At 47.8% G+C, this 115,941-nt stretch overlaps 8 protein-coding genes across 20 annotated transcripts; 2 read left to right on the plus strand and 6 right to left on the minus strand.

Annotated features, from left to right (window-relative positions):
• Window positions 1–12,836: 12,836 nt before the first annotated feature.
• On the plus strand, window positions 12,837–24,167 carry SWSAP1 (SWIM-type zinc finger 7 associated protein 1). 2 transcript variants are annotated; one of them, XR_012471911.1, is made up of 3 exons: window positions 12,845–13,088; window positions 19,522–20,177; window positions 22,275–24,167. XR_012471911.1 is itself a non-coding variant. In XM_074203460.1 (2 exons), exons 1-2 carry the CDS (start codon window positions 12,852–12,854, stop codon window positions 20,038–20,040), a joined length of 756 nt encoding a protein of 251 aa, XP_074059561.1. In that variant the 5' UTR covers window positions 12,837–12,851; the 3' UTR covers window positions 20,041–20,370. The 2 variants fall into 2 exon arrangements, 1 of the variants encoding a protein (XP_074059561.1); XM_074203460.1 differs by lacking the exon at window positions 22,275–24,167 and having other exon boundaries at window positions 12,837–13,088; window positions 19,522–20,370.
• On the minus strand, window positions 20,886–27,011 carry EPOR (erythropoietin receptor). 2 transcript variants are annotated; one of them, XM_074203458.1, is made up of 8 exons: window positions 26,647–27,011; window positions 23,417–23,546; window positions 23,103–23,274; window positions 22,745–22,942; window positions 22,500–22,653; window positions 22,308–22,395; window positions 21,825–21,912; window positions 20,886–21,680 (listed from the first exon to the last, which is right to left on the minus strand). In XM_074203458.1, the coding sequence occupies exons 1-8, from the start codon at window positions 26,789–26,791 to the stop codon at window positions 21,015–21,017; spliced, it is 1,641 nt and encodes a 546-aa protein (XP_074059559.1). In that variant the 5' UTR covers window positions 26,792–27,011; the 3' UTR covers window positions 20,886–21,014. The 2 variants fall into 2 exon arrangements, with proteins under 2 accessions (XP_074059559.1, XP_074059560.1); XM_074203459.1 differs by having other exon boundaries at window positions 22,745–22,899; window positions 23,099–23,274; window positions 26,647–27,010.
• An 8,395-nt stretch (window positions 27,012–35,406) lies between these two features.
• On the minus strand, window positions 35,407–51,290 carry RGL3 (ral guanine nucleotide dissociation stimulator like 3). Of its 4 annotated transcripts, XR_012471912.1 has the most exons (20): window positions 50,726–51,289; window positions 50,482–50,601; window positions 50,021–50,247; window positions 49,606–49,665; window positions 49,122–49,375; window positions 47,743–47,858; window positions 45,027–45,242; window positions 44,820–44,923; window positions 44,206–44,290; window positions 43,510–43,566; window positions 43,241–43,327; window positions 42,894–42,926; window positions 42,624–42,745; window positions 41,154–41,249; window positions 40,968–41,036; window positions 40,777–40,873; window positions 40,058–40,225; window positions 39,736–39,850; window positions 38,968–39,150; window positions 35,407–38,722 (listed from the first exon to the last, which is right to left on the minus strand). XR_012471912.1 is itself a non-coding variant. In XM_074203461.1 (19 exons), the coding sequence occupies exons 1-19, from the start codon at window positions 50,756–50,758 to the stop codon at window positions 39,044–39,046; spliced, it is 2,166 nt and encodes a 721-aa protein (XP_074059562.1). In that variant the 5' UTR covers window positions 50,759–51,289; the 3' UTR covers window positions 35,408–39,043. The 4 variants fall into 4 exon arrangements, 2 of the variants coding, with proteins under 2 accessions (XP_074059563.1, XP_074059562.1); XM_074203461.1 differs by having other exon boundaries at window positions 35,408–39,150; XM_074203462.1 differs by lacking the exon at window positions 43,510–43,566 and having other exon boundaries at window positions 35,407–39,150; window positions 50,726–51,290.
• A 53-nt stretch (window positions 51,291–51,343) lies between these two features.
• On the minus strand, window positions 51,344–65,196 carry ODAD3 (outer dynein arm docking complex subunit 3). 4 transcript variants are annotated; one of them, XM_074203468.1, is made up of 17 exons: window positions 65,019–65,196; window positions 63,411–63,519; window positions 58,148–58,315; window positions 57,613–57,777; window positions 56,632–56,997; window positions 55,980–56,101; window positions 55,553–55,630; window positions 55,083–55,253; window positions 54,843–54,944; window positions 54,524–54,649; window positions 54,138–54,260; window positions 53,896–54,048; window positions 53,312–53,472; window positions 53,035–53,191; window positions 52,690–52,836; window positions 52,443–52,527; window positions 51,711–52,303 (listed from the first exon to the last, which is right to left on the minus strand). In XM_074203468.1, exons 5-17 carry the CDS (start codon window positions 56,801–56,803, stop codon window positions 52,176–52,178), a joined length of 1,725 nt encoding a protein of 574 aa, XP_074059569.1. In that variant the 5' UTR covers window positions 56,804–56,997; window positions 57,613–57,777; window positions 58,148–58,315; window positions 63,411–63,519; window positions 65,019–65,196; the 3' UTR covers window positions 51,711–52,175. The 4 variants fall into 4 exon arrangements, with proteins under 4 accessions (XP_074059571.1, XP_074059569.1, XP_074059568.1 ...); XM_074203470.1 differs by lacking the exon at window positions 51,711–52,303 and adding an exon at window positions 51,344–51,491 and having other exon boundaries at window positions 56,632–57,777; XM_074203467.1 differs by having other exon boundaries at window positions 56,632–57,896.
• PRKCSH (PRKCSH beta subunit of glucosidase II) lies at window positions 57,376–73,100 on the plus strand. 3 transcript variants are annotated; one of them, XM_074203465.1, is made up of 18 exons: window positions 57,376–57,823; window positions 58,178–58,306; window positions 58,554–58,670; window positions 60,561–60,656; window positions 60,761–60,818; window positions 61,029–61,146; window positions 62,143–62,272; window positions 62,614–62,698; window positions 63,463–63,541; window positions 64,347–64,433; window positions 65,046–65,207; window positions 65,667–65,760; window positions 69,408–69,477; window positions 70,864–70,953; window positions 71,398–71,472; window positions 71,574–71,673; window positions 71,774–71,930; window positions 72,112–73,099. In XM_074203465.1, exons 2-17 carry the CDS (start codon window positions 58,204–58,206, stop codon window positions 71,918–71,920), a joined length of 1,611 nt encoding a protein of 536 aa, XP_074059566.1. In that variant the 5' UTR covers window positions 57,376–57,823; window positions 58,178–58,203; the 3' UTR covers window positions 71,921–71,930; window positions 72,112–73,099. The 3 variants fall into 3 exon arrangements, with proteins under 3 accessions (XP_074059566.1, XP_074059567.1, XP_074059564.1); XM_074203466.1 differs by having other exon boundaries at window positions 57,667–57,827; window positions 72,112–73,100; XM_074203463.1 differs by lacking the exon at window positions 57,376–57,823 and having other exon boundaries at window positions 58,060–58,306; window positions 72,112–73,100.
• A 3,955-nt stretch (window positions 73,101–77,055) lies between these two features.
• On the minus strand, window positions 77,056–94,343 carry ELAVL3 (ELAV like RNA binding protein 3). 3 transcript variants are annotated; one of them, XM_074203472.1, is made up of 8 exons: window positions 93,898–94,343; window positions 89,973–90,032; window positions 88,592–88,808; window positions 87,786–87,889; window positions 86,134–86,287; window positions 79,207–79,432; window positions 78,554–78,592; window positions 77,056–77,447 (listed from the first exon to the last, which is right to left on the minus strand). In XM_074203472.1, the coding sequence occupies exons 3-8, from the start codon at window positions 88,794–88,796 to the stop codon at window positions 77,096–77,098; spliced, it is 1,080 nt and encodes a 359-aa protein (XP_074059573.1). In that variant the 5' UTR covers window positions 88,797–88,808; window positions 89,973–90,032; window positions 93,898–94,343; the 3' UTR covers window positions 77,056–77,095. The 3 variants fall into 3 exon arrangements, with proteins under 3 accessions (XP_074059573.1, XP_074059574.1, XP_074059572.1); XM_074203473.1 differs by having other exon boundaries at window positions 77,056–77,426; window positions 88,592–88,811; XM_074203471.1 differs by having other exon boundaries at window positions 88,592–88,811.
• Window positions 94,344–97,514: 3,171 nt separating this feature from the next.
• On the minus strand, window positions 97,515–106,811 carry ZNF653 (zinc finger protein 653). Its single transcript, XM_074203475.1, has 9 exons — window positions 106,501–106,811; window positions 105,584–105,627; window positions 104,117–104,332; window positions 102,594–103,205; window positions 101,740–101,905; window positions 100,999–101,110; window positions 99,440–99,554; window positions 99,028–99,127; window positions 97,515–98,879 (listed from the first exon to the last, which is right to left on the minus strand). The coding sequence occupies exons 1-9, from the start codon at window positions 106,809–106,811 to the stop codon at window positions 98,702–98,704; spliced, it is 1,854 nt and encodes a 617-aa protein (XP_074059576.1). The 3' UTR covers window positions 97,515–98,701.
• A 297-nt stretch (window positions 106,812–107,108) lies between these two features.
• Window positions 107,109–113,507, minus strand: ECSIT (ECSIT signaling integrator). The gene is made up of 8 exons (XM_074203476.1): window positions 113,332–113,507; window positions 111,569–111,731; window positions 110,192–110,606; window positions 109,187–109,410; window positions 108,911–108,962; window positions 108,286–108,434; window positions 107,989–108,091; window positions 107,109–107,572 (listed from the first exon to the last, which is right to left on the minus strand). The coding sequence occupies exons 2-8, from the start codon at window positions 111,683–111,685 to the stop codon at window positions 107,325–107,327; spliced, it is 1,308 nt and encodes a 435-aa protein (XP_074059577.1). The 5' UTR covers window positions 111,686–111,731; window positions 113,332–113,507; the 3' UTR covers window positions 107,109–107,324.
• Window positions 113,508–115,941: the final 2,434 nt, after the last annotated feature.

The raw sequence follows: 115,941 nt of genomic DNA on the forward strand, positions 1-115,941 counted from the left end.
TTTTCAACAAAGAAGATGAATTAATTTCTTTAAGTACTGACTGATTTGACCTCCTTAATGTCCAAGGGAATCTCAAAAGTCTTTTTTTAGCACTACAATTGAAAAGTGACAATTCTTTGGCACTCAGCTTTCCCTATAGTTCAAGTCTCGTAGCCATATATTGCTACTGGAAAAATCATAGCTTTGACTATACAGACCTTTGTCAACAATGTGATATCTCAGGTTTTTTAGCATGCTGTCCAGATTTGCTATAGATTTCACTCCAAGGAGAAAGCATCTTTTAATATCATGGCTGTAATAGTCATCTTTAGTGAACTTGGAGACTAAGAATATAAAATCTGACACTGTTTCCATTTCTTCTCCCTCTTATGGAACCAGTTGCCATGATAGTAGTATTTCTTAAATGTTAAGATTAAGCCAACTTTGCCATTCTCCTCTTTCACCCTCATTAGGAGGCTTTTTAAATCTTCTTCACTTTCTGACTTCTGAATGATATTATCTGCATATTTGATACTGCTGGAATTTCCTCTAGCAACCTTAGTTCCAGTTTTTCATCTACCCAGCCTGGCATTTTGCATGATGTATTCTTCATAAAAGTTAAATGAAGGGGTGGCTAGGAGGCACAGTGGATAGAGCACTGGCTCTGGAGTCAGGAGTACCTGAGTTCAAACTTGGCCTTGACATTTAATAATTACCTAGCTGTGTGGCCTTGGGCAAACCACTTAACCCCATTTGACTTGCAAAAAACCTAAAAAAAAAAAAGTTAAATGAAGACACTGACAATTGACAGTCTTGTCATACTTCTTTTCCAATCTGAAACCAATCATTTATTCTATGTTCACTTCTAACTATTGCCTCTAGACCTGCATACAGACTCCTCAGGTGACAAGTAAGATGATCCGGTACTCCCATCTCTGAGAACTTTCCATATTTTATTGTGATTTTACATTGACAATGAATTAGAAGTAGATTTTTTTTTTCTGAAACTCCCTTGCTTTCTGCATAATCTAGCAATTATTGACAATCTGGCCTCTGGTTTCTCCACTTCTTTGAAAACCAGCCTACTCTTCTGATAATTCTTGTTTGACATATTGCTGAAACCTAGCTTGTAGAATCTTAAGTATAACATTGGTGATATATGAAATGAGTACAATTGTTCAATAATTTAAGCATTCTTTGGTATTGTCCTTCTTTAAGATTGGAATGTAAACTGATGTTTTCCATACCAGTAACCTCTGTGGAGTTTTCCAAATTTGCCAGCATATTGAGTACAGTACTTTAACAACATCATCTTTGATGGAATTACATCATTTCAATAACCTTTATTGTTAGCAATGTTGCCTAAGTCCACATGACTTCATTGGAGGGATGGTTTATGAGTATCTAGAAAAGGAAATTATAATCATTGAGGCAACTTGGCTTAATCAATAATAGGTTTTAATTTTCTTTTATTTTACATGATTACTAGACAGTTCTATCAAGAGAATGCTATGAATTCAGTAGAACTAGGTTTAATAAAAACTTTTAACCAAGACTTTCAAATGATTCTTCTATCTAAGATGTAGGAATTCAGGTTGGATCATAATGAAGTTAGCTGGATTTGGAGCAGAGAGAATGATTGACACCAAGAAGTAGTCAATGTTGATTTGGAGGGAATGTCTCAATATCTATCCTTGATCCTATTTTGTTTCATGTTTTTATCAGTGACTTAGATAAAGTCATAGAGGTCAGGATTATAAAATTCAAAAATAAGGGGTGACTAGGTGGAGCAGTGGATAGAGCACCGGCTCTGGAGTCAGGAGTACCTGAGTTCAAATCCAGCCTCAGACATTTAATAACTACCTAGCTGTGTGGCCTTGGGCAAGCCACTTAACCCCATTTGCTTTGCAAAAAAAAAAAAAACCAAACCTAAAAAAAATTATAAAATTCACAAATAGCATTTGGGATAATTAATAGATTGGATGACAGTTGGGACCCAGGAAGTTATCAAGAGGCTAGAATAATGAACCAAAGATAAATTTTGAAGTTCAAAACCTAAATTAAAAAAAAAATCAGGTACACAACTAAAGGATGAGGGAGACATGGCTAATGATGATTTCAGTGAGGGGGTGCTGAATGACTAAATAATTCATATAGGGGTAGGGGAATAATCAATGTTGGAAGGATGGTGAAAAGATAGTTGTATCTAATATATTGTTGGTAGAACAGTGAATTAGTCCAATCATTCTGGAAAACAATTTGGAATTATGGCGATAATTTAAAGTATGACTCTCCCAGAAGCAAACATTCTGAGCTCCTCATATGGAGAAATATCATCATTAGCACATGCCAAACATTCATTTTACTTGTCAGATTTATCTTATGTTTTTATCACCTCCATTCATTTGTTGATTAAGAATTCTGTCCCTAGCCATAGCTAAGAAACTAAAATCTCAATTGATTTTCTTTGATTTATTTTCCATAATGGTTATTGTCCTTCACACTTGAAGAGGACCAAAATGAAATCACTTTGGAAGGAGTGTGTTTGACTGTGGCTGATCAGATTAATACAAGCTCAGAATGTCCCACCACAGGGTGGGTATAAATAGTTCATGTAAAGACATGAGTGGATCTTTATATCTTGAGTTTCCTTCAATTCTGCTTTGCTCAAAGAGCACAGGACCTTCTCTGATGAGCTCATCATGCTGGGTGGTCCTCTATCTCCCATGATGCACAATCAATTCCAAAGTTCTTAGTAAAACCTTGAGAGAATTCATGTATCTTTTTTTTTTCCTGGCCATCCTGTGAGTGCTTGCCCTGGTGAGTTCTCCATAAAAGTCTTTTTGGCAAGTGTATGTTTGGCATTTGAACAATGTAGCCAGCCCATCAAAGCTGAACTCTCTGTATAGCAGAGTTTGAATGCTTAACAGTTTAGCTCGAAGGATTTCAGTGTCTGGTTATCTTCTTCTGTCAGGTGATCTTCAGAATTTAAGAGAATTTAAATGGAAATGATTCAGTTTTCTGGAATGGTCCTGGTAGACTGCCCAGGCATCTAACAATGAAGTCAGCACAACAGCTCTTCAAACCTTCAGTTTGGTAGTGAGTCTAATACCTCTTCTCTCCACACTTTCCCTCAGAGCCTCCCAAAACTGAGCTAGCTCTGGCAATGCGAGTGTCAGCCTCATTGTCAATGTGTACCTCCTTGGAAAGGACACTGCCAAGGTAAGTGAACTTGTCCACAGTACTCAGAACTTCTCCATTTGCTGTAACTAATGGTTCCACAAATATATGGTGTGGTACTGACTGATAGAGCACCTATGTTTTCTTGGTGTTAATTGTTAGACCAAAATTAGCAAATAGCAGAGAACTGATCCATATTTTGTTGCATCTCAGCTTCAGAGACTGCATTGAGTGTAAGATCATCTGCAAATAGAAAATCATGCACCAACCCTTAGTTTGTATCCTCTTCAAATTGAAGATTTTACCATCAGTGTGGTAGCTGACCTTGATGTGTTTGTCTTCAGAAAGCATTTGATAAGATGGCTGAAAACATCATGCTAAAAATCATGGGAGCAAGTACATAGCCTTGTTTCACTCCATTGGTGAGAGAGCAAAAGCACTGTCCATTATCCAGAACTGGGCAAGCAAGTCATCATGAAATTGATACACAATACTTATGAATTATTCCAGGTAACCAAATTTTAACATAATTTTCCTTAAGTCCTCACAACTGACAGTATCAAAGGTCTTGGTCAGGTCTTCAAATGTTGTATATAGACCTCTGAATTTCTATTCCTGAATTTCTCCTGGAGTTGTTGGGTATCAAACACATCCACAATTCCTCAGCTCTTTCTGTAAGTACACTGGCTTTCAGGGAGGTGACCATCTTCCAGATGAAGGATCAGCCTATTAAGGAGAACTCTGGCAAGAATCTTGCCAGCAATGTCCAAGAGAGAAACACCCCTGTGATTATCACAGAGCAATCTATTTACCCTTTTCCTTTATAGAGATGGACAATGGAGGTATCCTTGAATTTCTGGGAGACAACCTCTTCATGCCATATAACCTGGAAGGTTTCAGTAAACTTTTGTGTTAGCAATGTACACCCCACCATATCAATCTCAGTTGGGATAGAATCACCACTGGTACTCTGCCACATAAAAGGAGCTTAATGGCCCTCAAAACCTTTTCTTCAGTTGGAATATCAGCTAGGGAGAAATTGACTTCAACCTGAGGTGAATGGTCAGTGGCTCAATGTTTACTGATGATGGTCTTTTGAGAACATTATGGAAGTATTCAACCAATCTTTCTAGGATCTTGTCCCTATCACTAATCATATTTATCTCTCTTTTTTTTTTAAATTTTATTTAAGGCAATGGGGTTAAGTGACTTGCCCAAGGTCATACAGCTAGGCAATTATTCAGTGTCTGAGGACGGACTGAACTCAGATCCTCCTGACTCCACGGCTGGTGCTCTATTCACTGAGCCACCTAGTTGCCCCACTAATGATATTTATCACATGAAAAAAAGGAATAAGAAGAGAGAAAGGGAGAAAATGGAGAAAGGTGAAGGAGGAAAAAATAACTAATCTCTTCTAATCCATATCTCAAAACCTCTCAACACTTTTATCCATATTTTCCTCATTTACTTGTTCTCTATGGATCTTCTCTTTCATTAGCTCATCACCCATCAATGAAATACCTATTATGTTTTGGGAAATGTGTTCAGTTCTGGGATGTACAAAATCAAAATGAAATTGTTTCTCCTCTTAAAAAACATATTCTTAAAAAAAAGAATTTATATTCTACTCTTTATCTATAGGAAACAAGGAAGAAGGAAAGTATGGAATACTCTATAGGTAAATGTAGCACTTTTGCCCACAGACGGGCCCTCTTGGGCAGTCAGTCCCAAGAGAATAGCCAGTGTTTCTACTGGCAGGTGTGGCCATTGTTCATCTTGCTATATCTACGTTAGCCATCAGGTGGCACTCACGTCACCAGTTTTCTCTCACTGAACACTAGCACATTACCTTACAGTATCACCCCACCTCCACACCCAGCCTAGTGCTTGGGGGGAGGGGGATTCTCCATTCCAATCTAGGGCATAGATGAATTTTAAAAATAATTCAATCCTCAGACTTCAATTTCCCATCCCTTCTCAGCTTATTCACAAAGATTCGTGTAATTGGTATATAGAGTAAATGTATATTTACTATTGTGAAGAGGCAACAGAAGCAATTAGGTATCTGAGTGGAAAGACTGTTGGGCCTAAAGATGGGAAGATCTAAATTCAAATCCTGCTTCAGGCACTTAGTACAGTGTGACTCTGAGCAAGTCACTGAACTTTGTCTGCCTCAGTTTCTTCAACTAAAAAATAGGGATCATAACAGCATCTACCTTCCAGAATTATTGTGAGGATCAATGATGTCACAGTTGTACCTACTGAAGTGACTGACACAGGGTAGGCACTTATTTCCTTCCTTCTATTCTTCCTGCCTTTGAAAGTAAAAATAAAGGTACACAGTAAGCAGGGAAACATAGATGCTCTGGCAAAGCCCCCCATGGGAGACAAAAGTATTTAAAGGCCTTTAGAGAAATGCTATCAATATTCTTGATCTCAAGGTCACCGGGAGAGAGAGAAAACTATTTACTTCCCCCATGGGGAGGAGAAGGAAGGGAGGGAGGGAGGAAGGAAAGGAGGAAGGAAGGGAGGGAGGGAGGGAAGAGGGGGGAGGGATAGAGGGAGGGAAGAGAGGAATGAGAGGGATGAAGTGGGGGGGAGAAAGGAAGGAAGCATTTACTGTTTAATATATGTGTCAGACACTCTGGAAAGTGCTGGGGATACAAGCAAAAAGAAACTTAATCCCTGCCCTCAAGGAATTTATATTCTAAAGAGGTAAGAAAATGTCTAAAAAAAGAATTGAAGAAGTGGTAAGGAATGGAGAGAGATACCAGACACAAGCCATGGTTAAAAAATCCAGGAAGTTAAGAACAGGGTCAAGAGAAGAATTAAGGCAGGCTGGTTCTGGCCCCTCCACAAAATGGAGGCTGCAGGAAGAATTCAATAGTGGGAGAAAGGGGCAGGCTTGCAGAGAAATAGTCCAGGGTGAGTGGATCACAGGAGTGGTAGATTGCTCCAGAACAAGGAGGCCTCAGGTATTACTGTGAGAGAAGTTCTAGGATGAGCCAGATGTAAAGGAGAAGTGGTTTGAAGTCTCAAAGTTCAGGTACTGGAACAGGAGCAGAATAAAAGACTTCTTATAGAAAGTAGGATTTTATCTGGGACTTGAAAAAAACTAAAGAAACCAAGAGATAGAGAGATGAGAAAGGAGAGGAATTCAAGCATGGGTAACAGTCAGAGAAAAAGTCTGGAATTGTAAGGTGGGATACAGCAAGGAAGCCAGTCACCAGATCTCAGAAAAAATGGGAAAAAGGAGGATGTAAGAGGGCTGGATAATTAGATATCAATGTATCACAGGTGTTATACAAATGAAAACCAAGAACCAGTCCCTTGAAACTTAAATGAAAGGTCTCCAGAAATACCCTCCATAGCTCCAATTCCCAGCAATTCCCCACAGTTTCAATCACACCTGGTAGCCAAGAAGAACAAACACCCCCCCAAAAAATGACCAAAAGTAAAATCTGCAAAGCACTGTTTTCTTTCTAAAGAAAAAAAAAGTTCTGCCACATGCAGTTGATGGAACTGTGGATTGGTTCAATTATATCCTGAAAAGCAATTTAGAATAATGCAAAAAAAGGGGGGAGACTAAAATATACTCAAACCCTTTGACCTAGAAATCACATTGTTAGAAATACAACACAAAGAGATCAGTGACAAAAAAACTCTATTTACACCAAAACATTTTTCTAAAATACAAAGCAAAGAAATGGAAGCAAAATGTATATACCTGTTAACTAGCTAAATAAAATGAAGTACAGGAATATACATATACACTTATGTACATGCACACACACACACACACATATATATGATCCATAAGAAACAAGGTATGTGAAAAATTCAGGAAAATATGAGATTTATATGAACTGACATGATAAAGTAAAAAGAATCAAGAAAAGACACACAAAAACTGCAACAGTATAATTGGAAAGAAAAAAAAGCCAAGTGTTGTATAATTATATCTGAACTTGAACCAGAGAAGAATCAAGAAAATATATCTCCCTTCCTTGCAGAAATGAGGGACTATGGCCATGGAACATTTAATATTTAATGGGAAACTAGACAATAAGATTCCAGTCCTTAAAGAATGCACAGTATATCTTACTTAAACCCATATGAAGGCTTGGTAATCCTGCTTCCTGAACCAGGGGATAGAGGGACACTTTTCTTCAACATTTCAGAGCACACATAAGTTCTGTTCTGTTTCCTGTTGGTTTTCTGTGCAATGATGGACAGTCTTTTAACTGGGTCAGGAGCCTTAACTGAGTGTGCATATACAAGGTTTGAGCAAAGGAACTCTCATTTCCTTCCCTGTGACTTTCAAAAGAGGGAAGAAATGCTCTGAGCCTCTTGAGTGGCTGGAGGAGGGGCAGTGGCAGTCACCTGCCATGGCAGATTTATCTCCCTACCAGACCAACTACATGACCATGAATACAAAATATCTCTCCCTTTGGTGGCTTGTTTTTATCCTTTTCTATTCTAGAAATTCTTTCCAATCCTGATTATAGATGACTTGAGTATTTAGAAATGACATTTATCTGGTTACAACTCTATAAGCATCAAAATGTTGGAAAAAACCACCAAAGGCCCCCTCAGTGACAGGAGCTCCATCTGGTAAAGAATACTGTGAAAAAAAAGTCCTGTTTGACCAAGAAACTAAGCGGGTGCATACCAACTGGGGAGTGGTTGGACGAATGGTGGAATATGAATGTATTGGAATATTATTGTGCCATAAGAAATGATGAAATGGACAATCTCAGTGAAAACTGGGAGGCCCTTTATGAACTCATGTGAAGTGATCAGAACTAGGAGGGCAATTATATAGTGACAACAAAACAATAGAAAAAAATATCTTTGAACCACTTGAGAACCCTAATGATAAACCATGAGGCCAGAAGGAAAAAAGATGAAACACATCTCCCACCTCCTGCATACATTTTCAGGCATGGCTATTATGGGAAGTTGTTTTGCTGGTCTATTCATTTCTGTTAAGAACATTTTTTTTTTCAGAATTGTTCAATGTGGGGGGCACCATAGGTAAGTGAGATAAATACGTGGACAAAATATTTTTAAAAGTGAAAAAAAGTTAGCATAAGTTCTATTTAATCAGCATGATCTCTGACAACTGCCATTTATGGTAGTGCCTATTCCAAGATGATTCACTTCTGTATTTCCATCTTGGATGCCTGAAGATCTGGATTGGGGGTGGAAAAAATAGCTATAGGTTCAAGTAGTAAGCTGTCTCATATAATAAGCAAACTAAAAACAAAGTAATTTTAGTGGGGAGGACCTTAACAAGTACAAATGAGTAGAGGCAGAGGAATAAAAAAAAAAAACTAGTAGCAGGAGGTACTTGAGCAGAAACTTAAAAGAAACAAAAGATTCCAGAGATTGGGGATAGGAGAGAGTACATTCCAGGCAAGGGATGGGGTGGGGTGGGGGGTGGAATGGGAGGGAAGGGACAGCTTATACAAAGCTACAGCTACTAGAGATAGAATATTTTGCATTGAGAAAAAGCACAGTGTCGGTTTGGTTGGAATGTAGAGTGTGTGAGGTAGAGTTAGGCAAAATTAGCCTGAAGATAAAGATTATAAAGAGTCTTAAATGCCAACCAGAGGAATGTGTATTTTCCTTTAGAGGCAATAAAAAGCCTCTGGATTTTTTGAATAGGAGAGTGACATGCTCACATCACTTTAGGAATATTCATCGGGCAGTTTTTTAGGGGGTTGGGTTGGAGAGGAGAGATACTTGAGTTAGAGACACCATTTAGGAGGGTACCTTGTTTAGTCTAAAGAGGACGATGACTTGAACCAGAGGAGTGGATGAGATTTTGTGGACTTGGCAACTGTTTAGAAATGGAAAAGTAAGGGAGAATTGGGAATGATTCTGTAGCTCTGGGGCTGGAAACCTGGATGATTGGAATGAATGAATGATTTATGATTTGCAGAGTACTGTGTTAAATGCTAGGAAGATAAATGTGACAGTCTTTGTTCTCAAGGAGCTCACATTTGAGAATGGTTTGTCCTTCATTTTTGGAAGAAGACACAACATTAGGGAGGTGATTTCAAGACATGTACATGAATTTGGGGGAGGGGGTGCGGAGCTGTGCTAAGCCACTAGTCTCATCTTCTCCTCCAGAGCCATCTGGATCCAGTCAGTGGTCAGCTATGAATCAGGATGACTGGAAATGGCTCCCAATGCAAGACAATCAGGGTTAAGTGACTTGTCCAAGGTCATTCAGCTAGTAAGAGGCAAGTGTCTCCCGTTCTTCTGACTATCCACTGCACCACATTAGAGATAGGAGAGTCAGCACATATGTAAGGATTCAGTTGCAAGTCAGATGGAAAGGTCCTATCATCCTTAGGATGCAGCAGAAAAGTAGGTGGTAATGACTCTCTTTAAATGTCATTTCCGGGGCAGCTAGGTGGCATAGTGGATAAAGCACCAGCCTTGGAGTCAGGAGTACCTGGGTTCAAATCTGGTCTCAGACACTTAATAATTACCTAGCTGTGTGGCCTTGGGCAAGCCACTTAACCCCATTTGCCTTGTAAAAACTAAAAAAAAAATGTCATTTCCACTGATAAGATCTTATCAGTTTCTGATATTGAAACTTTTGATAGTTCCAAAGACTTGATGACAGTAATTTCTTTTCTGGGTTTTCTGTAAGAAACACTCACAGCAGTGGCTTTCCAAGAGAATGGTTAAAAAGGTGCTTTCCTGGAAGCATTGCCCCACCCATGGCTCTTGAGTTCAGGATTCTGGGTTGTCTCCATCAGGGTCTGAGGGGATGTGGTGGTTAAGGTAGAGGTAGTCTGACCCACCTGACACATGTTGCCTCCTGTCTCTCCCAAAGTAGAGCTGCTTCAGCTAGGCTGGCTTGCCTCTCAGTGAGTGACAGTTAACAGTTGCTGGGGATGCCTGGCCCCTTCTTCACAGGAGATCATCCCCACATGATGCCTATGAGGACTGGTCTGGAAGCAGAACCAATAATTAGGGAGGATGTTACTATGTCCAGGATTCTTATGCTTCCAGATGACTGGAAGGATGGTTAAACCCTCAGGAGAAATAGAGAAGTTAGGAAGAAGGAAAAGTTTGAAAGGAAAGATAATGAGCTCCAGTTTAGAAATAAAGTTTAAGATTTCTAATGTCTAATATTCCTAATATTTAAGATTCCAGATGTCTAATATTCATTTGGTAAATGCAAACTGGAACTCAAGAAATGAAGGCTTGATGTATAGATCTGGTAGTCATCTGTATAGTTGAACCCATGGGAGCTGATGAGCTCCTTAATGAAGAAAGAAAGAAAAAAAAGAAGAGGGCCTAGTGTATGATCTTGGAGTAAACCAACAATTAAGGGGTAAGACAAGGATGATAATCAGCGACAGAGATTGAGAAGAAACTATACAATTAGGAGAAAAGGAGAGTTCTGTTGTTGATGTTCAGTCATGTCTGACTCTTCATGATTCTATATGGGATTTTCTTGGCAAAGACACTAGAATGGTTTGTCCTTTGTACAGACCAATTTACAGATGAGGACACTGAAGCAGACAAGTTAAATAACTTGCCTAGGGTCACTCAGCTAGTATCTGAGACTGGACTTGAATTCCTAAAGAGGAGTCTAACTACAGGCCCAGCACTCTCATCTGATGTACCTTGCTGACCCTAAAAAAGGAGAATAGATCATAAAAATCCAGGAAAGAGGAAATTCTGGAGGACAAAATTGCCAGTAGCATCAAACACAGCAGACAAGTCAAGAAGAATGAGAATGGAGAAAAAGTCAATACACTGGCAATTAAGAGAACACTGGTTACCTTGGAGAGTGCAGTTTCCACTGAGTGATGCTGTTGGAAACTATGTTAAAAGTGGTTGAGTGGGGCAGCTAGGTGGCGCAGTGGATAAAGCACCGGATGGGCCCTGGAGTCAGGAGTACCTGAGTTCAAATCCGACCTCAGACACAGCCTAGCTGTGTGTCCTTGGGAAAGTCACTTAACCCCATTGCCTAAAATAAAAAACAAAAATAAAAAATAAGTAAAAAGAATAAAAAAGAAAGTGATTGAGTGAGAAGAAAATGGAAAAAAATAACGTAGCTCTTTCTAGGAGTCTGACCTTGAAAAGGAGGAGAGAGATACATTAGACACTTGGACTGTTTTTTTGTCTATATGTTATGTCCTAACACAAACAATGGAATGAAATACCAAATTTGCCCCACCAAGCATCACTCTCCTTGAGTCATTGGCTCTGTAGACTCCTGTCTGGGTCAGCTAGGTGGTAAAGTGGATAGAGAGCACAGCCCTGGAGTCAGGAGGACCTGAGTTCAAATTTGACCTCAAGACACTTGGTATTAACTAACTTGGGCAAGTATGACCTTGAGCAAGTCACTTAACCCTGAGTGCCTCCCAATTCAGGGCTATCTCCAATCTGCAGATTCATATCTGGCCACTGGACCCAGATCAAGAGGAGAAAGTGAGGCTGGTGATTTAGTACAGCACCCCTTCACTCAAATCCAATTCACTTGCTGGTCTTCTTCAAGAAGGAAGGATGGTGGGGCATCGGATAGAGCACCGGGCCTGAAGTCAGGAGTACCTGGGTTCAAATCCAGCCTCAGACACTTAATAATGACCTAGCTGTATGGCCTTGAGCAAGCCACTTAACCCCATTGCCTTGCCAAAAAAAAAATCTAAAAAAAAAAGAAATTTAACCAGGGCACGATATGGAATATTGCTCAAAATAATTATAAAAACAAGAAATATCTAATTCTAGTATACCCATTTTACAACTAGAATCTCTTCTCCCTGTCCTCTATGTTCATAGCTTAAGCGTTCAATATACTGTGCTCATATCACTTATTTTTCAAAATGAGAAGAAAAATGTGGTATTCATATTTGGAGCCTTTTGCTTCCAACCGTCTCCCCAAACATCTCTTTCTTACCCTTCCCAGGGATTCGGGAACTTCACTTGCCCAAAGACCATAGAAATGGAGTAAGAGTATAGACAAAGGAAGCGTAGGAAGGGAGATCCCTCTCTGCCAATTTGAGGGAAGTGAAGGCCTCAGCTACTTGGGACCTCTCTCTCACCTTCTGGCCCATGCTTCTGCTGACAGGAGCTTTAGTGATAGGAGGTATCTGTTTAATAAGGTTGTCTGTGCATAGGAATCTTTTCATTATTGGCCCTTTTATGTCCAGGATCTAGCACAAGCTTTGAAGTAGCTTGTACTTAATACGTGATTGAGAAACAAACAGAAAGATGCAGGAGGGGGAAAATGCAAGATCAATCAATAATCACTTAGGGCCTACTAAGAGCCAGGCCCTGGGCTAACTGCTAGGAATAGGGAAAAAAGGGGGGAAAAAAGAGAGTCCCTGCCCTCAAGGAGTTTACAATCTAATGGGGAGACAACTCGCACGTGTAGACAAAGCAAACTACAGGCAGGAAAAATCGGAAATGCTTCAGGGAGGGAAGTCACTGGGGAAAAGAGGGGAAAAGGAAAGGAAGAAGTGGGGCGTGGCGACCCAGATTATTACTAGAGTCTGCGAACACCACGTGGAGCGACCGCTCCTTGGGGGCGGGCTCCTCCGGCTAGCAGCCTAAGGGATTCGAGCCTAAACCAATGGAACGTCCGCAAGGGGGCGGGATTAGTGCAGAGCAACGTTCTGATTGGTGGTGTGTCCGGTGCGGCGGGAGGGCTGAAAGCGGGCATGGAGGCCCTGCGGCGGCTGCTGAGCTCTGGCGGAGAAGGCTGTGCCACCGAGGAGGGCAACACCCTTCTGCTCCTCGGGGAGCCGGGCTCCGGAAAAACGACATTATTGTTCGCGGCGGCCCTGGTGGCAGCGGGGGAGGGCCGCGGTCCCGTGCTGTTCGTGGCGCCGAGAGCCCTGCAGAGCCTGCCTCCGGGATGGAAGGCCGAAGCGGCCAGGGACCCAATGAGGCTCCAGGTAACAGCCAGGCGGAGCCCGGGGAGGGGGGCGGGGCCTGCGTGCGGTGGGGCTCTGGGATAGGGAGGAGGCGGCAGATGTGGGGCGGGGCTCTGTGACGGAAAGGCGGAACTACCAATGGGGCAGGACTATGGGAGGGGGAAAAGCATCTGAGGGGGCGGGGCTTTGAAATAGAGCTAAATGTTTGGGGAACACAATCCATCTCCCACCTTTTATTAAGCGAACAAGGTGCCCTGACTGTATTAATTGTTTGGGAATGCAAAAACAAAAACAAAGTATCCCTCGTCTTTTTAAATTTATTATTACTTTTTTAGGTTTTTGCAAGGTAGTGGGGTTAAGTGGCTTGCCCATGGCCACACAGCTGGGCAATTATTAAGTGTCTGAGGCTGAATTTGAACTCAGGTCCTCCTGACTCCAGGGCTGGTGTTCTATCCACTGCATCACCTAGCCGCCCTGCATCCCTTGTCTTTAAGGAGATGCCAAGTCAGAGAGGGACCTAGGTAATAATATATATGCAGAACAAACCAAATCAATACAAGGCAGTTGGGGATGGGGGGGGAACTAACTCTTGTGGGGAGTCAGAAGAGATTTCTAGGGGGAATGCCTGAACTGAATCTCGATGAAGGTAGGGCGTTCTTAGAGATGAGAAAGGGGCAGCTAGGGGGTGCAGTGGATAGAGCACCGGCCCAGAGTCAGGAGTACCTGGGTTCAAATCTGGCCTCAGATACTTAATAATTACCTAGCTGTGTGGCCTTGGGCAAGCCACTTAACCCCACTGCCTTGCAAAAAAAAACAAACTAAAAAAAACCCCAAAACAAAACAAAAATCTAAAAAAAAGAGAGATGAGGAGAAAGTGCTCTTCACACAATGGAGGCTGAGTCATTAGCTTCATCTGAGATTGGCTGAACGTACTGTATTCCCATACAGTAATGTATATTGAAGCTGGAAGAGTAGATTGGGGCTACCTTGAAGAAGACCAAACAGAGCAGTTAGGATTTTTATTCTAGAGGCAAGAAGGAAACACTGGAACTTGATGAGTGGAGAAATCATATGGGAGCTTTGTGGAGGATGAATTAAAAGTGGAAGGAACTTGAAGCATCAAGCTCAATCAGAAAAGAAGCAGACCCTGGTCATAGTCTCCCTACTTAATTCTCCCCCTGTTGCTGATAAATTGCTTCGTTCAGCTTCACTAATCCCTGTGGTTCATAATTTCCACCTGTTGGAGGAGAATTCCTTCCCCCTGCTGTACTCATCCCTATACAACCTCCCAGTCCCTATCCTCCTCTGCTTTCCCTATCCACTGTGCCCTATGGAATCTCCACTCTTTGGTTAAGAAGCTGCCCTTCATCCTTTGCCTCTTCTATTCTTTCTATTCTTTTCAAGCATTAACTCAAACCTGGCTATATATATATTTTTAAATTTTATTTATTTAAGGCAGTGGGCTTAAGTGACTTGCCCAAGGTTGCATACCTAGGCAATTATTAAGTGTCTGAGGTCAGATTTGAACTCAGGTCCTCCTGACTCTAGGCTTGGTGCTCTGTCCACTGTGCCACCTAGCTAGCTGCCCCTTCAAACCTGGCTTTATCCTGAGGGTACCAGGATTGTGACCATCTCCAAACCTGTCCAGTCTGTTTGATACTCAGAGCCAGGAGTCATCTGCTTGGAGACCTCTCTGCACCACTGCTCAGTCACCTTTCCATTTTAAATTTCTGTCATCAGACCCTATCTAGACCTTTGTTGTTGTTATCTACTGAACTCCAGATCATGTTCTTTCCCTCCTCCAGGAGCTGAGCACTAACAACAAACCTTATAACACCCTGGTCTCCCAGTTCATTAATCTCTTCAACTCCCATCAGCTCTGACTCTCCTCTGTCAAACCACAGGGATGCTGACACCTTAATTCCATAATTTTGGCAACTGGAGAGATTGCTGAAGTCAAGGGACATGGGGTCAAACCCTGGCTCTGGTACTTATCTGTGCCACCTTTAACAAATCACTTTATCACCCTGGTCCTCAGTTTCCTATCTATAAATGAGATAATCAATTTACTCTAAAATCTAGGATCTTTGATTTTTTTTAGGTTGTTTTTTTTTTTGCAAGGCAATGGGGGTTAAGTGGCTTGCCCAAGGCCACACAGCTAGGTAATTATTAAGTGACTGAGGCCAGATTTGAACTCAGGTACTCCTGACTCCAGGGCTGGTGCTCTATCCACTGCACCACCTAGTTTCCCTGCTCCCCAAAATTAAAAGTTACCTTGTAATTATTTTATGATTCATGTTGACTTCTCTTTGTACCTGGCTCTTTCTTCCCAATAGCATGTAAACTCCTTAGAGATAGGAATATATTTGCTTTTAGACTCTGAATCCCTATGCCCTAATACAATGTCTGATTGATTGGTTTATCTTTGATCTTTCCTTTTCCAGTGGTTTCTTCCCTGCAACCTATAGATAGACCAACATCTCCTTCATCTTTAAAAAAAATTTCATAACCCTGCCATCCCCTTAAATTATCCTCACCTACCTAAATTTCCTTTGACATGTTCAAACAGAAGTGTGTCAGTCTCCTAGAAAGGTCATTAGGCCTCAGAGGTGTCAAAGTCATAATCTGCAAACCTGCCCAGTGGGGTTGATGATTCTGGTTAAAATGTAACTGGGATTAGCACAGTGCATTGAATGTTTTATTAAATATAACATTTAGTGTTAAAAATAAAAATATAACTGGAAAATATTTAACAAAATTGAATTTAAAAATGCAACATAAATATGAATTTGTAGTTTTTCAAGTTGACATGTGGCCTTGAGTTGTCACTGCTGGTCTATAGTCCTTGTATCTATTTTTTCTCTACTTCTCAACCTCTTCTAGCTTGGTTTCTGTCCCAAACACTTGATTGATACTACTCTGTCCAAAAGAGTGATGAGCTCTGTTTCTTTTTTTTGTTTGTTTTATTTTATTTAAGGCAATGGGGTTAAGAGTGACTTGCCCAAGGTCACACAGCTAGGCAATTATTAAGTGTCTGAGGTGGAATTTGACTGACTCCAGGGCCAGTGCTCTAGCCACTTAGCTGTTCCTCTATTTTTGTTCTTTTTTTGTTCTTTTTTTTTGTAAGGCAATGGGGTTAAGTGGCTTGCCCAAAGCTACACAGCTAGGTAATTATTGTGTCTAAGGCTAGATTTTGAACTCAGGTCCTCCTGAGTTCAAATTCAGCCTTAGACACAATAAGTGCTCTATCCACTTTGCCACCTAGCTGCCCCACTCTGTTTTGTTCTTAAAAAAAATATTCAGGGGGCAGCTAGGTGACTCAGTGGATAGAGTAACAAAAAATGCGAAAATATTTTGACTTTAACAAAAACCAAATAAAATGAGCATTTCTGCATTTCATATATAGTAGAACAGATGATTATATATGAAACGAGCTTGCTGTTTTTTTTTATTTCTATAATAAATTCAGCAGGTAACTTTCAAAGTGCTCCTGTTTCTCTGTGTACATTTCTTTTGTTCTCCTGTACATTTAAAAAAAAAAAGATGTTTTAATAACCCTTTTTTTGCTAATTTATTCCTTCCCCCTACCATTTACATACATACTCTATCTAACCTTTCCCCCAATTCAAAGATGTAAAGAAAAATAAAAAACAAAATACTTCACACAAATAGGCATAGAATGTTGCCTGGAGTCAGGAAGACTTAAATTCAGATCCAACCTTGGGCAAGTCGCTTAACCTCTTGTGCCCAGTAAGTGTAAAATATCCCCCCTCCCCCAGAGCTCTGTTCTTGGCCCTCCTTTCTCTACATTGTCAGTGATATATTTCCCTCCTCCCCAGCCCTTCTTCCTCCAAACTTCCCTCTTTTGTTAAGAGAACCACCATCATTCCAGTCATTCTGATGTCATCTTTGACCCTTTCTTCTCCCTTACCCTCCCATATCCAATCACTGAAGAGACTTCTCTCTCTAAAACATCTCTCACAGCTGTGTCCTCTCTCTCTCTCTCTCTCTCTCTCTCTCTCTGTCTGTCTCTCAGTTGCATATATCTATTGCTTTTTCTAATCATTCAGTGCACCTAAGTTAAAACCCTCTTTCATTCTTGCCTGTATCAACAACAGTTTTCTAATGAGTCTCCCTGCTTCCAATCTTTACCCTCTCCAGTCTATCCCACAAAGCTGCCAAATAGTCCAAATACCCAAATCTGATCAGGTCACTTTCATATTCAGAAGTCTTCTCTTCTCCCTGTGCCTTTGAGGATCAAGTCCAAACTTCTTAGCTTGCCATTGAAAGCTCTGTGACCATTTCAGCCTTGTTATGGACTGACCAGTCCCTCCCGCTGTACCTTTGATTCCATTCCCTCCCTAGTTGAATGAGGAGGCTTCTCTTTCTTTCACTCTCATTCTTTCTCTATCATGCCTATAGTCATACTCAGATCACCCTTAGCCTTAAAATTCTTCCCTTGATCTTCCTGTCTCCTTGAGTGATTATTTCTCTACTCCTTCACTGCTAAACTCCTAGAAAGAATCATTGACATTTTCCATTTCCTTACTCCACATTCACCCCTCAACCATTTAGGACCCCTGGTTTCTAATGACTCTGCTTGAAAAAACCTCTCATGAAGGTCACAGGTCAAATTTTAACTGGTACATGGGATGGTCTTTTCTCAGCCCTCATCCTCCCTGATCTTTCTATGACAAAGGACATTATTTTCCACCCCTTACACTAGGATCTTTTCATGGTCTCTCTTGCCCCCAACCTGGCTGCTGCTCCTTCACAGTATTCATTTATCACCCTTCTCTCCACAGTGTCCTTCTCCTATCTCCTGGCTCAGAACTGGGTCCCCTTTCCTTCTCTCTCAGCAAACATCTGGGCTCATGAATTTATTGCTTCTGTGTAAAAGGCCATCAGATCTAGATATCCAGCCCTAATCTCTGCATTTGCTCCCATATCTCCAACTGCCTTTAGTACATCTCTATCTGAATATCCCATGAATGCTTCAAATTCAGACTGTCTTAAACTGACTTCATTATCTTCTCCTCCTCTAAACCTGCCCCACCTCCCAGTTTCCCTTTTTCAGTTGCTAGCACTACCATCCTTTCCAAAACCTTGGAGTCATCTTTGGCTTTTTCTTCTCCCTCCTGCAACCAGTCAATTGCTGAATCCTGTTAATGCTTCCTCCATAGCATCTCTCAAATCCATTCCCTTTTCTCCAGTCACACAGATACCACCCTAGTGTACCACCCCCAGTCACTTTCATCTGGATTGGCACAGTAGCTTCCCAACTGTCTCTCTTCGGTCTCTCCACACCCCTCACTAATTTATCCTCCGCATCGTGGCCAAAATAATCTTCTTTATCAATTCCCTGCTCCAGAGAATCTATTCTTCCAGTCTTATGTCCCATTGATCTTGTCTGCTTACCCCATGTTGCAGTGAAAATGGACCACTGGTCTTCCTCCAGCTGGATGGAGACATTTCTGTGGCAGAGGCAACTTTCCTGAAAGGTGTTTTCCCCTCATCCTCCTAGAGTCCACAGCCCCCCAAAGTGGGAATTTAAAAGCGTTTACTTCTCTCTAGCTTTCTTTCTATTTTCTGATGCTATTCTAATTTAAATTATATACCATCTCTGCACAGGTCCCTGTCTCCTAAGAAGAATGACCTTAAGATCCCTCTCTGTCATTTTTTTCCTTTGTATCTTTAGAGTCTACTGTCATGAAATACAGATAGTAGGTAATTAATGTTTGTAGAATTGAATTGTCTTGATAAGATATATATATATATATATATATATATATATATATATATATATATATATATATGGTGACTAATAGGTGTGTATGGTAAAAGATGGCATCTTAGTGTGAGATCAGCTCAATTTGTGAGAATAAAGGTATACATATCCTTGTGGCCTAGGACAAGGAATCGGATGGGTTTTAGGATCTCTGCCATAAAGAATGGTTAGGATTTGAATTAGACTGAGGAAAGATGAAAGAAGTTTCTAGTTGAATGTCTGAGATTAGTCTGAATTTGTGGGAAGTGTGAGGCAACAAGGCTAAAAGGAAGGGGAAGGCAGGCTAAATATGGCAGGGCTTTGAATACTGAGCTAAGTGGTTCAGACTTGGCTCATTAGGTGATCAGGGACCATTGAACAGAGCTCCCTTGCAATTCTGACATTTGGGATGTTTCCCCCCTCTGGCTTGTTCCAGTAATTTTCTAAGCTGTCTCATCTCTAGTGGGCCCCTTGAGAGCTTCCTTGAGGAAGCTATCTGGTGTAAGAAAGAGCTGAGGTCAATCCTGACTAGGCAAAGAACCAAGGCAAGTCACTGAGCCATCCTCCCAATGGAGATGACGACATCACCCACCTCCCAGGATTGTGAGGATCAGGGACATCACATATGGAAAGTATGACATAAAGACTAGCTATGATAATCTTGCCCCTTTGCCTCCTGTCTTTTAGAAAATCCACTTCCTGTATCCCCCCTCCTTGCGTGAGCTACTTCAACTTCTGAGTTCTCTGCACGAGAGAGCAGGCCAGCCTCCCTCTCTCCTGCTTCTGGATGGGCTAGATGAGTACTTGGCAGAAACCTGTAGACTCCAGGCATGGGCCCACCTGGCAGCCCTCCTGGTGGACACGGTCACCCACTTCTCAGGCCGCTTGAGCGGTGGCTGCGGACTTCTAATCACCATGCGTGGTCCTGTTGAGGCTGAGGCAGAAGCATCCTCCCTCCAGCTGGCCGTACTCCAGCGATACTTGCCCAGGTACCTCTGGCTAGAGCCTGACCCCCCAGACCCAGCAGAGGCAAGGTCCCAGGACTTAGGGCAGTGCTTCAGGATTCGCCTCTCCACCGGGCCAGGCTTCCCCAGGCAGGAGTGGTACTTGAGTTTTGGATGTGATGGTGAGATGGCAATTTCCCAAGTGACCTGCCAAGTGTCCCAGAACCCACCTGTGAAGACTGAGACCAGCAGACCCAGCTGAGAACCTTAGTCTGGAGAAGGGGGCCTCCAGCCACATGGGCTTTGTATCTGGGAACAGCTGCTAGAGACAAGAGGAGATACTGTCTCAGGCCTAAGTTCAGTTGGATCCTAACAGCTATGCCTCCTTGCCACTATTGGGTAATACACTTTGACACTGTCTGTGATATCCCCAAGTTTCCTGTGCTTGGGCCAAAGGAGTGGGAAGGTGGCCACCATGTTCTATGTGACTTCTCTCTAATGTGGACTAGGCATGGGGAAGGAGCTGGGCAGTGGAGGGGGTGCGATCTGGAGAACTGCCTTTGTACTTCTTCTGACATGGAATAAATGATGTTCTGATCAGACCTTACCACCAGCCAGACTGAGATATACTCTGAAAGTTTTGGGAAGAGGGACTGAAAGTGGTCACTTCCTTGTCCCTAGTCCTGATAACTCTCCTTCCAACCTCATCCATTCCCACTTCTAGAATCATAACATCCTGCCCTGGAAGGATCACCCATTTTACAGAAGAGAAAACCAAGTCCCAGAAAAAGGAAGGGACCCCAGGTCCAGTGCTTTTTATCTGGACCCCATATTGCTTTTCTCAGTTCCCCCTCCCCTGTCTGTTCCATTCTCCTTCTTGGGGACACCTAGCCTCCTCCATTCTCTAGCCTCCCTCATATATAATCAAGTCCTCCTTTTCAGAAGATGTGATTTTCATGGAAAGAAAATGCATTTATTACAAAAATATATATATAAAAGGGCAAAGAAGGGCCTGCTGGGCAGTGATTTCCCCCTCCCCCCACCCCTAGGTCTCAGAGGCCATAGTGTCCTGCAACCATGCCAACCTCTTTCTCCCTCCCTCCCCACCCCTCCTGGTCCTCTGGAAGGAATGAGGAAGGAAGAATGAAACATGCCTCCTTCCTCCTCCCTTCCTGCAGCTGCTCCTAGGAAAGCTGCCAGCCTGGGTCCTAACAAACCCACCTCAAAGGCTGCCCACTAGGAACAAGCCACATATCCTGGGGGCAAAGGCTCTGGGCTGGGCTGGAGAAGGCTGTTCTCATACAGGTTGGTATAGGGCCCCTCAGGTGAGCTGCCAAGGGCCCCTTGGGAGTCACCAGAGCTATAGTCAGCTGAAATTCCAGAGTCTGAGACCCCAAGATAGAGATATTTAAGGTCAGGGGGACTAAGGGACAAGGAGGTTGGAGAGGCTCGAGGACGTAGCAGTTGAGAACTAGGATCCAGGATAGTGTACTCAAAGTTGGAGGTTGACACTTGTTCTTCCTGCTCAGGTTCTAGGGCTGAGGTTGAGGCCATGGAAGAGGAACCAGAATTGGCATCTGTTTCCACAGCTTGGGGCCCCTCTGCCTCTGGGGCCCTGCTTGCACTGCAGCCTGAGCCCCGATGGCTGAAGGGGCCCAGTCCTGGGGGTCTAGCCACTGGACTGTGGGGCAGCAGCCTGGTGTCCAGCACGAGGTAGTCGTCTTTGGCTCCCGGGGCCAGCTGGCTGGCTTCTGGCACCAGCAGAGGTTCCTCCTCCTGGGCTAGCTCGGCAGGGGCCACCCAGCGACTCTCAGAGAGTACTTCCAACCTGGCTGGTGGCTCCTCCAGGTAGGCACCAAGTGGCCCCCACCACACGCCGGCGTTGTTCTGTCCCAGCCACAACTGAAATAATAACATTGAGCTTAGCCAGGAACCCCCCTCTGGATGCTTGGCCTCAGGACCTAACCCAGGAGCCTGGGATCTGGAGGTCTTGCAGACCTCCCCAAGAGGGAGAGAGCAGAGTCTTACCTAGGCTTCACCACCTACCTGGAAGTTGCCCCTGTGAATGGTGAAGAGGCCCTCAAACCCATGCTCCGGACCAGGGATGCCTGGCCAAAACATTTCTTTCAAAAACCTGGGGGGGGGAGGAAAAACAAAGCTAGAAGGATCAGCCTGACCAGATGGGCTAACCCTGGAGGCCTTTGGGTACAATCTCTCATTCTTTCTGTCTGTCTCTTTTTTCTTGGCAAGGCAGTGGGGTTAAATGACTTGCCCAAGGTCACATAGCTAGGTAATTATTAAGTGGCTGAGGTTGGATTTGAACTTCAGGGCTGGTGTTCTACCCACTGTGCCACCTAGCTGCCCCCATCATCTCATTCTATAGAAGAAAAAAAAACCAAAAAACTGACACCCAGAGAGTGAAATGACTTCCCCAAGGTCACAGAGGTATCAGAACTTGGTCCTCTTGACTTCAGGACTATCCTTCTTTCCATGCAGTGCTGCTTCCCTGGGGTAGGAGAGGGGGCTCACCTGCGTTGAGAGAGGAGGCCCAGGAGGACTAGCAAGAACAGAATGATGGTGAGTATCACAGACATGCTCAGGATCAGAGGGTCCAGTTCTGATGAGGGAAGGAAGGGGAGTATCAAGTCAGTATCCCTCTTCTACCCCTCTGATCTCAAACTGGGGCCTGGCTGCGCCCTCCTTCCCTCCCTCCCTGCTCACCACTAGCTGTCAACACTGTGACTGGCTGGGACCAGGAGCTCCAATAACCACTGTAGCTGGGCTCTGCCATCTTTGCCCTAACAGTAAAGGTATAGTGAGTGTGCCCACGAAGGTTGTCAATAACACAGTCTGTTCTGCCTTCTTGTATGTCTATCTGCAGGATGGGGAGAGAGATGTAAGGAAGACAGGCAAGGTGGTAGGGGTAGAGGGGAAGAGAGTCCAGAGGGCTAGGGGTGGGCTCTCACTCTCTGCTCCATGGTGCCAGTTGCTTCAGAGTACTTGACCTCATAGCGGATATCCTTGGTCACTTGGGCCATCGGGGGTGGGAGCCAGTGAAGAGCCACCTGGCTGGGGGTCTCCATTTGCCTCACTGTTAACCCAGAAGGTGGGTCCAGAAACACTGAGAGAGGAACAGGGTTAGAGGTGTGAGAGATGCAGAAAACCTGCAAACAAACAAATTGCTGGCAGTGGACTGAGGGCCCAGACCTTCCCATGGGGCCAATACCAGGCACTTGGCATGAAAGGTCTAGCCCAGCAGCTGGTGCCCCTTGGTCCTTGCTGTGCTGTAGTATAGGGAGCGGGTTGGGGCAGAACCATACCTACTTCATTGATATAGAAGGTCCGATGGAACTCCGTGCTGTTGGGGGTGGTCATGACCTTCAGTTCCAGGGGGATGAAGCTGGAGGCATCAGAGAGGGGGAATGTGCAGGTGTAGCGAATGGTGCCCCTTCTCGTCCAGACAACCTTCAGTGTGCAGGATTTCCATAATTCATCCCTGTGCAGACACAGGCACGGGGGCAGAGGAGAGGGACACAAGGCACTGTAATCACCAAGGGTGGAGGCAGATCCCCGCTCTTCCCTCTCTGCCCCAACAAACGATCAGGGAGTGGGGAGCCAAAAGATGTGCTGGGACTCACTCTAAGTGGTAGAAGAAGCTGTAGTTCCTGGATCCCAAGCTGGCTGTCTCTTCCCAGAAACAGACCAGATCCTCCAATCTCTGAGTGAAGCACAGGGGCTTCTCTTTCTCTTCAGTCAACAACAGAGTGACTGCAGTGAGGGGAGAAGGGTGGGATTGATGAATGAGTGGAAGGGCACATCTGTGGGTAAGTCAGAAAAAAAGCTTGAACCCCCCCCACACACACACACCTCTGGCTCAGGGAAAGAAGGACTTCCTTCTACCTCACAAAGTGAGGCCTTCATCACACTTGCAATCACCCCCTATTGGGGTGCCCCCTAGCCTTGGAAATGCCAAACCACACAAGCAACAAAATGATTTCCCCAAAGTTAAGGTTACTGTCTTATCCACTTAGTAAATTCTAGTGGCTTCTGATTCAGATCAAATATACACTGTTCTCTTCAGCATTTAAATCTATTCCTCTTTTGGCCTCTTCCTAATTTTCCAGTCTTCATATAGCAGATTCCCCTCCAGAGGGGTTGCAACCCAGGCCATCCCTTTGGCCTCCTTTCAGTTCCTCACACGTGATGCTCTTATCTGACTCATCATCTCTCATCCATGTGCTTTTGCATTATTGGTCCCTGGCCCCTGGAATGCCCTTCCTTCCTTCCCTCCACTTCTTGGGGTCCCTGATGCCCTCCCAGGACTGCACCTTCAGTGTGAAGCTCTTCTTCCCTCCCAAAACTACATTGTATTCATTTTTATCTATCTTACTGCAACACTTGTTTCAAGAGTCTCTACTACAGAGACTAGAGTTAACTGTAGTTTTAAGAGCCAAAATGCAATCTTGTGGAAAGAGATATTTTAGCCATCAGTTGAAGGGGAAACTATTCAGATGGAAAGTTTTGGAAAAACTGAAAAGGTGGTTTTCCAGTCATCTTTGGAGAGAAACTAGAGAATATAGACAGAGATTAGAAAGACCTTTCTTAGGGGCGGCTAGGTGGCTTAGTGGATAAAGCATCGGCCTTGGAGTCAGGAGTACCTGGGTTCAAATCTGGTCTCAGACACTTAATAATTACCTAGCTGTGTGGCCTTGGGCAAGCCATTTAACCCCATTTGCCTTGCAAAAAACAAAAAAACCTAAAAAATAAAGAAAGACCTTTCTTGATGGAACAATTTCAACCTTTATCTTGTGAAGAGAATTTTTTTTTATATTGACACCAAATCTAATGATTTTTATCTAGAGTTGAAGCAATGTAAATTAATTGCTGGCATGAGAAGATAAAAAGACCTCTAAAAAGCATCTTTTTGTGAAGAGAATTCTTGAAAAAGATTTTAGTTGGACCCTTGAAAGAACTATGGAAACGGGAATTAAAAAGTCACCTGTGATATGTGACTGTGATGTTTCTCATAGCTAAAAATATTTTAATTTTTCAATTCTTCGTGCTATTATTGTTCATTTTTAATATATTTTATCAAAATTGAGTTAATCCTAGGAGAGGTATGGTTTTGATAGAGATGAGGAAGGAGAAAGTTAATGAAATAACAGCTAATAAATGGGGGGAGGGTGAGCCCCTGAGCAATTGATTAATTAGTGAAGAAAAGGTTGGAATTATATTAATAAATGAAAAATTATCCAGACATACCTTTATTCATAAGAATGAATATGGTGGGGGAGCGATTTAGAAGTCGCAAAGTTGATCAACAAATGACCCTGACTGACTGCACAACTCTGAGACATGGATATGCTTATATATGTGCAAATGTTATTTCCCTGGGTGGCAAGGATTGTTTCAGTTTTTCTTCATATCCTCAGGGATTAGCCCAGTTCATGGTGCTGGGTAGAAGGTTTTGACTGATTGATTGTCAGTCTCTCAGACCCTACAGTTGCTGAACATGGGCAGATTATTCTTCCCCTGGGATCCAGACACATTTAACTCCAAGAACCCCCTCTGTATATCTTGTTTGGTTGCCCCCCCTCCTCCAGCCCATAGTGTACCCAGGCTGATAAGAAAGCCTGGATATAAGGACCTATTTCCCTTCACCCCCATCTCCAGCCCCCTCCCCTTTGCTATCAGGAACACAACCACCATCCCCACACTACTGTGAACAGTAAACCCTTCACTTCCCACAACTAGGCTGTTGGGAAGCTATAAACATCAGCAGCTGTAACTCCCACCCCTTTGGGGTCCTGTCTTGAGCTCTTAACTCTGCTCGCATCATACCTCAGACCCCACCCCCACCCTCAGCATGCATAACAGAGACCCTGGCAGACTCGTTTCCCAGTTTCCCAATGTGTCTTCAGGCCCGTTGGACCTCTGACTCCACCCTCTGTCCTTGTCCTTTCCCTGAGTCTAGGCAGAAGGGGAGGGCTAACTAAACTCAGGAATGCACCCCGGAAAAGTGAGCAGTCCATCTTCCTGCCGAGTGCTTGGGATTTGAGTCCCATTGCTCTTCAACACCATCCCTTTCATCCCACGCCTGAAAGAAGATCCCACAGGATCTTGGACTTGAGAGATATGCCAACCCCTTCATTTTGCAGAGGGAGAAACTGAGGCATTAGGAAGCTGAGTACATAAGATCATGGTCCTAATAAGTATCAGAGCAGGGTTTTCATCCCCTGGACTGTGACTCCAAACATTACTCTTTCCTCTACCTGATGATGATAATAACATTTATTGACTATGGAGTAGTGAGTGCAAGAATTCTTAGCTTCCATCTTATAGAATAGGAAATTGAGGTTCTAGGAAGAAAATTGACTTGACAAAGGTCACATAGCTACTGGTAGAGTTGGGACTGGAGCCCAGGACTCTCACTCTTCTTGCCAGTACACAGGACATCTCTCAGAAAGCCCCAAAACTGATTCTCCCAGGCTTGGAGGGGAGGAGGGAGGAAGGGAGCATATCAGGTCCCACAGGCACCCTTTCCACCCAGATAAGGCCAACAGCAGAGTTTGAGGAAAGGGCCACAGGGAATGAGGCACACCCATGCATGAAAATACAGTCACTGTTTACAAATTTTGTGTTCCCCTTTATGCCCCTCCACCCCTAAAGTCTCCTGGTTGCCCTCTCCTCAAAGATCAGGAGATCCTGTTCAACTCTTCCCCAGTCCAAGCTGAGGGTAAGGGTGAGTATGGGGGTGGAGATGACTGTGGCTCCATCCTTGTTTCATTTTAAGCCTCTTGTACCACCCACCAAGGAAGGAGGCAATGAGTCTGAGACAGAGGGAGAACTCCCAATGCTAGGGGCTTACCTTTGTTTTCAAACAAGGGGCCTTCCAGCCCTGGCTCATGCTTCAGTTCCCATTGGGGTGCAGGGGTTGCCCAGGCAGCCCCTGCGCTGAGCAGGACGCAGAGGGACCCAATGCCAGGCCAGTGGGGGGGCCCAGCTCGTTCCATGGCTCTGGCCCCAGGCCTGACTTGCCACCTCCCCCCACCTCTCTCAGAGTTTGAGAGGGGGGGGCTCTTCTTTCTTCCTTCCCTATTTCAGTGGGAGGGGGAGGGGGTTGCAGGAAAGTTTCTGCCAAAGGCTACAGCTGGGGCAGCAGCTGCAGCAGCCGGACACAGCTGGCAGAAGTGGGTTCTGTTCCTTTGGAGGGCCTGGGAGAAGTGGCGGGCAGTGACAAGGGGCGGGGCCTTCATGGGAGATAAGGGGGGCCAACAGTGGGGGAGGGGGCGTGAGACCCAGGGCAACTCCAGGAACCTTCATGAAGGAAGAGAGCTTGCCTCTTATATTTGACATAATCAGTTCAAATTGCTGCTTAATAGAATTTGATAAAATGCCTTCTCTGTGTGAGCACCTTGCCAGATATGGGGAATCATACTATCCATGGTCCATAGGGAACACTGATTATACATGGGGGAAAGGGAAGCAGGACAATCAATAGAGCTAGCTCTAACACTAAGTGCTCAAGAAGGCTGTACAAGTTTCAGAACCCCATATTCTGATTCCAAGTCCCAGAATCTTTTGTGATCCCACGACCAGTGTGGCATTCAAGGCTCTCCATAACCCAAATCTGCTTCTCCAACTTTATCTTCCCTGACTTCTTCTTCACTTACATAGTTTTTCCCTTCCCTATTTCCTACTTTTGTTCATGATGTGCCTCTGGCTGGACTATCTTCTCCCTGCTAGGGACACCCAATCATGGAATCCAGGAGGCTAACATCCACATAAGAATAAGACTGGGGGGGGGGAGGCTAGGTGGCTCAGTGGATAGAGCACCGGCCCTAGAGTCAGGAGTACCTGGGTTCAAATCCGGTCTCAGACACTTAATAATTACCTAGCTGTGTGGCCTTGGGCAAGCCACTTAACCCCATTTGCCTTGCAAAAAAAAAAAAACCTAAAAAAAATGAAGGACAAACATTATTATTATTAATCTGACTCAAAGAACTAAGAGAAAGAACAAACATACTTCCTGTTCTCCCTTCACCCCTGCTGCATTTTGACTATTCCTTAACCACCAGCCATCTTTTAATTTTTAAGGTTCCTACAATCCATTTATACCATCTCATCCCTATTCTTGTTGCTGTCCATCACCTCCAGGACATTTCCAATGAATTCTGTGCCTAGGTCAAGTTCTGTCTTTATACCAACCTCCATATGCACCTCAATGTACCTTCTACCATGGATCCTGACCAGTTTGGGGCTTCAACTTCAATAACTTCCTTCTCTCCCTCAGTCCAGATACACTGGAATGGCCATACTGCAGACCTTATCATTTCTCAGAGGGTTTCACCTCCAAGATTCCAAATTTTGAAATTCTTCTTCCCAAAAGCAACTTCCTATACTTTGTAAACAGTAAGGATTAGTGATGAGAACAGGGAATTCCTGAATGAAAAAAAATCCCTCCATCAATGTAGGTTAGCACCTACATTGTAGTCCCTTGAGAGTTTCCTAGGCCACTGATTGGTAGAATCCTTTGCCCATGGTCATACAACCAGGATGGGTCAAGTGCAAGACTTGAAAGCAGTTCTTCCTGATTCCTGAGGTCAGTTCTCTATCCACTATACCACATGACTTTTCTTATACTTTAAACTGGTGTACAAATAGGTATTTTTACTCCCTTATTCTCTCTCACATTAAGCTACTCCCCACCCTCATGCTGACCTCTGGACCTTAGATCTGCTCTTACTCCTGTGTCCATTACCCCCACTCTAGTCTCCCCTCCTTCCTTGGCCTTGATCCATAAACTGCCACTTTAACATTTTACTCATGGCTACCCCCATCGCCACCCTTACTTTTAACCATTCCTGATTTGCTAATCCTCATTCCTAAGGTAACTGCCACCATCTGATTTCATCATTTCTACCCAAAGGCTATTTTCACTGGAGAAAGTAATAGTGGTGATTTCTCATTACAAATCTGTGACTGACCTCACTTCTTCCCTAGTTGCTATTCATTGATCCTTCTATTCTGTTCTCATTGACTTACAATCACAAAACTAGATAGTGGATGGGTCCAAAAGCATCATCTGGCCCAACCCATAGCAAAATGTAATCCTTACAAGAACATCTGGTCATCTGAACTCTGAGGTGAGGGGAAGCCACCATCCATTCTAGTTTTAAACTGCTCTAATTGATAGGAAGTTTTTCCTGACCTCAAACTTAAAGAGAGCTATCTGTCCTCTCAAGTCATTTATTTTTCTCCAAAATACACGACTTTCATATAACAACAATCTAAGACCCTTTACCATCTTTACGCTTCTCTGGTTTTTCTTATTTCTATTCTTCTTACATGGTGGCACCAAAAATCAATACAATACTCCTGATGATGTCTGAGGAGGAAAAAAATACAGTAGAATTAGCATCTCCTCATTCTTGAAAGCTATGCATTCCAAAATGTCACTAGTTTTTTTGACTGCCATATCAGTCAACACATTGGTTACTAACCTTGACCCCCCCACCTCTCTTTTTCAGAAGTCCCTACCTTATTCCCAATAACTACTCTTTTCTCTCTTTTTATTGTACTGGAAACTTTTTTATTTTATTTTTATTTCTTATTTTATTTAAAAATTTTTTTCCATTTATGTACAAAGATAGTTTTTGGCATTCATCTTTTTGAAGCTTTTGAGTTCCACATTTTTCACCACCCTCCCCTTCCTCCACCTTCCCCATGGCAACAAGAAATCTGATATAGGTTAAACACATACAATCATATTTAACATATTTTCAATGTTCAATTCTTTGCCACTATAAAAAGTTGCTATAAATATGTTTTACATATAAGTCTTTTTGTTTTTTTAATGATATCTTTGGGATGCAGACCTAGAAGTGGTCTTGCTGGATCAAAGGGTATACACAGTTTCATTGCCCTTTGGACGAAGTTTCAAATTGCTCTCCAGAATGGTTGGATCAGTTCACAACTCCACTGATAATGAATTAATTTCCCACATCCTCTCCACATAACTACTTTCTAAACCTTCTCCCTCTCCTCTCACCTTTGTTGAAAGAATGAAAAAGCATTAAGTACTTACTATTCATCAGATACTTTGTTAAATATTCAATTTACAAATGTAAGCAAACAAGATAGTCCTTACCTTCAAGGAGCTATTATTATTTGTTAATGCATTATCATATTCTAATAAGGTAGGATAACACACAAAAGGGAGATAGAATTGGAAATAATGGGTAGGGGGGATCCAAGGGTACACACAAAGTGGCATGGTGTGGAAATGACTGAAAAGTCATTTCTCAAAGTAAGAGCTGGGAGGAGGAAAAGGAGCATTGGAATGCAAGAAGCATAGACCAGAAATGACAGAATGGACATGGCACCACCTTCCAGATTCCCTAGAACTTTAACACATGACTTGGACTCCTACTTCTCTGAGAAGATGGAGATGATCAGCCCAAATTCACTCAGTTCTTTTCCTCTGTTCCTTAAAACAGTTCAATATCATCACTCTTTTCCTTCCATTTGGTTACAGGAGGGGCATTCCTCTGGCCTTCTCAAGCTTCAAAGATCATCCCCTCCCTCTGAGGCATCTTGAATTCTTTCAACTCCACTGGCTTCTTCTCCTCTGTTTGAACACATGCTCATACCTCCTCTATTCTAACATGCCTTCCCTCGACCTCCCTTCAGCTTCTGTGTCTACCTATACCTACATGGTTACACTTACTTTAAAAAGCCATTTCAGCTAATACCTCCATTTCTTCACTAACCATTTTCTCAACCCCTTTCTGCCTCTACCACTCCTCAGAAGCTATTCTCCCTAAGGCCAGCCATGCCTCTACTGACCAAAATCCAAAGACCTTTCCTCAGTTTCCTTCTTCCTGGACTTTCGTGCAGTGTTTGATCTTGGCCACCTAATCCTTTCTTTCTGGATACTCTCTCCTCTCTTGGATCCAGAGACAGAACTCTGTCTTGTTCTCCTCCTACCTCTCTATTATTGTTGCAGGACTCTGTAATTCCATTTGGGGTTTCCTTGGTAACAATAGTGGAATGATTCGCCATTTTCTTCTCCAGCTTATTTTACAGATGAGAAAACTGAGGCAAATTGAATTCAGTGACTTGCCCAGAGTCACATAGCTAGTGTTTCAAGGCTAGATTTGAATTCAGATTTTCCTGGCATCAGATCCATTGTTCTATCCACTAGCTTCTTCTAGTTACCTCTCTAACCACTCCTTTATGTCTCTTTATAAACTTTCTGACCTCTTAGGAAGAGTATTTTCTGCCTTGACTCTCTATATCTCTTCCTTGTTAATGCTTTCTTTTTTAAAAATTAAAATAATATATTTTATAGTTTATTTATTTTTTCCAATTACATGGAAAGGTATGTTTCTACATTCATCCTTTTGCAAACTTTGTATGCCACATTTTTCTAATATCCTCCCTTTTTCTCTTTCCTCCCCATGGCAGTGAAAAATTTTATAGACATTGTACATGTACAATCTTGTTCAACATTAGTCATGTTGCAAAAGACGAATTAGAATTAAGGAAAAAAACCTTGAGAAAGAAAGAAAAACAGAAAAGAAATTTTAAAAGGTATGCCTTTTAAAAATAGTATGCTTTGCTCTACATTTAGACTTCATAATTTTTCCATCTGGATATGGATGACATTTTTTCCTAACAGGTCTCTCAGGATTGTCCTTGATCACTGAACTGTTGAGAGGAGCTACAGCCATCATAGTTAATCATCTCACATAATATTACTGTTAATGTGTATAATATTCTCCTGGTTCTGTATCAGTTCATGCAGTTCAGTTCAGGTTTTTCTCAAATCTATGAACTCTTGATTTCTGAGGTAACAATAGTACTCCATCACATTCATATGTCATAGCTTGTTCAGCCATTCCCTAAATGATGGGCATCCCCTCAATGTCCAATTCTTTGCCACTACAAAAAGAGCTGCTAAAATAATACATTTTTGGGACAGCTAGATGGTTATGGATAGAGCACCAGCCCTAGAGTCAGGAGGATCTGAATTCAAATTTGCCCTGAGACACTTGATATTTAGTAGCTGTGTGACACTGGGCAAGTCACTTAACCTCGTTGTCTTGCAAAAAATACAAAAATAAAATAATATATTTTTCCAATTAAATGTAAAAACCATTTCTAACATTTTTTTTCAAATTTTGAGCTTCAAATTCTTCCCCTCTTTCCTTTCCCTCTGTCCTCCTAAGAAGACAAACAAATTTATACAATCATGAAAAACACATTTCCATGTTAGTCATGGTGTGGAAGCAACACAGACCAAACACACACACACACACACAAACACACACAGAGTAAAAATTAGTATACTTTGATCTTTGATTTGCATTCAATTTCCATCAGTTTTTTTTTTCCTCTAGGGGTGGATAGCATTTTTTATTATGAGTCCTTTGAAATTATATTGGATTATTGTATAGCCAAGTCATTCACAATTGATCATCATAAAATATTACTTTTACTCTTTACAATATTCTTCTGGTTCTGCTTCCTTCCTTTACATTGATTCATATAAGTCTTTCCAGTTTTTCTGAAAGCAACTTGCTTTGTCCTTTCTTACAGTATTCCATCAGAATCTCATTTCACAGCTTGTTTGGCCATTCCCCATTTGATGGGCACCCCCTCCATTTCCAGTTCTTTGCCACCACAAAAAGAACTGCTATAAATATTTTTGTAAAAATATTTTTGAGATACAGACTTAGTAGTGGTATTGCTGGGTCAAAGAGTATGCACAGATTTATAGCCCTTTGGGCATATTTTCTAAATTGCTCTCCAGAATGATTAGATCAATTCACAACTCCATCAATGGTGCATTAGTATCCCAATTTTCCCACATCCCCTCCAATATTTTTCATTTTTCTTTTCTGTTATGTTAGTCAATCTCATAGCTATGCAATGATCATTTTTTTCTCTTAAAGATTTAGATACTGCCTCTAACCAATTCTCTACCTCCTGTTCTGACTTCTCTTCTGTGCATCAGACCTTCATGGCCAGTGGCTCACACAATATCTCTCTTGGATGACCCTTGGGTAATCTCAAAATATCCAAAATACAACACATTTACTTTCCTTCAATGGTCATTTCTCTGACCTCACTATTTCTGTCTGTAGCAGCACTATTCAAGGGGTCCACCACGTTTCTCATCCTGAACCATCCCTGCATTAAACTGGTCCCCTTCAACCACTGATCATTTCACAAATCGCCCTTCATTATGCAGACTTTCTGGACATTGGCACTTTTATTCAAGAATCCTCTCCACCTTAATCTGGTATATGTCTGAATCTCACTTGAGAGCAGGAAATGATAAACACCAAAAAGGCAGGAGAAAGAGCAGCACCATATGCTCATAGCCCAGGTGGGGAAAGTAGGTAGCTGCTGACATCTCTCCTCTAACCTAGAGGCTCACAGCAGTTCTTGCTACCACCTGGGAACAGAAACATTTTGTCTGCTCATGACTTTTGTATGCACGTTGAGTTCCACCTCAGAAGGTCATTGTTGTTCAGTTGTTTTTCATTTGTGTCACATTCTTTAGTTGGGGTTTTCTTAGCAAAGATATTAGAATTGTGGTTTGCCATTTCCTTCTCCAGCTCATTTTACAGATGAGAAAACTGAGGCAAAAGGATTAAGTGACTTTCCCAGGGTCACGCAGCTAGTAAGTATCTGAGGATGCATTTGAACTCCAGAAAAGGAGTCTTCCTGACTCCAGGTCCAGTGTTTTATCCACTTTGCCAACTAGCAGGTCATTAAAAAAAATTTTATCACCATGGACTTGGCAGCAAACAGTCATAATATTCTTACACATGCTCTGAATTGGGGAAGATTCCATTATATCTCATCTTCAGGAGGCAGGCTTATAGGTAGGCATATTAAATTTTGCAGATAGGGTCATTCCTTCTTTGACCATATATGAACATATATTATATATCCACATGCATATACATATATATTGTTTTTACATCTCTTATAGCTCCCCCATCCCTATCTTACCTAAGAGAATTGTCCCTTGAAACAAATTTTTTTAAGAGGGAGAGAAAAAAAAATCAACATGATAAAATGACAATAACAGTAATAACATTTAGTGCTTACATGTGCCAAACATTATGCTAAGTACTATCCAATGATCTCATCTGATCTTCACAACAGCCCTGGGAAGCAGGGTCCTATTATTATTTTTCTCATTTTATAATGAAGAAACTGAGACAAACAGAAATTAATTGATTTTCACAGGATCACACAGTGAATAAGCATTTGAAATGATATTTTAACTTAGGTATTCCTGAATTCAAAAAAAATCTGTCATAATGGATTCCGAATTGTGCAAAGGAGAGGGGAGGGGTAACTTCTAATCATGATTACAACAATATAAATGGAAAAAACAACCACAGAGCTATTGAAATTAATTTGTTGCAAAATTAGAGCATGAAAACTTGGCCCCAAAGAAGGAAGATAAGAAGGTGCTCCTCCCCTTCTCCTTTTCCTAAGTTGGAATCAGGTAGATAGAGTGCTGGGTCAAATATGCCTCAGACACTTATTAGCTGTGGGTTCCATCCTGTCTGCCTCAGTTTCCTCCTCTGTAAAATGATGTAAGGAAGAAAATGGCAGTATCTTAGTCCAGTATCTTAGCCATTAAAAAAATCCAGAGTCAGGCACAACTGAACAATAATCAGTGTATATTATTTTCCTGTTTCTGCTTACTTCATTTTGCATCAATTTATATAAATCTTTCTATGCTTTTCTTTATTCATCATGTTTCTGACAGTATAATAATATTCCATTACATTCATGTACCATAGTTTATTTTACCATTCCCCAAATGATGGGCATCTACAATGTTTTCAATTCTTTGTTACCACAAAAAAATGCTGCTAGAAATATTTAGATGTATATGGGGACATTGATCTGTAATATATTTGTGATATCTACTGGGCAGTGGAACTTTTGAGTCAGATATGGATGTTTTAATGACTAAATTTGAATAATGACAATTTGCTTCCCAAAGTGGTTGCAGCATTTCATAATTCTTCAACATTGTCTGATCCCCTCTTTTGTCACTTCTTCCAATTTTCTGGGTGTGAGGTGAAACCTCTGGATTGTTTTAATCTGCATGGCTCATATTCTTAGTGCTTCACAGGATACTTTTATAGGGCTTGCTAATAATTGGCAATTGTTTTTAAACTATTCATATCCTGTGATTTCTCTCTCATCACATTCAACTTAGATGAATGTATATCATGAAAAAATGTAAAAACTAACAGACTCAGTTCTGAGGGGGTGGGGGGAGGAAAGCAAGATTAAAGGAAAAATTGTAAAATTCAAAATAAATTTAAAAACTATTCCTATCCTTATGTTTAGCATGGTTATACATGTATGGATTGTATTAGCTTTCTTTCTGTCAGGTGAGGGGGTGGGAAGGGAGGGAAGGAGAAAAATGTAAAGCTCAAAAACCTTGTGAAAAATAATTGTTAAAAACTATCATTATACATAGTTGGAAAAATAAATAAAAATATTTAAAAATTATCCATATCCTTTGAATATTTATCTATTAGAAATGACTTTGGAATCATTCATTTTTGAAGTCCTAATTGTTAATTTTTGTTTTGGTTTTACATCTATAAAAGAGGACTGCCAGGTCCAGCCCAATCCTTGGGACCATGAGCACTATGCTCTGTCTGATGCAATCTTCCATGCTGATGTCTAGTGAGCCTGCTTCTGTAAGTTAGTGATAATGTAGAATGAAGGGGCCAATTCTCTCCTTCAGAGACAGGTATTTTCTGTCCATTCACTGTTGTTGTTGTTCAGTTGTTTTATCTGACTCGCAATGACCCAACATGGAATTTTCTTGGCAAAGATATTGGAGTAGTTTGCCATTTCCTTTTCCAGTTCATTTTACAAATGAGGCAAACGGGGTGAAGTGACTTCTCAAGGTCACATAGCTAGTTAGCATAGAATGCCAGATTTAAATTCAGGAGGATGAACCTTCCTGACTCCGGCCCAGCCCTCCATCCAATGTGTTACCTAGCTGCCCATCCAGTTACTAGATGGTGAAAAAAAAAATGTTTTATTAGCTCCTGGTCTAAAAAAGAGTTAGTACAAAAGACACTAACAAAGCAAAATGATTTATTCCTGGCAGTGGTTGAAGCAGACACTTCTATAAGCTTCTAGGTGGGAAGGAAGAGAAAGATGGTACCAGCAGTCCTCTCCCCACACTCAGATCAATACATGGTCATGAGCCTGGAACAGCTATTTTCTCAATTGGGTCTATTTTTTCCTGCAAAAGCAGGTGAGTGTGTATTAGATAACAGCTATGTACTTGTGAGCTTTAAAAATTTAGAAGCCCCTAGAATTTGCCAGCAATCAACCTCTTCATAAATGGGTTTTTATTGATTGAGCAATTGATATATGGGAAACTATGGTTGCCTTCCTGTGGATGCCCAGATTTGTGTCATCTGTAAATTGGAAAAATATGCCGGCTGCATCTTTAAGCCAGTGATTGAAAATGTGAAACAGTACAGGGCCCAAGACAGCTTCTTGGGTTACTTCAATGAGACAAGTTGACATGGCATCGTTACTAACTACTCTATGAGTCTGTCCAGATGACAGATCTTAATTCATCTTACAGTTCTCATATTTCAATTCCAGCTCTGGATGGAAGAACTCGACCCTCCTGTGGGAGAATGTAGAAATCATGGGCCTCCCTGCAGTAGAAGATACTATCTTTCCCCTAGCCTAGTCCAGTAGTTTATGAATTCCATTCATCCTGAAGCAGGGATTGCTATGATCTACAGCCCAATTGAGGCTTCCCTTCTTCCACTTTCACAGCCAAACATCAAGAGCAGCTGAAACAATTCCCACCTGGCCAGAATCTAAAAAACCTGACCTGGAAGGGATATCAGAAGCCATGTAATCTAATACCTTCCTGGACATCTATGGCCCATTGGAGTTCTTCAGTCCTTTGTTGTAAGACCACTGATGAGCGGAAAGCCACTGTTTTAAGTAATCCATTTCTCTTTGGTATAGTGCTGTTTGTTAGGAAGCTTTTTAGCTTAAATCTGTGGCTCAGCCTCCCAGGGATCCTAATTCTACCCCCTCAGGCTGTAAAATATAATCCTTCCATAGTGGACCTCAGATGCTTGAAAACAGTTGTCCTCGGGAATCTGTTCTACAGGTTAGTTCCTGCACACCCAATTCTACACACCCAATTCCTGCACCTGGTACTTATCTTATGTGATCTTAAACTTTTCACCTCCCTGGGATGGACTCCAATAGTATTCTTCCCAACCAGGACTGACCCCAGTATGAAGGACTATCAGCCCCAGTATGAAGGACTATCATCACCTCCCAAGACCTGGCCACTCTTGCCTCATCAGTGCCCCTGAATCATATTCGAATTTCACCTTTCCCAGATGCCCAGAGTCAGGGTGAGGTCCAGTCCTGGACACCACAGGATTTTATAGTTATCTTAGTTCAGCCTACCCTAAGAGGCAGGTCATCAGAAAACCCATTTTGCAGATGAGGAAACTGAGGTAGACAGAAGTTAAATAGTCAAATGTCAGAAACTAGATTTAAACCCAGGTCTCCCTGACTTCGAGCCAGTGCTTTATCCATTCATTATTTAACAGCTGCTTGCCTGGAAGGAGCTTTCCATATCTTTTGATGCTGCTCTAAGCATGGAAACACAGTTCTGAGAGTCACGAACCTAAGGCTAGTAGATTGATTGGGCAAGGGAGTACAGTGAACTAAAGTCAATCTGGTATTTGCCCTCTGTCACCAGTAGGGTAAGCTTACTGTGAGAGTATGTGTGGCACCAAGCTGCCTGAGGTCTGCCCAGGTCAGAAATAAAGGTCAAACCTTCTTGACCAATCAGCAGAGGAATCTGGCCATTTGTGTGGTTACTGTACATATAGCCTGGTCAAGATAAGGAGAGCCAGGCTCCAGGGGGAAAAAAAAGTCGAAAATATGGATCAAGCTGGTTTTGGCCTGTTCGGTTTAGTGGATGGGGTGGAGTATGGTATGTTGAGCTGGAAAGAGCACTATTGTTACCAGACTTAGAACTTGTGTGAATCCAAGGTACGGAACACTCTAATCAAAGGTTCTTGGCAGCCCCATGTGGAGTTTTGCTTTCAGTTCTGGGTGACCTATAGGATTGTAGATTTTGAGCTGGAAGCTGCCTGAAAAATCATCTACTGTACCTCCAATTCATAAATTAGGGAAGTGAAGTAATTTGCCTAAGGTAGGGAATGGAAGAGTAAGGATCTGAGAGCCTGGGGCACTGCTACTATATTATTTGGCTTTCTCAATTCTAGGAAGGAATTGACAAAGTCAAGGGCATCCTGGGAAGATGACCAAGGGGGAACAGGACAAGGACTAGAGATAGGTGACATCCTTTGCACATGACTGAAGGGCGGTCCTATCCTAGAGAGAAAACTTAGAGGGCACATGATCACTGCAAACACTTCATTTAGATCAAAGGGCTGGCACATGGAGAAGACTTACAGGCAAAAAAGTAAGAGTTACAGAAAAGTTAGATTTAAGCTTTATAAGGAATATGCCCCAGATTAGATCAAGAATAAAAAGTAGTGACTTTGAGGGGATAGTTAAGGGGGGGGGGGAGGGTATAGAGTAGAGGATTTCTCCTCAATGGAGGGCTCCTAAACAAGGCTGATCATTTTTTAGAAATATCACATTCTTGCTCAGGTATGCACTGGGCTATTGGTAACCCAATTGTCAGTTGTCTCTGGCAGCCTAATCCCTGGACTAGGTTGGGGGGGTGGGAGGACAGGGGGAAGGTGGCAGCCTTTGACTTCTGGTCACATGTCCCCTGGCTGATTTTCTTAACGAACCCCAATCTTGTCTTTTTCTGCAGGGTCCTGGGATTAGAGGCTAACTGTAGCTCTGGTGGGGCCCTAAAGAGAATAAAGGCAGAAAAAAAGGTGGGTCCTGGACATTCAGAGATATGACCCTGTCTTTCCCACCCAAAAAGTGAGGTCTGGCCCAAGCTCCCCAACACTAGACAGCCTGCCACCTGGTGGCCCCACCAAGGTCCTACATGCATCACCATCCCCCTTCCCCTTTTCTTGTCCGGTAGCTTTCCAGAGAGGACATGGAGACCAAAGTATGGGGGCACCAGGGATCATGTTGGTGTCAGTGCCTTGGCCCAGCCCGCCAGCTCTCCCTCAGCCTCAGAGAGGTCCAAGCCTGGGGCCCCTTCCAGCCAGGAGAGCCAGTCATCTGGGTGGGGACTGCGCCCCCTCCTTTTTCCTCAGCACGAAATCCCCGGGGCTAGCTGGGCTCATGGCGTAGAACACGTTGGCGTTGTCTGGGATCAGGAGCTCTGCGGGTGGAAGGCCCACATGGAATCAGATTGCAGCTACTTGGCACATTTCCCCTGTCTGCCTTTCCTTCCTCTGTGCATTTACTATTTTTTTTTCTTACGTAATAGGGAAGTGGGGTCAGAGGATCATAGAGATTTAGAGCTGAAGGGACCTGTGACCTCTCATTGGACAGAGGAGAGAACTGAGGCAGGATGGGGAGGGGGAGCAAGGTCATAAATGTCAGTAGCAGAACCATCCTTCGAAGCCAGGTGGGTCCTCAGACCCCAGGTCTGGGGCACCATGCCCACCTCTGCACAAAAAGCATTAGTGATTGGCGACTAACTCCCTTCCCTTCTTAACCCCACCCAGTCAGAAGCAGCTTTTTTGCCAGAATTGTTTGCCCTTCATTTTCTCAATCTTGAGGTTCCAGAGAAGGGAAGGGCAAGACTGGGATAGCCTCCTAAGAGGGTTAGCGAAAAAGGGAAAGCTGTTTGGGGTTCTGCCAAGGGAGAGCTGGAGTCCTTGTGTCCTCCTCCCTTGGATCCTCAGCCACCACCCTATGGCCTGGGGTCACCACAGTCCCTGGGGCTTTCATACTCACTCACCCCGGTCCCCAGGCAGGACCTGGAACAGCTGATAGTCACGGGGCTGTGGCTGCTCCAGGTGCAGTTTCTGAAGGGCTCGAAGAACCACACCTGGGACCTTGTCCTGGCTAGTGAGCTGGGGGGGATAGGGTGAAGAAAGAATTCATGAGAAAGAAACTTTAGTGGGGGAGGTGCCAGGGTGCCAGTGAGTGGAGGGAGGGATCAGTGAGAGTGATGGGAGGCTGCCCCTGGGCTGAGAAAGTCCTAAGTGTGGAGACAACCTTCCCTCCCACTTCTGTTCTCCCTTTACTGTAGTACTACAGCCCCTGCTCTTCCTCCTCACCAAAATGCTCCGATAAAGGTTCCCAGGGTCATGGTCAATGCTGACTCTGATGACACAGGCATCCGGAGTCTGCTGCCCTGGATAGGAAGTTCGGGCACTGCTCCCAGGGGAGGGTGGGGTCTGCTGTAGCTCGGGAGCCTCGGTTCCCAGAGGCAGCTCTAGGATGCTCTGGGCAGGGGAAGAAGTTATGGTGACCAACAGTGTCTAACACACCTCTTAGCTACAGTCACATCAATATATCCAAGACCTCTCCCCCCCCACCCCCCATCCCCATGTATAAGTCATCCCCATCATATATGGGGGGAATGATTTCCAGTTCTTTCATTTGAGCCCCTTCGCACCTCCCACCCACATCAGGATGAAACTCCCCCATTTTACACAAGAGAAATCTGAAAGCCAGAGAAGAGAAATGATTTGCTCAGTGTAGAGTCAAGACTAGAACCAGGTCTCCTGACTTGCAGTCTAAGTACAGTTTTCCTTGTACTCTGGCTGCCTCTTCATACGGACACGAATAAGGGTCAAGGTGTCCCACTGCATCCAGGGCCATCTCCAGCCGTCCTGATCCACATCTGGCTCCTGGGCCCAGATGGCTTTGGAGTAAAGAATGAGGCTGGCGGTTTTACACAGCCCTACTTGAATGCGTGGTAGCACTTCCCTGACGCCATGATCCTCTTCCAGAACACAGACACACACTATCGTACACAATTGAGCTCATGCACCTTGTAACTCAGATTAGTTGCCCCTGGGGATGGAGGAGGGCTGAGGGTCAGGGGGTCCCCATCTCCAGGGCTGGGTGGATAGGAACCTGAAGAAAGACTGTGGGAGACAAGGAAACCAAAGATGGCATTGTTCACTTAATCCAGATCCTAAACTTGTCCTCCAACCCTTATCCTTCTCCATTGTGTCTTACCTGGGGCTGGGAGAGGGGGGGTCCCCAGGTGGGTGGCTGGGAGAAGAGCTCTTTTCCCTAGATAGCTTCCTAAGAATTGGGAAAGAGGTGTCAGATATGGCTTCAAGGGGATCCCATGTTCTCTTAGTCCCTCCCCTTCCCCCATAATGTCATCATTCTTCTACCCTAAGATTAAAATTGACTCACGCACTAAGTCTCTTGGTAAGACTTATCCGTCGCCGGATCCTGGGGGAACTGGGACAGGAAGCAGCTGGGGGTTCAATAACCCGGGATAGGCGGTAACTGGGGGTGGAAATCAGAGACTGGGTTGGAATCTGAAAAATGAAAATGGGGGCCAGAGGGATAGGGCCGGGTGATAAAGAATGTGTCAGAGGAATGAGACTGAGAAACATGAGTCAATTAATTAATTTAACAAGCATCCAATTATCATGCTTTACCTCTGCCCCAACCCTTCAGTTTTCTTTGCTGTCAGTATACTAAGTCAATGATTTAAGGAGTCATCCCTACACTCCAACCTTAGTAAGGAAATCTCTAATCCCTGCACCACACCATGTCCCTTGCTTACAATATTCATCCCTTACCTTTTTCCTGTTGAATTCCTGTTCATCCATTAAAGCTAAGCTCAAATGCCACTTCTTCCAGGAAGTCCTTCTTCAATCAATTCCTTCTTTATACCTTACACAGTATGGTGCCTGAATCTCTCTTATGTAAATCATATTTGTGATCTGTATTTCTATCATATCCCTATACAAGACTGTGAGCTCAATGAGAGTTGTTTGTCTTTCATTCTCAAAAAGAATCTTGACATCAAGGAGTCCATGAGAGAAGGAAGCATGTCTTATCTAAGCCTACCTAGAGCCTAGTACAGGGTTTTGCACACAGAAGACATTTAATCAATGCTTGCTTAACCAAATTGTGCTTAGGAAGACAGGCAGTGTGGGGATAAGGGGTAGAGAAACAGCCCAGAAACTTAGTCACAGAAACACACTAGCTCTGTTAACCCTGGGCAATTTATTTTACATCTCCTTGCTTTCAGACAACTCTTGAGATTTATAAACTGCAGCGTAAATGCTGATCTGCATTGATAGAGGGGCTTTCCTCTCTGGAAGTACCCTATACCAACAAAATCCTGAATCTGGTCAACAAAAACAAAGACCATTTAGGAAGAGTGACTTCTTCTGTACAAGACACTGAGGGACAGATAGAAGACAGAGATCATTCTAAAGAACCTTATGATCTTATAAGAGGTTAAGTGCACTAGAGAGGACCAGGCAGGCAACATGTTCTTCGAAATGTGAGAGGGCAGAAAACACCTAGCTAGAGAGATCCAAGAAGACTTCTACAAGGAGATCTAGGGGATTCCCACATCCCCAGAAGGGGATAAGGAGAGAAGGAATCTAAACCTCAACTTGAGCAAAGGCATGGAGACCAGAAGGAACCCAGCAAGAATGGGGGGATGAAGAAGCCTGGTTTAAGTAATAGGAGATGAATAGTGGGAGCTACTGTTGAATATAGGTAGATTGGAGCTAGGAGCAAGAGTTTGGACTGAATTCAAAGATTGTCTAGGAGTTTATTCTGGAGGCAGGTTAGAGATGGCAGAGGCAGGTTGTGCATCACTGAGTAGAGAAGGTGGAAGCAGGGGATGTGACATGTCACCTCTGCTCCTCACTGAGGGGGCGCTGGGCATGGAAGGCAGCAAGGACAGGTGGCCTTGATGGCAGGCTATAGCTCACACATCGACGCTGAAGGTGCTGGATCCGGGACAGGATCTCCCACTCCTTGGAAAAGGGAGGCAGGGTTCTTTCTGCTGGAGCCTCCCTCCCTCTCATCCCCCATCTCCTATTCATCCCCCCTCCTACCTATGCCCCATTTTCCCCCTTCATGCCCCAGCACATCCCCTTTCCCCTTCTGCCCAGGCCCCTTTACCTTCCGACGCTTCTCAAAGTTGATAAGCTCTCCCTAGGGGTAGTGGAGGGGAAGCAATCCTGAGCCCAAAACTGAGCTCAGAGTTCCCAAGATGACAAAAGATAACAGGATTATAGGACTTAAAGCTAGAAAGGCTAAAATTTATAGAGGAAGAACCTGAGGCTCAACAAGGGGGATGGAATTACCTAAAGATACAATTAAAAACAAAGTTGGTTTTGGATTCACACCAGGGTCTTACTCCAGATCCAATGCAGTGGGGCAGGGAGGGAATGTCCTAGGCTTCTAGAAAGGTTTCAGGAGCAAGGATGACAATGAAAGGACAGGGGAGATTGAGGTTAAACTTTCACCTCCAGTAGGTCAGGCAAGGCTGTGTCCAACATGACCAGGTCAGTGAGGAAGGTGCCCAGATAAGGGATTGGACCTGGGGGCACTTGCTGGAATAGATTAGAAATTTGATCAGTTCCCCTGAATATGATTGTCCCACAACCCTGGTCCCACTGGTTCCATCATGTCTCCCAGTTCTATATCCACCCCTCCCCCCAGAACCAATTCTTTGTAGCCCCTTCCTCAGGTTTAATAGTTTTTTTGGGGGGGGGTTTGTTTTGTTTTTTTTTACCAAGGGAGGGACTCCTGGCGCTGTCTCCTCTTCAGGAGAAGTCAAAGGGACTTCTTCCTGGAGTAGAAATGGTAAAGAAAGAACTCAAAGGATAAGAGTCCCTGTTTCTGATCACCAGACCAGAACCCCCACCCCAAAGGAAGCAAATCTGTGTTTTGTGGAATCAAGGTTTAGCCACAAAGACAAGAATTTCAGGCACTGAAGGAAGAGATCCCCTTAGTGGAGAAACCAAAAACAGTTTAGGAGCAGATGAAAACTTTTTAAGTGTCCCCTTTCAAAGGGTCAAATGAGATGAAAGAAACACGAGGAATGAGGGCTTGTCAACTAAGGGATGCTAAGGTATTAAGACTGAGTTTCAGTGCAGGATACTGGGGAAATAGTAACTTTTCCGCTTGGCTTTACTTTCCTTCTAGGAAAGTCCCAGATCCTCCTCTTCTTCTAGCTAGGTTGTTTCAAACTGAAGACTACTGGTTAAATGCCCTGCTAGGCCTGTGTTTGGTGTTATATGCCTCCAGACTCAAGTTAACATACATTTATTAAGCAGCTACTATATGCTAATCTGAAAAAGCTAAGCCTGGAATAAGGTGATAGCTCTGGTAAGACCCTGGGTATGTATCGTCTTCCAGATGTTTCCCTTCCCCATTCAATTTGGATACTCCCACTTCAGGGACCCCAATGTTCAAGGACTTTTTGTACCTGGGAGAGAATCTCTCGGCTGTTAAGGTGATTGTTCTCATCAGAGAAAATATTGGAGAGTTTCCGGTATATGGACAGTGGCTCCCTGGGAAGGAAAGACAGAGGGGAGGGGGAGGAAGGGAGAAGGTCAAGAGGGAGAGAGCACCTCTTTTAGGGTTCTGTTGGTCAGTCTCCCTCTCTCTCTCTCTCTCTCTCTCTCTCTCTTTTCCCCCCTCCTCCCATAACATCTCAAGAGGGATGTCAAAAGTCATCTTCATTGACCAATATTTGTTTCAGAATTCCCTTTACAACATGTAGGAGGTCCCTTTCTTCTTGAGTAACTCATTGCTCTTTTGCTTGACTAGGATTGTCAAGAAACTTCTCAAATCCTAAATCTGCCTGCTGGCAACTTCCAACTCAGTGTGCCTAGCTCTATCTTCAGAGGCCATGAAGAACCGCTAAGTTCTCCAATGACTTGGCCAGTCCTATCTATCTCCATCTTGTTTCTCGGTCTCTAGTCTTGGATCAAGTTAGGAAAAAGAGAATTCATGCGGTGCCTGAGGTTGCTCCCTCCTACTTGTCTCCCACTAGCTCACTCACAGCTAGTGCTCCCCTCTCATTCCAGAAGCCCTCACCGGCTCACAGCAGCCCAGCTCCTCTTGAGTCTGTATATGGGGTTGGACTGAAGTGCAGATAGGATGGCCCGGAGAGACGAGAAGTTCCTCAACTCCCTACAACGCTAGGTAAGAAAAGGTAGGCCATGTTAAATCCCGTTCATCTATGTTGAAACTCTCCCACCCATGGTCCCTGTGGAAGCTTTCCAGTTACATATAACCCCACACCTGAGCAATGAAGATCCACTTCTCTAGGCGTTGGGCCCGAAGGGGTGGGGGCAGTCCTGGTCCCACCAGCACCGAGCTCAGGACACAACTAGTTACTGCATTGAATTGGGTCACGGTGGCTCGGACAGAGGGGGCAGTCCCATGGCCTCCGGCTTTATCCCGATGAGACCACACAGAACCCAGGCACTCCCAAAGACATACTTGAGAAAAAAGCTCCTGCAGTTGAGGTAGAAATACAACTGAACATAAGGACCTTTGGCATCATTGGTCTCTTTTGCACTCCCCATCTTCAGTCTCCCCTGGGGGGCCTCAGTAGGTCCAAGCCAGGGATGAAGAAGGCAAACGTCCTTAACCTATATATCTGATATAGGTTAGGAAGGAAAGGGTCAGGAAGTATCCTTACTCCAACCATTGGGATCAGAGGGTTGGGGACAGATGTTCCCTGCCGTCTGGGTAAGGGAGATAAGGGAGAAGTGTCCAGTGGGTGTCATCATTCTGATCCATAGGGTTGGGGAAAGGGGTCAAGGGAGCAGGTCAAAGAATCAGGAGATCTCAAGAGTCAGAAAATACCTCGGGGTGGGGGGAGACATCATCTAGTCCAACTCATACCTGAATCCCTCTATACTATACTATACTGGTCAAGTAGCCATCTAGCCTTTTGGCTTGAAGACCTCCAGGGAGAGGGAAGGCCCTACATCCTGAAGCAGCCCATTACCCTTGGTTAGAACAGCAAGTCAAATCTGCCACTTTGCACATCCACCTATTGCTCCTAATACTGCTCTCTGGAATCAAGTAGAACATAGCTCATGCCTCTCCTAAAGGACAAATTCTTCAATGATCAGAGATTTGAATACTTTAGGGATCAGAGAAGGGAATTCATCAATCCACTCCACCATTTTCTAGATAAGGAAACTGGAACCCAGAGAGGTGACTTGCCCATGGTTGCAGAGGTGACTAAGCTAGAATTTGAATCATAACCTCAAAGCTACAACTCCTTTTGCTTTCTATAGGCCTTAAGACAATATCCATGTCCTTCTCTAAGTCTCCTATTCTTCAGGCTAAATCTGTCTAATTCCTTCAATTGATCTTACATGGAACAGTCCTCAGATTCTTTTCCATCTTGCCCTTTCTAACTTATCAGTGTCTCATACTTATATAGTGATGCCAGAGCAGCAAGGTGGTGCAGAAGATGGAACACCAGCCTTGGAGACAGTCAGAACCTGAGTTCAAATCCAGCCTCAGACACTTATTAGTGGTATGACCCTGGGCAAGTCACTTAACCCCTGACTGTCTGCAAAAAAACAAAAAACCAAAAAACCCAATGATTCCTAGAACTGAATCCAGCCAGATATGGGATGACTAGAGTTCAAATCTTGCCTCTGCTTCTTACTCGTTAGGGGACCTTGGGCAAATCACTTTACCTATCTTGTTTTTTTCTTTTCAGCTGTATGGTAAAGTCACTGAACCTCCAAGATCCTCTAAGTGGTGCAGTGGAAAGAGTATGGGCCCAGAGTCAGGAGTTCAAATCCAGTCTCAGCCACTTACTAAATGATGTGACATTGGGCAAATCACCTAACCTCTCTCTTAATCAGTTTCCCAAACTGTAAAATGGGGATAACAATGGTACCTACCTCCCAGGGTTGTTGAAGGGATAAAATGAGATAACTTAGCAAACCTTAAAGTACTATATAAATGCTAATTATTATGATATAAGGACTAGAACTGTTATAGGACAATCGAGTATCTTTTACACTTTTTTTTAGGTTTTTTTTTGCAAGGCAATGGGGTTAAGTGGCTTGCCCAAGGCCACGCAGCTAGGCAATCATGAAGTGTCTGAAGCTGGGTTTGAACTCAGGTCCTCCTGACTCCAGGGCCAGTGCTCTATCCACTGCACCCCCTAGCTGCCCCTCTTTTACACTCTTCACCCTACTTGTTCTGGATTTAAACACCCTACAAGCCATTTCTATTCCTCCTAGTCTGGATATCATTTTTGTTATGAAAAACAATAAAGAGTTGAGTAGTTTTGCCATCTCTAAGTGAATACACTATCTTCCCTTCTAAGCAGAAGTCCTACCCCTTCTTTTATTCTTTTACCCCCACCCAGGTAAAAAAAGCAAAAAACAAAAAATCACAATCCCTCAATTCATCCAAATATATTTAACCTTCCTCACCAGCCTCTGCTCATTCTGAATTTTTATGCTCCCACATTATTCTTTTTTTAATGTTATTTTATTTTTTCAATTACATGTAAAGATAGTTTTCAGCATTCATCTTTTTGTAAGCCTTTGAGTTCCACATTTTTCTACCACCCTCCCTTCCTTCCTCCCTTCCTATGACTACAAGTAATCTAATAGAGGTTACACATGTAAAATCATGTCCAATAATATTCTTAAATGACTTTTATATTCACTTTCTGTTGATTAGTCATATTCCTACCTTTTCTAAAACCTTTTAAATATTTCAAATGGTTAAATAATTTCACACCAATTTCTAAAAATATTCTCTTTTCTTTTTCATTAGTCTACTGATTTATCTTTGGGTCTTCAGAATTTTAACCCTAAGAACTTCTCACTACCAGTAGACTAATTTTCTCAATTTTTAGTACATGAGATTCTAACCCTTTTGAAATTTTCTTTCCTTCAATTTAAGGCACATGACAGACCCTCTCCTTATTCCAAGCTGCAGAGTTAAAGAAGGAGTTGGAGGCTACCCTCACCATATCCATCAGTGTCAGCTGCTCAGCTACCTCATCCACACTGAAATCCAGCAGTTCTGGGCCCTCCTTTACATGATGTTCTTCCTCCTCCAGGGGGATTTCTGGGTCTGGAGATTCTGGGCAAGGGGAGTTAAGAATGAGGAGAGAATGACCCTTCCCCCAGCCTCCAAGGAAGTTCAGTCTCTGACATGGGTGTGAGCCCCTACCATGAGGCAGGTACAAATGCGAAAGAGGGACGTGGGAAAGAGGAAAGGGGATTGGGGCAGTGTCCCAAAATACAACCTAATAGTGGAAAGAGGAGGCTTGGTGTTGTGGACAAGGAGACCACTGGTTATGGAATCAGAGGGGCTCATATCCCGACTCTACTATATTCTAGTTGGGAGATGGAGCAGTTAGGCAGATAGAGTGCCAGCCGGAGATCAAGAGGATCTGAGTTCAAATTCCTCCTCAGATACTTCCTAGCTGTGAGCAAGTCACTCCACCCTGCTTGGTCTCAGTGTCCTCATCTGCAAAATGATCTGGAGAAGGAAACAGCAAACCACTCCAGTACCTTTGCCAAGAAAACCCCAAATGAGATTCACAAAGATTCACAGACAGTTGAAAATGGCTGAACTACAAAAAGATGGGAGTCCTTGGACAAGTTATTTCATCTGGGGCTACATTTTCTTCATCTAATAGACATGTAATATATATCTGTTGAATTGAATCAGATCTGCAAAATTGGGGCATTGAATTACATGCTCTCCAAGGTCCCTTCTATCTCTAATCCCTGAATCCTATGGGGGGGGCCTTTATATTTAAAATAATAGTAATGTAATATTCCTGAAGTACTTTATGATTAGCAAAGCCTTTGCCTCACCACAACCCTGAGAGGTAAGAGGTACAAGGTATTGTCTTCATTTTACAGATGAGAAAATTGAGACTCATCAGAGGTAAAGATGATTTATCTAAAGTCACATAGCTAATATGTATTAAGAGTTGAGATTAGGGACAAATAGGTGACTCAGTGGATAGAGTACTGACCCTGGAGTCAGGAAGATCTGAGTTCAAATCTGACCTCAGACATTTGATATTTACTAGCTGTGTGACCTTGGGCAAGTCATTTACCCCCACTGCCTTGCAAAAAAACAAAAACAAAACAAAGTTAGGATTGAAAGTTCAGATTATCTGTATTATGAAACCATTGTCTTCTTTCTGCTACCCACAGACTGCCTCTCAGTCTTCCTAGAGACACTCCTAAAAAAAAGAAATCTGCACCATGCAGATCTGAGGATGGAAGAGGATCCTGGTTTTTGTAGTTAGGTGTCACTGTCCCCGTTCCTATCTCCTACAATGGCAACAAGCAAAGGGGCTAGTTGTGATAGTAGGAGGGAAGGTACCATGGTGAAATGGCGCTGACTCTTCTGGGATCTCCTTGGCTTTGTCTTCCTCCTCATGGAGTTTCTTGGCCACCTCCTCTTCCTCCTCCTCTTGGAAGTGCTTCAGCAACCTCTCAGCTTCTTGACTCTCTGGACCCCCTGGTGCTGCCCAACTCAGAAAAGTACAAACCTGGATCAGGTTGGGGTGGGCAGGGGGATCCTTGAAGTCTTGGGGGTGATTCAGCAGCCAGGAGCCCAGCACAGATATCAATGCCCTGTAGCCAGAGTCAGGCAATGAACTCTGATCTCTGAGGCCCTTCCTATCATCTAGATACAGACCCTTAAAAATCAAACCACTAATTTCTCAGAACCAACTCCTGACTTTTCAAACCTAACTCATTGACCTCTTACCTTTTACACCCCAATCCTTGAGCCAGAAAGGGGCCCTGTATCCTTGGAGACCCATCCAATGGTTCATGGTGATAGTGGAAAAATGGGTACCAACCTGGATTCCTGCTCCTGACTCAGATCCGAGTGATTTTGACCTTGCTCCTCTTGTCCTTCCCTAGAAAACACCCAAAGTGAATGAAGAGGGAAAGGAGGGAAATAGAGTGGAGGTTGGAGGAAGGGAGGTTTCATTAACATGAGAATAAGAAAACATCAAGATGGGAGACCAACAGGAAAAACCCATACTGGGTGGTGACTGGAGCTGGTCCTAAGGGTTTGATTATGATCACTGGGAAAGTGGGGAAGTTAGCTGGGGTGGGGGGGAGGTTGACCTGGGAAGGAGCATCTACTATGGAACAAGAAGACAAGAGTGGGAGGAAGGATACGCTGGAAGACTCAAAGGGGAGAGGCGAATCTGATGTATGTGCAGGGAGATATGGAGAGGATGAGGGGTGAAAGGGGACCTTACTAACCCTTGGAGTCTTGGGACCTGCCGCAGCCGCAACAGGAGACCCAGTACATAGTCGGTGGGGACGAAAGCACGGTGCGTGGCCAGGAAGGCGGGCACGAAGGCTGGGTCCTGTTCATGATCTCCTCGCACCAGCTCCAATACCAACCTTTCTAGAGGTGCGGCGCGAAGCGCCCGAACTTTGCAGGTGCGGTAGTGTACAAAATCTTCCGATCGCCCAGAATCTGTAACCTTGAAGGAAGTGAGCATCAGGTTCAGGGAGCACCCCCAAATCCTCTAGGCTCTGACGCTGCCCCCCCCCCGGGTCCTAATTCCTAGCTCGCGGTCCCCGGCCCCAACTCCGCTGCCACCCACTCCTCCCACCAGGCCACAACCCCCGGGGCACCCTCCTGGCCCCGCCTCTCTAGCCCCTGCCCAGTTTCTCACCTGGCCCCACTCGCTGCTCCCCCAGCCCCCGCTGCTCACCTGGCCCCGCCCCCTCCCTCGGCCGCGACCCGGGCCCGGCCGCCGGCTGAGCTGCCTCCGCAGGGTGACATTGTACACGGCTCCGTCCACCTCCTCTTCGCCCCACTCCTGAAGCGGCGCCTGCGGAGATCCGAAGCCAGATGTGGGTCTGGAGGCGGCTTGGCGAGGAAACCCAGGGCCCGGGGTCTTCGGTCCCGCCCCGACCCTACAAATCTCGCCCTGTCCCCTCCCCCGTCCTGGTTACCAGGGACAACTCCTTCCCCGGGGGCCGCTCCATGGCTCCGACACCTGCAGCTGGCCCGGTCCCTCCTGGCCCGGCCCCGGCCCGGCCCCGGCCCCGGCGGCAGCGGCGACGCAGAGACTGAGACGGAAGAATGGACCCAGCAGCCTGGCAGCGGGGCTCCTGCTCCAGCCGCCCGAGGGCGGGTCGGGAGAGGGGTCTGCGCTGGGGGGCGGCGGGGGAGGGGCAGAGGAGGGAGGCGGGGCGGGGGAGCCAAAGGGCCGGGGAGCAGTTGGGCGCCGGGATGGGGGTCACTCACGCTCAAGCGCTTAAAACTGGGCACGGAGGGCGGAGTCGGGTGCGCACCGCTGACCGCCTAGGGTAGGTGGGTGCTGGGCGGGCTATTTCCATAACAGCCAGGATGGGGACACGGGACAGGAGGCTGGTCAGGGGGCGGGGAGTCCCGGCCACTGCCCACCTGGCCTTGGACAAACCGGGAAGTATTTTCCAAACTTCCAGGAGTCCTTTAGTGGGGTGGGGGGCGAGAGGAGAAGGTGCCCTTCAAATACACGCACCTGGGAAGCGCCTCTCTCCCCCCCTCCATTCCACCCCCCACCCCCCAATCCCCACCAGGACCTGAAACCTAACCAGCCTCCATCTATCTGTCTTGGCCAAGGTCTCCACCCAGGCTATCCTGGCCAAAACTGTTTCTCTAGATTCCTAATTATCTGTCTCTACTTATCTGTGTTTCAGTGGGCAAGTCACTTAACCTCTGAGCCCGGTTCCTCATCTGTAAAATTGGGGATAACAGTACTTCACAAGGCTGATGTGAGGAGCAAATGGGATAATATGAAAAATGTTTCTTATAGCTTATGCTCCTATCCAGTTGTCAGCACTTAGGACTCAGTGTCTCTGCAGCCCTCCCTCTTTCCCTCAGGGTCAATGTCAGTGACCCTTCTGCCAGGCACCAGAGACCCCTGGCAGGCAGACACAGGAACACAGCCCAGGCTCCTTTGTAACTTTTATTGCCTGAAAAAAAATGACCACTGGGAGGCGGGCAGTGGACCCTGATTGTAATACAGGGCCTGAGAGACCTTCCCAGTCCCAGGAGATTTATGATGGATGGTGGGAACAGTCAGGAACTAGGTCTCACCTCCCCTAAGCTGGGCCAGCAAGGCCTTGGCCCTGCCTCCCAAGGGACAGCAACATTGCTACTCTCCCAGGCCTTAGGGATGCAAAAGGCCCCAAACTGCTCTTGCCCAGCTATGCAGGACAAAACTTACTCCTAGGTAGGAGGGGACCCAAATCCTCTAGCTAGATCTTGAGGAAGGGGAGAGGACCCAAGTCCACCATTCGGGCCTTCCAGAAAGAACCGGGCTGGGCAAGGCCACATAATACTCTAACTGGCCCAGGTTGGGGTCTGTAACTGCCCCCCTGGAGAGGCACTAGCAGCCAGGCCAGGAGGGTGTGGCATCTACAACCGCCTTCGAGATCGGGATCGGCTTTTCTTCTTGCTTTTGGACTCTATGAGTTTCTGAGACTGGAACTTCAAGGAAGCTCGGGTTACTATCTCCCCGGGCTCCTCCTCACTCTCTTCCTCATCTGGGGGAGACATGAGCAGCATGAGCGTGAACAGGATGAGGGAGAGGGGTGGGAGACATTAAGATATTCCCTGCTCCCATTCCCTTGTGCATTTCTTTTTGCTTGTTCCCTCTCCCTAGCTACCCCCAGGCTGACTCACCAAAGAACATATCCTTGGAGGTAGATGTGGGCAGTACGATGCGGGTGTTGTGAGGGGGGAGTTTCCCCTCCAGGGTGGCATAATACTGGGGGAGGAAAATGTAGAGTTAGAGGTTGCTGGGGGAAAGAGGGAAGGAAATAGGCAGTGGGGAGCTCTGTCTAGGGATTTAAACATCCAGGAGCAGGAACATGACGGAAATGGGAAAATTTGGAACAGTTCCCCACTTAGACCCTTTCAGGATGCCTACCTCCCGTTCAGCAAGCTTCTGCAGTATATCTGGTATGTTGTGTCCCTCCATATCTCTCTGAAGTTTGAGCACCTTCTCTTCATTTTGAGCCATAAGGTCCAGCACATAATCTAGGGCATTAGGGTTTAGCTCCTTTTTGCTTTTCTCCTAGGGGATGTGGTTGGGGGGAAATGAGATCACAGGAAATTTCTAAGCAATACCCCAAAAAGAGGGAGTGACAGGGGATTCGGGGGTTTCTGTGGGAGACCCTGGGAAAGTGGGGGGGCAGGGATTAGGCATAAGAGGATGTTGAAGTTGGATAAATAGGAGACTTGAAAGGGTTAAAAGAAGGATTCCTATGTATACCACAGGGATATGCTGCAATTTTTCAGCCAGGTGCTCAACCCCGGCTTTGGCTAATTGTAGAGCTAAAATGGTATTTTGCAGATCCTCCTTAGCTGCTGCTACTTGTTTCTCCTGGATTTCCACATCCATGCGAAGCTCATCAAAGGTCTCCTGATCCCTGGTTTGGGCAGGGAGGGGGGTGGGGGGGGCAGGAACAGGTGTGAGGGGCCTTGGGAGAGCCTAAGGCATCACATTCAATCCCTTACCTCACCCAGCAACCCTTCCCCTCTCTGAGAACCTGATGGTCTTGGTCTCTCCAGAGTACTTGAGCTGAGTAAGCTTTTTCTGCAGACGCTCCTTGTCTTCTTTCAGCATAACAGTCTCCACTTCATTCTCTTGCTTCAGGGACTCCAGGTGTGTGAATGTCTCCTTCTGGGCCAAAAACCTGTCCACCACAGACTGCCCCCCCCACACACATATCCACTCATTCAGGGACACAGACACACCTGGGAGAACCCAGACTAGTTTTCCTCCTTCCTGGTCAAAGATGTGAAGTAAAAGTGGAGTCATTCCCAGACATAGGAGCATGTTGGCTATCTGACCTATCTACCCCTAGGTCACAGAATGAGAATGGAAGAGAGAGACAGAGACATAGACAGGAAGATCATAGCTGCATGAATGTTCTTGTCTCTTCTCTATTTTTTTGAGAGTTGAAGGTACCCTTCACTTATTTCATATGTCTTGGTTAGGGCCCCCAGGGAACCTCAGCTTCAGGTCTTCTTTCTCCCACTTAGAGTATCCTCCCTTAGTTAGATAGGACCAGTGAACAAAAGCAGCCAGAAGGCTTGCCCTAGTCTCCCCTCTCCCTGTTCAGTGACTCACATTGGGGTCTGCTATGCCAGTGGCAACCTTGATCCTATCAAATGCAAGCTCCATTTGGTACATGCTCCAGCGGATCTTTAAGGTTCCTGCTACTGTTCCTGTACCTTCTAAGGTTTCATCAGATGGAATGGTTACTTGATCTCTCTGCTGGGTCTGTGGATACAATGGGTGGCATGGAAGTCGGGGTCCTCAGTTCTCCAGCTGCCCTGCTCCCCTGCCTCCTCTGAACTGAGTCCACACACCTTCCTCTCAATCCTCTCATTCTGAAGCTTCTTTTCTTCCACTTTCTTCTTGGCCTCCAATAGTACTCTGTCTCGTTCCTTCCGATCTTTGAATAAGTTCTCCTCCAGTTTCTGAAGTTCACTCTGGGTGGGGGGAAGGAAGTGCCAAGAACATCAGGGAAAGGAAGAGCTCCTGGGGGGGGGCAAAACTTCAGGGTTCCTGCCCCTGAAGGAGGGGAAGGGGCTGCTGCTCACAGACTCATGGCCCCCTGTTCCAGTACCAGTTCTGCCACCCAGAACTCAGGAGGCTGGATCTACAGGCTTGGCTTTAAAAGTGTCTAACTATGATGGGCAAAAGCTTGGCCAGGTTGAGGTCAAGTGAGGACCAGAGTGAGGCTAGGTCATACCTTGGCAGTATCCCGAGCATCTGTGGCTTCCTGACTCAAATTCTGCAGTTCTGAGAATTCACATCTTAGTCGAATGATTTCATGCTCCATTGCATCCAATTTGTTCTCAAAGTTCAGGCTCTCTTCCTGGAAAAAAAGGAGTGGAAAGGGGAGGGCCAGGAGAGTATAAGATTCAAGGAAGAAGGCCTTCTTGTTTGCTCAGATCTTCACCATAGAATCAAGCCCCCTCCTAACTATATATCTAGGTCCAGAAAGCAATTTCCTCACATATAGGACCCCACCACTTACATCTAACCCATTCATTTTCATGCTACTCCACCTGCAAGTAAGCCTTCAGCTGCAGGTAAACTTGGGTAATATGTTCTGCCTCATCAGCCTTCAGCAGGGCCTTTGCCAGCCGATTTTCCAAGTTGCGCATGGTCTGGGGGAGAGGAGGCAGAGATCAATCATGGTTCCTCCCTTCTCCAGGTCACTAACCAATCATGAGCTCTCTCTGGTCCCATAACCCACCCATGTTCTTTCTCTAACCTGCTTAAATTCAACAGGGCCTAATTCCCACCTTTGCCACCTCATTGTTTCTGTCTTGAAATTCATTTATCTCCTTCTCTCGAAGTGAAAACTGTAGCTGGAGTTCTTCTATTCTTTGCTGCCTTTGCTCTGCCTCATGTCGAAGGGCATTTAATTGTTTCATTTTCCAATTCAGCCGATGATCCATAAGGGCCACAGCTTCCTGGAGGCCAAGATTAGATGATAGATAAAAATATGTGTGTATGTGATATAGATTGCTGATTATATATGTACATATAACCATATACTATACATATATATATAATGTATATCATTTATAATGTCATGTAAATACATATTATATATATATATATGTATATACACACACATAAATGTGTATATACATACACCCTCACTTTCTGAGTGATTATACAGGATTCAGAAAAGGAGGCTATTAGAAGGGACTCTGGGAATCTGTAAGTTGAGTGTCTGGTCATGGCTGAAACTAACTTTACAACCTACCTCCCCATTCTTGTTTTTCAGATAGGGCTTTTCCTCCTTCCACTCTCTGATGACCATGCGCACTACTTTCTCATCACCCTGTGAAGTCAAGAAACCAAAAACATTTCCTACTTCACTCTACCCCTAGGCATGTTTCACCCACTCTCAAGGGCATCAATAACTTCAGATCTCCAAGTACCTTGGAAGCAAAGTTCTCCCACACAAATGCTAACCACCCCCCACCTTGGAAAAGAAAAGGAAGGAAAGAGCCTTGCTTTCCTTATTCAGCCTGCTCCCATGACCCAGGTGGCCTTGGTCTAGACCAGCACCAGAGCATGGTTTGTGCAGCTTTCCCCTTAAAGGTCAATGGAGCATGGGAGCCTCCTCCCTACTCCCCCCCCCCCCCGCCTCCCCTCCTCTTTTCTGCTCCCTCCACCACAGCCCTCACAATGAACATGTCTGACAGCTTCTGGTATGATATCTTGTTCTCTTCTCGAAGTTGTTTAATGGTTTCCTTGTTCTTTTTGATGGTTCCCTGAGTCTTCTCATAAAAGAACTTACGGTCGCCCTCTGGGGGCAAAGCAGAGTGTGAGCACCCACCATACTTCCGGAGCCTATCTCTTCACTTTCCCAACTATTATTTCCCTCCTTCAGCCCTTGTCCTACCCACAAATATCTCATATTTCCCAGCCTCCTCTGAAATCTCTCTTTCCATCTTCCCATTAGCCTATTATTGCCTTGGCCCCCTTCCCCAAACGACTCCATTTTTATTACCACTCTGTCTTTGATCTTCCTCTCAAACTATGAACAAATTCCCTAAGGTCTTACCTGTAACTTAATGTTTCTTTCTGACCCCAATTTTTGTCCATCCCATCTCGCCACCCTTTCTATTTTAGTTCTAATCATCATCATTCCCTCATCTTTCTCTGAGCCCAACTTCTTTCCAATCTTTTCCATCTCTTAGATTCTTATTCTCTGACAGCCTAGACTCTATCTCCTTTGTGACTAAAATTCTTCAACACCACCCTCGCTCGCCAAAACTTAGTCTGCCCCAGGTACTCTGTTTCTCTCCTTTCTGTAACCCGCATAAACATGCTTACCCAACAATTGGATTTTCCTATGCAGCTCAGCAATCTGCACATGAACAGGAGGCTTCACTCCAGTATGGCGGGTAGGTGGACATTTCTGTGGAGATTTTGCCTGAAGCCTTGAACCTGGCCTTGAACTGGGCTTGAGGAAAGAGGAAGGAGCTGGGGGGTATAGGGGAACCATGTTTAAGCCTTTGCAAGGGAGTCTCCTTAGTGTCTTTGAATAAAGGGTGGTATAGAAACCACCCTAGGGGGAGGGAGCAGAAATTAGCCTTTGAGTGGGGTACAGCAAAGAGAAGATATCCTCCTGGGATGAGGGAGTATGTAGTGTCCAATCCTGTGAGATTTGGAAAATGGATAGCGTATCCGGAGAAGGAACTAAAGGGAGAGAAGGGGAAATAAAGGTTGGAAGTCCAGGTAGAACAGAGGGGATCTGAGAGCTTATTCCCTGGGGTTCAGGGAAGGACTGTGCCAGGACAGGAGGGGACTGTGGGAAAGGCTAGCGTCTGGACATTCCTGGAGGGCGCTCTGCTGTCGCCTGCGGCTCAGATTCGAGGGTCCCAGACTAGGTCCAGATGGAGCTCTCAGCATCTGTCTCCGTTGCTAGGAAACCATCCCTCCACCCCCTCCCGCTGGTCGCTACTATGGAAACCGACCGCGTCCCACGCGATCGTTCCCATTGGCTGGCGTTGTGCCACGGGGACGGGAGGCGGGACCGGCCTGGAGGCTGGGCGGGGCATGCTGGGAAAGAAGGGAGGCGGGAGAGGAGGAGGCTTGGGGTGAAAGGTGGCGAGGGCGGAGGTCGCCGCCGACTGTAGAATGATCTCGGACTTCTAGATTCTGGGGATCGTGCCAGAACTATCTGTGGCTCCAGGGGAAGATAATAGAGGGATTTTCCATTTATTTCTGCTTTTCCAGCAGTAAATCGCTCCGCTACCAAGATGGCGCCTGCAGCCGCCATTAAGCGCGAGACCTTGGCTCCGACTGTCCTACCCAAGATGGCTGATTGAACTTGAGTTCCCTTCCGCCACACTCAATATGATTCTCTGAGCCGCTTGCCGCAGCCGCCCGGGCAGCCGGGATTGGACAGCAAGCCGGAAGTTCTAGAGTTCTCCTCTTCCGCTTCCGGTTCTTCGCTGGAGCCGGATCGGGCGTGTGCTGGGAAGCAGGGGTGGCTAGGAGTGATTTCTGGCTCCGACCCCGCGTAGGTCTGCCGGCGGAGTGGGTGGAGGGGAGGCTGATGAGGGCCCGCATTTGTGGTGAGGGAGCTGGATGGACTGGGTGAGAGGGGGAGGACTCTGACTAAGAGGGCTGGACTCCCATTGACTGGGCCGAGAGCGAGGGGCTGCCGGTGGCTGCGAGGGGGCGGGAGTTCCCATTGGTGGAGAGGAGGATGAGGGGCGCCTATTGGCGGAGAGGGGGCTGAGGGGCTCCCATTGGCTAGGAGGCGGGTGAATGACTGCGACGATTGCCCGCCCTGGGTGGTGGGTGCAGTTTGAAAGGCGAGCACCTTCCCCTGGGCCCTCACCTGCTGCCCCCTGTTTGCTCTGGGCCCAAGAGTTGCAGCTTCCTGTGCCCGGCACAATGTGTCTGCCGCCGCCGCCGCCGCCGCTGCTGCTGCTGCTGCTGCTGAGCACCGCCACAGCTGCCGTGGAAGTCAAAAGGCCTCGGGGTGTCTCCCTTACCAGTGAGTCCTCTGCAGGAGACCAGAGACTGCAGTTAGGAGGAGGCCCCCCGGGGCTCGGAGTGGGAGCGCAGCCGCGCCTGGCCGGGCAGGGGCTCAGTTTCCCATTCCTGGATGGGGGCCGGGGAAGAAGAATACTCTTGAGTTTCCCATGTCATGCACATTGATCCAGGGGGGACTGTTAAAAGCCTTTTGGGTCCTCTAAGCTTATATGGGTGGGAAGCTAAATTTCTTTTTTTAACCTCTTTAGATCATCATTTCTATGACAAATCTAAACCCTTCACCTGCCTGGATGGGTCCTCCACTATTCCCTTTGATCAAGTGAATGACGACTACTGTGATTGTCAGGATGGCTCTGATGAACCAGGTGGGAATGAGGAACCCTCTGGAGGAGGGTAGAAGGGCTAAGAACAGTGTGCCCTGTTTGAACTCAACTACAAGTGGGAGGTTAATGGTTATTTATTAACTTGGTCTTCCTCTTTTTCTTGTTTTTCTTTTGATCTTTGTCACTCTGTTTGAGCTTGGACTAGACTGTCCAGACTGGTCTTATTGTCTCCTTTTTTCTCTCCCTCTGTTTCTTCATTTGCATATTTGGTTCATCTTTCTTCCCCTGTGCCCATCTTACTGTTCATATTTCCTTTCTATACATATTGGCCTATCCATTTGTTTATGTGCTATCTACTTGTCTGTGCATCTTTAAAGATAAACCCATCTTTGTGTATCTGTATGTTCTTTCCTCTGTATTCTTCCATTTTCTTCTGTCTGCTTGTCCACATATGTATTTGTCTGTTTATGTCTATGAAGAGATCTTCTCACATGTGTGTGTTTTCCTGTCCACTTGTCTCTGTTCATTTCTGTTGGGGGGGGGGTTGGTTTTTTGTTTTTCAGGTTTTTTGCAGGACAAATGGGGTTAAGTGGCTTGCCCAAGGCCACACAACTAGGTAATTATTAAAGTGTCTGAGGTCAGATTTGAACTCAGGTACTCCTGACTCCAGGGCTGGTGCTCTATCCACTGTGCCACCTAACCACCCACTGTCTATATGTCAGTCTGTCTTTGTCTATGTCCTTAGTCTTCATCTATCTGTGTCTAGCCATTTACCCATCTGTAGCTTTCAAACTGCCCATGTTCATCTTTCCATATGTCTCTGCATTTTTCTCTTTATGTCCACATGTGTCTGTCCGCCAATTTGTCTCTATCTGTGGACCCATCTGGGTTTGCCAAGTGAACAAGGATTTATTGTGTACTAATTGAAAAGGCAAAGGCAGCCAGGTGGTGTAGTAGATAAAGCACCGGCCCTGGAATCAGAAGTACCTGGGTTCAAATCTGGTCTCAGACACATAATAATTACCTAGCTGTGTGGACTTGAGCAAGCCACTTAACCCCATTTGCCTTGCAAAAACCTAAAAAAAAAAATTGAAAAGGCAAAAAATAACCCCAAAATCAACCCCCAAACTAATACCTGCTCTCAAGATGCTCACAGTCTAATTCAGGAGACAAAATGCAGATTACTATGGATAGGCAACATATAAACAAATTATGTTAGAGTTAATCTCAGAGGGATTCCAGGAAAGATTTCTTGTTGAAAGGAACTTCCTTTGAGATATGAAGGAAGCCAGGAGATAGAGAAGAGGGTGAAGAGAACTCCAGGTATGAGAGACAGCCAGTTAAAATGCTTGGAAGTTGGAAAGTAGAGAGTCTCATTCATATAATAGCAAAAAAAAAAAAAAGACCTCATCACTGGATTGCAGAGTATTATCTGGTAAATGTAAGACTAGAAATATAGCTAGTAGTCAAGTTTTGAAAGATTTTAAAACCAAATAGAAGATTTTATTATTGACTCTGAAGGTAATTTTAACTGTGATCTCCATGCTTACCTCTCCTTCCCCATGTTTTGTATCTGTATTTCTTTCACCTTTTTGTCTCTCTTTGTGACACTACATATTTGTCTTCGCATATTTTTCTTTGTACCTACCTATGTTTAACTCTCCATCCTCTTCCTTGTCTCTCTACATATTGTTTTATTTTTCACTTTGGATCAACTTAATTTTTGAAGGGTGGGGCAGCGAGGTGGCACAGTGGATAAAGCACCGGCCCTGAAGTCAGGAGTACCTGGGTTCAAATCCAGCCTCAGACACTTAATAATTACCTAACTGTGTGGCCTTGGGCAAGCCACTTAACCCCATTTGCCTTGCAAAAAAAAAATTTTTTTTTTGAAGGATGTAGTAAATAACTTTTCCTTTTCTCCATGGCTGTTAGGGACGGCTGCCTGCCCAGAGGGACGCTTCCACTGTACTAATGCTGGCTACAAGCCCCACTATATTCCCTCAAACCGTGTCAATGATGGCATCTGTGGTAAGACTCCTTTTAAACTTGGGCTGACCAGAAGCCTGGACTGGGGTAGTTGTCTTGGTTGCTAGATCTGGTCTCACTGACTGTTCTCTGCTTCCCTCCTTTAGATTGTTGTGATGCCACAGATGAGTACAACAGTGGTGTTGTCTGTGAGAACACTTGCAGGTATGTGGTTGGATAGTTAGGGGAAGACTCATCTACCACCAACTTTCTTCTCTCTTAGAGGGGCCTGGTACATATTCTTCATTCTCTCCTTATATTCAGACTAGTGGGTGAGGAGTCAGGAAAATCCATTGGAATGCTCTGAGATGTTTTGTTCTAGGATTTTTGCTTTCCCTAATCCTTGTATGTTTCCTCCCCTGCCTGCCTACCCAGGGAAATGGGCCGGAAGGAGAAGGAGACTCTGGAACAGATGGCAGAGGTTGCCCGGGAAGGCTTTCGGCTCAAGAAGATCCTGATTGAAGAAGGGAAGAAGGGCCAGGAAGAAAAGCGGGTGAGGCAGGATGGTGTTCCTACCCTGCTCTATAGGAATTGCCCCACTTTGGAGAAAGGGTAGGGTTTAAGCATGACTCCTGAATCCTGATGTGACCTTAGAGAAATTCCTTGGTATCTCTCTGGACGTGTTTCCTCACCTCTAAAGTGAGAAGTTGGAAAAGATGATTTCCAAGGTCCATTTCAAGTAATTCTGGTAGAGAGGATTAAGAATTATCTTTCTGATGGAAACTGTTGGATTCCTTGTTTGTGGTTTTCAAAGTGGTCTTGTTCTCCCTCCTTGACCCTTAGCCATATCTTGCCTCCTATTTCCCTTTACTTGAATCCAAAGCTTGTACCAGAGCAATTAAAATTTTGTCTGAAACAGGCAGGAATAGGTTTCTTGATTCCTCCCATTTCTTGTCTTTGATGAATTGAATCCCTGGTGCTCATCAGAGAAGATGACTATTCCCTTGCCTTGATTCTTTATTAAAGATGTAGGAGACTCCCTTTCTAACCCAGTAAGTGCCCAGTTAGTGTAGATGTGGTGCAGATAAGCAAAAAAGGGCTGAAACAGCTTTCCTCTAATAGGGTTGGTTCTCACTGACCTTTGCCCAGCTGACTTCAGCTAGTCTTGGGGCAATGGAGAGAGTGAAATGAGCAGGTGCTAAAGCACTTGGAAAAGTATCAGTTTGTAATAGAAAAGTAATTTAATTTAACCAAACAATTGAGTCTCAGTTCTCCTACCTGAGTGACATTGAATAAGCCCCTTCCCCTTTTTTGTCAGTCAATTTTTCCCTTGGTAGAATAAAGTTGTTATCTTAAATCATCCCTTAAGCCATTTTTAGCTCTGCATCTAATGATTGCATGACCTTGGGCATTCTCCCAGTCTCATCCTTAGGCTGCTTGAATGGGAGGAGGTAGTTTGTTCCCAACTCCTTGGGCCAGCCCTGGGAACTCTGACCCTGACCAACCTGGCTCTCAAGCTGGCAACATTTAAGTACTTTCTTGCAATCAGAGCAAGCTCCTTGGTTTGCAAGAGTCAAAGAAGGCCCTGGAGGAGCAAGTGTCGATGCTGAGAGCAGTGAAGGACGAAGCAGAGAAGCCTGAGAAAGAATTCAAGGAACGGCACCAGAGGCTGTGGGAAGGTAACTTCCTCTAAAGGTCTCCCACTGCCCTCTCTTCCACAGGAATCCCCCTGTGCCCCCTTCCAGCACATCTTATTGGGCATTGTAAGCCACAATAAGGACTAATGCTGAGAATGAGATTAGACCTGGTACAGTCAGGGAAGGGTCATGAACATGGGCAGGAAGTAAATGAACTTTGAAGATTAGAATTTACTTAGAAAAGGGCATTCTAGGCAGTCAAATAGGACCCGACCCTGGGGTGGAAGAGGAGGTGAGGAAGAAGGGGGTGCCCTGCATTCCTCCTGGCTTTGGGAACAGTCCCAATTCTCTGTGAAGTAATGGAGCTGGTTGTATGTGAACAGAGCAGCAGGCAGCCGCCAGGGCTGCACGGGACCAGGAGCAGGCTGCCAATGCTTTCCAGGAGCTGGATGACAACACCGATGGAGTGTGAGTGCTGTGGGCTGTGGGGGGTACTGGGGGTACTGCTTCCTGGAGCTTCCTCCCTGCCACTCCTGTCTGTTTCCTAGTCCTAGGTCTTTACTGGGAAGAGCAGTCAGTCCCAGATTCCTCCCCTACCTAGAGAGAAGGGACTCGTTCCAACCTGAGCCCCCACCACCACCACCATGTTCATCTCAGACTGCTCTGAGTTAGCTGTTGCTTTAGATCACCTGACTTGTTTTTAATCTAAGGTTGTCTGTCCTCCCTAGGTGGTTAATAATAATGCCAAAAGATTGGACAAAGACAGGGAAGGTAGTAACTTTGGTATGGCCTTGACAAATATATGTTCTCTCTTCCTTTTCTCCCTGGATATGAACTAATAACAGGATCATAGTTTTAGAACAAGAAAGAAAACTGTTAGACATCATTTAGTCCAACTTGATCATTTTATCCAAGGAACTCTTAAGGCTCAGCAAGGTTAAGTTATTTGCCCAGAATCCTGGGGCTACTGAGTGTCAAAGGCAGGATTTGAATTCAGGTCTCCTTGTCTCTGTGTTCATTACTCCATAAACCTGATTTTTGAGGTGACTTGAAGTTAAGGAAGAAATTTCAATTTGTAATTCTTTGGGTACAGGGTTATGCTTTGGGGACGTAGTTTATCAGCTATAGCCAACTGTCTCTCCTCTCCTTCACACTGAATAAGTACTTGCTTACCACTTACCACTAAGATGACCACTTCTGACAAGCCACTGCTTCATCCTCTCTCTTTCCAGGATTTCAGTGGCTGAGCTTCAGACTCACCCAGAACTGGACCCAGATGGTGATGGGACCTTGTCAGAGGAAGAAGCCCAGGTAACGGGGTCTTCCCCACACTGGCTAGCCCTATAGTATATGTCCACAACCCCCAAGGACCTAGTGAGGCTCAAAGAGGAAAGGTAGATACTAGATTGATATCCTTGTCTGAGCTGGCCTGGCCTCTGTCCACATGCCTTGACAGCCACTGACCCGAGGCCTGGGCAGAACTGTTTGCTGCTGTCTTGTGCCTCCTCATGAGTGACTTGGGTCAGAGCCAGCTAGGCAGGGCTCAGCTGGAGGCACCTTCCTGACTTGGGGCGCCCTGAGTGACCGAGTGGCAGGAATGTTAAGGTACAGACTGCATGTCCTGCCCTCTGTCTTATGGCTAGACTTCTGGTAATGATGGATCCCTGTTCTTTGATGTGCACACACAACTGCCCCTCCCAGGGGAGGGGGAGTTGCCCCTGGGCAGGCACTGCCAGCAGGGTGCAATACCCCATCAGGGAGCTCCTCCAGGAAATCCCCAATTCTATGTTAGGGGTGATGTCATCCCCTCCTGGGCCTTAGACTCTCTCTCATCTTCCCATTTTCTTGGTTCCATGGCCTAAATAAGAGTCACTCAGGGGTCCTGAAGTGCAGTGATGGAGTCTGAAACTAGAGGCGGTTGGTGCATATGGAGCTTCAGCACCATTGTCCAGCCCAGTGTCTCTGTGTGATCTTGGTTAAGTAGCATGACTTTTCTCATCTCTAAAATGGGATTATCAACATTTGCTTGCCCTACTTTACAGCAGTGTTGTAAGGAAAGCCGTTAGCAACCTCCAAGCACTGTTTGAGTAGGTGCTGCTCTTGTCCTCTGCTCCAGGCTCTGCTGGGAGAGGCCCTGCAGGTGGATGCTGCTAGCTTTCGAGAAGGCCTGTGGGCAGCCATCAAGGATAAGTACCGGCAGGAGGTTAGTAGGAGCTGAGCCAAGCCAAAGGGTCCAGGAGACGTGGGTGTGTGTGTGTGCAGGGTGGACTGAGGCCAGCAGGGGGAGACAGCAGCACACGTGGCCAAGTCTGAGCCAGCCCCAAAGGGACTCTGTGACCTCACAAAGGATCCGCCAGCCGGGGGAAGCAGGCGAGTAGGCAGAGCGGGGGCTGAGATTTCGTTCCCTGGAGCCCATCCATCCCAACCAGCTGGGCCCGGCAGCAGCAGATGCTGCCATTCCTGATTAACAAGGCAGCTGCCACCCTTCCTCCTCCCCACCCACTGCCCTAGCCTGTGGTCACAGTGGCAGTCCCCACCCCCACCCCCTCCCCTGCAGGTGAGCCCTCATTTGACAAAAGCCACACCTCCTCCCCTCTCCAGTGAATCTCCCTTCCTACCTCATTCTGATTCCTCAGGGTCTTTCCCTAACTTGGGGAAAGTTTTCTTAAATCAAAAAAGCAAGAGAATAAGCAGACCATCTGGACCTATGATAGTGGGTATGCTGGGATTGGGATCTCTAGCCTCCAGACCAGGCTGTGGGAAAGAGAAAGTATTATCTCTGTCTTACATGTATCTTGTCTGTGCCACTTGCTAGTCTCTGCCTACTGTGCCACCTCTTGCTGAGGCCACAACGGAGATGTTAGAGGTCCCAGAAGAGCCATCCCCAACAGAGGATGAAGATGAAAGTCCTGGATTGGAGGAAGAAATAGAGGAGGATGAAGAGGATGAAGAGGAGGAGAGCCCTGAGGAAGACAAGGTAGGGCTAAGTGAAAGCAAGCCTGGGTTCTGGGGGGGCTGGTGGGGGGGAAGGAAGTGGAGGCAAATACTGGCTGGCTTCCTGAAAACCCATTAAGAAATGGCAGGCACTAAAGCTGCTCGGGTGGACTACAGCTAGGGAAGAGAAAGGCAGGAACATCTCCAGGGCCCAGGGGAATGGCTTAAAAGAGATGCCTGCTCCCTGATTGCTGTTTGTTGGCTTTGCCTTCCTCTCCCCTCCCCCCAGCCCAGCTTGGATCAGCCTTTGTTTGGTCTCAGGGCCTGAGGACCTGCTGCCCATATAGTGGAGGCAAAGGCTCTCTTAGGAAAGAGGTAATAGGGCAGATCAGGAGTGCCTAGAGCCCAGGTGGTGAGGCTTGGGGGTACTTGGGCAGAGAGCCAGGGGCTTGAGTTCACTTCGTTGATCTTCTCCCCCACCCCCCACCCCCGCCCCTGCCAGGAGCCATTGCCCTCACAGCCAGTCAAGGTGGATGAGGAAGTAGAGAAGGACAAGATGCCTCCGTATGATGAAAAAACCCAGGCCTATATTGATGGTATGTCTTCTAGGGAGGGGAGGAGAGTTCCCCTCAAGGGAGGGAAATGTCTGGAGTTGACCCTTAGCCTGGGACATTTTCTTGTCAGGCAGGGCATCCCATGGTCCACTCCCTACCACAGGTCTTTCCTTCCAGAAGGACCTCCAGGATTTCCTCTACCCCATGGACTTCATTTACTATTCATTTAGAAAATACTGACCATCCACTACATTCAAATCTAGATTCCAGTGCTGTTCACATTGCAGGCATTGATGCCTATTTCAGGTTCAGGGAGCAGATTTGTCAGGCAGACATGGAGGAGCTCAGAAGTAGGAGAGATTGTTGGGAGTTTCCTGGAAGAAGTGAACCTTGTATTTCAGTCTTAGAGGATTTGGCAGAAAGGGAGGGCATAGTCAGAGGCCAAGAGGCAGAAAGGAGGCTTCCTGCTGTGCTCAGCAAGGACAAGGGGACCAATGGGAGAGAAGGCCAGAGTGGCCTGTGTCCAGGCCTTGGAGGGCCTGAGCTGGAGACTGAGGGTTGGAGCAGCTCGACATCACCATAGGAGGTTTTGAGAAGGGAGGTTATGTCATAAAAGTGGTACTTGGGGAAATCATTGCACAAAATATCTGAGCTGTGAGGTAGGAAACTTTAAACACCACATTTGGGGGGTGTAGGGGCAGGAAGGACTGTAGAAGGGAAGAGCTTGTCACAGTGAATTTGTCGCAAAGCCAGGACTAGAAACAAGGCTTCCTGCTCCTGGTCTAAGACTTTGCATCAGTCTGTTGTGAACATGAGGTGATGAATGCCTGACAGCAGTGGGAGTGAAGAGAGATGCCTTTGAATGATTGCCAGTATTCTTGGCTAAAGCTGGCATGCATAACTAGGGTTATTGCCACCCTTTCTGTTGTGACCAGATGACTTAGGTCATCCTTGGGGGGGGGGGGCCTGTCTTTTGGAGTGAAGAATTGAAGAATCTCAGGGAATGAAATCTGCTGCCCCAGATTGACCTCTTAGGAAGCTTGGGATCAAGTTGAGGCTTCATATTTAACCTCAGGGAGATGAACAGGGGAGGGGTCAGTGGAAAGGTTGTCTAGCTGTCCATGGGGAGGGCCATCTAGAGCACAAGATAATACAGCACCATGGAGCCGTAGAGTCCCAAGTAGATTGACTTGGGAAAATCACAAGACAGAAATAGGTGAGCATGTCTATACAGGGCATTCTTAAGTTCCTCTCACACCTCCCTTAGCTGTAGCTAAGAAGTTGACATCTTTTTGCTTAATTGGACAGTATTGGTATTGCTCCCCTCGCCCTGACCTGGCAGTGAGGCCATGCCCTTACAATCTCACTCTAGGCCCAACCCATCAAAATGGGATCACCAGCTCAGGGTGTGAGAGTGCCTCAGATTGGACCTGGGTGGTTGCTTAGCCCTGGTTCTAGCTCTCTCTGATCCTCGCTAGTTTTGTGACCTGAGACAAGTCACTGCCCTTACAGTAAAAGTATCCTGACAAATCTCCAGAGCCCCTTAGAGATACACAGGAGGCAGTGTGCAGAGGAAAGGATATGTGTATAGCTCTTGCTCTTTCCCATTCTCAGTGATAGCCCTTCTGCCCTCGGTGTATCCTCAGGGCCTGCACTGGAAACTGTCTGACAGCCCAGGATTGGAGAACTAGAATAGGCTGGGAAACAGTGAACACAGATGTTTGAGGTGATACAGGGTTGGACCATTCTCCAAGGCTCTGCTCTGGAAAGGAAGGGAGGCCCTGCTTCCCCTCTCCCACAACAGATTCTCCCCACACCTCCACCCTCCCCAGGCAGTCATTGGGGAGAACACTGCTTCTGCCTGCAGAGATGTCAAAACAGCTCATTGATGTACACAGCACTGGTGCAGCCTTATGGGGAGGAACTTGCTCAGTCACTTGAGGCAGTAGGGGCACTTTCCCCAGCTACTGGCCATATCCAGGGACTCCAATATGGAAGAAAGTTGTTGAAAAGTACCTGGGCCAGCCTAAGGGGGTTGGGCCTGACCCTGGGTGTGTGTTGGGGAGCCTCATAGGGGTGTGGCCTTGGTATCCCCTATTCCCCTTTCCTTCCTCCCCATGGGCCATTGGGCTTGTTTGTGAGTCTCTACCAGGAACTCTGGCTCTATCAGCGGGTAAGGGAGGAGCCAGCAGGGTCCCCTGGGAGGTCTATAGTGAACAGGGCAGAGAATTTTCTAGTCTTCCTGCTGAGAAACCAGGATTAACTGAGGCCCAGGAGCTAGGTGTGTCTAGTGACTAGTAGATTGGAGCACCTGCACTGGGGCTCCTCACTCAGGCTGATATCCATCCATGCCCTAAACAGCGAAGGCCCTATGCCAGCTGGAGCTGGGGCTAGTCAGGAGTGGTTCTGAGCAAACTGTGTAGCCACAGCTACTGAGGTCTCAGTCCTCTAGGGTGGGCTTTGCTGTGGAGCCATAGCTTTCAGAGGAGCCTCGTCTGAGCAGTCTCTCTCTCTCTCTCCATACACACACACGCGCTCTCTCTCTCTCTCTCTCTCTCTCTCTCTCTCTCTCTCTCTCTTTCTCTCTCTTTCTCTCACATACAGCAGTAAGTCAGAAGGCAGGAATTCAAATGCTGATTCTGGTACTGTCTGTGCCTTAGAGCAAGTCCCATTACTGCCCTGATCTCAGCTTCCTTCACTATAAAATGGGAAGGCTGACATAAGAGACTTCTCCATCTGAGGGACCACATGTGAGCACCAAGGGGGTCAAAACCATATACCATCACCAAGCCCACCCAAGATGACTGCTGCCCCCTGTTCACACCGATATGTTCCTTTTGGGGAACCATGTGTAATGTTTGTGTCTATCTGCATGTACGTACAACATACACGATGTAGGGGCAGGGAGTTGCACAGAGATTCTGAGAGTATGTGGAAAATGTCACGTAATTATTCTTGGGGAACATTCTGTTTCTACTCTGAGAAAGGGAAGTTAGACCATGGGGGAGTCATGGGGGTTGGAAGAAACCCGGGCTGGGGGCCTAACAGGAGAGGCCTGGCTTTTACAGTTGTCTCCCCCACTGGGGCTCAGAGAGGGCCTGAGATGAGGTCCTGTCCTGGTGGAGAGGGCCTGGGGCTCAGGGTCCATCAGGACAGGGGTGATCAGGATTGAGGCGACTTTTTGAGATTGGGCTTGAGAGGGACTTTTTTAGGAGTTAGACAAGAAGGCTCTCCCACCCCCCAATCACTGGGGCTGCTTTGCTGAACAGGGTCATGATACAGCTGGGGTGAGCCTCTGTCCTGCCACCAGTATTTCAGTGCTGCTTGCCCTGGTATCTTGGAATAGAAGAAAGGGTTTGGAGCCTGGGATCCATGTTCAGATGCTAGTTCTGCAGCCAGGAACAGCTATGTGACTTTGGACAAGTGACCTGACCTCTCTGGACCTAAAATATGAGTGTCAATACTCCAAAGGGCCACATCTGGCTGGCCACCTGTTGTGTAGCCCTTTGAGCTAACAATGGGATTTACAAATGTCCAAACCCTTCTCGGTTTGCTCGGCCCACACCAGATGCTACTTGGGAGCAGCCTCAAAGAGGCCTGGGATTGCCTCCCCCAAATACACTGAGTAGGGAAGAGATGATCTGATGTAGCCCCCTCCCCCCAGTTCTGGGTATTTTTGTGCCTTCCAGCGGCCCAGGAAGCTCGGGACCATTTTGAAGAAGCTGAAAAGTCATTGACAGAGATGGAGGAATCTATCAGGTAGCTAGCTCCCTGGCCAGGGAGGGAAGTGGGCCCTGGGCAAGGATGGAGCAGGAGGCAGGATGGGGGTTAGGGGACTTCTTCAAAATGCTTAAGAGAAGCCTTTAACCCTCCCCTTCCCCAGGTCTGGGAGAACCCCCCACCCTGCCAGGCCAAGCCACCTTCTCTGGCATTAGGTTCTCAACTATGTGCAGAGCCCAGGCCTTTGTACCAGAGACATCCAGTATGGATGAGATAATCCCTTGGATTTGTCCTTGTAGACCCTATGGTCCTTTAAGAGTAGAGATGCAGATGGGCACAGTTAGGGTACAGAAGGGTGTTCGAGTGCCTGCTGATCTGTGCAGTCACTTGTACCTTGGGGCGAGGCATGAGCAGAGGCCTGCTTCTGACATCTCTGGCCTCAGAGCTGGCTGGATCTGGCCTGGATGCTCTATCCTTGTGTTAATTATTTTTTTCCTTTTGGTTCCCATGGGACATTCTACCCTTCCACTGAGCTGTTCTCTGGGAGGTGGGGTAGGAAACAGCAGTCCCCTCTTCTGGGGGGGGGGGCTGATTATCATGCAGTAAGAGGGGCTCTGTACGAAGTGAATGCACTGGCTCTCCCAGCTTCACCCATGTGGCCCAGGGTTTACTCCCTTTGTAGGGCCGTGGTCAGTCCCCATGTGAGGAGGGGGGCCCTCCAAGCTGGGGGTAGGGGAGGAACGGACAGGAGGCTGGATAGGGGCTTAAATAAGCTTCTCTCTCTGGTGCCTAAGACAGGCATGAATGAGGGCCCTCCCAGATGTCCTTAGCTGCTGGGGGAGGGGTAGAGGAGAACCCGAGCCCTGGGATTTAGGGCTGGGGCTCTGTCCTCCTGCCACCACCTCCAGCAGGGCCCTAGGATCCCAGTAATTGAGGGTAGCCTTGGTTACGAGGAGGTGCAGAGGTAGCTTCAGTAAGGAGTCCTATCCCCGATGATAGAAAAGATGGAGGTTCCCTGGGGCCCCTGAGTCAGAACTAGGGCTGGGGGAGGGGTGGCAATGGCTTGACCAGCTAGATTGGAACCCTGGTCATTATGGAGAACCAGGGGACCCAGAGGCCTGTGACATGCCCTGAATTTAGAGCTGGGAGAAAAAAAAAATAGGATTTGAAGGCTCTAAAAACAGCAAAAAGTGGCCTTTAGGCATAGAATATTCATGCTGGGAAGAACCCTAGACCTCAGTGTGGGAGCCTAGAAAAAGAGGGCCTAGTCCCTGGCCAGGGTCTAAAACCAGGTTCTGACACCAAATCCTGGCCTCTTTCCCCATCTTGCTGATGATAAATTTGGTATCAGGGAGGCTCCCTGACCTGAGAGGAAAATCTCTGAGGCTGCCCTCAGACCCATCCCTCCTATTCTTCCCTCCATAGGAACCTAGAGCAAGAGATGGCACTGGACTTGGGTCCCAGTGGGGAGTTTTCCTACCTGTTTGGACAGTGTTATGAGTTGTCCACCAATGAGTAAGTGCCTGGGGACTGGCAGTGCCTCTGGACTGCACTTGAAAAGATGGGGAGGTCTTAACAGTGCCCACAAAGGCAGGGACAGTGACCCTGAATATAGATTCTGAATTGGGCCTCCCTGGTCTTAAGAGGGGAAGAAAAGGGAGGAAAGGTGGGTACAAGGCCTTCCCTTTTCCTGCTGACACATCATCCTGGCTATTTATATTGGGAGACAGCGTTTGTACCTAGATCCTAGAGGTGGGATCTTGGGGAAACTCTCCAGGAGTTGAGTTTCACTCCCTGAGGGTGATGGAATGCAGAGAGGAGGGGACCTCTGAGAAAGACTAGCCCCTTCATTCAGCTACTTCCATGAAGGATGACCATTAGTCTGCCAGGGAAGAACCTCCATTGTCCCTGCGCCCCCCCCCCATGTCCTATCACTAACACCCCTTTCTCCCTGTGCAGGTATATTTATAGATTGTGTCCCTTCAACCGAGTCACCCAGAAACCGAACCACGGGGGTTCTGAAACCAACTTGGGGTGAGTGTCCTCCCTTCCTCCCACTGTTCATCACCACCATGTCCCAGGACCCTCTGCCCTCCATCTGTGCCCTGGATCTCAGCCCACCTTCTCCCCTACAGCACATGGGGGTCCTGGGATGCATCAGAGGAGGATAAATTCCGTATCATGCATTATGAGCATGGGACAGGTTGCTGGCAAGGCCCCAACCGCTCTACCAAGGTGAGAAACAGGGTTGAACAGGATGGGGGTTGGAGCCAAGATCCCTGTGGTCTACCCCCCCCCACTGACATTCCTTGGATTTGGGGGGATGGGCTCTCAGGTGAAGCTGGTGTGTGGGAAGGAAACTGTAGTCACAAGTGCCACTGAGCCGAGCCGATGTGAGTACCTGATGGAGCTGGTGACCCCAGCCGCCTGCCAGGAGCCACCCCCAGAGTCCCCTGGAGATCCTGACCACGATGAGCTCTGAGTCCATCTAGGTATGGCCAACCCTGCCCCCTTACAATCTGGAAGGCTGACGTTTCCCCTCCCCACTAACTCCCTAGGCCTGGTACTTCAATCCCCAAGGCCTCCCTGTCTCTTCTGTTGCCACAGCAGCCTCTAGGGGCTTGGGATGCTGGCCACACATTCCAAGCCCCATTTCTCATTCTTTTCCTGCAGAATCCTGGAGAGAAGCCAATGCCACCAGGACATGTGTCTCTGTCCACCTTGGTTCTTTGGAACCCAGTGCAGGGGGCTGACCCTCTGATCCTCTTCCTCCTTGGGAGAGAATCTCTGTGTGCCCCTCCCCCTGAGGACCTTGAGGCCTGGGGAGGCCTCATCCATTCCCTCTGGTCTAACTGCTCAAGTGACTGGGACATTTTGCCTGCCCGATCCCCCATCCATATTGGCAGCTCCACCCACTGATGGGTGATTTGATAGATGCCCTCTCCCCTTGGCCATGCTCCAGGCCCAGGTGGTCCAGCCGACTGACTGTTCAGCGAACAAAAAAGGGGTGGGGGGTAGATCTTGACCTCACTGTGACCTCAACAATAAACTCAGTTCCTTCCCCACAACTGGAACTTGACTCCTTATTCTCTGGATTTTTCAGGTGGGAGAACTGGAGCAGGAGCAGGAGGGAAGGGTCCTGGGCCCCCATAGCATACAGGTCCTGCTTAGACCCCAGTCTCCTCTTCGGTCAGTAAGAGGGCTTTTAAAAAGCACTTTGTGGCAAACTTTGTTTTATAATTGCTACAGGATGTTCCGAATCTGGTCCCTGGGAATGGCCTCTCCACTTGTGGAAGGCCCATCAGTCCTGTGGGGACAAAGTACTAGTATTTTATTCCCATTCTGAAGATGAATGAAAGTAGCACAGGAAGACACTCCCGTGGATCTTCTTGCTCACATCCCACAGCTTGGAAGTGGGGGGGGGGGGTCAGATTTGGGCCTCCCTCAGGCCTGAGCATTCACCTTAAAATGTAGAAAAATGCAAGTCAACAAATGCCGAGACACTGCCCCCCAACACACATGTTCACTCACATGCAAACACACACACATACCCCAAAACCCGTAAGATTCTGAACTTTTATTTTCTGGCATGAAAAGTACAAATAATCCAACGATTCCATGTAAAAGTCTGTTACAGCGTCAGGCCTGTAATCCCATAATAAATAGTCTAAACTCAACGCAAAGTGTTTTTTTTCTTTTTACAGTTTTTTTTTTTTGATCCTCCAACATTTACTCTGTCATGATTTGAAACCATCCGAATAAATAACAGGATGAAGTGAGGAGGAGTGGGCAGAGCCCCCTCCTGCTTGAGCCCCCTCCAGGGATGTGGAAGACCAAGGGCCCCCTCCCCTCCCCTCTGGGGGAAGGAGAAGGCCTGGCCATGGGAGCCTGGCTGAGTTTAGTTTAGTTTTAGAAAAAAATATCCCAAGCTGTGTGGGTGGGGAGGGGATGGGGAGAGCCAGGCTGGGGGGAGGGGGCTCTGCCTGGGGAGTGGGAGTTGGGGGGAGGGGGGAGCGGGGAGGGGGCACCTCTCTCTCCTGCTCAGCAGAGCCCGGCCCTCAGGGCCCCCGCTGCCCCCCCCCTCCAAGCCCCCAGCCCGCCCTTATTGCTCCGAGAAGCCTCAGGACACGCTGCACACACGTGTGCACATACGTGCTCACACGTGTCAAGGGCGGAGGGGGAAAAGCCCCAAGAAACAGGGGGAGAGAGGAGGGGAGAGCAAAGGGCCAAGGGGGGGACTCCTGGGGCTGGGCCTGGGGGGGGTAGGGGGGCCTCTCCTATCCCTCCTTCCCTCAGGGTCCACCCTGCTCTGGGTCTGGGGAGAAGGAGGGTGGGGTTAGAAAATTCACAAGAATAAATAGATCCGTGTAGATAAACAACAAGCTTAAGTCTTCACCAGCTAATAGAATGAGGACTGAAAAAAGTACCCAACAAGACAAGAGCAAAATCATAGAGCACATCGAAAAACCCCACGGAAGAACCGTCCGGATCCTGCCGCCCGCCCGCTGCCCGCCCGCCCGGGCCGGCCTGGGCACTAGGCCCCCACCAGCCACTCTCTCCAGTTACTTGGAATAATTCTCATCCAACGACACTTTTGTTCCCTTGGATAAATAAATTAGGCATAAACCACTTCTCAGCAAATTAAAAAAAAATCTGTCCTTTAACTTGCGGATAGGATGAAGGAACAGAAATATACACAAATGTCCTCACGAGGCCGGAATAATAATAAATAGTTAAGTTAACAATAAGTTAAAACTACAAGAAGCTAAATTCTGCAAAAAGGTGTAGTAAGAGTTATTGGTGCCAGTTTCTCTCTCTCATTTTTATAGGTTTTTTGTTTGATGTCATTTGCTTTTTTGTTTTTTTTTTTTTGCTTTTTGTGAGTTTTTTTGTTTTTTGTTTTTTTTGTTTGTTTTTTTTTCTCGCAGCAGAAGCTCCACAGACACCTACGAACACTGGGGGAGCACAGGACGGAGGGAGCGCAGGGAGGGGGGTCCAGGCCCCAAACTAACGCCTAACGGGAAACAAGGAAGAAGCTGACTTGGGTGAATGGTGTCTCACTGAACTGAGGCTGAGCTGGGCTGCCCCAGCTGGGGAGAGCGGAGCCCGCAGACCAAGGGGGCCAGGGCCAGGCCACGGTCTTCGCTTTTGTTGAAACGAAAAAACAGAAACTATAAATGCACATTCCAGACGGGTTTGGAGGTGGGGTGGGGGGAGGAGGAAGGATGGAGGGGATGGGAATGGGGATCACTGAGGGGTGGGATGGGCCAGGATCAGGGCCTGGGCCTGGGGGCTGCCTCAGTTCCCCTGAACCAAGGAGAGGTTGGGAGTGTGTCAGGGGAGGTCAGGTGTGTCTACTTCCCTCTTTGTATTGTTCCCAGAAGGTGGGTTTGGATGGGAGGGTGGGGCCGGCTCAGGCTCCCACAGCACCAGGGCCAGGGCTTGTCCACTGGGGAATAGATAGGGAGGGGGTATTGGGCTGCCCAAGGTCTGGGGGACAGTCTCACCACCTGCCTTCCAAAGAGAGGCAGGCCTCCTGTGGCCCAGCCCCATGATAGGGGAACTAGGGATGGAAGATTGGTGTCTAGGACTGTGTAGCTGAGGGGAGTGGCCGGCACTGACCCTATGCCTTTAGGACCACAGGGTTTGGGGGATGAGCTCCCTCCCATCCTGACTCCCACTGGTTAGGGGGAGGTACAACTTTCTTCCCAAACAATATGGTCATTGCTCCCACAGCCCTGACCCTGATGAGGACTGAGATCTGGGCTCTGCCTCCCTCTTGGCACTGCTGCCCACTCCCCCCAGCCCCACTGGTTCTGGGGAGAGAGAATGTAGTGGCAGAGGAAGAAGAAAAGAGTCCCTGCCTCCACACACACACACATACACACACCCCATTCTCTCAGGCTCCCCCAGAATGAGCCCAAGAGCCAGGCCCTGGCCTGAAGTCACTATGGCCTGTCTTGGGCCCCAGATCAGGATGTGCTGTACTCTGACCTAAGGTCAGGGGGGGCCCATAAGCTGACACAAGGGGAGGAGGAGATGGCTGGGGCTGGGGAGCATGGACCTTTGGCCCCTTGGGGCCATGCCCAGGGGAGGCTGAGTGTCCCTCTGGTCCCTGGTCTGGCCCCAAGGTTAGTTCTGAGCTAGTATGTTAAGTCCTTCCATTCTGGGGCTCCCTTGAAGGGAAACTTGAGGCAGTTACTAGAAAGGGAGTTGAGTAGAGGGAGTGTCTGTGTTAAGTGTGGTAGTGTGTGTTCATGTATGTGTCTGTAAGTGTCTGTATGGTGGAGGTGGAAAGTGTCTCTGATATCATGTGTGGGTGTGATCTCGTGTGACTGATGGCCCCTTGAGTGTGTATCTATAATTGGTGAGTGTTTGTGTGTGTGTGTGTGTGTGTGTGTGTGTGTGTGTGTGTGTGTGTGTGTGTATCTCAGGTATGACACTCCCGGGGGGGGGGGGGGCCCTTCAAGAGCCCTTTCTCCCTTCCCCCTCCAGGCCCCAACCTCAGCCCCATCAGCCTCACCTGCCAAAAAGCCTCTCATTTTTTTTGTCTTTTTGTCTTTTTTTTTTGTCAAGTTCAAGAATCCCCAGTAAAAATTCTCCACAAGGTCTTTTTCCCTTTTTACAAAAATAGAGTTTTCTTTTTTTTTCCCCTTTTTTTCCATTGTGTTTCTGTTTTCAGCTTCTCCCCCCCGCCCGCCTCCCACCATCTCCTGGGGCCAGGCCCCCTTCTCAAGGTCTCTTTTTTTGGGGATTTTTAAACCTGTTCCTTTGCCTCCCTCACCCCTCCTGGTCCTGGGGCCTGGAAGGGCAGGGATCCTAGGCAGAATCTGCCCAGGATGATGGGGGGGCTCTGAACCCCCACTTCCTCTGACTCCCCAGCCCCTTTGCATCTTCGGTTTTTGTTTTGCCAAAACAAAAGAAAAAACTTTCAGAATGACTGAAACCAAGAGCTCAGTGCTCAGGAAGATCGAGAGAGAGTGAGCGAGAGAGCCAATATCTGGGGGGGCAAGAAAGAAGGGGGGTTCGGGAGGGGCCCACCCCACCCCCAGCCCCCTCTCTAAGGCTAGTGCCTTCCTGGATCCTGCCTAATCCGGCTCCCTAGTCCCCGGGAGGGTCTGGGGCAGAGAGGGGAGGGGGCCATTCATTCCACCCTCCGGTTTCCAGTCCAGAGAGGGAGGTTCTGGCGCCCCCCCCAGCCCCCGCCCCGCCCCTAGCAGCAGTGGCTGCAGCGTGTCCTCCTGTCTGTCAGTCGACATCTGTCACGCTGCAAGGGAGGGGGGAAGGGGGAGCAGGGGAGCGGGGGGGCCAGGTTGGGGAGGGGGGGCGGGGGAAGGGGAGGGATGCTCCCGTAGGAACACTGGGGGGGGGGGGCAGGGCTAACACTGGTGGGGACCAAGGGCTGCTGCTGGGGTGGGCTGGGGGCGGGGTCGAGGAGTCAGGAGGGCGACCTAAAGTGGGGTGTCTGCTTCCTTCTCCGTGGGGGGTAGGGGTGGGGGTCTGCGCAGACGCCTCCCCCCGTCCATCGGCGAGTCTGGCCAGTGCCCGGCCGCCCCCACCTCCCCAGCCGGCCCCGCTCCGCCCGGGCCTCGCCGCCCCCCGGCCTCGCCGCCCCCCGGCCCGCGGCCCTCCGGCCCTCCGGCCCTCCCGCCGGCGCTCACGCCTTGTGCTGCTTGCTGGTCTTGAAGGAGACCTGCAGGATGCGGTCCCCCAGGCGGTAGCCGTTGAGGCTGGCGATGGCCATGGCCGCCTCGTCGTAGTTGGTCATGGTCACGAAGCCGAAGCCTTTGCACTTATTGGTGGTGAAGTCGCGGATGACCTTGACGTTGGTCACGGCCCCGAAGGGCCCGAAGAGCTGCCACAGGACGCTCTCGTCCGCCTCCGGGGACAGGTTGTAGACGAAGATGCACCAGCCGGCGCCCGACGCGCCCCCCGACAGGCTCACCCCCGCCAGGCTGCTCATGCCGTCGATGGTGATGGGCGAAAACCTGGCGATGAGCGACAGGGGACTACTCTGGGTGTAACGCGGGTGTCCGGCCGGGGGGGCCGGGAACCAGCCCGGCCAGGAGGGGGGAGGGGGCTGACTGGCTGGGGGGGGGGGGACCAGGGACCTAAGGGGAGAGGAAATGAGCAGAGAGAAGGAGGAGGGAAGAGAAGGGGCCGAGGGTCGGGGAGCGGAGACAGAGAAGAGGAGGATGAGGATGAGGGGAACCAGAAGCTGGACCCCATAGGCAGAGAGAAGATGGGGAGGAGGAACCGAGACTAAAGGGGATCCAGATTCAGATGGGGAAGAGAGCTGGTGAGGAACGGGAGGAGTAGCCAGAATAATGGAGATTAGGCACTATGAAAAATGGGGGTGAGGAGGGAATACGGGGGGGGGGGCAAGATGGAGCTGGGGTGGGAGAGGTGAAGAAAGAGTGGGGACCTAGGGTAGCGACCTAGGGTAGCGACCTAGGGCGGGGTTAGGAGTTGATCCTGGATGGAGATGGAAGATAGGAGCTAGAGATGAGGGACAGAGGATAGAGGTGGGGCAGGACACAGCTGGGCTGGGAGAGGTGAAGAAAAAGTGGGGACTTAGAGAGTGGGGACCTGGGGGGGCGGTTAGGAACTGATCCAGGATGGAGATGGAGGATAAGAGCTAGAGACATGGAGGAAGGGCAAGACACAACTCCTCCCCCCCCCCCCAGGAGAGCTAAAGAGTGGGGACCTGGGTAGGGACCTAGGGATGGGTTAGGAACTGATCCAGGATGGAGATAGAAGACAGGAGCTAGAAATGGGGGACAGAGGATGGAGAAGGGGCAAGACATCTGGAGCTGGAGAGATGAAGAAAGACTGGGGACTTGGGGTGGGGTTAGGAGCTGATCCAGTTGGAGCTGGAAGATAGGAGTTAAGAGATGGGAGACAGAACTGGGAGAGAAGAGGAGGAGGAGGAGACTCTGAATTCATGAGAAAGTTGGAGGACAGACACAAGGAGTCCCATGGCAGCAGCCCTAGCACCCAGGGAGGGGGTGAGCTTGGTGCATGGAGGTAAGGGAAATGGGAAGAAATCAGGGTGTCCCTGGGTTGGGGGGAGGGGAAAGGACAGGAAACCAGGGGCCCTGGGGGAGCCAGTTACCTCTTTACGCCATAGGCCATGTTTAGCAAATTGTCCAGCCTGTGGGAGGGAGGGAGGAAGGTCAGTGACTGAACTCTGGTGGATGAGGAGGGAGAGGATACCCCAGGAGGGGGAGCTCAGACCTGCAGGACTTCTATACTTCTATGCTGCCCCACCCCTTGACATATATATATATATATATATATATATATATATATATATATATATATGATATGTCTTGATGAAGGAAGGCCCTAGTAACTAGGTCCCCCTGGGGTTTATGGACCGACATGGGCAGAGTTCAGAGGGCTGTCCTCAGCACTTCCCCTCCCAGCAAAGGCACTGCCTGGCACGGAAACTCACATGGCCCAGTCTCAGTCTGGGTGCCCTTGTGTCCAGTGTCCAGGCCTCTTCTCCCTGACTGGAGCAGCCCTTAGGACTATCATCCCCAAGACCTTCAAGAGCCTCACTTAGGACCTAGACTCAACCAAGTTAGACATCATCCCTATATCACTATATGGGTGACATGACTTGGGAGATATCTGCAGAAAATTGGGGTTACTATTTGAAAGAGCTGATAGGTTATCTTATTGGTGGTGGGTTTTTTTTTAATTGGGGGGATTTTTTTTTTTGAGAACAGGGGGAGGGGGAGGATCTGACCGGAGGTATCTCACCTGAACCTCTGTGTCTGGTGATGCAGGGGTCCTGCATACCGCCGTGCTGAGGACTGGTAAAGGTGTGTGAGCAGGGCCTGGCCTGTCTTCTGGCTGGGGTTGTTGGCGAACTTGACAGTGATGGGCTCACTGGCACCTAGCGGCTTCTGCCCATTCAGGCCCTTGATGGCCTCTTCTGCCTCAATTCTCTTGTCAAATCGGATGAAGCCCACGCCCCTAGACACACCTGTGCAGGAGGGGGAGTGGATGAGGAGCTCTGATCCCCCCATGTGTGGAGAGGGGCTTTGATGCCTCTTACCCAATAATGGGCCAATGTGGAAGGGAGGGACAGTAGGGAGCTCTGATACTCTTAAACCCTGGGACACAAGTGGGTTCTGATGAGGAAGAAAAGGGGAAACTGTCAAAAGAAAATAAATAGCTCACATTTCTATAGAACTTTGAGATCTACAAAGCACTTTACCCACAATTCCATGAGATAATACAGAGACTTTTATTCCCATTTTATCAATGAGGAAATAGAGACTCAGAGGTATTAAGTGACTTGCCCAAAGTCACAGGATTGGGGAATGTCAGAATTGGGACTTGAACCCAGGGCCTTCTGACTGAATCCAGTGTTCTTTGCACAAAGTCATATTAAATCTCATAGAGTCCAACTTTGGAATACAGAGGGAACCCCTTAAGATCTTTCAACCATATGTACAGAGGATTGAAAGCAAGGTCAGATAACAGAGAATGAGTTTCAAAGAGTGGCAGATCCTTTAAGAATAGCTTTAGGAAATCAATGATAAAAAGTTTTTCTTTTTTAAAGTAAATTTTATTGATATTTTTACATTTCCTACATTTCCCAGTGGATTCCTTCTCTCCTGCCCCCCCCTCCACCTCCCAGAGAGTCAGCCTTTATAAGAAAGAACATAAAAGATGGGGAAAGAGTGTAGTTCAGCAAAACTAACGGATACATCCAGAAAAAGTCTGACATTATATACAGTGTTCCACACCCATATTCCCCCACCTCTACAATAAATGGAGGGGAGATGCTCTTTATATCTCTTCTTTTGGGTCAAACCTTATCATTAAAATTTCATGCCATTCAGGGTTAGCTATTCTGTTGTTCTTTTCATTTAAACTGTTGTGATCATTGTATGTACTGGGTTTTTTCCCCCTGGTTTTGCTTATTTTGTTTTGCATCTGTTCATTTGTCTACCCATGCTTTTCTGTATCCATCATACCCATTTTTTCTCACAGCACAGTGATATTCCCTTACATCCACATCCCATATTCACTCCCCAATCCATAGACATCTACTTGATTTCCAATTCTTTGATACTACAGAAAGTGGTGACTTTTTTTAAGTATCAATCAATCTATCAACAAAACATGTTAGTTGCTAGAGATACAAGGACAAAAATCAAACAGTCCCTGCCCTCAGAGCCTTAAGCAGGAAAGACACAAAAGAAAGTAGATGTCCATTGATTGGGAGAGGGTTAAACAAATTCTGGCTTGTGAATATCATGGGATGTTGCTGAATTGTAAGGAATTATGGATATGAAGAATAGGGAGAAATGGGGTGGGGGGGAAGACAAATGAGATAATGTAAAGGGATGTCAGCAGGAAGGTGACACAAGCCTAGAGGAAGCAGAGTCCAGTAAGGAAAACAATGGACACAAAGACTATAACAACGTGAACAGAAAGAACAACAACAACAATCACAACAACAAAACCCCCAAAACTCAATTCTGTGAAAGTATAGCTGACCACACTTGGCCCCAAAGAAGAGATATAAGACAACACCTACCCCACTTCTTTAAAGTGGTGGGAGACCGTGGGTGTGTAACAACTGCAGAAGATGCTGGTCTAGGTCCATGTGTTGATTAGTTTTGCTCAATTATGGGGTTTTCCCCCCTTAGTCTTAAAGATTTTTTTTGTTATAATGAATATTATAAGGGATAGCTCTCTGGGAGAGAGAGGAAAAAAAGATCAATATAATTAGAAATGAAGGTGATGCAAAAACAAAATATAGCAATAAAAATTCCATTAAAAAATTTACAATTTTCAGAATTTGAAAACATGGCAGTGGTCGTGACAGCCAGTTGATATAAGGATCTTTTTAAAAGCCAGGTTGGGAGGAAAAATATCAAAGGCAGGGGCCCTTTTTTCACAATAAGGGAGATACTGAGAAGGGGCAACAGATAAAAAGTAAAGCTATTTAATTCTCATTTTGTTTCTTTTTTCTCTTTAAAGAAAATAATCTTTTAACTGAGGCTAGACTAAATCTGGACAGACAAATGAGATGCTAAGAAAGCTGACTCAAGATTTGGCAGTTGATTGACTATGTGAAACAAGAGTAAAAATTATTGTGACAAAAATTTGTCATTGACAAATTAAATGATAGTAATGACTAGAGCTCAGCTCAGAATATTGCTATAATGCTTTCAGGTTTGAAAAGTGCTTTATTCATGATATTTAAGCCTCACTATTATTATTCTCTATTACTACCACTCCTATTACTACTACTACTATTATTACCCCCATTTTACAGATGAGGAAACTGAAGTTGAGAGAGGTTGACTTGCCCAGCTGGTAAATGTCTGAGGCAGGATTGTAATTCCATTCTTTCTTATTCCAGTTTTCAATCCCCCGTACCACTCTGGCTGAATTAAAAGAATCAATGTAGAAAACCAAGGTACTAAAAGAATCATGGGCATGAGTGTTGAATAAATTATTAGGGATCTTTAAAAAGTCATGCAGAATTTGCAGAACAGCTACCCTTCAAGATTAAAGGCAATGAGAAATATTCTATAGATGCCAAAATATTCATAGTATTACTTTTTTGTGGTAACAAAGAACTAGAAAGAAAAGTAGATGCCCACCTACTAATATTGCTGCCCCATAAGAAAGAGAGAACAAGAAGGATTCAGAAAAGCATGGAAAGACATTTGACAGTGGAGAGTCAGGTCAGCAGTAGCAGGAAAATGATACACAAATTGACTATAACAATATAAATGGAAAGAACAACAGCAAGCAAAAACCTTAAAAAAATCCAACTCCCTTTTGTTTGCCACGGTGTGGAAGAAGTGGAATACTGCATATACTGCCAGACTCCACGGATGTTTTCTGACCTGCTTCCCCACCCCCACCCCCCCACTTCCCATCTTTTTAATTATTTTTTAAGAGAGATGGGTCCCTGGGAAGGAGGAAGGTATTTGGAAATGAAGGAAATGTAAAACCAAAGATAATCTAACAATTAAACTTTTAAAAATTGAAAATAATGGAGAGTAGGAAATGTGTTGGATTAAAGAGGGGGGAAATGCCTTGATTTTCAAAAGGGAAAGAGGTTAAGAGTCTTTAAACTCAAAAGTCTAGCTAAGTTTAACATTGATTTCTGGCACTATTCTAGAACGATTACAGAGGAAGTCTGTGAGTACTTACAAAGGAAACTAGCATTCATTAAAAGCTAGAATGGGTTCATCAAGGGCAGGCTAAAATACTTTTCCTTTTTTGACAGTGTTTTCAGACTGATTAAAATGGAGAATGGCATTGCAATCTCTGCCTCAATGTTCCTCAGTCATCTCAGACTTAACACATCTAAACCATCCTCTTTTCCCTTAAGTCCACCACTCCACCAAAACTGTTTCTTTTTCCCCCCAAATGCTATACTTTAATTAATTCATCAGTATTGGTCACAGTAATTTTTACTCTTACTTCACATTGTCAACCAACTGCCAAATCTTGTGTCAGCCTTCTTACTATCTCTCACATCTAACCCCTTCTCTCTACTTATATGACCACCATATTTCAGGCTCTCATTATCTCTCACCTAGACTACTGAAATTATGTACTGAATGTAGGGTTTTCCTACATTTAATCTCCTCTCTTCAATCCTCCACAAAGCTGACATTGCTATTTCGAGTCTAGAGTACAATGTGCAATTCCCTTGCTCAAAAAACCTCTAGGATAAAATACATATTCCTCTCTTTGAATCTAAAGTCCCTCACAATCTGGGTCCAGGTCATTTTTTCTTAGGCCAATTCCATATCTCACTCCCACAGTGGCCACTCTCCATATCCACACATCCTATGCTTTCTCTTTTTCTTTACAACTTTTAGAACCTCTTGTTTCTCTTTGGATCTCAACTCTAGTACCTTAGTCAGGAGGTCATTCTCAATTTTCCCAGGTGCCACACCCAAATCACTACATCTATTTTGTATTCATCTCCTGTATTTGTATCACCACAATAGAATCTAAGCTTCTTTAGATAAAATTTAAAATCTGCATTTGAACTGTCAGTTCCTATGCCTAGCTCATAGTATATATTTAAATGTTGGTTGATTGATTGATTGATGTACTTTAGTCTATCTAGTTTTCTGCAAAGTTTTGGCATTCTCTCTCATGACATTCTTGCAGACCAAATGTAGAGAAATCCAAGTCTGGATAAGGAGGATTCTGAAATTATCTAATGACTGGACCCAAAGAGATTGATGATTGGTCTATCAAGAGAGAAGTTTCTAGTGGAGGGTCCCAGGGACCCTAGGTTTGGACTCTTTAATATTTTTTATCAAAGATTTGAAGGCATAGATGGTACACTTTTCAAACTTCAGGAAAAAATGTTGAAATCAATGAAGACCATTAATGCATTACAGGACAGAAAGTCACTGTTTTTTCATGCCTCAAAACCTGCCCTCCTTGAGATCTCTTATGTTTATGTTGGTTCCACATTTCCAAGACATTCAAGACATAAAACCTGAGTCATATGTGACATTTCACTCTCTTATTGATCTCCATTTCTAATTGTTTGCCAAAATCGTACCAAATCGCTCTTTCCTTTCCTTGTTTCTTGTTTTCAATGCAATTACCTGAGCTCAGTCAAATCCTCTTTTCCTCTCTTTGGAGTCACTGTATCAGGATCTTTCATTGACTTCCTCCTTAAAGTCGCTCCCCAACTGAGCTATCCTTCAAAATATTGTAAGAGGAAACTTCTCATGAACTATTCTGTTCGCGTGATCCTGCCTCTCAAAAAACTTGTGGCCTTTCATTGCCCATCAAAAAAAAAAAAAAGCATTGTCCCTTTAGGTTGAAATTCAACATCACTACAACCTGGCTCTAAAAAGCCTGTTCCAGTCTTGCCTGGCACTCAGTCAGTGAAACAATGTTATTAACTGCCCCCTGTATGCCAATTAAACAAGACTACTCTCCAGTAGCCTAGAATCCCAAAACATTTTGGCTAGAATGACCAGTCAAAGCTCTAAAGATCTGAGGTTAGTCACTTATGTGACCTTGGACAAGTAATTTCCCTTCCCTAGGAAGATTCTTCATCTGTAAAATTAGGGAATTGAACTGGATGATCTCAGAGGTACCGTCCTGCTCTAAATATATGCTCCTAAGTTGAAATTTAGTAGGGACAAAGGACCTAAGTCCTACTCTACCTACACAAGTCAAAATTACAGAGGAAGAGAGGCAAATCTATGGATCTTGGTATCTGGGTGGATCATAAAGCTCAATATTAGTTAACAGTCTTAACAAGGAGATAAAAAAAAATCTCATGTGCTATCAGGATGTACTCATAGCAGAGACTAGAGGCTAGAGTACTGAAGGTGGAATCAAGAAGGTTCTGGATCTGTCACTTTCTAGCAGCCTGAACCTTGGTACATAGAACTTCTTTGAGTCTATTTCTTCATCTGTAAAATAGGGGTAATAAGAGTCCCTGTCCTTCAAGGCTAGTAATAGTGGTGAGTGTTCAAGTGAGCTAATGTATAGAAAGTGTCTTAAAAACAGTCTTCAGAGTACTACTAGCTTCTGTCTCATTCAGAGCCAGGACAGGCTAATATCTGGAGAACTGTCTTCAGTCTTGGGTACTACATATTAAGAAAGAAGGCCAGACTGGAACATGTCCAAAGGAAGGTGATTAGGAGAAGGTTAATTTAGGACATGTCAACATCCTGATTTTTCCATTGGTTGAAAGAACTGGGCTTAGTTAACTTGGAGAAGAGAAGAGAGTGGGGGATATGTGAACTATTTTCAATTTTATGAAAGGCATGGAAGAAGAAATAGTGACACATAGGTGTGTGTGTGGAAAGAATTTCCTAAAAAATTAGAACAGTTCCAGAATGGAATCCAGTTTTCCAGTAGAAACCAGAAGAATACTGTCAGGGAAGTTCCTATTTGGATACAGGTTGGATTAAATGGGCTCTTTGATTCCCTTCAGAGCATGAGATTCTTTTACCTGACTAAATGGGGAAGGAGATAACTTGATTGTCTATCCACCCTCCTCCTCCCCCACTGCCCTATGCCCAAGGACATATTATGGGGTAGAAGACAACAGGAACAGAGACAGAGAGGCCTCCTAGTGCCTGAGGTACCAGATCATTGACTCTGATCAATACCTCAATCAATGTCCTGCAAAGTGCTGCACATCGACCAATTCTGCCCTGAGCAGGAGAGAGGGGAGGGGCCCTTGCTATGACCTGGAGCTGGCCACTCAAATCTCCTTCATTCTGCCCCATGATCAATCAGGTCCCTAAGCATTATTGGACTCAAAACCCATCCCTCTGGAGTCACTTCCTTCTCCAGCCCTTCTTCCCCTTCCCTGCCCCTTTTGCTTTGTATTAGCCAAATGGTCTCCTCACCAAGTGGACCTCTCAGGCATTTTTATACCTTTACCTCCTTGGCCTGGATGAGTCAGTGCCAGGGAGAGGGTAGAACACCCTTGAGGGAAAAACCCTGAGATCGAGTTCAGTTGGAAAGTTGGCAGGGTGACTTTGGGCAAGTCCAGACCTCAGTTTCCCCTTGTGTAAAATGAGGGGGATTGGACCTATATAGCTGATCTTTGTGACACTGTGAACTCCTGGAGGGCTTCTGATTAAACTCCCCACTCCCATCAATTCTTCCCCCTCCCACCCTTGGGCCAAATGAGGCAGGATGGGCTGTGCTGACCTGTGACCTGATCTACGAGGATTCGGGAGGTGATGATGCGCCCGTACTGGGAGAAGAGTTGCTCCATTTCCTTCTGGCTCATGGTCTTGGGGAGGCCACTCACATACAGGTTGGCATCTCTGATGGAGGCTGAGCTGGGCCGGGCGTAGGACACCTGGGGGCATTAGGGACCCATGCGGGATCCAGGGCCAGTGGGAATGAGGGGATAGCCCCTGGCTTAGAGTCCATTTGTCCAACCACCCCCACCCTTCCCTTCCCATGCTATAGATAGGGAAAGTGAAGACTAGTCTGGGCAAAAAGAGACCTCCCTATAATCACACAGAAAGTCAAAGGAAGATCCATTATCAGACTGCTGGACTTTAAGGGCAAGCCCAGATTCAGGCCTCTGATTTTCTCAACATCCCCACAAGGCAAATGCCCAGGCACAGACACAGGAATTTGGGGAAGGAACAGTACTTTTTTTTTGGGGGGGGGGGCAAGTCAAAGTACTACTCAGTTTCCATGGAAACTTCAATCTCATCGTGTGTTCCCCACCTCCTGGGGTGGGGGGCGGGGAGGGAACCTAGATTTTGAGGAGATTCACCCTCCCCCATGACATAGAGAAGCTACCTCTGAGCCTTTCCTCTCCCCCACTCAGATTTCTGGGGTAAGGACTTCTTTTCCCCTCTAGTTAGAGAGACAGTAACACAGAGACAGGATCAGGAGAAAGACATAAACGGAGACAGAGGAAAAAAAGAGAACAGGAAGAGACAAAGATATGCAAATGAGAGAAAGAGAAAAAGAGAGAGGGAAGGAGGGGAGGGAAAGGAAGAGGGAGAGGGAGAAGGTTGTGAAGGAGAATGGGAAGAAGGGAGAGGGAAAGGAAGAGGAAAAGGGGAGGGAAAGGAAGTGGGAGAGGGAGAGATGAGAGAGGAAGAGAGTTAGGGAAAGTGGGAAGGAGGGAGAGGGAAAGGAAGAGGGAAAGGAAGAGGGAAAAGGAAAGAGAAAGCAGGGGAAAGGGAAGAAGGGGGAGGAAAAGAAAGAGAAGAGAGGGAGATGGAGGAGAGAGGGAGGGAGGGCTGCAGACAAAGCCAGAAAAAGACATAGACAGACTGGGACAGGAGACAGAGACATATTGTCAATGAAACAGAAACAGACCTGAGGAGAGATGGAAGGATAGAGGGAAAGCCCTGGGTGGGGGGTCTTGACCCAAGGTTTGACCCTGCTTCTCTTCTGAATCAACAGAAACCCAGGTGTCCAGAAGCTGGGCCTCCCACTCTATATAGTTCCTTCCCTTCTCTGATGCAACTGTGATCCTCCCCCCACCCCCTTTCCGCCTCCCACCCCCCCCCAACAAACACACACACACACTCACACACTCACTCCCTCGATCACACACACACACTCACGCAGAGGCGAAAACTCACACGGACACAGACAAAGGGGGAGGGGCGGGGCCTGTGGTCACTAATCCCCCTTCCCCCCACCATGCCCTAATTAGGCAGCTCAGGCAGCAGATGGGCCCCTCCCTCCATTTCCATGACAAAAACGTGGAAAGTGCCAAGCCAGTCCCCTCCCCCATCCCTGACCCCGGGTCAGCCTTCTGTCCGCCCTGCCTGGGGCGCAGGGGGCTGACCCCGTTTTGGGGAGCAGGCCGAGCACAGAGGGCTGACCTTGATGGTCTTGGTCTGCAGCTTGAGGCCATTGAGGGTGTTGATGGCTTTGTCCGCATCATTGGGGTCCACATAATTCACGAAGCCGTAGCCCAAGCTTTGCCCTGGGGGAATGGAGGGGAGGGGTGGGGGTGTCAAAGGGAAACAAATACCCTGGAGTCTGAAGCCTTTGTTGTCAGGGACAGGGTTCCCCAATAATAGCTATTTATTTATATGGTGTTTTAAGGTTCACAAAGTACTTATTTTATCTCTTTTGTTAGATTCTGGAACCCCAAACTTAAGAGTCCTCAGGTCCCAAATCTGAGTTCAGGACAGTGACATCAGACCAGGATTCTAAAGCATTCCACTTTCTGACTCTGTGACCTCCACCCTGCTATCCCTTTTTCCACCTTAGACCCATGGCCCCTCCTCTTCTTTTCCTGACTTCTTCCCTCATCCTCCCCATACTATGATATTCTGCCCTTTTCCCCTCCCACCTGTGACCCCCTGGATCAGGATCTGACTTCTTGCCATCCATGACCTTGTCCCTCCACCTCAGGGTCATCTTTGACCTCTTTCCTTCACTCCCCCCTCCCTAGGGCCACCTGTGATTTCATCCCTCCTCCCCATTCATGACCTTTCCTCCTCCCTCTCCATGGCCACCCACTAGGACTTTGTCCTCTCCTCTCATTCTTCTTTTCCCTGGGGCCACCTGTGGGCTCATCTTCCCTTCTCCAGTCCTGGCTTTGCTCCCTTTGGGAGGGGGGCTCTCTTTATCTGCTCCCCTTTGGATCGTTGTCCTCCCCTTCCAGGGCTAAGGTCCTCACCTGTGATCTTGTCCCGAACCAGCTTGCAGGACTCAATCTCCCCAATGCTGCCGAAGAGGCTTTTGAACTCCTCCTGGGTCATGTTCTGGGGCAGGTAGTTGACAATGAGGTTGGTCTTGCTGTCATCGGTGGCTCCGTTGGTGCTGACAAGCGGCCCATTGGGCAGGGCCGTAGGAGGGGGGCCGCCGGACACCTGAGTCTCCATGGTGCTAATTATCTGCTGGAGACAAAAGGAACCATGCCTGGTGAGGGACCGTGGGAAGGTCAGTGCTCCAAGACCAAGGAGCCAGATTTAAGATCACCTGGAAAATTGTGGAGATGGAGAGCAAACAAGAGGATATGGGACCCTGATGACAGCTTAGGCCTTCCTATACACAGAACTTGAAACAGTCATGGAGGAAGGCAGGTGCATAAAGACCCACTACGAATAACTTGCAAACCTCAGGCACTGAGGTCACATTTACCACCACCCATCTGCACATTCACACAAACATCCTCCCTCTTCCTCCTTCGAAGTCCCCTGAACACATCCTAACCTTCCTTCTGGAATAGACCAAGTGATCACCCTTCCCCTTATCCCCAGAGAGAGTGTTTAGGTCTCCTTAGGAGGATGCTGGACCCTAAGACTTCCTCCTGCTATGCATCTCAGCATATTGACTTCACCCCAACCCTGAGACTTAGCAGTTTCGATTTCATCCAGGGCTGAGCTGGCTAAGCCTCTAATGGGGATCAGATCAAGACAGGATCCATCCCCTCCCTGCCCCGCCTGCACCAGTCCAGCCTGGCATATGGCCCCTGTCGGGGGTGGGAGGGAAGGAGCTTTCCATTGCTGGGAGAAGAGTCACATCCTGATCAGAGACAGACTCAGAAATAGTAAAAGACACAGAGAAACAAAGACATAGGCATAGACACACACACATGTGTACATATATATACATGTGTGTATGTATGTACAGCCAGAGACAATGCATTCAGATGATCCAAGTCATGTGTGGGGATATATCCAGACACACTGAAACAGAGGCAAGAAATGATGGTGATATCCACAAACACAGAGATAGAATAGAGACAATTTCAGAAAAAAAGGCAAGTTAGGCATTTTCAAGAAAACAAAAAAACCCCAAAGCCTTCACATACTTTCTGTCTCTTCTATCTTTTCTCTTTGGACGTCAATGAGAAGGCCTAGTCTGGTTGCCATGGAAATTCTTCACTGGACTAAGCCATAGCGCCCCTCTATCCCAGTCCCAGGTCAGCTAACTATTTCCCCCTTCCCAACAAATCAGAAACCATTTCCCAATATTGTAGGCCCTTTTCCTCCCCCCCTCCTCCACTGGGTTTGGAGTCAGAGGACCTAGGTTTGAATCTGGACTTTGTCACTTACTATATATGTGTGACTTTAGGCAAATTACTTCTCCACTCTGGGCCAAATCAGTTTGCTGCTCTGTAAAATGAGAGGATTGGACTAGATGACCAAGAAGGTCTTCCGGCTCTAAATTCTGTAATCTAAATCATAAGATCTTCCTTCTACAGAGAAATCCCCAAAAGTTTGCCCCCATGGAGTGAACCAGTCCTGTTGAAGGAGAGATTTCTCCATACAGAAACACCTCCCTCTAGTAAGTAACATTTGGGGAGTATTATTTCAGCAATAAACACACCTGAGGCATAGGAAGTTGAAATTCCCTTATACACAGAGATAACAGACGCAGAGAGACAAATACAGAGACACAGACACATACAAACATACACACACACACCCCCAGTCCCTCCTCCTCCCAACAATGGGGCATTGACTGGTGGCGTCAGCGGCACGAGGGCTGCCTGCCACCACCGGGCCTAAGACTCTGGCATTCCCACACCCCCACCCTTTTATGCCTAGAGAAAAGGGGATCCTGGAGTTCTGGGCTAAGAATTCAAGAAGCCTGGCTTATACTGGTGCTGTAAAAGTTTCTGTCCCTGACTATTACTTCCTCTACTCACATTCTGCCTCAGTTTACTCTTGGGGTAGCGGTTATCCTTCTTTCTTGCCCCCCAACCCCATCCACCCTAGAAAGTTCAAAAATTTGATAACTCTCAATTTTTTTTCTTTTCCAAAGGTTTGCCCCACCCATCTTACCTGACCCTGTTTTTCAACAAACTGTTTAAGAGAGCCTGTTACCTTCAACAATTCCAGCTATTCCTACAGTAGGGTCCCTAATCATTTGTAAACCCAGAGTCCCTATGTGTCATTTTCCCTTGGTTTATTCAGGAAGAGAAGCAAAGACCCCAAAGTTTAACTTGGGGGGGGGGTTTAATGCCTTGGCATTAGGGAAAGGGTTTTCTCCGTACACTCATTTGCCTCTTTCATCACTGTAGAGGATGATGGAGGATGGTCAGGGGATTAAGAGTACACTGCCTCCCAGTTTCTAGAAATATATAAACCCCTGGGCCTATGGAAAAACAGGAAAATTTCTAGTCAAAACCAGTTCTGGCTTCAGGATAAGGTCAGTATGAAATTTCACAGGCCAAATGATCTTGGTAGGAAACAAGGAGAGCCAGAAAGAGATAGTGAGAAGAGCAATGTGTACAGGCTAGGAGAAGATAAAGGAAAGAGAGGTGGCTTGACAATCAGATGTAGCTAAGGGAGAAGGAGGTAAAGGAGAAGAGACTGAGGTACAGAGGAGAGAGAGAACAGGACAGAACATCTAAGGACAAGAATATGAAAACAGGAATGATAAGAATAGAAAACAGACAAGTATAGCGATATGGTGGATGAGGCAAGCAGGGAAAAGAAAACTGAGATAGGGAAAGGAACCAGAACAGAAAATGAGAAGGGAAAAGGCATCCTGCCTGGAAAAGTGGCACTGGAGTGGTGAATCCCAAAGCAGAGACAGATACAGGGGCAGATACAAAGCAAAGGGCAGCATCAGTTAAGACAGGCAGGGGTGGGGAGCTAATAAGGGCAAAGCAAACTGGGGAGTGGAGGGGGTGATGTGGGGAGGGGGTGGAGAGCAGATTCAAAGACAGGGTGAGAAGAGCAAGATCGGGACAGAGATTCAGATCCAGAAATAGGGACTTAAGAGATAGAGACAAGAGAAAAAGACAGAAACAAAGGAAGGCAGACAGACAGTCTAGGTACAGAAGGGATGCCGAGAGAAAGAATGCTGCGGGCAGGAAATCACTTGTGGGACGGGGCTGTTTGCTGGGCGCTGGCTGGAGCTGCCTGGAACCCCAGTGGGCTCGGGGCGGGGTCGGTGTGGGCGGGGTCTGGAGGGGCGGGGCCGGCAGGGGAGGGGCTGACAGCCCGGGAACTGGCCAGCTCCCCAGCTGCTGAAAACCTTCAGGCCCAACCCGGCCAGGCGAGGCACGGTGGGGTGGGGTCTGATGGGGTGGGGTCTGGTGGGGCGGGGACGAAGCATAGAGACATAGAGACGCGAGCGCCTTCTGCAGCCCCCGCGCCCGCTCCTCTACTGCTCGGCCTGCTCAAGGTCACCCCGAGGCAGAACCCGAACCCCTTCGCCCCAGGGCTCCCAGCTCAGTCTGAGGCCACTCCCCCTGACGGTCACTGGCCTCGTTAGGCTCTAGGGGGTGGGGATTGAAAGGGGGGGGGGGCCGGCAGAAAGCAGAGTGTCCTTCAGACACGCCCTGGGGGGGGGAACGGGGGGCTGGATGGCAGGTGGATTTGGGGAGTGAAAAGGGCGCACAGGGATTGACTTTTTCCCTAAAGGAACCTGAACTGGGACTGAGTGGGGGGGCGGGTTTAGGGTTTGCTGGACTGGGATCTTCCGAAAAAATTGGGGACCTATGGGTCCCCCAAACCTATATTGATGGTGGGGGACTCTGGGGGATCTCGAGGGTCTTGGAAGGATCATACATAGGTGCGTAGGACCCCGAACTAGAAGGCTTGGTACCTGGGGGGGGAGATTCGGGGTCTTGGAGGGACGTAGGTTTGGGTTGGTCCTACCCCTGCCGCAGCCCTCCCTCCCCTCCTCTGCTGCTGCATCGATGACCCTCCCCCATTCCCCACCCCCACCCTCGGTTCGTGGTCACCCCTGGAAAGAGGATGGGAGTTCCCACCCCCCAAGATCCACTTCTCCCGGCTCCTCGTTCAGTCTGCCCACTCCCCACTTCCCCATCCCCCCACCCCCGCCCAAACCCGAGGCGACTGCGAAGGCGTCCGCGCAAGACGCGGCGGCGGTGGCGAGAAGAGCGGAGAAACAAAGAGATGTCTCGGGCCGGGCCCGCGGCATTCCAGCAGGGCGGGCACAGCGCCCCCAGCCCCCCCCCCACCCTCCTGGCCCCCGCCCCTCTTGCCGCAAGGTCGACCGGGCGGAGGACAAACGCCGCCCCCCCAACCCCCCGCCCGGCCCAAGACCCCGAATCTCGATGAAACGACAGTCTTTGGACACACCCGCCATCCCCCCCCCCCCAGACGGCAATAGCGCCCCCGCTCAGTGGCCCACTCCCTGAGTCTGCCACCGCCGCTCCCCGGGGCCCTGTGCAGCGCAACGCAGCCCCACCCGGCGCGATTCCCCCATTCAGGCCCCATCTCTCCATCACCATCTCCCCGGGTTCCATCCCCCAAGGATGCAGGCTCCCATTGGATCTAGGCCCCACATCTTCATCCATCTCTTCCCGTTCTCTCCCCCCTCCTTCAACCAACCCATAAGGCCGAAGCTGGAGCTTGGATCCAAATCTATTCCCTCCCCCCTCTACCCCTGAGGCCCCATCTTCATCTTATTTTAGTCACCCCCCCCTTCACCGGGACTCTCGACCCATCCCTAATACAGCACCCCCCCCAAATCTCCATCCTAACCAAGGGCTTCCCCGCTAACCTGCGTTCGGATTCGGGCCCAGCCATGTTCCTGCCCCCCACCCCCAAGCTTTCAGACCAGTCCCCACCCTCAGCTCCACTCTATTATACATCAAGCTTCCTCCCCCATCCAGGCCCCATTTTCATTCTCCCCCCTTCCCAGACTGTCGAACCCTATATGCCTTTCTCCCTTGGGCCCTCCATTCCCAACCCCCCCGCCCCCCGTCGTTTCCCCCTCCCTTCACCCTTCTAACGCTCGGGCCCATTCTTACCCTCCCCCCACCAGGCCCATGAGGCTCCCGAGTCCGCAGCGCTTCAGCATCCTCAGGCAGAAGGAGGAAGGGGGGAGGGGACCCAGCCTGGCCTCACGGGGTGGGGGGTGGGGGGTGAGGTGGACGCCCAGCAAATCGACCCATTCTTCACTTCCCTCCTTCAAATGCCCTATCATCCTCCAAATCGCCACCCCTCCCCCCGCCCCATCCCTTCGCGAGCCGCTCGGCGGACAGAGGATACCTACAGTGACCATTCTTCTGGGTCCGGCGGGCGCGGTTTTGGCTAGAGGCGGCTCTGGGGGGCCCGAATTCGGGCGTCCGTCAGCCCAGAGGCCCCGGCACCATGCGAAGCCCGCGGCCTGAGTTTCACCGCTCGTTAACTCCGGAGGCGGCCGCTCCTTCGAAGAGGGTTTGGGAAACTGGGGGAAAATCGGGAGGACCGAGGAGAGCGGCGGCAGCAGCGATCCAGGAGGCCCAGCCCCGATGGGGAGGCGGCGGCCGCGGAGGAGGGAGAGGCGAGAGCGTGAAGATGGAGTTGGGGGGGCGGCGGCGGGGGGGGCGGGGGGAGCTGGTGACGCCCCCGGTTCTGCCCAGCTAGCTCTGGGCTGCTAGGGGCGGGGGGGCCCCGGGGAGGGGGAGCTGCGGTTCCCAAAATAAATAGCGATGCTCCTCCCCAGCCGCAGCTGTAGCCGCCGCCCAGCCCCGGCCCCGGCCCTGCTTGTCCCCGCTCCCCGCCCGCCCGCCCGCCCCGGCCCCAGCCCCGGCCCGCGCTGTGAGCTGCGCGCTGTGTGTCGCGGCGCCGCCGCCCCCGGCCCTTTATACCACCAGCTGCCGCCGCCGGAGCAGCTCATTGGCTGCTCTGTGCAAGGGTTCCCCCCGCCTCCTCACCCCGCTACCCTGCTCCCCCTCCCGGCCCCCAATCGGCTCGGCAGGTGGAAGCAGAGACGCGCCGTCCAGGCCCCCCGCGGCCCCGCTGTTTCCCAAGTCTGACTTCAAGTCTGTGTCTTGACTTTTAGATTCTCTCTTCCCTGGTATTGCCCCACTGATTTCTTTTGCTCTTTGTAGCCCGACACCTATCTCCTTTACTCTCTTCACCCTACGACGGGGTCATCGAAGGCGGTCCCGCAAGATTCGGCTAGAAAGCATCTTTAGGAATTTTGGAAGCCTCTCTCCATAAGTGGGGAGGAAGAGTCAGTGCGGGCTAGTCCTGGGAACAGTTGGGAAATAAGGACCATTGTATCTCGCAGGGGCACAACGATCAAGAGGAGCAGCGATCGAGTCTTGGGAAAGGGGGAATCCTCTTTTGTGACAAGCTCAGGTCGGACTAGCCTGCCTCTCTCTCTCTCTCTTGTCTTTGGCATTTCATTCCTTTGCCTTTCTGCATCTCTCCTTCTCTCTTCAATTGGACAAATAGACAGTCTGTGCCCTGAAGAAGTTTGCACCCTAATTCTAATTCCACTGAGCTCTCTGTGCTCTGTCCAGACAGTGTTGGAGGAGCCTGAATTATTGGTACAAAAGAGTGCGTAGAGGAAAAACCACAATATTCTTGGAACCAAAGGCTAGAGGCCCACCTAGTGTCTCTTCAATGTTACCCCTATTCTCTAAAGAGGAGTGGACGCGGGGGGGGGGGGGGCAAGGTATCCAGGCAGAGGATCATGCTTTGGATCTTCACCCCCGAAGTTCCCTCGAGGTTGAAGACTACGAGGCCAGGGAGAGGAACTGGCCGATTCAGAAGTCCTAGCAGCCTGACCCTAGAGAAAAGGGCGCTTGGAGAGCTTCTTGACTGAAGAGGGGGAGGAGTGAAGAACCCGGCTCAGGCTGGGGGAGGGAGTGGAGCAAAGAACACCCTCCTCAACCAAGCTACAGAGAGTCTCCCAGGGGCAACCTTAGGTCTCTGGAGCCGGGTGAGAGAAGAGGGTAAAATCAAAGCTTAACCAATCACAACTCGAGGCCCGGAAAGCCTAAGAACCACGTGGATTCCCCCCTCCCCACAAACTTAGTGGGCGGATCCTACATAAAATGAACAGAGGTTCCCGGCTTCTAATTGGCAGGGTAAACTACCGTCATACTCTCAGGCCCAGGGGAACCCAAGGCCACTCCAGGCGGAGCCCAGGCTGAGCTTCCCGTGCATGTAATAAGGCCTCAAATATCTGGATAGATAACTATATGAGAATTTATGCATGTTCAGGCTATGTACACGGACTCGGAAAGACGCCCACATGCATAGGCATATACACGACCACACATACATGCTTGCGCTGTCTCACACACTAACACGTGTTCACATCCGTGCACCAAACGTGTGCAGAAAGCACACGCTTAGACAAACTTCCGGTTGAGATTAGTGCCGGATAAGACGCCACTCTCCCTTTTCCCTCATAGCCTCAGGCCTCTGGGACCCTAACAATAGGAACCAGTCCGGCTCCAAGGAGAGGAGACAGAGCAGCTGCCTCTCTCCCTCTCCATCTCTCCGACCCGCCCCGGGGCCTTTGTTCCCAGTCTCCAGTGTCTCTGGATGTTTATCCTTCTCTAGCCCACCTCACCCCACTTGGACTCTGAGGTAGAAGCTGCTCTCCCGGAGGGGACCATCCCAGGATGCCCAGCTTCAGCACCATAGACAGCGCGCCACGACGGCTCCGTCCGCACTCAGATCCCTAGCAGGCGCCGGGAGTCCCTTGGCAGCTCCGCCCGGGAGGGACTTTTCCCACTCCCCACAACTCGCCTGTCCTGTAACCTCGGGGGCAGAAGCCGAAACAAAAGGAGACCGAGAAGCCGAGCGGCAGGGGTCTCCCATCATGTCCTTAGTGTCGCCCTGGAGTGCAAATGCTACAGACCACTTCACTTATAGCACAGCATTGAGGGCCAGGCCCTTTTTTCCTTGGGAGCATCCACTGGAAGGATTCAGAGACACCCAATCAGGGAAAGTCATCGAAGAAACCAGCTGTGGGCGTATGCTCACGTCCAAGGACCTAGAGCTAGCCACTCTGAAGTGGACAGCAGGGGGCGTCCCATCACCTTGACCTGTCGGGCTAGCCCTCGACGGCCCGACTTGGAGCTCCGCAGCGCGGGATCCAGTCCCCAAGTGCCGAGGGCAGCGTGCTGGGGCAGCCAGACCTGTGGGCCCCGCTGCCCTCTCTGTCCCAGCGCGGATCCGCTTACTGGCTCAGACCCGTCCACCCACAGGCCAGACGCCCCAGGGAAAGGGAACCCGGTGGAATGTGGCTGACAGCCTCGGGCTCGCCTATCGGTGAGAATACAACACGGAAAGCAGGCTGGGGCGGGACGAGAGCGGCTGGCCTCCGTGGGCCGGGAGCGGGCGGTGCACCGGGGCAAGGACTGCGGTGGGCCGGGGGGCCCCGAGGCCTGAGCGGGGGTCGCATGGTAGCTGCAGGTCTCCCTGCTGGGCCGCACGGGAGGGAGGGGGAGCTCCGAGGCTGCCCCCGGGCTAGGAGGGGGGCAGAATTCCGTTCCCCTCCCGCCAGGGCCGGGGTCCTAGTCTTGGGCGTCAAGCCCCCCTCATCCGAACTGGGAAAGCACGAGGCGAAGGCCAAGGGCAGGGGGCGGTCCCGCAGCCGGCAGCCCGGGCCCACGACAGCCAATCAGGGCCGCGAGACCCCAGGGCGGCGCCCGGGGTGGGGGGGCGAGGCACACGCCCAGAGGCCAGTCCGTCACGTGCTCCGCTCTCGCGAAGAGCGCAGTCGCCACCTCGTGGCCTTCGGGGGCCACTTGTCCGAACTTGTGGAAATGAAGGGCTGGGGCCCGTCAGCACCACGGGGCCGGCCCCAGGGCCGTCACGCGCGGGCAGATTCCGAGCCGGGAGGGCCGGCTCTGCACCCATCCATGCTCCTGCGCCCCCACAACCGGGGCCGGGGCCAAAGCACCCCAGCGTGCTCACAACACTCATCTGCAAAAGATACAGGCTCCCGCTTCTGTCCTTTCCCTGGGCGGGGCCAACGACCCCCACCTTGTTACACCTCTGCCAACCCCAACGGGGTCTCATGCCATGCTGGAAGTCCACCACCTCCAGCGCCCGCCGAGTTTCCGGTTCAGCTGCGGGCATCGGGGAAGTTGTGGTTCCATTTCATTTAAGGAATGAAGTGTGAATACATACATACCCGAGACACCGACTCAAAAACCACCAGGAACAGTGAAGATGGAGGGGCCGTGCCTGGTAGCAGGCTGGGGGAGGGGAGGGGGACTCCTGAGCTCCCATCCCGTAACCTGGCCCAAAGCTAAAGGAGCCTGCATGTACTGAACATGGCACGGACTCCCTCTTCTCTATAATCTCTCTCAACTCCAAGGAGGGAACCACTTTCCTGCTCCCAGGGTATAACAGAAACTAATTAGGGCAACAAATCTAAAGCTCATAGGACCCTCCCATCCTTCCCTTAGGAAGGCAAAAGTGTGAGAAAGTTATGGTCAGGGCTGTGCCCTGAGCCCTGGTAAGGGCTCTTCTATCTCCAGGAGAAAAATCACCCCTTCACCCTGAAGATGTGAGGAGGGCACAGCTTTGAGGCAGGCACTTTTGGAGTTAAGCAAACTGAAAAGCACACAAGCCTCTAGTTTTCTTGTCAGGCCCAAAGAGATGGAGGTGTAAAGCTGAGCCTAGTCTCCTCAAGTGTTCTGGAGCATGAACTCACCACTGGCCTTCAGCATACATAGAGGTGGGGTGGGGAGAGGGTTTTTTTTGTCGTGTCTTTTTTTTTTTAATCATTTTTGCTCACTTAACACTGTTCCGGTGTCCAGCCCTCCTGCCCAGTGACTTAGCTGAGAGACCTCAGCTTTAAGGGGGGGTGAACCCATGCCCCATAACATCCCAGTAGAACCCTGATCCAAGAGAAAAGGGCCACTCCTGGAGGCCATCTCCTTCCTTCACAGCTTGGCCTCCTGCCCTCAGTGTCCACCTATGCTGCTTGCAGCCCCAGCATGGGGTTGGCTCTCTTCAGCCTTCCAGGAATAGCCTTTGCGAAGCAGGGTCAGGTCTAGGGAGAAGGGCCCAGGACATTGGGGACAAATAAATAGGAGCGTCCTTGTGCTGGGCAGCCAGGATCACGTAGGTCTGTGGTCCGGGTGGCTCTTGAGCTTGTGAAACTTGACGCTGTCCATCTTCTCAAAGCGCTTGCCACAGCGCTCACAGGTAAAGTTGTACTGCACCTCGGCTGTGTGTTTCTTCATGTGCCAATTCAAAGATGCCCTCTGGCGACACTGGTAACCACAGATCTCACACCTGGGGACAAGCAGGGCAGAGGTGGGGCAGCTTTGGGGTCACAATAACAGCCTGAGAAGGAGCCTGAGCAGGGAGAAGGCCCAACCTTGTCTGGGGCCAAGAACCCCAGAGGGCTGCTTTGGGGTGGGGAGAGAAAGTCATCACTCACTGCAAAGGGGTTTCTCCTGTATGTGTCCGTCGATGGACCTCAAGGTGATTTTTTCGCTTGAAGGATTTCCCACAGGTTTCACAGGTAAATTCTCGGACACCTACAAGTACATCCCAGGGATGGAAGGTTAAGGGATCATTCTTTAAAGTGTATTACTCCATTAATGACAACTCAAACGGGTCCCTGAGGGGAAAGCTTTGTCTCCCCCCTCCCCCATCAGTCTAGAAGCCTGATTAAATTTAAGAAAAATCCTTTTTGTGGTGCAGGAACTGAGGTGCCTGTGTAGGTAAATTTCCCTGCATGAGGGAAATAAATTGAGATAAGAGGGATTCAAACTGGACTGAGCTCAGCACCCCTTTCACTGCACCTATTATCCCAACCAAACCTAATTCCATAATTCCATGGGTCCAACCTGAGTGAATGATCATGTGCCTTCGAAGGTGATTGGATAAGTAGAACTTTTTGCCGCAGCCTGGGTGAGGACAGACTTTTGTTTTCCCCTTCCGATGGACAAGATTCACATGATTCTAGGGTAGAAAAATGCACAAATTGAGAGTGGGGTAGGGATAAAAGCAGACAGTGTGCAAACCTGTGATCCAAATGATTCGAAAGGAAACGACTTTCCTTGGGGTATTCCTAAGAAGGTAGAAGGCCCACAGAGTGAAGAGGGAGCACAAGTGAGATGGACTTGGGGCCCTGGCAGCTTCCTGTCCATTTTTTTTCTAATTTATTTATTTTTGAATTTTACAACTTTTCCCCTACTCTTGCTTCCCTTTCCCTCCCCCACCCCCTACAGAAGGCAGTCTGATAGTCTTTATATTGTTTCCATGCTATACACTGATCAAAACTGAATGTGTTGAGAGAGAAATCATATCCTTTAGGAAAAAAAAATACAAGGGATAGCAAGATTACATTTTTTTTTTTTAAATTCAAGGTAATAGGCTTTGGTCTTTGTTCAAACTCCACAATTCTTTCTTTGGATACAGATGGTATTCTCCATTGCAGATACACCAAATAGTCCCTGATTGTTGCACTGATGAAATGAGCAAGTCCGTTAAGATTGATCATCAACCCCATGTTGCTGTTATGGTGTACAATGTTCTTATGGTTCTGCTCACCTCGCTCAGCAAACCTCAGTTCATGCAAATCCTTCCAGGTTTCTCTGAATTCCCATCCCTCCCAGTTTCTAATAGAACAATGGTATCTGTACATAATGGAACACTTGTTCTATTAGAAACCTCCTGCCCATTTCTGGTCTCATTTCCCAATTCTTTGGGGGAAGGAGAGGGAACAGGTAGAAAGTCCTTAGCCCATTATTATCCTTTATCTCTACAGACTGTGTCTTGAGGCCTCTGAGAGGACACAGTCTGCAGAGATAAAAGATAATATTTCCCCCGAGGATCCCCCTTGCTTTTCCCAACTCTAAGTCCCCTTTTCTAAACCATCAACCACTGCCCCACTGGTGAGTGACCCTTTTATCCCTCTCTACTCTCTTTTAGCTAGTCTTAAAGGACAGATATGACCAGGTTGCCTCTCGGATAAAATGTTCAGAGGCTCATTACTTTTAAGGTAAAAATACGACCATCTTCTCCTAAGAGTAACACTTTAGCCCTCCAAGGGTGGCAGAGCACTTCATCTAGCCACTAGTCCATCCTCTAACTCAGTTTCTAAGGTCTTTCCTGACAACAATCCTGGTGGGGAAGAGCCAGTCCCATGAGACTGAGAGATGGAGCTGCCTAACTAGGACTCCACAGTGATGTGCCTCTGTACTAACAATGTGCCTCCCTACTGGCACTGCGGAAAGATCTTCCTTCCCAGCTTCAGGGAAGGCTTATTCAGCATGTCTTTCCTTCACCCTCTCTAGGTTCCAGCTCCCTAGTGGGAAAGTTCATCTCCTGAATCCCTGTCTTTGTGCCAGCTTGATGCTTACCAACTAAATACATGGAAAAAGACTCTTGAGGCCCAGCGTACCTGAAAGCTGCTGAGGGCTACGTAGACCTGACTACAGCCTTCGTAGGGGCAGTGGAACATCTCCAGCAGGCCATCAGCATCTGTCGAGCGGCCCCTCTTGCTGCGCCGCCTCCTGGGGGAAAATCAGATACAATATCAGGGTCAATAGATGCTACCAGCTTCATCTCTGCCTCTTTTCAGACTTCTGCTCAAGCCCCAAGCCTAGAAACCCTGGTCCCTGTCTTGACTGTACTTTGGGGGGGTCCCAGGCAGCTCGTCCCCAGGCATTCCCCTGGATCTAGCTCAACTCTCCCTCCTGGCATTCAGATCTCTGACAGAGGCAAATAGGGTCACTGAGTAGGACAGGTTAAGGGTAAGAGACTGTGTGTGTGTGTGTGTGTGTGTGTGTGTGTGTATAAAGGGGTAAAGAGGGTTTATGTGCAGAAAGGTGGGGGTGCAATCTTGGGGGTACGGCTTCAGTTGTGTGTATGTGCATGAGGAGGGTGGATGTGGCTTCAGGGGGCCATATGTGCCCACATGGGTGGGTATACACACACATATGGGTTTTTTTTGGGGGGGCTTCCCTCAGGACATCTCCCCTAGGCTCTCAAAGCTTAAGAAGAACCATCTGTCCCTGCCTTGTCCTAAAAGCTGGCATCCCAAGTTAGCCAGCTGCCCCATGAGAAATGACCCAGGAAAAGTGTGGGCTCCCCACCTCCTTCTCCTCCATGTCCCGTGGTCATGTGATATGCCCACACTCACTTCTCAGGCTCCTTGGGAATCTCATAGATGATGGCTGACATGTCATTGCCGTCGAGCTCCTCTGGCTCCGGCTCCACATTCTCAGGGACTGTCTCTAATTCCTCCAGTTCTGGGGATGACAGCTCTTCTTTCTCCTCCTTCTTAAGGACATAGAGTTCTTCCTTCTCTGGGACCAGGGAAAGTCACCCATTAGTGCTGAGCCCATGCTGGAATGGTGAAGAGTCCCCAAATCTAGGCATGGGTGGGACTTAACAGGGCTCAGAACTCCTATGGGGCTGTGGCGGATACTGTCCTGGGCCCTGGGGACAGGCTCACTGGTGACCCGAATCACTTCCAACCAAACGTTAACATCTTGCTCCTTCCTCCCCCCACCTGCCACCCAGAACTCTTCTTTATCTCTGCTCCCTCCCCACTGTTCTAGCTCTCTTTCCCCCACAGCTGTCCTAAACTGCCCTGATTTACAACTTGAAGGACATTTGGAGATGATTCAGTCCAATACTTTCAAAACACCGGTGACAAAACGGAGCCCCAGAAGTGACGTGACTTGCCTAAGGTCTGTCTCACAGGCAGTGTGATTGGCAGAGAAGGGATTCAAAGCCAGGGCCTCTGACCCCCAATCCAGGGTTGTTTCCACTACACCAGGCTGCCTTGTCTTCACTGGCATGTGTGGACACGTGAGTTCCTCAACAGTCGAGGGCAGGACGCCACCTTCTGCTCCTCTGGGGCCCGGCCCTCCCTGGCCCTGGATCCCTCCCCCAGGGGCCCCCAGGGTTCTGCCTGGGGTCAACTGGCTGACCTGAGGGAGGCCCAGGAAGGGAAGGGAGAGGTACTGAGAGGAGGGAAAAGAGAGAGACCTTTTTTGGTTTCTATACACGCCACGCTCTCCACGGGGCCGGAGGCATCAGGCTGGCTGCCTTCAGGCTCAGTCTGGGTGTAGGCGGCTACGCCCTCAATCACAGCACAGGGCACCTCTTCTCCATTGCTGCCACCACTGGCCACATTCAAGTGGATGCCCTCTGCTGCCAGAGCATCATAGCCAGGGCCTGCGATAATGATCACCTGTGAGCCTGGCACCATGCCTGGCACAGGGCAGCTGGCCACCACCTCACCCAAAGCTTCCTGTGGCACACTGTCAAACAGGGCACTGTGACCTGTGCCCACCTGGACTGGCACAGGCACACACACAACAGTCTCCATGCTCTCGGGGCCACTGGTGGTTGGGCTGTGGCACAGGGGGGTGCCCTGCTCCGCTGTCAAGTTCTCCATGTGGTGTTCAAAAGGAATGTGAATTCCGTCCTGTGTGATTAGCCCACTGCTGCTGCCTTCGGGAGCTGGAGGAGGTGGCACGGCTGGCACTGGAGAAGCCTGCACAGTCTGGGCCCGTTGGCTCTCAGGCTGCCCGGCAGAATCTGAATCTGAGTCCGAGCCTGAGGAGTCTGAGCTTCCAGCTCCCAGGCCATTCTCCACTGCAGAGACAACAGAAAGCAGGGCTCAGGACATCCAGAAACCAGACTGGCCCCTGAAGTCATCTTCCCATGGAACTCCCCAGCAAGGGTCTCCAGCATATCTGAACCACTGAGTTTTGTGGACACATTCACACAGAACCTACTACCAGGCACTGGTCAAGTGCCTCTCAAGGCCCATCTCATTTAATTCTCTCAAAAACCCTTCACAGTAGCTGGTATCATTATCCCCATTTCACAGATGAGAAAACTGAGACAGACAGTGGTTAAATGACTTGTCCAGGGCTGCACTACGTGTGTGAGACTGGATTTGAACCTAGGTCTTCCAGACTCCAGACCCACTGCTCTGCCAGCTAGCTCAGTCAAACTCGTCTTCTAAACACCCCTTATAAATGCTGTATTCATTCTCGTTTTAGCTTGGACCATCTTCTCTGCTAACAATTCCCAATGCCTTCCACTATCCACATCCTGCTCACCTTTCAGTGACAACCTCCAAATATCTTCCACCCTCCCCTTGCCCTCAAAGAGAGCTTTTCCTGATATTTTTCCCTCACTGATCACCCCTTATCCCAGTCCCTTATCATAGACCACTCAGAACTGCTGATATGTATATATATATATATATATATATATATATATATATATATATATATATATATGGATTTTTTTCTACAGGCCTAAGAAAAGGGACTGAGACTTCTCCTTTTCCCCCTGCCCTACCCCTAGATACCTAAAGCAGGGGGAGCAGGAACTGTTCCATCTAAGGCTAAGTAGGCAACTTCATTCAGGGAAAGGAGGAGGATGGAAAGAGATCCACTGTGAGGGTGGCCCTCCTGAGGAGGAGACTAATGCTGCCTCAGTATGAGGGGCCAAGGTGGGTGTGCTCAGGACCCTCAGCCCCAAGATGCCCGTACCTCTGTCACTCTCATTCTCCGAGTCACTGAGCGGCTTCAGAGGTGAGTGGAGGTCCTGGAAGTACCGGTGTCCAGCCTCACACTGCCACACTGCTGTGGTATAAAGCCCAAAGGTGGGGTCAAGCTCAGCCAGGTGAGGCTCATAGGGACAGCGATTCTTGTGATCCTCATACCAGATCACCATGTTCTTTAGGCAATTCACATTACGCCTCCTTCCTAGGAAAGGAGAAAGGCAAACAGAACAATGCTTGCAATGCTTCCTCTGTGGGGAGGATTTGGGGAACAGAAATAATCATATGTCATCATTCACCTCCTTCCCAAGAGGAAGGAAGTGGCTCTTGCCCAGGGAGACAGCCCGGATTGGTCCCCACTATTCATCTCAGCTTCCCCCCGCCACCTCCCAATAATGGTCTGATCATTGAGTCAGTGGGAGAGGCCTTGTCTGTAAGCAAAAGAAAGTAGAAAGATAGAAAAGGTGGGTTGTGGTTCCCCACAGGTCTCATCACATCATCAGATCAAGGTCCTCTTGTGTTGGCAGGTAGGAGAGTAAACTCTCTTGCCAACACCTGGGCAGCATGTTGCCAAATCATACCACTCAGGGACAGACTACTAGGGTCCACTGACATAGACAGGAATGAAGGAAAAGGAGGACAGTCACCTTTCCTATGGTGGGGGACACCTGCAACACTGTGATCTCCTTGAACCCTCAGTCAATCTATTCTCATAGTAGGTTCTGGGACATAAGAGTTGATTAATCAAAACAGAAGTCTTCATCTTCCCATTGGGTCAGTGAACTGATACCTAAAGGCTAAAGCCTCCCCATAGAGCAGATATATACAGCTGTTAGAGGGCCAGAGTCCTGCAGCTGATGTACCCCAACCACATCCTTAAAGACCAGAGAGTGGGGGAATGAGGAAAGGATGGCTACCAAAATTTCAATTCTTCCACCAAAAGAAGACTCATTCTGTAAACAAATAATGCTCCTTCCAGCTATATGAGTTATATCTGTCAGTGGTTACAGCTGAAATGATCAAAATCTTTCAGTCATTTAAACCCACAAACACTTTGCCCTTCCTGGTCAATTAAGGCACATGGGATAAAAACAGAGCTACTGAGGAAGGCTGGAAAAGGATAGGATAAATCTAGCCCAATTCTGTTTTTCTTGTTTGTTTGTTTGTTTTTGCAAGACCACAGGGTTAAATCACACAGCTAGGTAATTGTTAGTGTGTGAGGCTGTGTCTGAACTCAGGTCCTCCTAACTTCAGGGTTCCTGCTCTATCCACTGAGCCACCTAAGCTGCCCCTTCTAACCCAATTCTGAATGGGGCAACCATTGGAGTTCCTTGCTCCCTCGGTTCTTCTGGGTCTACCAAAAGATGTCTATCTGTGTGGCTAAAAGATCAGCGTCGCCGCTCCTCCATTCCCTGAATAAATCGCAAGCCTTAGTTAGGCCCCATTATCCACTTACTCTTCTTCCGCTTTGGCTTTTTAGGGACTTGCTCCCAAGGCTTCCTGTAACAGAGAGAAGCAGCATCGAGTGAGAGAGCCAGGCTAGGGCTTTAGAAGGTCTTCTCATTCGAAGGGTATCTAGAGGAAGGGCCCATGGCGCAAGGATCTGGGGATATCATGAAGAGGCCCTCAAAATCAGAAAAAAGATAACCTAGAAGTAAGGAGGCAAGACTGTGAGGAAGGTGACGGGGTAGGAGTAGGGAAAAGTATGCACAATGGGAAAGGAGAGCTAGGGGAAGTTGGTTAAGAGTTTGCTTTTGATCCTGCTACTTCTTTGTGGCTACCGTCCTATCTCCCCTTCCTTTGGCTGCAAAATATTTAAGCCACAGTAAGCAGGATGCTGTCTTGATGAGGAATACAAAGCACTGCCTTTCTTTTCATTTTCCTTGTGGGACCGGGCTCTCCCAGAATCACCAAGTCGAGCTGGATTCAGATGTGAGTTTCCCGACCTCGAGTTGTCTCTCTGTCCATTAGGAGATGCCACCATCTCACTCACAGCACACACCCAACAGCCCCTTCCTAGCAGGTGCCTCCTCTGCCCCTCTTTCTCCGCTTGAATGACACTAAAAACTTTTTTCTGACGCTCAGTTTCTGCAAAATGAGGACAACGGGGGGACAGAACCTCAGAGGTATATGCGGCGAGGAGGGCTCCCTGCCGTGAATAAGGGCAGACCAGCGAGACAAACAGCCCCTGGCCCAGGTCCCGCCCGCCGGTTCTCTACTTACTGCTCGCTACTGTCCGCCACTACGTCCTGACACGAGCAGTGGCCGCTGCCATGGTCAGGGCGCCCGAGGAGCCCCCGCTGGGCAGCGGCCCCCGCCCCCGCCCCGCCCCGCCCCGCTGCCGGCCAGGCCGGCCGTCCCGCGGGGCCTCACCCGTGGCGGCCGCTGCGCTGCCCCCGCTCCAGGGAGATGAGGTAGGCGGCCAGCTTGGCGTCGCTCCAGCCGCTGCGGCGCCGCAGGTCCACCCAGGGCCCGTGCGCCTCGCCCAGGTACACGCGCCGCACGTCGTACTTCTTCCGGGACTCCAGCCGCCGCCGGGCCCGGTCCGACTCGGTGAGGCGCGGCCGGCCCCGGGCCTTGCGGGCCGCCGCGCCCTCCTCGGCCGCCGCCTCCCCGCCGCCCTCGGCCTCGGCCCCGGCCCCGGGCCCCGCCTCGGCCGCGGGCCCCGGCGCCCGCTCCGCCATCCCCCCCCCTCCCTGGTTACAGCCGCTCCCGTTGTTAGGAGCCCGGCCGGAAGTGGCGCCGATGCCGCGCGCCCGCCCGCCGGGAAAGAGTTAACGCCGCGCTCGCGAAAAAGGGCCCCGGAGCGCGCAGCGCGCCTGCGCGAGCCCCGAGCGCGTCCTGCCCCCCCCCGCGGGGGGAGGGGCACGCCGTGGGGCCGCAGCCCCCGAGCCGGGACCCCGGGACCCCGGGACCCCCGGCAGCCGCGCCGAGGCCCGGCCCGGCGGCCCCTTCCCACGGGCCGCGTGTCTGAATCCCGACGGGGAGAAGGCTCCGGGGAGGAGAGGCCGGAATGCGGGCCCGGCGTGCGGGCATCGCCACTGAGGGCAGGGACGGGGCGCCCCGGAAAGAAGGGCAGGCAGAGTCCCCAGGAACCAGGCTTTATTGCTCCCCAGAAGGGCATCTGGGCACACCGCCCCGGGCGGCCCCCTCCGGGGCTCCCACCCCGCTCAGTCCGCGCGCCCTCCGGGCGGGGCTCAGCTCCGACTCTGGTGTCGGGCCTGGCCGCGGGGCGCCCCCTCCTCTTCTTCCTGTGGGGGCGCCCGCTCCCCTCCCTCCTGACGCTCGGAGAGCTGCAGTTCGCCCCCGACTGCGCCCAGGCGGAAGACCACCGGGATCCGTGCCAGTGCCGGGTTGGTGATCTGCAGGCCCTGGATCCACTTGGCAAGCGTGGCCTGATCGTGGGCTCCAGCCGTGCACATGGCGAACACCGGGCCTTCCTCCACTAGAGGAGCAGAGGGGTGCTCTGGGCGGCAGGACCCAGGCCCGCCGCCCATGATGCCACTCCTGCCCCTGCCCCCCACAGGGTCCTCACCTCCTCAACTGCCCCCTCCCTGCTGCCGGTTGACAACTAATTGTAGATCCCACCTGGCAAGCCCGGGCAGAAGCTCAGAAACCTGGGTCTCCACCCACCCCCTCAGCCTCCACACCCCATCCCTGGAGACCCCCAGCACCACCACCCCAGCGCCCACCTCCCCTGAAAAGACTAGCTCTCCAGGTTTGAGGTCAGCTCTGTTCCTTGTGCCTACAGTAGTACCGGAAAGGGAAAGACAACGCCAAGGGGCTTTCAAAGGAAGGTGAGGGTGGGAGCTATACCAGTTCCTAGAAAACCACACTGGGCTATGTGAAAAACCCCAATACCTTCATCCACATCAAACTCATAGTCATCCCAGGGTCCTCGATCCAAATCCACATCCAGCTGCATGGGATAAAAGAAATTCCTCTCTGGCCCGATCTTGTCTTCCTGTTGGAGACCATGTGCATGGGGTTCATGTTAAAGCCAAACTCTCTGTGGCATCACCCACTCCAACCAGGTTTGAAGCTTAGCTGTTGGAACCCCCCACCAGACTGAGGCTTGGTACCCTTAGCCAGACCACTCTTCCACTCAACACCTGACCCCAGAGCGCCCACCACCCCTTCCCATGTTCTTCCTCTCACTCTCTCTTCAGGAGGCAGCAGATCAGCCCGAAGCACATGATAGTAGAGACACGTATCTCGAAGCCACAGTGGAAAGGGACCCTCGACAAAGACAGGTCTAGCAGGGTCGTGCTGAGCCAAGGCAGCCTGCTGGTCAGGGCTCTGGATCCCTGGTTTGCAAAGGAGCACACAAACACATCAATTCCAAGGCTGTCCCTCACAAGTGATATCCACCCGACTCATCCAGGGCCTCTTTCAGGGGCACAGATGTAAAATGAGGAATTACAAGTTACTGCTGAAATCCTTTCCAGCTCTGCCTCTATAAGATTTAGCAACATAATTATGAAGCATGAGGTTTAGTCTGACACCTTATGCAAAGATCCACAGAGTCCCTGAAGCTAACTAATTTGAGCCCCATTTGCTTATCTCTTTCTTGTTTTTCTCTCCAAAATCCATCTTAGTTTGCATCTTCAGGAACAAGGAGGATGAAAAAATGGACACTGTCTTCTCAGGGTTCTGAGGATTTCCTGGGTTTTATGAAAAACTCAACAGTGTCTTTCCATATATTTTCCTTTTGTCTAACCCCACTCTATCTGTGGCCTTAGGAGACTGGCAATATGCTTTATACCCAATGGACAAGACTTACCCACAATGTGAGGCTGTGATGGATTATCTCCAAGGTCTTCTGACCCAGGCATCTAGAGATGGAATATCAAAGGGTACAAGGTACCCATCCCACCCATGCTTACCACCAAACCCCCACCCCAAGGGGCAAAGACTTAAGAGGAAATATACAAGGACAATGGGATCAGCAGAGGAAAAAATCCTGGCACTCTGCCTCCAGCCTCAGAGACAAAGACCATAAAGGCAGAAAAAGGAATTAGGACCTACAAAGGTAAAATCGAGTGGTCCAAAGCATTACCTGATAGATAGTGACTCTGGCACTCAAGTCAGCTGCAATACGCTCCAGGCCATGCCGGGCCAGGTCAACAGGGTCCTTGGGCAGTGGTCTTGGCACCGGGAAGGGATTGATGTTCTTGAATCGGGGGAACCAGTACATCAAACGCAAATATTTAAGCATGGGATGACTCTTGCGTCCAAAAATTTGTATCAGCAGAAACTCGGTTTCCTTGTTTGGCATGACCCCTGTGCTGGGCCAGAAGGAAAAGAAGCAGAAGAGAACAGAAACAAGCAAGCCAGACAGAGAAGCAGATATGGGTCAGAGGTCAACTGCCCAGCTTAGGGTAGTACCCTTTAAGTTAAGCAGGGAGTCACCCTAAACAAGCATCCTTCTATAAATGAGTTCAACTTTTTTTGGGAGTCTGGTCTATGGTCCCCTTCTCAAGATGTTTTTAAAATTAATAAAACAAAAGACCTAAGATTACAAAGAAAACCAATTATGTTGAAAAAGGGTATCAAAAGTATTTAAAAATCAAGTTCATATCAGCTAACTTTAAAACCCAAGTTTTCTTCTCTCCTTGCCATATAATTATCTAGTCTTCCCCTGAAGATCTGCCATGACAGGAAACTTCCTATCTTCTATGAGTTCATCCCATATCTGGATAGCTCTAATTGCTAATGTCATATTTCTAACCTAAAGTCTAAGTTTGACTCTGCTGTCTCCCCCACCAAAGCTCCCAGTCCTTGTCCTGGAAGAGGATCTTGGGCTGTTAGGCCCCTTCCCAACTTGCTCCTACCCCTCTGACCACACACAGTATGGGTTCAGAGCCCTCTTCCACATGATAGCCCTTTAAATCCTTGTTAACAGAGTATCAATCTCCCCACCCCTGCAACTACCTCAAAAAACCCTTTTTTTCAGTCTTCTCATCATCCTCAATTCACTCAACCCCATCTAGTCCCATTCCACACTGGCTAAGAACAGTGCTCTTTCTCCAGGGCCCTTCTGGGGCCAATTCCTCCCTCTTACCATAGTTCTCCATCTGATCTAACACCTTCACCCCACACTCCTGCTGACGGGGGTAATGGTTGAAGATTTGCTGTAGCATATTTCGAGGCACAAAAACCTCTTTGGGGAAGATGTCCAGCAGGAGGTTATAGACAGCTAGGTCACGTTCCACCCCATACTCTGGCATCTTTCGCAGAGCCAAGTAGATGAAATCAACATGGCCCCGCTTTCGCACATCCCGCTGGACAAAGGCCTTGACAGCCCTTGAGAAGCCCGTCTTATCTTGCTGTCCACCAGATGCTTGCTCAAAGAAGTCCTCGTATGGCTCCAGGACCTTTGTGGATACTGCAGGGGGCCTCATCATAGGGGTGCGGTCAGAATCTGAGGTTAGTCTTGCTTCACTGTTGTGGAAGCCCCTCAAGAATTGGGAGAGACCCTATAGATCAACAAGAAGAATCATATCTGGGATGTGACACCCTTGCCCCACAGGAGACCTGCCTGGCCTACCTCCATAGGGTGGGATTGCTTAGGGGGGACTTTGATTTTTTTCCCTAAAGGAGAGGCAGTAAAGTACAGTGCAAGAATAACTGGGCCTTGAAGTTAAGGCATTAGATTTGAATTCTTAGCTCAACCTCTCTGGGCCTTACTTCCTCATTTAGAATCTTGGCCCTGGGGCTTATTATCTACAAAACAGCTTGACTAGTTGTAGAAAAACCCAGGTCTTCTCTTTCTCCTTCCCACTTTGGAATTCTGAGGCTCTAAAATCTTTCAATAGTATTGTCAAGGGAACTCACATCTTTCCATTAACCTAGGTTCCCAATTGGAGGGTCATTCTTGTTTCTGTTCTTCTCATCCAACATATTGAAACCGTGGCCAAATCTAGCCAGAGATTCCCAGTATAACTATTTAGTCTTCCTTCTTCCCCACCATAATCAACATCCATTATTAGGGAAGGAATTTTTGTCTTCAACATAAAGTTTTTCTGTTTGTTGGGGACATTTTTGTTCCTTTTCACTGATTATTTCAGATTGCTATTCCTAATTGTCTCAGGCTTTCTGAGTACACATGGCCTGAGATATTTCCAAATATTAAACAGAATTTACTGAAGGAAATGCTAGCTAGGCATAGTACAAAAATCGAATGACCCACATGAAGAAAAATACTGAATTTTAGAGGGAACTGAAAAGGGCAAGTGAATGAGGCAGTCAGATTGAACCTGGTGCCCCCTACTATACCCCAACCTATTAGGCCAGAAGAGAAAGCAAAAGGATTTCAAACTGGAAAGGATGATCATTTTGTCAATTATAAAATGATGGTGTGAAGCTAAATGACCTCCAAGAAAAGGCTTGTGAAAAGTTAGACATGAAGGTGATTCCTCTTCTTCTTTATCCCCATTACCTGTAAAAGACAGATTCCTTCAGGCTGCCAAGGGTTGTGCCCTGAAGCAACTCTGGAAAGAACATGGCGACCCATAGAGTGATCACAGGCTACTATAGCCCTCCGAATGCAGTTCATCCTGTTGCTGGCCCTGGTCAGGAACCAATGGCAACCAGATGCCTACCTAGCCAAAGGAAAGGATATATGGTTAGCTGTCCCAGAGGAAGGCCTTATAAACTGACCTGTGCATGCATGCATGCATACATACATACATACATACACACACACACACACACACACACATACACACACCCCCCAGAATTAATCTTTCTCCCTCAAATCTTTCCCTCTTCCATACTTTGATACTATAAGATTGTCAAGGATACAATCATTCTCTCAGTAAACTAGGCTCCCAATTTAAGTGCACTCCTTGATTCCACCCCTACCCAGCATATCCAATATACCACTAAATCTTGTCATTTATATACTTCATAGTATCTCTCTGCTATATTAGATCCCTCTCTCCAATCACACAGTATTACATTAGTTCAGGTTCTATGGTCTTAAGTCTGGACCATTACATTTTTATAACCGGTGTTCCTAATTCAAGTCTTTCTCAAGCCTAATTCATCCTCCATTCATTCCACAGTTGAAGTGATCTTCCTAAAGAGTGGGTCTGACCAGGTCACACCCCACTCCAAGCTCATTAGATTTCAATGGTTTCCTATTATCTCCAGAATCAAATATTCAAAACTCTTCATAGGCTGGATTCTTTGCAGCCTTTTTTCACACTTTACTTCCTTTCTGACCCAGCTACCCTAGACACATTGCGATTTTTCAAGCAGGGCATTCTGGTTGCTTCCCAAGCCTGGTTCAGCCTTCTAATTTCTCTTCAGGATTTTATTTGAGTTTTACAATTCTCCCCGCCTAATCTTACTTCCCTCCCCCACTCCCCACAGAAGCAATTTGCCAATCTTTACATTGCTTCCATAGTATACAAGGCAGCCTTCTAATTTCCCTGGCTTTAAGATTCAGCTCCAAGTGGTCTAATACAGAAAGTCTTTCCCCTTCTTTCCTCCCTCAGAACCTACTGTCTTCCCCTCTGAGATTACTTTACAATTACTCTGTATGGATCTTGTAGGTATCTAATTAACTGACAAGTCGACCCCCCCCCCCCATCAGAATATGTGCTCCAATGGGGCAGTTAGGTGGCTAAGCGAATAGTGCGCCGGCCCTGGAGTCAGGAGGGCCTGAGTTCAAATCCAACCTCAGACACTTAATGATTACCTAGCTGTGTGGTCTTGGTAAAGCCACTTAACCCCACTGCCTTGCTAAAACTAAAAAAAACTAAAAAAAAAAGAATTACTTATTAAATGACCTTGGACAAGTCACCATTACCATGCCAAAACAAAACAGAACACCTGCTCCGGGGCAGCAGGAGTGGGTCTGGCTCTTCTTTGCCTCCCCATGCACGTGTCCTGTATACAACCCGGGAGTTTCCACAACCCCAGCCCCGGAGGCAATCCTGGCCCAGCACACTGGCAGCGCCGGGCACGTGGGGGCTCAGCGGGCCAGGCTGGGTCTGCCCTCCTCGGGGGCCGGGTTTGGGGGCGGGGCTACGGGGATGTGAGGTCACACCCACACCCCCACATAGACAGAAAACACAGTAGACACACACACACACACACACACAAAAACACACAAAGACACACACACAGTGGGCGGGGCTCGGACCGCCCCGCCCACACGCGATTCAAGGGGAAAAGGTCACCACGTCCGCAGACCTGCGGCCGAGCGCGCTCGGAGGCCGGGCACGGACCCGGGGGCCGGAGTCTAGGCCGGGTCTCGAGAGGTGCGACGCCGACTCCCCCCGGGCAGCGATTCTCAGCTGTCTCCGGCCCTATTTGTCGGGATGGCTGGGCGCAACCATGTTGGCCACTGAAAGCTTCCGGGTCACAGGGCGTCATCGGGCCGCGATGGGGCCGCTCAGAGGAAAATCCGTCGAGACCGGGAACCAATGGGAAGGCGCTATGTAGGTAGCCCCGCCCCCTGCCCGCCCCCGCAGGGCTAAACTGTAGAGAGCGCCTCCCGGAGCGGAGCGGGCTGTAGTGGGAGGGGCGCCCTCCCGGGTCCTCGCCCCTCCCCCCGACTCGAAATGGGTAGAAATGGGTAGAAATGTGTTCAGCATCGCCCGGGGAGGGGAGGGGGAGGCGAAGCCGGAGCGGGCCCGACCCGGCCCCCAGCCCCAGCCCTGCTCCGATGGCCGGGGCAGCCGGCGGGGCACCCCGGGTCTCGGGTCTCAGCATTTCCCTGGCGCTGGCCGAGCGCCCCCTCCGCCCGTTGTACAGTGCGGGAAACTGAGGCCACGAGTTCTCGGCATGAACTTTGTACCATTTAGAAGCCCGAGTCACCTTAGACTCCTCTCCCATGTGTCCTCTTTTTTTTTTATTTTGAGACGGGTTGATAGGTGATTGCAAAAAGTTTCTACCTAAGCCATTTTGTTCATCCAAACAGCTTTATGAGAGAGGACCACAGGCGTTATCACCATTTTTCATGGATCCCTTCCACAAATTTTATATATGCACCATCCCCTCCTCTACCCTGGATGATTACAGCAGCTTTTCTCTTTTTAATTTTATTTTATTTAAAGCAATGGGGTTAAGTGACTTGCTAGGCAATTATTAAATGTCTGAGGTCGATTTGGACTCAGGATCTCCTGACTCCAAGTGACCACTTAGCTGTCTCCTACAATAACTTTTCATTTTTATTTCTCTACCTCCAGCCTTCAATCCATTCTCTACAGATCCAGGTTTTGATTGTGTCACACAGACACAGACACTAGCACACATCTTTCGATGAACTCTAGAGGTTTTCTATGATCTGGGGAATCAGATAGAAACTCATTTTGGACATTTCAGTCTCAAAACCTGAGAGTTGGAAGAGATGTCAATGGCCATCTAATACAAATTATAGAGAAAAATTATCCTCACATACCTTGTGAGTAGTCATCCAGTCTCTACTTGAAGACTGGCAAGGGAGGAGAAAAACACCACCTTCTGTAGTGCCCATTACTCTTTTATATAATTTTAATCATTAGGAACTATATCCTGACATCTAATTTAAATTATCTTCCTTATAACTTACTTCTGGTTCTATCCTCTAGGGACAAACAAAACAAACCCAATCCCTCCTCCATATCAATCCTTTAAATACTACTTGAACACAGAGTAAGAATCAAAGGTAACTAAGAGGATGGTAGAAACTTCAACAGTCATAGGGGAATTAGGAATGGGGAGGGTTTAGGCAAAACGATGAATTCAGTTTGGGACATTTTAAACACCCCCCCCAAATAATGAATTAATCACTGAAGAGAGTATACTAGGTGCAAAGGAATTTTCCTAAACCATGGGACCTTGGCCGTTCAATGAAGGCAAATCATAGGAAACATATAATCTTGCCTGAAATGATGAAACAAGTTGTGGTGTTGGAATGGAGTGGAATATTATTGCTCTACAAGAAACAATGAGCAGGCAGATTTCAGAAAAACCTGGAATTACTGATATTGAGTGAAGTGAGCAGAACCAGGAGAACATTATATCCCTAAAAGCTACATCATGGGATCAACTATGATACATTTAGTTCTCAGCAATATATCGATCAAAGGCAATTCTAAAAAACTTTAGATGGAAAATACCATCCATATCCAGAGAAAGAACTGAATGCAGATCAAAGCATTCCATCTTCACCTTTTTGCCTTTGTTTTTTTGTTTTTCCCTTCTTGTAGTTTTTCACTTTTTGCAAAATATGTATAACACAATTGTACATATATCACCTACATCAGATTATTTACTATCCTTAGGTGGGAGGAGGGAAGGTTGAGAAGGAGAAAACTTTAACAAAATGAATATTGAAAATTATCTCTATGTATAATTGAGAAAACTAATGAATTAATTAAAATATAATTGAAGATACTGGCTAATAATAAATGTGAAGTATACTGGTGGGGGCTCAGGATTAACTGTGTTAGAAATCCTAAGATTTTTAATTTCCCCAGAACCTTTAAAGAAATAATAGCAGCCAAAGGAGGGACCTGACTTGTCAATTCAACTGGGAGTTAGAGAAGTAATCCCAGAGGAAATGTTACATTCCAGAAATCACTAATAGAGGCTCAGCCATCATATCTGACAGTTCTCTCATGACCCAAGCATGTAGTCCATCTGGTAGCTTGAATAGACCAAAGGGAATTTGGGACTCTCTTATTACCTCCTTGCTTATTTGGAGGTATTAGCTATATGTGTTCTACTCTATGTAGTTCAAAGGTTATTCTTGGGACAATTTTGAGCTATCTGCAATGGAGAATACCATATGTATCCAGAAAAAGAATTATGGACTTT

This window comes from Macrotis lagotis, chromosome X (genome assembly GCF_037893015.1).
Source record: "Macrotis lagotis isolate mMagLag1 chromosome X, bilby.v1.9.chrom.fasta, whole genome shotgun sequence".
Taxonomy (NCBI): domain Eukaryota; kingdom Metazoa; phylum Chordata; class Mammalia; order Peramelemorphia; family Peramelidae; genus Macrotis; species Macrotis lagotis.

Excerpts from the sequence above, each read along its gene's own strand:
- SWSAP1 (XM_074203460.1), top strand. The coding sequence starts at position 12,852 with ATGGAGGCCCTGCGGCGGCTGCTGAGCTCTGGCGGAGAAGGCTGTGCC. Across the intron at positions 13,089-19,521 it reads GGGACCCAATGAGGCTCCAG|AAAATCCACTTCCTGTATCC; the intron begins GTAACAGCCAGG and ends CCTGTCTTTTAG.
- EPOR (XM_074203458.1), bottom strand. The coding sequence starts at position 26,791 with ATGGAACGAGCTGGGCCCCCCCACTGGCCTGGCATTGGGTCCCTCTGC. Across the intron at positions 23,547-26,646 it reads CCCCTTGTTTGAAAACAAAG|TCACTCTGTTGTTGACTGAA; the intron begins GTAAGCCCCTAG and ends CCCTCACTGCAG. Across the intron at positions 22,943-23,102 it reads GGACCTTCTATATCAATGAA|GTTTTCTGCATCTCTCACAC; the intron begins GTAGGTATGGTT and ends GTTTGTTTGCAG.
- RGL3 (XM_074203461.1), bottom strand. The coding sequence starts at position 50,758 with ATGGAGCGGCCCCCGGGGAAGGAGTTGTCCCTG. Across the intron at positions 50,248-50,481 it reads GAGGGAGGGGGCGGGGCCAG|GTTACAGATTCTGGGCGATC; the intron begins GTGAGCAGCGGG and ends ACTTCCTTCAAG. Across the intron at positions 39,151-39,735 it reads GGTCCTGCCTGGGGACCGGG|AGCTCCTGATCCCAGACAAC; the intron begins GTGAGTGAGTAT and ends TTCCACCCGCAG.
- ODAD3 (XM_074203469.1), bottom strand. The coding sequence starts at position 56,803 with ATGGTTCCCCTATACCCCCCAGCTCCTTCCTCTTTCCTCAAGCCCAGT. Across the intron at positions 55,631-55,979 it reads AGCTGTCAGACATGTTCATT|GGTGATGAGAAAGTAGTGCG; the intron begins GTGAGGGCTGTG and ends TTGACTTCACAG. Across the intron at positions 54,650-54,842 it reads AGCTGAAGGCTTACTTGCAG|GAAGAGAGCCTGAACTTTGA; the intron begins GTGGAGTAGCAT and ends CTTTTTTTCCAG.
- PRKCSH (XM_074203463.1), top strand. The coding sequence starts at position 58,075 with ATGACTGCGACGATTGCCCGCCCTGGGTGGTGGGTGCAGTTTGAAAGG. Across the intron at positions 58,671-60,560 it reads GGATGGCTCTGATGAACCAG|GGACGGCTGCCTGCCCAGAG; the intron begins GTGGGAATGAGG and ends CATGGCTGTTAG. Across the intron at positions 62,273-62,613 it reads GCACCAGAGGCTGTGGGAAG|AGCAGCAGGCAGCCGCCAGG; the intron begins GTAACTTCCTCT and ends GTATGTGAACAG.
- ELAVL3 (XM_074203472.1), bottom strand. The coding sequence starts at position 88,796 with ATGGAGACTCAGGTGTCCGGCGGCCCCCCTCCTACGGCCCTGCCCAAT. Across the intron at positions 79,433-86,133 it reads CCTCGTAGATCAGGTCACAG|GTGTGTCTAGGGGCGTGGGC; the intron begins GTCAGCACAGCC and ends CCTCCTGCACAG. Across the intron at positions 77,448-78,553 it reads ATGGCCTATGGCGTAAAGAG|TCCCCTGTCGCTCATCGCCA; the intron begins GTAACTGGCTCC and ends CACCCAGAGTAG.
- ZNF653 (XM_074203475.1), bottom strand. The coding sequence starts at position 106,811 with ATGGCGGAGCGGGCGCCGGGGCCCGCGGCCGAGGCGGGGCCCGGGGCC. Across the intron at positions 105,628-106,500 it reads CAGCGCAGCGGCCGCCACGG|GAAGCCTTGGGAGCAAGTCC; the intron begins GTGAGGCCCCGC and ends TCTCTGTTACAG. Across the intron at positions 101,906-102,593 it reads GTGTATAGAAACCAAAAAAG|AGAAGGAAGAACTCTATGTC; the intron begins GTCTCTCTCTTT and ends CCCTGGTCCCAG.
- ECSIT (XM_074203476.1), bottom strand. The coding sequence starts at position 111,685 with ATGAACTGCATTCGGAGGGCTATAGTAGCCTGTGATCACTCTATGGGT. Across the intron at positions 109,411-110,191 it reads AGATCAGATGGAGAACTATG|GGGTCATGCCAAACAAGGAA; the intron begins GTAAGAGGGAGG and ends GGCCCAGCACAG. Across the intron at positions 108,092-108,285 it reads TGCTGCCTCCTGAAGAGAGA|GAAGACAAGATCGGGCCAGA; the intron begins GTGAGAGGAAGA and ends GGTCTCCAACAG.